This window comes from Silurus aristotelis, assembly GCF_946808225.1.
Source record: "Silurus aristotelis genome assembly, chromosome: 14".
NCBI classification, from domain to species: Eukaryota; Metazoa; Chordata; class Actinopteri; order Siluriformes; family Siluridae; genus Silurus; species Silurus aristotelis.
Window position 1 is genome coordinate 5,189,344 of NC_139587.1, and position 143,389 is coordinate 5,332,732.

At 37.3% G+C, this 143,389-nt stretch overlaps 10 protein-coding genes across 16 annotated transcripts in view; 6 read left to right on the forward strand and 4 right to left on the reverse strand.

The window, feature by feature from the left end:
• Positions 1-5,471, reverse strand: part of ctbp1 (C-terminal binding protein 1) — a 25,556-nt gene extending 20,085 nt beyond the window's left edge. Inside the window, exon 1 of the mRNA XM_083561506.1 lies at positions 5,348-5,471. Coding sequence (XP_083417632.1) covers positions 5,348-5,354 — 7 coding nt within the window. The 5' untranslated portion in view covers positions 5,355-5,471. The remainder of the gene's footprint in view (positions 1-5,347) is intronic.
• A 3,431-nt stretch (positions 5,472-8,902) lies between these two features.
• On the forward strand, positions 8,903-22,443 carry maea (macrophage erythroblast attacher, E3 ubiquitin ligase). Its single transcript, XM_083561507.1, has 10 exons — positions 8,903-9,038; positions 12,329-12,514; positions 12,991-13,194; positions 13,274-13,396; positions 13,497-13,573; positions 13,669-13,777; positions 14,506-14,639; positions 16,306-16,501; positions 18,535-22,208; positions 22,257-22,443. The coding sequence occupies exons 1-9, from the start codon at positions 8,904-8,906 to the stop codon at positions 18,628-18,630; spliced, it is 1,260 nt and encodes a 419-aa protein (XP_083417633.1). The 5' UTR covers position 8,903; the 3' UTR covers positions 18,631-22,208; positions 22,257-22,443.
• aldob (aldolase b, fructose-bisphosphate) lies at positions 21,189-26,100 on the reverse strand. The gene is made up of 9 exons (XM_083561508.1): positions 25,943-26,100; positions 24,751-24,863; positions 23,733-23,944; positions 22,811-22,865; positions 22,522-22,682; positions 22,341-22,424; positions 21,974-22,148; positions 21,684-21,883; positions 21,189-21,505 (listed from the first exon to the last, which is right to left on the reverse strand). The coding sequence occupies exons 2-9, from the start codon at positions 24,860-24,862 to the stop codon at positions 21,410-21,412; spliced, it is 1,095 nt and encodes a 364-aa protein (XP_083417634.1). The 5' UTR covers position 24,863; positions 25,943-26,100; the 3' UTR covers positions 21,189-21,409.
• Positions 26,101-29,517: 3,417 nt separating this feature from the next.
• Positions 29,518-42,216, forward strand: rnf20 (ring finger protein 20, E3 ubiquitin protein ligase). The gene is made up of 22 exons (XM_083561479.1): positions 29,518-29,666; positions 30,690-30,869; positions 32,387-32,455; positions 32,549-32,647; positions 33,005-33,152; positions 33,248-33,433; positions 33,552-33,667; positions 34,382-34,528; positions 34,611-34,685; positions 35,688-35,807; positions 36,061-36,240; positions 36,520-36,655; positions 36,753-36,874; positions 37,400-37,553; positions 37,766-38,039; positions 38,149-38,266; positions 38,361-38,510; positions 40,457-40,669; positions 40,745-40,870; positions 41,041-41,181; positions 41,328-41,432; positions 41,552-42,216. The coding sequence occupies exons 2-22, from the start codon at positions 30,711-30,713 to the stop codon at positions 41,726-41,728; spliced, it is 3,015 nt and encodes a 1,004-aa protein (XP_083417605.1). The 5' UTR covers positions 29,518-29,666; positions 30,690-30,710; the 3' UTR covers positions 41,729-42,216.
• Positions 42,217-43,428: 1,212 nt separating this feature from the next.
• LOC310737275 (uncharacterized protein) lies at positions 43,429-49,268 on the forward strand. Its single transcript, XM_083561525.1, has 3 exons — positions 43,429-44,104; positions 47,962-48,064; positions 48,769-49,268. Exons 1-3 carry the CDS (start codon positions 43,886-43,888, stop codon positions 49,131-49,133), a joined length of 687 nt encoding a protein of 228 aa, XP_083417651.1. The 5' UTR covers positions 43,429-43,885; the 3' UTR covers positions 49,134-49,268.
• A 904-nt stretch (positions 49,269-50,172) lies between these two features.
• On the reverse strand, positions 50,173-78,696 carry LOC310737202 (uncharacterized protein). 4 transcript variants are annotated; one of them, XM_083561408.1, is made up of 14 exons: positions 75,589-76,358; positions 75,172-75,306; positions 69,416-69,498; positions 65,210-65,387; positions 62,109-62,241; positions 60,894-61,049; positions 58,911-58,976; positions 54,943-55,098; positions 54,559-54,667; positions 54,040-54,413; positions 52,582-53,908; positions 52,358-52,473; positions 51,193-51,280; positions 50,173-50,881 (listed from the first exon to the last, which is right to left on the reverse strand). In XM_083561408.1, exons 3-14 carry the CDS (start codon positions 69,480-69,482, stop codon positions 50,718-50,720), a joined length of 2,934 nt encoding a protein of 977 aa, XP_083417534.1. In that variant the 5' UTR covers positions 69,483-69,498; positions 75,172-75,306; positions 75,589-76,358; the 3' UTR covers positions 50,173-50,717. The 4 variants fall into 4 exon arrangements, with proteins under 4 accessions (XP_083417534.1, XP_083417533.1, XP_083417532.1 ...); XM_083561407.1 differs by lacking the exons at positions 75,172-75,306; positions 75,589-76,358 and adding an exon at positions 78,572-78,696; XM_083561406.1 differs by lacking the exons at positions 75,172-75,306; positions 75,589-76,358 and adding an exon at positions 74,556-75,089.
• A 790-nt stretch (positions 78,697-79,486) lies between these two features.
• LOC310737240 (lysozyme g-like) lies at positions 79,487-87,512 on the reverse strand. Of its 2 annotated transcripts, none has more exons than XM_083561453.1 (6): positions 87,489-87,512; positions 81,979-82,001; positions 81,689-81,772; positions 81,400-81,596; positions 80,246-80,387; positions 79,487-79,910 (listed from the first exon to the last, which is right to left on the reverse strand). In XM_083561453.1, the coding sequence occupies exons 2-6, from the start codon at positions 81,980-81,982 to the stop codon at positions 79,777-79,779; spliced, it is 561 nt and encodes a 186-aa protein (XP_083417579.1). In that variant the 5' UTR covers positions 81,983-82,001; positions 87,489-87,512; the 3' UTR covers positions 79,487-79,776. The 2 variants fall into 2 exon arrangements, with proteins under 2 accessions (XP_083417579.1, XP_083417578.1); XM_083561452.1 differs by lacking the exon at positions 87,489-87,512 and adding an exon at positions 83,239-83,355.
• On the forward strand, positions 83,033-86,858 carry LOC310737239 (lysozyme g-like). Its single transcript, XM_083561451.1, has 5 exons — positions 83,033-83,182; positions 83,263-83,373; positions 83,446-83,642; positions 85,093-85,231; positions 85,717-86,858. Exons 1-5 carry the CDS (start codon positions 83,164-83,166, stop codon positions 85,848-85,850), a joined length of 600 nt encoding a protein of 199 aa, XP_083417577.1. The 5' UTR covers positions 83,033-83,163; the 3' UTR covers positions 85,851-86,858.
• A 247-nt stretch (positions 87,513-87,759) lies between the features above and the next one.
• Positions 87,760-91,281, forward strand: LOC310737241 (lysozyme g-like). Of its 3 annotated transcripts, XR_014536789.1 has the most exons (6): positions 88,058-88,350; positions 88,909-88,992; positions 89,075-89,280; positions 89,779-89,916; positions 90,775-91,122; positions 91,177-91,281. XR_014536789.1 is itself a non-coding variant. In XM_083561455.1 (5 exons), the coding sequence occupies exons 2-5, from the start codon at positions 88,929-88,931 to the stop codon at positions 90,835-90,837; spliced, it is 471 nt and encodes a 156-aa protein (XP_083417581.1). In that variant the 5' UTR covers positions 87,760-88,223; positions 88,909-88,928; the 3' UTR covers positions 90,838-91,281. The 3 variants fall into 3 exon arrangements, 2 of the variants coding, with proteins under 2 accessions (XP_083417581.1, XP_083417580.1); XM_083561455.1 differs by having other exon boundaries at positions 87,760-88,223; positions 90,775-91,281; XM_083561454.1 differs by having other exon boundaries at positions 90,775-91,281.
• A 2,592-nt stretch (positions 91,282-93,873) lies between these two features.
• ids (iduronate 2-sulfatase) lies at positions 93,874-103,907 on the forward strand. Its single transcript, XM_083561496.1, has 9 exons — positions 93,874-94,098; positions 94,298-94,434; positions 95,439-95,616; positions 95,772-95,860; positions 98,069-98,269; positions 98,344-98,514; positions 98,754-98,880; positions 99,270-99,443; positions 101,927-103,907. The coding sequence occupies exons 1-9, from the start codon at positions 94,026-94,028 to the stop codon at positions 102,454-102,456; spliced, it is 1,680 nt and encodes a 559-aa protein (XP_083417622.1). The 5' UTR covers positions 93,874-94,025; the 3' UTR covers positions 102,457-103,907.
• The last annotated feature ends 39,482 nt before the right edge of the window (positions 103,908-143,389 follow it).

Here is a 143,389-nt window from a genome sequence, read left to right on the forward strand (position 1 = left end):
TGAGAGGAAGTCATGATTGTAGCATTTTCATTTTTACCTGTTTTGTTTTGCTAGGAACATCTCAGACTTCTGGAGAATTTAATGCAAAGGTACTATTTAAACTATTAAAATTAGACACTTTGGAAACCTCATTTTGAACCACAGTGAACTTTGCTTCGAATTGATCATTTTCTTGAAGATTTCATTTACACAGTTTGAGTGTCATGGCACAATCACAGCTTCCACTTCTCCTGTCTGACTTTATTGTCAGACAGAAAAATGTACACAACATATAAATCAATGATTTGTGACATTGGTGGTTTAGAGCTCATAATATGGGCTGTTCACCAGCAGATCATTTGGTGGTTTGGTGACCAAAGACTAGTAATTCACCTAATGTATTACTGGCAATGTCAGATATTTCTCATCATCAATATATGATCACTGCTACAATCCTACTTATTTAGGAGGATGACATGACACACAACCCACATTACAGCTACAAATATGGTGACATGCGGTTATAGTGGAACCATTAGGAATTAAGCATTAAAACATGTTAACATGCAGAGGTAACCTTATCACTTTCTTATTATCTCAAGCTCACACTGAACAATGTTTCCGTTCACACGATCCTATCGAGTGGACACGCCCAGATCATAATGATTCATATTACTTTTTTGTCAACGATGATTCTGATAATTAATCTTGTAAAAATGAAACTGAAAGAAGGGGTCAAAAAAGGATCAATCAAATCTTATTTCCCTGATTGATTGTGGCCATTTACAAGCTACAGGAGGAGGCATTAAATAATTAAGAGATAAAACAGCAATATTTAAACTTTTTATGATTGAAAAATTAATATATCGTTGGTATCAGTTTTGGTAGTGTTTGCCAAAAAAAGGTTGTGTTCCAATACTTATTGTATTGTGCCCTTTATTTTTTTGGTCTGCTCACATTATAAAACGTGACTGTCATAATTTTCATTGTGACACTTAGAATTTTTTAAATACAATATATTTTCTTCTAATACACTTTGTTTATCTGGATGACTTCCTCTTTTTCTCACACTTATTTAGCAAGTCTCTAACTGTCAATGGTGTGATGAAGGGATGCTATATTTACCTCAGAAAGTGACTAGCTGCTAAGTTTCCTGGCTAACAAACCAATCTGGGCGTCTGAGCGAATGAGGCATATGCTGGTGTCCAGGAAGGTTTGTACTGAAGCAGAAGATCCCTTAATCATTTTTTTTTACTTTTCATTTGTGACTGGGACCCACCATGTCCACAGCCATAACGCCGTCTCAGTCTAACAAAACAAATGGCTGGTGTGTAAACCATGTTTTTGTCATGTATTGACTTGATAATGAGTATGCAGGTTTCCGAGGAATTTGTTCTTTGTCTTATTGAATAAAGCGAATCCATACATAGACAGAGCTGAGGAAGAAAATATGTCCATCCCAATGCCACATTTAAAACACATTCATTACATATTTATTATCTGTTATAAAATGTTATCAAATGATTCAATTGTTTCAAAATGGGCACAAATGTCCTTTTTAAGTCATAAATCTTAGACCTGTTTTGCATATAATTCGTTTTTGCGCACACAAAACAATCACCAATATGATATGCAAATAATCATAAACAATCCGTCTTGTGATGAACTAGCGTATAGGTTGTAACCATGACAACAAATGTATGGTTTTGCTTTAAAAAAAAAAAAACATGCTATTAAAACTTTGAAAATCTGTAAATAAATTGATTATTTTTAAAGTATAAAAAGATAATGAAAAATCACAATATGCTTAAGCATAGATTAATATTTTAATTGTAAAGAATAAAGGTTAGAGATGTTCAGGCTATTTATAGTTTTATTAAAGTTTTCACAAAAAGAAGCAGGAATTACGATGCAATATTTTGCCATGCCTCTTGTCAAACTGGAAAACTGCCAATGCAAGGTGTTTTTCACTACTATATATGTATAGAATACACCTTCCAAACCCATTCATCCCAGAGCAGTTCAATATTATTTAGATCTGGTGACTGGGCAGGCAATTCTATGATAGATAACACTTCAGCTCTTTAAATAACGCTTACAGAACATGGACTTATGCTTCATTGTCTTGTTGTATGGTGAAGTGTCAACAATTAACTTTAGTCCAAAGTAATGGTGTCATGTTGGTTCAGTATTTCTTTCAGCTGAAATAAGTCTCCAACGTTACCTGCTTCAATACAACTCCAAAACATTAAGCTTATATATATATATATATATATATATATATATATATATATATATATATATATATATATATATATATATATATATATATACTTTAAATAAGTGACCTATTTTATTTGTCTATTCTTACAACGATTTAAAATAAAAATGATAAAGACTTTACTAATTACTGATTTAATTAGTAATAACTAGACTAATTTACTCATTTAATTGACATATTATATAAATCCCCAATTGATTTACTAGCAAACCATTGAAACCGGCATTTCGTTACAAACCAAAGCATTAAGCAAATAAATCGCAGTCTGTTTCCACTGTGAAAATGGCAACGGAATAATGATTTGGTGACACTTTCCACCCACACTCCTCTGATCAATCCACTGATAGGAAGAAAGCAAGACAGTGGCGGAAGAGAGCTGTCTGCAGCTGGATGGCTTAAAGAAACAATATTCCATTGTGGAATGAAATGAGAGAAACGGCGGAGTGGGGAGAGAAGAAGCCCCTGTGAAAGAAAGATTAAACTGTCTGAGGCATGCACGGCTGCTGCCTCGCTGACATACACACACACACACACACACACACACACACACACACATCAGCGTGGAGAATTGTTAAACTCAACCCTCCCTCTTGTAATAAATTCTGTGTGACCACACGCCTCCTATTCAACTCAGCTTGTAACAAATACAGAGCCTGTGGTTATGAGGCAGTTGTGCTAAAAATGACGCTGTGGTCCACCATTACAGTAAAGCCTATTTTATTGAAACGATCCCCACCGCAGTAAACCTATCCCTACAGCCACGATTGCCATTTCCTGAAATGATCCTTCCCCTTAGTTTACAGACTAGCCTTGGATTTGAGGTACTGCAGTATCTTTTGACAAGACTCCAATTCAGCATGACCTTTAGAGAATGTTCCATAAGCTAAAGCTCTCACCCTTTTGTGACTAAATGTGAAACCAGAAAGAGACCATAGGTTCACAATAATTAAAAGGAATATTCACCCACGACTCTACGTCAATCGGGTCTGCTGTTTGTTTGGCCTGGTTTATGCTATATGCACCATGGCAATGTCCTACTTGAGATTGCTGTAGGCTCTCCATGAAATGTGGATACATTTCTGAACGAGGTGTGTCGCTCATTTGCATCATTAACATTGTCTACTTCATTGTAATTCATCCGAGAAAAAAAAAGAATGAGACACCATTTTTCCACTTTGATGTAACCATCTGCCGTTTTAGTGGAACAATAAGACGAATACTCCTCACACCAAAATCCTTTTTATTAATTTTGACAATAAGTACTTGTTAGCTACAATTACGATTTATTTATTTTATTTTTTTGCTGTTGAGAGACACAGACTCGGGTTGTGCTCTGTTTTCACAGCTGTACAAACTCCCACACTGTCTCTAACAGAATTTGAGCCGGTCCTGTTGTGTAGTTGTATACTCTGAGGATTTCTTGCTCTACACACACACACACAACAAAATGACTTCTGTAATGCTTGGGCAAATACTGTTCTAGAGCATTACTCAGTCGTCATTCCACACACTTTGTTGATTTACCCAGAATAGAATACCATGCAGGTTTAAGTTTACGCTTACATATTTGAGTTTGGAGATCTTGCCAAATATATTGTGACTAAATATAGCTTGACTTGATTGAAACAATCATGACAGCTATACAATGCTTGTTGCATTACAATAGACAATATTAAGTCAGGCATACAGTCCGTATTTACAACCCAGGAATAAGCAGTAATGGATATAAAATGTATGGTAGATGCATGCTGTAGATACTATATGCTATTAGATAACAAGCAGACGTTTTTGGGGGTGACTTCTATTGCATTTTAGCTTCAAATGCATCTATTTTGTTACATAGATTTGTTTACTAACTTGTTTGTTTTTACATTGGCTCTCTATTTTATATGTCTATGAACATTGCTTAAAAAATGGAGAGTGAGAAAATGGGCTTGTGTGGGCAGTTTTAAGGAGCTAATACCAAAATCTTCCCATTCCCTGACAGAGTCTGGGTTACTACCTTATTACTGGCCTCACAGCTCCGACAAGGAAAAACTTACCACCACAAACCTGTTGAAGCAGGTCCATTATGCTTGAATTAACATAGGAAGCTGCTTAGATTTTACATCCTTCGATTATATATGATTTTGTAAGCAACTTCCAAAATATCTAACTTAAGAGAGAGATCATTTACGCGATCATCAGGACAAAAACTTTAACATCAAAAGGACCTCTTTGTTAAAATCGCCATGAACTTCACAGCTGTATGCGGATGTATTTCTTTTCCAAAAAAAGAAGTCAGAGCAAAGACATGTTGACATACCTGACTAACTTACACCCCAGCCAATAACAACTGAAATAATACCACACACACCCCAGACTAAACACCACAAAAAAATTTCACAAGGGCCAGATTTCAACCATAAAAGATTTCTCATCGTGTCCTTCATTAACACAAGTCCACTTTAAAAAAAAAAAAAAAAAAAAAAAAAAAAAGGAATGACCCTATTCGAACCGGTCCAAGTGGCAGGACTTATACATCTTGGAAAGCATTTAATTGGACGAACACACGACTAGGACTGGATAAGTCATCGAAAACAAGTTTTCATTTTCCTAGGCTTGGCAGAATTTGTACTGAAATGTTTGCATTTCTAGATGTGTCAGTGTCATGGTGTAATACTAATGGATTGTTATAAAAGCCCTGAAGCACCCAGTTTAATATCAAGAGCATTTTAGAAACCCTGGGCTTAATATCAGGAGGTTAATTAAACATTTTTTGATTACACAATAACAACCCTGAAGATCTGTAATCATCTTATATTAGTCTGGTTTTGGTTACAATCAAGTCAATCTAATGTGAGTCTACACGTATAATAAATATGATTGACATTCTATGCAGCCAATCAAATGCTTGACATTTCTTTCTATCAAATACAATGTGTTTAGCTAAGAAAGCTGGCCGACACTAAAGCAGTCACTTCTCACTGCCTCTCCCTGCCTGTAGGGAAAACAAGAAAAGCCTGTGTCAATGCACATGATGAGCCAGCTGGCTAGAGCACACAGGAAGTAGGAGGGGGGAAATGGGGGGCAAAAACAATCACAAACCTTGCATATCGGCTGCTTTCGGAGCCGCAATCAGTCCCTCGGCGTGCCTGGGATTCGGGGATCCATTGCAGAAAAAAAACTGCCCAATTACAACAGAGGGAACGCAAACCAACCAATCAGACAAGGGCTTCCTTTGGGAACGCGCCAATCTTGGTAGGTGTTCCAAACGCCCCCTAGTCTTTCTACTAGGGTAGACTATGAGACAATACACTGCAATGAACGTTTAGTGCACTATGTAGTGAGAAAGGTGTTGTTTGGAATCGAGCCGTTCATGTCTACTGAGGGAGGGGTCAGTGTGACTTGCTCGGACAGGAAAACGAAATCTGAGGACATGGGTGGAGAAGGAGGGGGGAGAAGAGAGGGAAGGAGGTGGATGTGTGGGGGGATGGTTGTTTCACAAGGGATGAACAGGGAATGGCCAAGCTAACATTAGTTGTTTTTGCTGGCCAAGGATTAAAGTTTCAAATGAGTCTTGGTATAAGGCTGAGTCAGTGAAAAGCTTCTATATGAGCTCAGTGAAACAGTTGAGAAACATTTCCTATCACAGGTAGTTGGGGAAAACTTTCCCATTGCTTGCTTGTAAATGGCATTTGTGTTGTAGACTACACAAACTTCATATTGTACATGAGAAGTCCTTATCAACATGTTGACTGTGAAAAAGTCAAAAAGTTTTTCGACTTTCAGTTTTTTACGAATAACCTAGACGACATATACAACATGATAGATACTAACAGATAAACACCAGAACCAGCAGGTTCAGGGCCTGCTTTTTTCCATCTTACCATCACACTAGTGATCTCTAGGACTCTGATAGAGGTGGTGGATGGTAGCCCACGGGGACTTGGTAGCTTAATGGCTGAGGCATTGGATTTTGGATTTAATGGGTATTAGTTCTAATCCAAGTGACAACAAGATACCACTCCTATGCACCTGAGCAAGACTCTTAATCCCATATCTGCATAGATGTACAAGTAAGCTAAATGTAAGTCACTCTGGATAATGGTGTCTACCAAATGCTGTATATGTAAAGATTCGACTGCCAGTAATCATTATGCAGTTCTGCAGAACATCAGCTCCCTCACCAAGAAGGCTCAGCAGAGGATGTATTTCCTGGGCCAGCTGAAGAAGTTTCTGCGAAGATGTTGGTGAACTTCTACACTACCATTATCAATTCTATCCTCACATTCTTCATCACAGTATGCATTGCTTGTCCAGGGACAAGGCCAAGCTGCAGCGTGTCATCCACTCTGCTGAGAAGTTGATTGGCTGCAGTCTCATATCCCTCCAGGAGCTGTAGGCCTCTGGGACCTAGAGAGGTGCAGCCAAGATCGCAGCTGACCCCTCTCATGCTGAAAACAAACTCTTTCAGTCCAACCCCTCTGGCAAGAGGTTCCGGTCCATTAGGACCAGGACCTCACGCCACAAAAACAGTTTCTTCCCCACTGCAGTCAGCCTGCTGAACAGTGCCCCACTTACCCCGAGATGACCCCCCCCCCTCCAAAAACTTACAGACAGTCACTTTCACTTTCTATTATAAATTGCACTACTTTTCATGGAAAGCCACTTTCTGTATACAATATTTATTTAATTCTACATTGTGTACATATTTCATGTCTGTATATATGTTTGGACAGTCACTTTCACTTCTACATTCTAAATTGCACTACTTCTCCTGCAAAGCCACTTTATGTATACAGTATTTATTACATTTATTATAGTCAATTTAAAAATTGTGTACACATTTCGTATCTGTGTATATGTTTGCACCTGACACAAAGACAAAATCCTCTTTGCTGAACCCTTTGCTGTACCCGGCAATAAAACATTTTCTGATTCTGATCTCTGGATAATTATAACTGTATATAATTGTAAATTCATAAAATATCCTAGATTTTCTTCTACATATCATCTGTATATACACAGTCTATAACCTTTACAGTTAAATTAGCACTTTCCACATTTGCTTTGTAGAATTCAAGAGTTATATTTATATTAAGTTTTTAATCTTGCGTACCAGTGTAGATTTATTCATTGCTAGAGACTCAAAGCACTTTTGTACGTCGCTCTGGATAAGGGCATCTGCTAAATGCTTATATTGTACATTTATATATTCCATATTTCTAGCAAGTACACTAGTTCCTAGTGTACTTGCTCTACAGCTTCTGCACATTTTTACATAGGCCAGAGCCTTCATATTTATCTGTATTTATCTACCCTTGTCAGTTTGCACAATGCTACTATTTGCACTTCTGGTAGATTTTAAACTGCACTTCGTTGCTGTGCACCTATACTATGCATTGACAATAAAGTTGTATCTCTCTCTCTCTCTCTCTCTCTCTCTCTCTCTCTCTCGCCTCTCTCTCTCTCTCTCTCTCTCTCTCTCTCTCTCTCTTTCTCTCTATCTATCTATCTATCTATCTATCTATCTATCTATCTATCTATCTATCTATCTATCTATCTATTGAGCAAATATAAAGGTTTAAGCCATAGACTCGTGGGTATTGCGTGTCTGAGAAAACAAGTTTTTTTTCTGAAGTCTGGAATGCTTTATTGTCTGTGTGCACATTCATGTTCATGTCTGGTATTATCATCCACCTCAAATAATCAGATCAGCTAACACATAGTCGTTCACACCTGGTATCAAAGTACGGCTCCTATGGCCATCCATATATCGTTTTCAAAGAAGAACACACACATTTCTTATCTTCACTGAAATAAATATTTATTTATTTATTACATTTAATTTTTGTTGAAAAGGTTCCTTTAATAAAAAAAAAATGTTTTGACATGATTTCAAATGATATATTTTGTATAATCGATTTGTATAAAGTTAAGGGGCCATCACATCTACAGTATATATGATTTTTGAACATTACATTTCAAAACCATCGGTTTTGTCATAACAGTCCCTGTTCTTGTTTTGCCTTTCCGTTTGTTATGTCCGTGTCCATTCAACCATATGAGCATTATTGAAGTTGGGGACAAGCATTGGGCAAAAAGGCCTGGCAATCCAGTTGTGTTCAATAAAGTTGAAGCCAACTCTTTGTTCAGGCCACTGCAGTTCTTCCACTCCAATTTTGGCAAGCCATGTCCTTATGGCACTTACTTTATACATGGGGCATTGTCATGGAGAGGAGGTTTGGGGTAGTTTTTTTTTTTTTGTGCTAGTGAAGAACATTTGTAGATGTTTTGTTTGTAACTGTTTGAAAAGGATACACATATAGGTGTAATGGCAGGTATTTACAACATTTTGGCTATACAGGATATATTACAGTGGCATATATTATAGAAGTGCAAAAAAAAAAGCAAATCAGAAAACTAAATAGCAATTTAAAAAAAAAACAAAAAAAAAAACTAAGAAAATAAAATGTGAATAAAATCAGATAACTAAATTTAAAAAAAGAAAAAGAAAATAAATAAATAACCATATATAACTTTTCTACGGTTTGTGTAGACAAACATTTAGGACCAACATTTCAAAGCTGTAATACCTTATATCATCAGTGGGAGACAGTAGAGAACCCATTGACTGTGAAATCCACTGTATAGGCGACTAATGAACAAGCTGTCACTAGCGCCCCAATATGCTCTGCGCATGCGTAGCATTTTCTCCAAAACCAAGATGGCGGTACAAGAAACAGCTGCTCAACTCTCTATGGCTCTTAAGGTTCAAGAATATCCAACTTTGAAGGTTCGTAATTTCTTAATTTTTAATGGACAATCCCAGTAGGAAGGATCGGGTAATGATTAACTGATATAGGCTTGCCTTGTGGTAAATGTTGTTGTTTAAATCAGATGTTAAGAGATTTGAAATCAATGTAGAACTGTGCGGGTTTGTTCAGGAAGCTAAAGCTAAACAAGTTAGCAAAACAACTCAGCTGAGCGAGAGAGAGAGAGAGAGAGAGAGAGAGAGAGAGAGAGGCGCACCAGGGGGAGAACTGGCATTAGAGATTATATTGAGTTTTTAATTAGTAAAGTGGAACGACTGTCTAGTGTCTTCTGTAAATGCAACTCAGCTCCGTTAGCGTGCTTTGTTTAGTAAAATCAGATCGGAATCCTGGATGTCATAAGAAACGCTCTAATGCCCATCGGATCATGTTCTAGCCTCCCCTGCAGGCTGAAATAAATGGCGTTCTCCTGAAAGAAATAAACGGTGCATTGCTCCTAAAATGGCTCAGGCCACATTGCTCATATCTAACATGGCGCAAATGCAACCTGCCATTCTGCTGTTTTGCCCTTAGCTTGTGATCGAGACAAGGCAATGACATCTTGTACCTAGTGCACGTTATCTCTTATCTAATACCTGGTTAGGGTGACACTAATAATCTGCACTGGTTAGACATGCACGGGCTGTATTTATGCACGGTGATACATATCCGTGTAGCTGCCGATCAGGAATTCTGTGCATGCGATCATACGCACAGGGTCGTTCCGAGAGACGTTCAGGTGTCTTGGTTATAATCATGGCAAAAACACGTGATGGCTGCTTTGCCACCTTTGTTCTCTGCGCCACTGCTTCCCCTCCCCTCCTTCTCCCTCCTACAGCAAGCATCATGCATGCAGTAATGCTCGGGAAAGAGCTGCATGTTGAGATCAGACGCCTAATATCGGCTATTCATTGTGCATAAACGAGCTCTGTCTGACTTGCGTCTCATTTCCGTCTCCTGTGCACGCATGCAGAATTTCAATGCTTATTTGTGCTGCTGTTGCTGCAGCTTCTGCTTTCTGTTCGAGGCGCCCAGCACGTCATATCGTTGGATTTATTCTTTGTGCGTATAATGTAGCTTTGAATTAAGGACTTGCATTCATTTTTATTTTTATTTTTTGGGATGAACACGTGATCTGCACATTCACTCAAGTTAGTTTTTGTAATTGCAGTCTGTTTTGAGTTTTTCAGAAACTGAAAGGGGTCTGGGATTTTCTTGCTTGCTTGCTCTGCTCTATAGAGTTGTGCATCTGTGGGGGTTTGATGGAGGACAGCCAGTATGGTTTGAGCTGACAGGAAGGTTACAGTAACTCAAAACGAGCACTCTTTGAATCCATCGTGAGCAGAAAAGCATCTCGGAAAATACACAGCGTGCGGAACGTTTAGGATGGATGGGCTACACTAGCAATAGACAGCCGATTAGGGCAGCGGTTAAGGGTCTGGGTTACTGAACGCAAAGTCTAGGGTTTTAATTCCTAGTATCACTATAGCCTTGAGAAAGACCTTTAACCCTCTGTGCTCCAGGGGTGCTGTATCAATTTCTGACCCAGCACTCTGACCCCATCTTCCTAACGTTGCTGGAATATGCGGAAAAAATAATGTCCTGAAATGTACATGTGACAAAAAAAAAGTACCTTTCTGAAATACTCAGACAAGCCTTTCTGGCACCAACAAACATTTGACCTTCAAGTCACAAGTTATTGATCATATAGTGTTTGGCATTAATTAACTTATTATGCTGGCTAGATATTGCATGATTGAGCAGGTGTAGAGGTGTTCCTAATAAAGTGGTTGGTGTGGGTATCACCAGTACCTAGTTAGCACATACCTATTTCTACATTAAACTGTATTAATATGCTTTTTATTAGTATTGTGTAAGTATACAGAAATGCTGATCAGATGGTTGCGGGTTAAAGCCCCTATATAAACAAGCTGACACCCTTGTGGCCCCTGAGCAAGCCCCTCTCAGTGCTCCAAGGGCGCTGTATCATGGCTGACCCCAGGTCTGAACATCACTCGGATATGTAAAGAAAGACTTTCACTGTGCTGTAAAGTACATGTGACAAGTATAAAGCACTGTTCTTTCTTTCCTTTTTAAACCATATCTTCATGCATGCCAGAACAGCTTTGGGCCTCTAAGTTCGAGAGAAAGGAACATGTAATGCTACAGAATGCAAAAAAATAATTTGCAATTGTGTGCTTTCAAGTTGATGGCAAAAGATTGGAAAGAACCACATATGGTGTGATGGTCAGGTGTTTTATGGAATATAATATTGATTAAAAGGGAAAAGAACGTGAAATCGCGCTCTAGAAAATTGCCTGCCTTGAGATGCTTTGATAAAGCAATGAGTAATAATCAGGGGTGCAACAGGTTGCGGTTCATCGTCGATCAGTATGGATCACAACTCACCATACTCACGCACGTAACCCACGGATTAATTATATTTTGAAACTTGTGGTTTAATCGTAATAGTTTTTTCCTGCCGATATTGCCTTTTAAGTAATTTTGTAACTACGCAGAGCAGTCATGTGTTCACGTGAACAGGACAGTGACATAATCAGTCATTAACAATGGCTTGCAGTGGAGCAGAAGAACTTGAAGGGCATCCTGCATCATTTAAATCGCATGTATGGGGGCTTTTCCTTGCTATAATTTTCTTGTAATACATGGAAAGCAAATTATATTTGTCTCCTGGCCATTTTTTTGCTGATCTGAAAAATAATTCGATCTGTGACGCAAAAGCCGTTTTGTAATTTATTGTACCACTAGTCATACATTTAATAGACGAAAAATGTATAATATATATACAATTTTGGGTATTGAGTTTGTAAATTGTTTGAGAGGGAAAATGCTGATTATTTCAGTGATAACATTCAAACAAGGGACATTTATACGTTTTACATCAAGGCCTCTTATACTAGCGATCTGTTTAGTGCATAATGCTTTGTATATTGTCAATAATGAAGTTAAAGCAACATGTTAAATTGGGTATAAAACAAAAAGAGAATTCTGATAAATGGGGCATCCAACTAATAGTTTTTCCCCCCTTGTTCTCATCCTACTAACAGTGACAGACTATATAATTGACTATAAAACTCATCTGGAGTGACCTCTTGAATTGAACCATTTATTGTATTTTTGCTGTAGAAATCCGTGTGACCAAATGGAAAAATATTACACAAATTGCTCCACTAATTAATCTGTAATGGTTATTTTAAACCTTTTAACTGACACCGGTGATTTCCAACGCCTCAACGAGTTTTATCCCCTGCAGGTTCCTTATGAGACGTTAAACAAGCGATTCCGTGCCGCACAGAAGAACATAGACCGCGAGACAAGCCACGTGACCATGGTGGTAGCTGAACTGGAGAAAACCCTGAGCAGCTCCTTCCCTGTGGTGGACTCTGTGGTCTCTCTGCTGGATGGTGTGGTGGAGAAATTAAGTGCACTCAAACGGAAGGTATCATTAATCCTAAGCATTTAATAGCTTGACAATTACGCTTCACTTTTTTGTTTATATTAGCAGCGAAAGGAGTAGTGATATAACTCTGTTCATTTAACTTAGTTTGCAAGGTTTATTTAAATTCTAGTACAAAACATTGCTAGACTCGAATAATGTTCAGGAATGGTCAGGATCTTTACAATATCATTTTACAATGTTCCTTTTGACTTTGTGATTTAAATGATATTTGATGGTGCTTTTGAAAATGTTTAGCCAATTGAATGTAAATTCTAAATCATTATAAATAGAATTGTGGTGAATTTAATTAATTGATTATCAAAAATAATCATTAGTTTCAACTCTAGTACAGATGAGCAAAGGTATTATGTTTTACCTGGCATCAGCATCCCAATTCCTGGTTTTCTGGTTTCTGGTCATTGGACCTACCAACTATAACTCCAGACGTCTACCACTCATTGTAACATCTCTTGAAGGCGGCAGAATCAATCCAGGCTGAAGATGAGAGCGCTAAGCTCTGTAAACGGCGTATCGAGCACCTGAAGGAGCACAGCAGTGACCAGCCGTCTAACGTCAGTGTGTGGAAGAGGAAGCGCATGGACCGCATGATGGTGGAGCACCTGCTGCGCTGCGGCTACTACAACACCGCCGTCAAGCTCGCCAAACAAAGTGGGATCGAGGTGTGCCTCTGTCATCATCAAAATGTTCAAGTTTTTAACACTGATTGAATTGATCTCTACATATTTACATATTTGCCAGGATTTGGTCAACATTGAGATGTTCCTCACTGCAAAGGAAGTGGAGGAATCTCTTGAAAGGCAGGAGACAGCTACCTGCTTGGCCTGGTGCCATGACAACAAGTCTCGCCTGAGGAAAATGAAGGTAACGCGGTCTATTTAGCAGACCCGATTTTTTTTTTATTTTTTTTTATTTTTTTAAAGAAAGCTTTGGTTACTGAACATAATTTTTTGTTTCTCCTCAGAGCTGTCTGGAGTTCAGTTTAAGGATCCAAGAATTTATCGAGCTCATTCGACAGAACAAACGCATGGATGCAGTACGGTACGGTGACTACCTTCTGTAATCAAAAGCAATTACGTTCAAGTTAAACCTTTTGTGTAGATATTGTTTGTAAAATTGACCTGTGTGTGTTGTAGACATGCACGTAAACACTTTAGCCAAGCAGAAGGAGGGCAGCTGGATGAGGTTCGGCAGGTGATGGGCATGCTGGCATTTCCTTCTGACACTCACATTTCCCCATACAAGGTGAGCTTTCTGGACAGACCTTTTATTAGTATTTTTTTAATAAGCAATTAACCTAGGGTTTAGCCTGAGATAAAGCAGTGTAGAAGTGTTTTGTATGTTTTATACGCCAATGATTTAACGTGACTAGGGGCTCCCCTAAATAAATTATGATTTACATCTCATTTGCATTTAATTTATTATTAGACCTCGGTGTCATTCATAGAAATCTGAATTAGCTGTTACTATAAAAAGCGATTAAGCGCAACAACTTCATTTCAATTAAACAATTCAACCGTAATTCAGTATATTCTTTGAAAAGCGTAATGCTGGTTACTTAGGATGCACATTGTATTATATGCTCAAGTGACATCACACATACTCATGAATATTTAGATTCCTGTAATGTAGTCTATCGAATCCTTATAAATGAGCATCACAGCGAGATAGTAAATCTCTCTTACAAAGAAGACTTGGTCAAGATCTTGGAGCAAACATTTGTATGGGCTCAAATGATTATATTGGAAGGAAGGATGATGGTTAATGTTGGTGCCAGTTAATTTAGGTTAAACTGAACTGCAGTTTGAAACATTCACTGTACACTGAGAAATCCTTACAATTATAGATCGTAAAAGCCTAGTCAAGTTCGGAAAAGCCCAGGAAAACGATTTCCTAAAAAACCTATGAGCAGTGTCAGATGTTGGGGCTGGAAACCATGAAATGATTTACAGACAGCTTGTTGTCTCACACAGGACCTTCTGGATCCAGGCCGCTGGAAAATGCTGATCCAACAATTCAGATACGACAATTACAGATTACACCAGCTGGGGAACAACTCTGTGTTCACCATCACTCTGCAGGCAGGGCTGTCTGCCATCAAAACCCCGTATCCTCAACAGCTTCGAGCTTGATTACTTCCAACACACCACATTTTCCTAATAGCATTTGGAGTTACTGTTAACACATTCTTAGTATGAGGCAACTGTTTGCATGTCCTTGAATCAAATGCAATTTGTGGCAATGACTCATTTACAGTGTTAGGTTTTCGAAATAAGTCATTATTTGGTTTAATACCATTCAGTGGTATTTAAGGTATTAACTCTTTCTGCAAGAAATAGTCTGCAACACACTTGTATGTTTACGTTTACATTTGCGACATTTAGCAGACACCCTTGTAAAGTGCTTTGAGTCTATCAATAAATAAATCTACACTGGTACACTGAATTACAAATTCAAGATAAATCGTACTACAGCTCTGTCGAGGGTTTTTTATCTTATTTATTTTTTTTTATAAATTGATTTTTTTTTTAATAGAAAAAAAAAATTTGGAAAGTGTTAAAGTATGCATGTATATAGTATGTGTCAAGGACATACATATGTACAGTGGGAGAAATAATCATTTAATCCCCTGCTGATTTTGTATATTTACCCCCTTACAAAGAAATGAACTGTCTATATTTTTGTGGTAGGTTTATTTTTAACAGAGAGAGGCAGAATATAAAAAAAATAATCCATAAAAAAATTAAAGAAAGGTTATAAATGATTTTGTATTTGACGGAGTGAAATAAGTATTTGATCCCGAACCAAATTCTTACTCTCACAAACCCTAATTAATCCTGTTCCTTTCGGGTAAAAACTCCTGATTTCAACTCATTATGTGTATAAAAGACACCTGTTACAGAATCAACCTCTTCCATTCAGAGGTGTCAAAGGACGTCAGGCATCAGATTGTAGACCTGCACAAGGCTGGGATGTAATGGGTGACTTTTATACACATAATGAGTTGATATTAGGATTTCTTTCTTAAAGGGACAGGACTAATTTGGGTGTGTGGTGGTCAGAATTCCTGCTGGTTGGTAGGGGATCTAATACTTCTTTCACACTATCAAATACAAATTCATTTAATATTTTTTAAAAAAATATTTCTCTTTCTGTTAAATTAAACCTACCATAAAATTCTATACTGTTCAATTATATGTAATTATATTTTGTGGACACCTGACTATTAGATTGCTATATGTTTTTTTGAACATCGCATTCCACATTATAGTCCCAATTTGCTGTTGTAATAACCTTTACTCAATGGGAAGATGTTCCACAAGGTTTTATTGTATATTTGTGGAATTTGTGTTAATTCAGCCACAAGGGTGTTAGGAAGCTCAGCTACTCATGTAGGGTAAGGAGACCTTGGATGCAGTTGGATTGCAATTTATCCCAAAGGTGTTCAATAGGGTTTAGGTCAGCGCACTATAGCAGCCCACTCAAGACCTTCCACTCCAACCAATATAAAGCATATCATCTTGGAACTGGCATTGTGCTCAGGGGCACGGTAATGCTGGAATAGGTTTGGGTTTCCTAAATCAATTGAAGAGAATTGAATGCTACTGCAATCAAAGCCATCCTTTACAATCGTGTGCCTCCTCTCGGTTGACAGTTTGGGAAAGAACCTCATATGGCTGAGAAAGTCAGGTGTCTCAGTACTGTTCTTAACATATATGACACACTGGTAATCTGATGAATATAAGTTAATGCCCTTGACTCTTGGCTCACAGACAGTGTTACAAAGAGGATGGTACCTCTAAAAACCCAGACTGTCCTGTTTGCAGCAAGTCCCTAAACAAGCTGGCTCAGCCTCTCCCTATGGCCCACTGCGCAAACTCCCGTCTGGTGTGTAAAATCTCTGGAGAGGTCATGAACGAGAACAACCCACCCATGATGCTGCCTAATGGCTATGTTTATGGCTATAATGTAAGTATAGAAGTGTTATGTGACAGCCTTGTACAGCTTTCTATGTCGGTTGGGTTCTTTCTCTGTTTTGTCTGGTTTTATTTTTATGACATGGTTTGGGTCCACTTTCCCCCTGCTCTAAGAGGAAAACATTACCGAAATGTAATGCAAGATTTGATAGTCTGACTGATTATCATTATTCTCAGACACGAATAATAATCAGTCAGGCTATCAAATCTTGTATTACCACATATATTTATATCTGATTCTAGAATAGAGCAATTATATCCTTTAGAGTCTAAGGATATAATTGCTTCTTCTAGCATGCCCCCCATTTGCAGGGTTTACTGAATGTTTATTGCTCCAGTGCAGTTTCAGAGGCATATTGTAGCTGTTCCTGTGACTCGTAATGGCTTTTATATGTGTGTGTATATACAGGTGTGTCCATAAATCTTTGGACAGTTACACAATTGTATTTTATTTGTAATGGATTAGAAGCAGATTGAAATGTAGGCTTTTAGCTATAATATCCTGGTTATAACAAAAATATTGCTTTAATCGTTTAGGAAATGCATCTTAAACCTACAAATTACAATTACATATACCGTAATTTCCGGACTATAAAGCGAACCCAAATATAAGCCGCACCCACTAAATTTGACAAAGATTTAAATTTTGAACATAAATAAGCCGCACCTGTCTATAAGCCGCAGGTGTCTACACTGAAACTAATGAACTTTACACAGGCTTTAACGAAAGACAGTGTCTGTTACAGGACTTGTATCTAAACAGTAGCCTACCAAGAAAGTCATTGTTCACTGTCTTCCTCCTTCCTTTCACAACTATTTCTCTCGAGAGTTTTTCTTTTGGCATCGTTGTGCGTTTAAAAATCACCATCGGTGAAGCTTTTCTCCCGATGCCGTGCAGCTCAGAACACAGGTGAAGTGTGTTTTTTTGTTATTCCCGGTTGTTTTCAGTGTGACGAATGATTCGCATTTCCTGTAGACAGTCCGAGTGAGTGGCATGTCAAACCTCATCCATATTTATGATGTGGTTCGGCCCGATTCAGTGGGAGCGCATCTGATTTAATATATAGAATTTAATTGGTTCACCTGAACCCATTCGGCAATTTCATTGGTTTAATGTTATGGGGCTCAGTTTTTTGGCTTGAAGATTGTGAAACCGGGAAAAACCCAGGAAAAATCCATATATTAGTCGCTTCGTTGTTGGGAAAAAAGTATCGGCTTATAGTCCGGAAAATACGGTACATTATTTCCAATACAAATGCAATTTCTTACGTCTGGAAGACATAAATGGCAACCAAATGTTAAGTTTGACTTTATTGAAATGCTTTGCTCTATTGAATAGCTTTTACTGTAGCTGTTTTAAGTTGTTGCTTGTATGTGAGTCTTTTTGTCTGCAGTAAGTGAAAAGCAATCACAACATCAGTAAACACCGATGGCCAAGACCACTAATAGGCATTTATGCTACAACAATGCCATATTTGACAAAAGGGTGTTGCATTCTTGGGATCATGAGCCCTTCCTTTCCATCACCATACTATTCTTTTAATACCATGTTGCTACAATACAATTTTGGTTTTATCTTTCCAAAGAATGTAACATCATTGCTGGGCTATAACTCAGTTTGAATTTACATTCATGAGACTTTTGATTGCAGACCTTGTTGATGCACCCATTTCCTTCAGTGTGTTTTTAGTTGGCTGTTGGTTCTGAAGTGGTTTTTCCCTCACCAAGGAAAAAAATGGCTATAATTCCTAAATAGTTAATAAATATTTTTGTATTACCACTCGAATCAAAAGAGCATGTCTACATTGATTGTTTTAATTGATTGATTCATTTACCAATGAATTTGTAATGTGTAGAGGCAAAAATGTTTTTTTTTTTCAAGGATATACCTCAATATATAATATAATATATAATAATGAGAATCCGCTTTTATATCATCTCATAACTATATAAGTTTCAGTTTGCTTGATGTATAAAATGGTATGTATTTATATAGTATTTATTTATTTTTTATTCCCTCTACAGTCTCTTTTGTCTATTCGCCAAGACGACAAGGTGGTGTGCCCCAGAACCAAAGAAGTCTTCAGCTTCTCCCAGGCTGAGAAGGTTTACATCATGTGATGAGACCTCCAGAGCCTAGTTCAAGATTTTGAATTTTTTTTTTTTTTTGTAAAACCACCCTGGAGTCGATGAATCCCAAAACGACAAAACCTATAGTCTAAAGGCCTCTGTTCCTCAGCCCGTTCCATGAGACTGACTTCACTTGGCCTCTGCCAAACCTTTTCAGAGAAAGGTTTCTCATCTATTTGAGGTTTTTAACTATACAGCTAAATGGTGAAAACAGTGTAGAACAATACATCATTTCAAAAAAGGTTGATATTTTGCCATTTTCCTTCACTGGCTTTTTGAAAGTTGTGTGATGTCAAAAGGACATGGCTCCACATTATATGTCTGAGAGCTTCTGCCTTTTTAGTGTGCTTAAAATGACCGATTATTTTAATCAGTGGTGCCCTTTTTTTCCGACCGAAGTGTTTAAAGCATAACATGGTCCACTTTCTAATATCTTGCCTGAGCACCTGTAAGATCTTTTTTTGTTTTTTACCACATATGGTTGGTTAATACCAGCACATGTCTCTCTCTCTCTCTCTCTCTCTCTCTCTCTCTCTCTCTCTCTCTCTCTCTCTCTCTCTCTCTCTCTCTCTCTCTCTCTCTCTCTCTCTCTCTCTCTCTCTCTCTCTCAGACACACACACACACAGACACACACACACACACACTTGTACTTACTGCCGTTGCAGTTACCTTATAGAAAGTGTAGTAGCGTCAGTGGAAAAACTTCACACATAATTCTCAGTTGATGTAACTAGGTGTAGAAAGACATTGCAGTTCGTTGGTAGCTATTTGTGAAGGGTTGTTAGTAGACTAAACTTTACATCACATGCCGTGTTTTTTAAAGGTCCATCATTACAATACTACTTGTGTCCATGAGCAACAACTACAAGTGTAGCAGGATTTTAATGTGACTAAAGTCAGAGATTGTGAGGACATTCTGTGAGGAAATCTGATTTATCATACAAAATATCCATGATCTAATGTCAGAGTTAGTGGTGGTTTTCGATTAAAGAAGAATGAATTCATTCTGAGGTGTGCACAATTTTCTTTTTTCTATTTTTTAATGCCGCACTTTCCTGCTGTAGTAGGAAGATCAAGCCTGGTCAGTTCCGTAGTAGTGCCACGATGTATTCCGGTGAAGTGATTTGTATTTATTTACCCTCAAGAATTAAGTAATAAAACAGAAGGAACAAACGTCCAGTATAGTTAATGTGACATCTGTTTCCTCCCATGATCAACTTTTTTTTTTTTTTTTTTTTTTTTTTTTTTTGGGATACCCAAAGGAATCTCGTGGATTTCACACGGATCTCACATCGATCCCATTCTTGATGCGCACCTCTGCATTCATTCACCAAAACAGCCTGTAGTGTCTGAATCTCAGGTTAGATTGACATCGTACATGCTATACCATAAAGCCTGACTCACTGTGTCTCCATACCTCACAAGACCATCAATTGTTACTTCACATTTTTGAAAAATAGACTGTCTTCCTATTTTGTGTTAGGTCTTAATGGTAAGGGCTACATAGGTTCGGGATTGATAAGGTCTTAACCACTTTGTCATGTGATTTTCTTTCTCTTTTTTTTAAATATGCTTCAGATAATCATCGGGATTTTTTGTTTTTGTTTTTCAGACGAAGCACTAAATAGTTTTGTGTTGTTTTACAAGCACACATTTTCTATTTTAGAATCAACACCGTTCCAGTTTTCCCAGTCAGGTAGCAGTTAGGTCGTTTATGAGCACCTATTTTTTAAGCACACTGTCCTTTTTTCCTTTATATTTGGCAAGCTGCTTTCAAATGTGCTATTTTATTGTAAGTGTAGAAAGGCTACTTAGATACTGCTCTTGCATGTGTGTACTCATAGAGTAGTTGGGTTGTTCATGTTTAGTCAAATAAAAAATTATTTGAATAAATACTGTGACTGTCAATGACTGCATGAATATTAACCAAAAAACATCCTTTCAGAGTTCTTAGGCATTAAATATAATTCTATCGTTAATAATAATAAAAAATATGTATATTGTGCATATTATATATACATATTGTTCATTTGAATAGTATTTACTATAGTATAATAGGAATGAGAACACTTAGTTTTTATTATTTAATACCACAATTTTAACTTTGACTAAAGATTACATACAACTAAATTCTTTCAAGCATAAATTTCTCAACTCAGGTTTTGTTTTGTCTCAGGTACTATAAAGGTATACTTAGAATCGATGTGTTGAGTTTTTAAGGTGTTACTTTAAGGTGTATCTTCCTTCCACGCCAGGAATGGTGTTGCATCCACCCCCATGCTTCACTCTTTTTAGTGATTGTTTTTTAGAAAACGCCTCAAAATTGCTGGTGATCACCTGCAAAATTGGGCTTCTTATGGAATTGCATATGGCAAAGTTTTTATTGATCCTCATACATAGCTGCTCCACGTTTTCTTTATCTTACAGCAATTTCAGAAGCCCTACATATATTACATTGTATCAACAAGCACAGGAACTTATTATATAAAAACCATAAATGATGTCTCAGACTCAACACATACACAAAATAAGACTGAAAAACAAACCATCAGTGCATGTTCCTTTTTATTTATTTACTATAGAAAGATCTTTCAACTTTATAATCTATAAAAAACATTTGCTGATTTTGTCATGAGTTTGGAGATCAGTATTCCAGGCATGCAAAATATATATGGTTATAAATCAAGTTAACATGACAGTCTTTGGTCAATTTTGTATTCACAGTTTTGTGTGGTCAAGGAAAGATTGCTGTTTGGTAGCATGTTTGGTCTAGTAGACGTAGCTGGCAGTGTAGAGGGACTGCATGGCAGCTGTGTCAGCCTGGCCTGTTGGTTTGTACTCGCCTTTAGATGCCAGACCGTTAATCTGTGGGGGGTGAACAGGAGAACCATGATGTTCACTTGGCAGATCTACAGCTGCTGCTTTATAAATAATATTTCCACTGTATGTTTTAGATATGAATCAAATTCCTGCTTTATAAACAATACCAACTAAAACCAATTGGCTCCCCTCTTTAAAAAGAAAATTCTATTTCAGTGCCTACCTTAGCACGAGTAACGAAAGCCTCCTGTGCAGCCTTCTTGTTTGCTGTTTTACCCTTCCATGCTGCCAGCGCTGAGGCCTGGAGAGCACGTCCGTAGGAGAAAGTCAACTTCCAGGGCCTGTGCAGTGGAGTCTGGTTGATGGCATTGAGATTGAGTGAAGCTTCCTCCTCACTCTGACCTCCTGAAAGGAAGCAGATGCCTAGAAGAACAAAAGAAATCCCAGTAAATACAGGTTACAAGGAGAAAATCTTATTTCCTTATTAAGCCGTCCAAACGTGGTCCAAATCACCTGGAACAGCGGCGGGCACGGTGCGTCTGAGGGCACTCACGGTTGCCATGGCAACCTCTTGTGGGGTGTACTTCTTGGGGCAGGAGTGTCCTGCTGTGACCATGTTAGGTTTGAGCAGAGTACCCTCCAGATAAACATGGTGGTCAGACAGAGCTTTGTAGACAGCAGCGAGGACCTAATCCAAGAGACACGAATGAGTGTTAGTATGTGTGTTGGATTTGAGAGTTAGGCTAATGTTTATAGAAGTTGGATCAGATCCCACTCCCATCTGTTTCTGCAGCAGGGACTTAACATTGAAGCCAACACAAAAATTATGCTTTGATTTTTGATTATTTTTCAGTTCATTTTAATCTCTGAGGAACCTCACCTTCTCTGTGACATATTGGCATCGCTGGAGGTCGTGATCACCATCTGGGAGAATCTCAGGCTCAACAATAGGCACCAAGCCATTCTATAGAAAAAAAAGAAAACCACTTGCAATGCCTTAAGCCTCAAATTTATGCACAATGAACAAAGGCAGTTTGTGTAGAGGTGGGAGAACTGGGTACCTGTTGGCAGATACTGGCGTATCTGGCTAGTACATTGGCGTTTTCAGCAATAGCCAGAGCGGAAGGGCAGCCGTCTGAGATCTTCAGCACACAGCGCCACTTAGCAAAGTCACACCCATCCTTCTTGTACTGAGCACAGCGCTCCCCCAGGCCATCCAGCCCTAGAAGACACAGGGGTGAATGACTATTCAAGAGCTGACAAATGCTCAAAGACCTAAGTGACAGGATCAGATCATGAAGTGCTGAATGTTTCTCTAATAACAGTGAAGAACCATCATGCTAGACTTACCTTGTGTGGTTGTCTCGCCATCTGTTCCATTCAGCCCTGCTGTGCCTTTGTCAACCTAGCAACAAAAGATACACAATTAATACATGATGGTCTCATTTGTGGACACTGTTTATATGTGAAGATGATTTTCTACGTGATTGTGTATGTGTCTGTCTGGTGTGTAAAACTGGTCTAACTTGTGGTAAAGAGACCTTCGGTTACATTGTGCCTCGTGATGTCATTTACAAAGGTTACATCAGTTACATTTCCTGTTTCTAAAGGTCAGAATAAGCAACTAGCGTGAACGTTGTTGCTGTTCAGTTTCCTTTGAGCAGTTCACTTATGTTTAAAATCATTTACGCGCTTTACGTTTTCACTTTCGACACCACAGACTATGAACTGAGTGGAAGCAGAAATTACAGTATTACACTACTTCTTAACCTAGTCATAATTAGAAAACATTCTGTGTTTCAATTTAAAAAATAATAATAATTGCACTATAACAATTATTAGCACTAATCATATTAGCATGTCTATGAAAAAAATATTACAATAATTAAAAATTCTAATACATGCCGTGACAATAAGCAACACAGAATCTGCTAATGAAGCTGCAATTGTTCCTGTTTTCCTACAGTAATCAATTCTGATACAATGCTTCACAAGTGTTTCGTTTGATCAGCTGATAAACTTTGCCAGGTCTGCATCTGGATTGCAGTGTACTAGTTGACAGCATTGCTTTAGACCTTGGTCGTAAAAAGAGCTTGCCTGACATTTTACGCAATCCCTACATTTGATCGCCCTACGTGCACTTTATCTTTATGTCCAGGCAACAAGCTGAGTGAATGAATGACTTCAAAATAGTCTGACTTGAGAATTTAAACAGAATATATGCAAAGTGAAGAAAAGAATGTGTAATATAATGCCTATACAGCAATTTTACCTTAATGCCAACCACAATTCCCTTCTCCTTGATGACCTGTGGAAAAAGGACGCCCTTGTCTGATTTCTGATACAGTGTCTCATGGAAGAAAATGACTCCTCCGATGCTTTGCGAAATGGCAGGATCAACGGAGAACAGGAGGTCTCGGAAGAAGCGGCGGTTCTCCTCCGTGTTCTCCACGTTGATCTTTTGCAGACGCTTTGCCATGGTGCCTAAATCAGGAATGACAGACTTGTTGACATTTTTGTTCAATGTGTAATGATTAGACATATTCATGTCCTCATTCTAATACTTTATTGCTTCTGTAGTAAAAAGTCGTAAACATTATTTAAGGTGACATTTATTTTCGAAGGACTTTCCATTATCACTCGCAGTCTCAGGTAAAGCTGCGACAATTCTAACAGGCAAAAAGTAATTTCTCAGTAATGAATAAATTAAGAGGATTCTTCCCAGGTTTAAAAAATTAATAATAATGGCAGAAGCTGGAAAGTATACAACATTATACCAGTTACAATGCGAGTGATAGCGGGAACTAACTTTTTAAATAAAACTATGAATGGATACAAAATTATCAATTACGTGTCACTCTTTTGCAAATATACATTATTTGTGTTGACAAATTGAAGGAAAAAATAAAGAATGAAATGCTCCAGAAAGTGCTGTAATTGAAAAATTATTAACTTAATGGTGAAAATGACACACCATTGTGTGTTATTCCTGGCTTCCAATTCTACAATAAGACAATAATCGAGACGGTCTCATATTTAAATATATAAGAAATGTAATCAACTTTGCAGCAGTCTTGAAATATGTACAAGTATATCATGTGATACCTTTATCTCCAAATGTGTGCAATGCAAATGTAACAAAGTTTATTTCTGGCTAGTTTTCTCATATTCAGGCCTATTTTTTTTGCAAGCCCAGCAACTAGTGCTGTAGACATCGTTGCAACACCATGCAACAATGATTAGCTAAGAATGATTAGCTAATCATTAACTAAGATAACACATGAATTCACCTGTGGACTCATCTGCAGCCAGGATACCCTTTCCAGGAGCCACAATACGCTGGGCGATAGTCGCCAGCTCCTTCTTCTGGTCTGGTGAAAGGGATGGAAACTGGTGGGTCATCCTGAAAAAAAAAATAAAGAAAAGAAATAAAAAACTGATCAGAAGATGAAAATGGTTTACATATTAAGCAGTACATCTAATTGAGTGCAAATTTGTTTTCCTTGTGATTTGGAAACGCTGTGCCCTCTTGCACATTTAGTTAATATTTGTCCTGTCTGATCTCCAGTCCAGAGAGCTGATTGTATCTTTGAGTCAAACCATCCAAACTGATCTGTGGTCAGTTCGAGACAGGATTGCAAAACTGTGTGACTATGTGTACTCTGAGATTTGGTGATTTGTTCCAAGTCGAAGCAAACATTGAACTATGCAAGGCAGGAATTACTCCATCATTCCAGTTTTACCTTTTGGCAATGCTGAAAATCCTGCTTAGTTGAAACAACTTGTTTTGCCAGTTCATGCAGAGTTCAGAAAATCATTTTGGCTTATGGTTCTTACAATTCTTACACTGTACTTTTCAGAAATACTAATCAAGGTAACATTTGTCGCTTAATTTGTAGAACTTTGCATGAAGATTTTCCAGATTTTCTACAAAACTCAAACAATGCTCATTATAAATGTTTCAGTTCATTACAGTTCATGACTCAACGTGTTGCAGAATGTGTACGACATAACATGTTTACGACTTGTTAGTATTAACAAATGCATACAACTGTAACGCTGAAATCGAGTTTTCAATTTTCAGAAATATAATTTAACAAGACTGAGCAATATGTATCACTTTATTGCTTTACCTGGAGAATTTTTTTCTACAGTTGCACAACTCTTTGTACACATCCGCCTCCATTCAACGTTATTGAAATCTATAAGTCGTGCACCTTTCACCAAATGTTTTTTGTGGTATGGTATGGTATGTTATAGTATAAATAAACGCATACATTTTATTTTATTTTTTTTAATGAATTCCTGTTTCCAAAAATATAAATGAACAAAATAAGGAAGTTACTTTCTCACTCCAGTGCATTTGAGTTATTTTTTCTACATCAACAAAACTCCTAGCAACTATATATCCATACGCTTCCAAACTTTATAGTTAATTATCTTAAACGCAAAAGCACTGTAAAAGTAGAGAAACATACTTACTTGCTGGATTTCTTTGTACCGCCGGTGATGAGCGATGAAACAGACACTTGGTTTGTTGCTTGGGCTGTTTTGCAGTCTGCAAGGAGCAAATGAACGCAGCACTATTTATTTCGGTCTAAGATGGAGGTTGGTTCCTCTGGGTGGGAGTTTACTGTGTGCAGGGAAACTATTGGTTGAGGTTCATTAGCATGTCTACGTGTGCGTGTCCGTGTGCGTGTCCGTGTACGTGTAGCCCCCCATTGAATAACGCCAACAATGCGATTGCCTCATATTTACAACCTTTAAACCCTCAAGCAAATGCACATATTTCCCTTCTCACAACTTTTGGAAGAGTTTAAATTAACATGATATAGTCAAAGTGAACACAACTTAGTGATATATTTATGCTAATGAAATGAAATGAAACGCTCCAAAGCACGTAGGGGGCAAAAAGTTATAAGCAGCTTTGTCACAATAACTGTAGACAATGATAGACTTGCCATTCAGGTTTTCTAGGTTCCTGCATTTGCCTCGTGCAAGGTCAATAAATGGTTGTTTGTTTGTTTACCTTCCATGTCATGCACAGACATGATGGCATGTATTTGAGTTTGCTTTCACGTGGTTTGTAGGAGACCAAGGAAACATGCATGTTGAAGTAATATAAATGTGGAGTCAACAAGACAGGAAGTTTATGCTTATGCATGCTCAGGAGCTACTTTTTAGACGTTCAGCCTGTGTGAAATGTAGACTCGTGCATGTCCAAAGGTTTGCGTCACTATGGTTTCGAGGTGAAACATAAAATCAATGTATATTTATTAGAATAAAAAAATTTCGGAAACAATTCCAAATTAAATGTAGATGTTTCATGCAACGAAACAATAAAAACATTGACAGTAATCAGACCCAATTTGAGCATTTTTTATTTATGTCTTCAATTCATGTCTTTACTTGATAAAAGGACATAGACTGAGAGACTCCAACATGAATAAGGACCCAGACAGAGAGACTCAGACATAAATAAGGCCCAAAACAAAAAGAAAGGCGTTTTAACCCTCAGGCAAATGAACTGTGTCCCGTGTGTGTGTGGGTGTGGGTTTGTGCATTAAAGCAAACACAAGCTATACAATATATAAAGCAATTATAGTGTGCAAATTCTCTGGCTAATTTTCTTATATATATATATATATATATATATATATATATATATATATATATATATATATATATATATAATTATTTTAATATCTGAATTTTAGATTTAGTATGCTTTGTGTAAAAAAAAAAAAATAAAAATAAAAAAAAAAAGAAAGAAAGAAAACACCAGGATTATCTAAAGAGTAGACTACTAAAAAATAAGTCAGTTTGGGTGGAGGACAATTGCCTAATAGCTGATGTGATTATATCAGCAGACGAGAGTGGGTCAATGGAACTAATAAATGGTGCTCCATGTAAAAATAATTGCAAACTAAAAAACACTCAGCAATGATGTAAAAGAGGTGACTGCTGACGTGCATGCTATAAACTAAATAATAAAGAAAAGCCAAATTGTTTCACAATATGGACTCTGGATCATGGGTCAAAAGTCGATAATCACGCAGGAACACAGTTCATAAGCGTATTCTTCATGCCTAGCTCACAAACCTGGAATTGATCCAGTTTTTCCTATAAATCTACTAACATATACAATAGAGATAGCCTGCTTTTTTGGCATAAAACACACTCATTGCTCCACCTTCTGGACTTCTGGAAGATTTTAGCAAAGCTATGATGCGGATGGTACAGTACATGAATAGTAAATCAGAGATAGACTGAGTTTCCTATCAAAAGAAGTGGATCAGTTAATATATGTTTATTAATAAACGTTTTTGTGAGTCAACATTTCTCTATCCTGTAATATGCAATGTCCAGATGTTGAGTGTCTCTCCACACATCACCACCAACCCCTGGTTTTTAATGTCTTTATTCATTCAGCATGCTCATTAGAGAATCAATCCAGACTTCTCTAACCTCTAACAGACCTATGACTTGGGAATGTCCAGGGATCAAGAAATCCGTTGCTGGGGCAACGATTTATAGCTTGGCATCCTCCCCAAAAAGACCTAAATGTTTTCATTTATTTAATCATTTTCTATCCACTTCTTTTGGTGAGAAGGTGTTACAAATTTTTGTATCCTTTGTCCAAGTTTCAGAATGCATTCTATTTTACAGTTTGGGAGAAGCCGAAAGAAAAAGAAGAAAAAGAAGAAAAAGTAGAAGAAGATGGAAAACACATGAAAATAAAAAAGTCATAAGTCAAATATAGTTGTATAAGTCTGGCTACCTGAAGGATAACTATATGACTATAAAGTTATAAAATACTGTAAGAAATACCAGATAGACCAATGTCACTTTTTTAAAATCCCGTTTTAATAGTTTAGACCAAGGGTCCTCCACCACCTGGACATGGACCAGTAACAGTTCATGGATCATTTGGAACCGGGCACGCACAGAAAGAATAAAACCTTTACATTTGTATTTTATTTGCGTTTTTATTGACTTTTACCATCTGCAGGGTGTGTCTGTGTGTGTGTGTGTGTGTGTGTGTGTGTGTGTGTGTGTGTGTGTGTGTGTGTTTTGTAAAATGTCCACTCCACATCTGGCTATGCCAATATCCTGCACTTGTTTCAGTTGCTGTTTTTTTATGCACCGATAAATGAAGCTTGCACTGATTATGCATTATGATGAATTACATATTCCTTAAATATCAAAATCAGAATCAAAATAAGAAATAGATTAATTACCAAGTATATTTACACACACAAGGAATTTTATTTGGCGACAGGAGCTACCAGTGCAGGAGAAGTACAGACATAAGTACAGACCGTACATAGTACAGACCGTTGCACTGTTACTGCCTTTATATTTATTCACTTTACATATGTTTACATATTTATCACTTGCTGTAAATATGCCATATATTTATCTGCACTTTTGCACGACTGCTACATTTTGCACTTCTGGTAGATGTCAAACTGCATTTCGTTGCTGTGTATCTGTACTATGTAATGACAATAAAGTTCTATCTATCTATCTATCTATCTATCTATCTATCTATCTATCTATCTATCTATCTATCTATCTATCTATCTATCTATCTATCTATCTATCTATCTATCTATCTATCTATCTATCTATCTATCTTATAACAAAATATAAGTAAAACAGACAATTAAATAATGCACTATATACAGAAATAGAAATGTTGTTTAAGAAGGCAACAGTTTGAAGAGAGAGTGGGATGGGTGTGTGGGGTCCAATGTGATTTTCATAGCCCTTTTCCTCACTCTGGAGGTGTGAAGATCCAGATGTAATGTCTGATTTGGTAGCTGAACCAAATGTAGTAGGTATATATGTAATTAAGTTAATAATTAAATCATATAATATGTATAATAGCGTTATAATATGCACGTTATTGCGTCTGTGATGCAAAAAAAAAATAATGATTTGGACGCTTGGATTGTTTTTGGTATGAAGATAAAGTTCTCCCACCAGTAGATGGCGCTGCAATTTGGAGTAACTAAATATATTAGCGCACTCACTCAAAATACTATGGCACAGTGTATACTACTTAGCACTGCAGTATGCACTTACTGACTTAAACTCTATTTCCGTTTCCGGGAGCTTCCCCTCCTCCTCCTCCTTCTCCTCTCAAATGTTCCGCAACATCAATATTTCGAACCTGAGCAGTTAAACACAGTGAAGGGAGGTTTGTATGATCAGAATGCATTTTATAAACTATATTAATAAGCCGATTTAATTAGGACCGTTTAAACCGTTTCCGCATGGTGTGCGGCTTTAGGAAGATCATGTCTAATCAAAATTCCGGTTCCTCTTCACATTAGCCAACTGTAGCTCTGTGGGCAAATAGAAGGATTGTAGGTGAATTCGGAGAATAAATGAATTACAAAAATACATAATATAATTTTTTTTTTTTTTTTCGGTGAGATTAAAATACCTCGTTGGTGTTAAATAGTGAATTTGTCTTTTCAGTCTTTGAAAGCTAGCTTGAAGCTAATCACTGATTAGCTAACGTTAGCATATGTTGCAGCTATATTTTACAAAGAAAAGTAGCTGACAGGATTAGAATAATGGACATATGTCACAAATAAGGTCCGTTAATTATTTTATTGACAATTAAAGGGTCAATGTTTTCCCCCGGTTTAGTTTAAGAGTCTGACAGTATATCTGTCTGTCCATCTGTTTGTCTGTCTGTCTGTCTGTCTGTCTGTACGTATGTATTTGTGAATGTGTGTGTTTATAATACATATAACTCCTGTTATTTGTTTTTAGAACATTTATATTTACATTTGTTTTTGGTTTATAAAATGTTTGAATTTCAAAACCTATTAGTTTAAAATGTGTTTACTTTTTTAAAAGTTTACAAAAATATACGTTTTTTTTTATTCTTATTAAAAGAACATATCCATAACCCTTACATAAGGTAAATTTATAGCTATAGTAATAATAATTATTATATTTGTTAAACATCATATCACCAGTGAGTTCCCAGGACGTTTCAGAAATAGTGACTGTTATAAGAACATATCCAGAACGTTATGCAATGTTTCCTGAAAAATCAACCAGATAAGCAATAAATGTTAACATAAAGCGAATCCGAAATGCTCCATACATTTTCCAGACTGTAAGTTCACTTAACTAGGTTTAAAACAGTTCAAGGCTTTGCTTGTTCAATAGACTCTAACCAGTGATTTTGTCATTTGTGTTTCAGAGGGACAGCTGGCGACACAGGATGTCTGCTCAGAAGCGGCCGTGTGATCCCAGCAGCTCTGCTGGTGCTCCCCCTGAGAAAAGGAGAGACAGAGAGGGAGGAGACGGAGGCGAGGGTCTGAGCACAGGGGCAAGCAATGCCGTGGAGACCGTCATCAAACTGGGAGGCGTGTCCAACTCGGTAAGATGCATATCAGTGGTGTATATATGTGAGGTGTATTAAGATTTTAGAACCTTTAGGCAATGAGTGTCTAGTTTTAAGTGGTTGGAAGATAGTGAGGATGTTTCTCCATGAATAAATTCATATTTCCATCTTGTTAGCATGATATTGTGTAAGTGTGTTAGGGGAAAGAAAAGTTTTTTATGTATTTAAAAATAATAAATAACAATAAATAATTTGGTGAAAAGGCAATTGTACATGATTGTTAGACTTACTCTAAATGTAATCAGATATGCTAAGAATATTACATTTCTACTTCTATACTTTGTGCTACAGCAGTTTGTGTGTAAGTAAATGTTATTCGCTGATACATAATATTTAATAACTGAGTGCCATACTGAAAAATACGATTAATTCTGTGTAATAGTGGGTGGTATGAATTTTAATCTGCTAAACTCACTGTAAGGTATAAATGTTCATACCATTATACTTTTACATGAGAAAATAAAAGACAAATTCTTATTGTATGTGACTTCAACTCTTAATCACATATATAGCCTGGTGGGTTAAATCAGAGGTCATCTCTGCTCTGAACTATTCATGTGTCAGAATATACTGTAGTTGTTGTGATGGAAAAAGGGATATAGGATGAAAGCTATTTATTGGAGCTCTACAGTATGGTGTAGTTTCATTTGGTTTCAGTTTCAAATAAGTGTTCACTTGGTATTTTAATCAGTTTAAGTTTGTCTGTAGTTTTAAGGTCAATATAAAGGCACAAGACCATTTTCTGGTAGCAAACCCAGCATATATGTTGACAAGCCAAACCGTGTCATTGGAAAAAGTGTAGCAAAGCAGATAACAATAGGAAAAGCTGTCTGTGTTTAAGTCATGCTAGTTTTCTAAGCATGAAGCTTCTGCAGCAGATCCTCTGTTGTTGTTTATTCAGGCTTGAGCACTAGTGTGGATAATTAAACTGAAGGCAGCTCATTGGACCTAAGACAAAATTATACTCAGATTGTAATAACACTGAAAGCTATTTCTTTACATACCTCCCTATCTATATATTAAAAACTGAATGTTTAAAAACATCTTGCTGAAGAAGTGTGTTCGCTCTTTTGAAAAATATAAATTGATTACTTCAAACGAAGTGGTTAGATGTTGTATATCAAATAATTAATGATGTTTCAGAAGTTGAAATTGCCCAGAATCGCAGGATTGTCAGATAGAACCGTATAATTTACTATTTTGTCTCCATGTCAGTCAAAATCGATAGCCAAACATCAGTGTTCATGCATACTGGCAGTCTGCATAATGCTAATAAAGAACTAGATGCTTTGCACATATACACATGCGACAGTATTCCTATGTAAGTTTTCAACATTAGCCTTTTTCTATTGGTGTTTTTTCAATTACTTGTGCTTTTAATTTTTTTGCTTTTATTGTCAGTAATCATTTAACTATTGTGTGTGTGTGTGTGTGTGTGTGTGTGTGTGTGTGTGTGTGTGTGTGTGTGTGTGTGTGTGTGTGTGTGTTTATAGGAAGAACAGGATATTAAAGCACTGCAGGTAAAAAACAGGAAGTTGGGAGATGCTTTGGACCAAAGACAGGTAAATGTGTCTACACCTTACACACATATAATATGATGAATTTTATGTATGCGTTTCCAGATCAGTTTGTACATTATGTCTATTTGTTTAAAGGTTATTGAAGATGAATTGAGGGAACGAGTGGAACGGCTCGAGACGAGGCAGGCTACTGATGATGCTAGCCTACTCATCCTTAACAGATACTGGAACCAGGTAAGCAACCCCTGCAGATTGCAAAAATAATGCCTTATTAGCATTCATGATTCAGAGCATCCCATCGGAATTCCAAAGTCTTGTGTAAAAGATTGATAACCTGCTGGACCTTTTTGCTGTGAAGTTTTGTTTTCCAAGAAATTTAGTGAGATTTTGAAATGTATTGCTTTATTTATCTCGGACACATCTTGCATGCTGTGGACACTTGCTATAACTAAAAAAAAAAAAAAAAAAAAAAAAAAAACAACTTTGTTTTATTTTAGCTATTTTTTGCATTTGTTTTAGAAATTCACAACCCTTATTTTGGACCCTCATTCATCTTATTCATCTTATTCATCTTATTATTTCTCCTTGTAGTTTGACGATAATATGAGGTTGATTGCTCGTCGATATGACCAATCAGAAAGCCAACCAGTGGAGAGCCAGCCTATTGAGGGGCGGAGCCTAAAGCCAGACACACCAGAGCCGGATGGAGATTCCAATCAGGAGAGAGCAAAAGACAGAGGTAAATTGAGGCTAAGACAATGGCGCTTTAAAAAAATAAAATAAATAAATTACGCAGACCGTGTTGTAAATTGTGGTCTAACTTTTATCTTCCAGGTCAACAAGGAGAGGGGGCAAGCTCATTTCTTGCCATGTTGGCCAGTAGTAGCAGTGAGGAAATGGAGGCGGAGCTAAAAGAGAGGGTGGAGTCCAGTTGTAAACAGGCCAGTTGTGTGGTAGAGATTTGTGAGTGCTTGAAAACTACAGTAGATCAACTTAAAAAGGACCTGGATTCTAACTTAGGTGAGAGACACATTGTTAGAATGGCTTATACGTATACTGATTATAGTGTAATCTCTTACTATATGTTGATAATTCACAAAAACAAGAATAAAAGGCTGTGTTTTTTTGATAACTACAGATGGTAGACACTCTGAAATCGCTGCTCGCCTCAACACCTTACTGGCAAATGAAAATGAACGTCTTCGTCAGCTGACAGATGACCTCAAACAAAAACATAGTCACATGACCAGTGAGGTGAGAGTGATTTTGCGAGCGAAAAATGTATTTATTTTTCTAGGGTTTTTTCGCCGTTCTTTTTTAGTTGTTTCGCATTGCTTGATGTGTGTGTGTGTGTGTGTGTGTGTGTGTGTGTGTGTGTGTGTGTGTGTGTGTGTGTGTGTGTGTGTGTGTGTGTGTGTAGTTTTGATGACCACTGACAACATAACTAAGCTCATCAAACCTCGCAAGGAATTAACTGGCTATTTCATCAGTGTACTTACATTTCATCAGTGTACTAGCTCAGTCTTAAGTCAGATATTCTTGCTTTTTTTTTATTTGTATTTTTTATTAAAAAATTTATATATATATATATATATATATATATATGTTTCTAGTTTGACACTCACTTTGCTTGATCTTTCTTTTTTATTTACATTTATGCAGCAAAATTCTTTTGCCAAACCCCCATGTTATTTATTTATATTGGACACTTTGTAAAGAAGCTAAATTGGAGCGCTCTGTCAATTCAATTTATTGTGTTCAATTTAAACTCTGGCAAATTTGAACCAGTCCTACAAGAATAAACAAGATTCTCATGCTAGTAGTTTCCTGATTCAGAATAAAAAACATTATATTATATATCAGAGACTGCTTTAGCTTTGCAGGTTTAACGACAAAGAATTTGGTCACAATGTTTGGAACAGTGTTTGGAAAGATTGTAGCTTATTTGCATGTGTGGCTATGTTTCAGTCTCGTTCCCTGGCACGTGCTGCTAGTCGAGCTGATAACAGAATTAGTGAACTGCAGGTGTCAATAGAGGAGCTGCAGTGGGATACAGAGAAGATTCGGCGCAGGGAAAACCGCTTAAACACACATCTAGGGGAAGTGCTGGAGAGGGTGAGTGTGTGTCTCCAGCTAAGTTTCAGGTCTGCTGAATGTACTACTATGCTGACCTGGGTGTTTGATTCTCTTTGCACAGTTAAATAGTAAAGGGTATAAAGTATGTGGTGAGGCCAGCAGTGTGTGTGGGACCATTACGATCAACAAGAGAAAGGTAAGTGTTTTTCATTTTCTTTTTTATTGACCTTATGTATGGGCCTTTTAAATATTAGAGCTATGACTAATGATGATTTTGATAATTCTGATTAAAAAAATGTTGCTTATTATAACTATATAAGACCCTGATTCAGGGTATTTATGTATAAAATTGTACTTAAAAATGCAAAAGCCACATGTTGAGTTTAACTATCTTTAATTTTGACATTTTAAAGCTTATAGTGGTCACTTGTCGAGGAGTGCATGGGGGATTTCTCCTTTGTTTTGACAATTTTTGTTTGAAGAACGTTTTCATTCGTGAAGATATATTTGTCTAGAATGTCTAACTAATCTAATTTTGTATAATATTTTAATATATGAATGAATGAAATTTACAAACCTTCATAACAAGCATTTGAACGTAGTAAAAATGTAACCATATAGCACCGCTTTTATTTAATTCATCACTGTCATGAATCACGCCAGATCAGATCTAGTGCGACTGCCCCAAGTTAGCAAACAAACAGTTTCCACAATAGCACTTCAATCACATTTACATATAATGAGAATTATACAGTTTACGCGTACCGTGCTAATGTTTCGGCTTCATCCGTGACACCAGTGTGTTTTTCTTTTCATGTGTTTGGGCATCACTGTGGTTCTTTCATGTCACACAAGCTCATCTTTGCCCAACTTGCAAGTTCCTCGTTGCGTTCAATATAAAATGCTCCCATGCCTTGGGTGATGTGGGGGACACACTTTTTCCTGCTGACGGTTGACCTGTACTCTGCACCATTGCGCAATTGTCTGTTTTCTTGCCGTCACGCTAACTTGAGCAGCGCAACTAATCGTCGACAACGAATTTCATTATCGATTATTAGCAATTTTATTGAGTAGTTGTTGCAGCCCTGTTAAATATAATTTAATAATTTTTAGGATGCAAACGAGATAGTGGCAGTTATTATTGTCTTAATGTGGTTGTGCAGTGGTTGTGATTTAGCACTTTCTTTTTCTTTAAAAGTTTGAAGAGATGAACAGTGAGCTGGAGGAGAACAGGGAGCTAGCAGAGAACCGGTTTAGCGAGCTGCAGAAACTGCAGCAGGATCTGCAGACCGTTGTCCAGGAGAACAACAACATGAAGGTAGACATTCATACATGCATTTGGTCACACTAGCAAATACTTTTGTACTTTGTTCTTTCATAAATTGCATTTTTGCCAATGGAACCTATTTAGGACAGTTTTTAGGGTTTTTTTTCCACCAAAAGAATTCAATTTGTTACTGGGTAATAGTGAAATAACATGTCAAATTTTCCACTTGGCTTTTATTTATTTATTTTTTTAAGCCTATGAAAAGAAAAAAGCTTTGACGGTTGTCTGTGTGTATTTCTTCGAGATGGAGCTTATGTGCAGGGCTGAGGGGATGGTGAGAGACACGGCAGAGTATCGGTGCCTGCAATCCCAGTTCTCTGTGCTTTATAATGAATCTTTGGTACTAAAGGCCCAGCTGGATGAGACCAGAGCTCGCCTTAACACAACCAGGGCCGCCCGCCTTCGCCAGCTCGACCACATGGAGGTACTTGTGGTGTGTTTGTGGTCAGTGTTTGCTATATGTATCAAACAATCTGATTCACTGGTGGTGCATTAGGTTCAGTCCAGGCGTATTGTTAGCATTTTCGATTCCTGATATTATTACTTGCTTTATAATTAACATTTAAATTTTATTTGTCACATACACATTCATACATGTAGTGGATGTGGATGTGTCATTGTGCTGAGTCAGTATGGTTGTCATTTTGGGAGAGCTATAATGAAAAAGAAAGTGATATTTTGTGCATGTTTGTGCACCTGTCAGAATGACGAGGTGTCTCTGCAGCGTAAAGTTCGTACCGAAGTGATTCAGCTGGAGGACACACTGGCTCAGGTTCGCAAGGAGTACGAGATGCTGAGGATCGAGTTTGAGCAAACGCTCGCTGCCAACGAGCAAGCAGGTAACTTGGCATGCTGTCTTTCAGCACTTCATAAAAAACAGTGTTGTGTGTTTTTTTCTTTTTAAACCCTCTCCCCTAAATTTTCTCTCTCCATAAGGCCCAATAAATCGAGAGATGCGTCACCTTATCAGCACCCTGCAGATGCATAACCAGCAGCTGAAAGGAGAGGTGGTCAAATTCAAACTCAGACTCAGAGAGGCCCAGCAAGAGCTCAACCAGGTAAGAGACACTTGTGCAGTGTCTCCGAACATAAGGCATCATTTGGACGACTGTCAAAGTAGAGGTCGACCGATCATGGATTTTACTGACACCGATAGCTAGGTTGGATCGTACTTGCCGATATCCGGTTAAAAGAAAGAAAAAAACATGCTAAATGAAATAAATATGAATAAATTAATTATAATAATAAATATAATTATATAAATAATAATTAATCAATATAATAGTGTTCTCTGTGCATCATGCTTAGCTGTATAAATAATTTAAATAACTGTATAGGTAATTTAAATCGCTTTGGTCAAGAGCGTCTGCCAAATGCCATAAATGTAATTATTTAGGAATCAGGAAGTAACCTAATAATTATGTTAGGATTTATTTGGTGTGTGGTGTTTAAGTAGTGAAACAAAGAAAAGAAGACATTTGTTATTCATAATATCTTCTATAACAAGTGGGAAACACTGAACAACAATATACTTGTGTTATAAGTAAACAAACATGTCTTGTTTAATACTTTCTTTTTAATAGCTGCGTGCTACGAAGGGTAACCCCGCTGTCCAATCACAATCAAGCACAGAGATGGATATAAAAGAAGAACCTGCTTCTGTTTTAACATCTGCTACTTCCGATGTCACAGTAAAAACCGGGCAAGATAATGATTCAGCCATGCCCACTACCACCGGTGAAGACTTTTTCTTTTGTATTTAAAGTAGATTTGTTTAGAAAAAAATACTTTAGAATCTCCAGTCTGCGTTTTCATTGTAACTGCCTTTTGCAGTAAAAGAAACGATGTTATTAAAATGTATAATATACCAATGCTTGCATTTATTAATGGAGAGCAGAAGTGACGATGAATTTGTCATAATGGAGAGCGGTTTCTGTGTCTTGTTTCAGGTGTGTCTGTTAAGACTGAGCCTGGAACTGAACCTGAAGGCACTTTAAAAGAAGAAGAGAAGGAGAAGGACAAGGAAAAAGAGAAGGAGGAGAAGAAAGAAAAAGACCAGAAAGAGAGAGAGAGGGTATCTCGTGTGGCAGTGAAAGAGGAGAAAGAGAAACCAGGCACAAGCAGCAGTCAGTCAGATGACACACCATCTGAACGTGGCGCTGTGGTTGGAGGGCCAAAGAGGAAGGAAGTGGAGCAGCTGAAAATCGTCAGGGTGGAGCTTAAGTGAGTTATTATTATAAGTTGGTTAATAAAATGCGTTGATAAACATAATTAGTGTTCTTTGTTACGTAGTTTATGTAGTGTTATATAAGTTTTTATTTTTTTTTGGCAGGAAAGCACAAGAGTCGCAGAGAGAGATGAAGCTCCTGCTGGATATGTATCGCTCGGCCCCAAAAGAACAGAGGGACAAAGTGCAACTGATGGCTGCAGAGAAAAAGTCCAAAGCTGAGGTAAACTTAGAGTAAATCTCTCTCAGACACAAATCCCTATCAACTATCAGTAGACTGTCATTGGATATTACATACACACATGTCTGTGTGTCAGGCAGAGGACCTACGTCAACGCCTCCGGGATCTGGAAGAGAGGGAGAGGAGGGAAGGAAAGAAAATGGCTGATGAGGAAGCTCTGAGAAAGATCCGGATAGTGGAGGACCAGATTGACATCCTCAACAAGAAACTCTCCCTTGCAAAGCAGGTATGTGTGTAATAAGAATGTGTATGTGTGTGGTTAGTAATCTTTCAGTCTAGTTTCTATGTATGTGTGCTGAGGTAAATCTTTGTTGCTGATATAGATAGAAAGAGGTTTTTCTTTTTCTTTCTCTTATTATTCAGAGGTGCAAAACTTAAAGGCATTTTATAATTCGAGGTCGACTGTTACGGGTTTTTCTCTGGCCGATGCTGATATTAAGAAATCAGGGCTGCCGATATGTTTGCCCGATTTTCTTTGTCCCCCCCCCTCCATCTCATATAAACTAACAGTTAATGAATAAGAAGTGAAACAGGAAATTGCGAGAAATTAAGCATTTATTAAACAACACAAGCCTCCAATCAGTGCAGGTAGCAGGTTTTGGTACCCGATTCTATCTGTATCTTAAACTACAGCTGGTTGAAGGCTCGCTAGTAAAACATTTTCAAAAATGTATTTGCGTTCCAGAGTTCCCATGGGTCATGGAATTTCTAGAATACCAGGGAATTTTATATATTTGTCCAATCTTGGAATATCAGTGATTTCTTTTTTTTGTTTTGTTTTTTTTAGTTTTTTTTGTTGCCTTTAATTTTAGTTTCCATAAAATTTAATTCTTCGTTAGCGTATTTTTTTTTTTTTTTTAGCCGTTTTGCCTATTGTTATGGTTAGGCTAATTTTCATCGCCATTTTAATCCCTTCCCACTCGCCAACTGACAATTACTTAAGTCAAATGTAATTACCAGGCTGTACCTCTTAACTAAACCCAACATGCCAGGTAAATGTCAATTTCAAGAGCTTGGGTTACAAAATGACTACTTCAAAGGCAAGGTGTTAAAAACCAGATGTAGTGTGTAAAACAACTATCAAGCTATCGAATATGGGAGAAAGTGGTATGTTGCTGTAACTTTAGCTAGCTAGTTAGGCTACACTTTAAAAAATTATTTTTTAAATCTGTTAGGTAGCTTAAGTGTTAGTGTAGATAATTACTGTTAACTCTTGACAAATTTTTAGCCTCTGCAACCAGTATTTAGTCATATATTTAAACTCGTAGATTTGTGTAAATGAAGGTATTTAAAGTTTTAATCAATGTTGTATTAATGTTAAGGCTAATTGAAAAGATTGGCAAGGCCCTTAAAAATGGACAAATTTGAAATACTGTCTGTGGCTGGTTTTTGTCTGCTCAGTGCTCAGCACAACAGTGGCCCGTTTTTCCGTTCATATATTTAATGGAAATGCAGCTTTTTAGGTCAGCGAAGGTCAGGGAGAAGTCATGGAATTTGGAAATTGGCTTTGTGTAGGAACCCTGTTATTCTCGTTCCCTCTCCAAATGTTACTGTCATTATCTCCCAAAAAGTAGCATGATATTTAACCAATAAAATATATAAGGCTAGATTAAGAACAAAGGATAAGATCTTAAAGCCTTTGGTCAGCTGTCGGCTTGGGTGGTGTTTGAGCTTTAGTGTTCTCTGTGCAGCCTCTAGCCAAACGGCATCAGCCATTTTCATACAAGCAGATGCACGTCAGGTGGAGGTGGAGCTCTCCCTGTTTGGATGCCGAATACAGAGTACTGGAAAAGTAAACTTCTCTCATGCATGTGCAGAACGTAGACGCACGGTTTACGGCTGCCTAATAACCGGCTTAATTTGCAGCACAATAGGCCGATGCAGATTAATTTTAAAAAGGCCAAAAATTGGCCTGATCAGTCGACCTCTAGTTATGATCCACATTAAATAATCTAAAAAACTTTATATCTTGTAAAAAAAAAAATTGTGATTAAACGTGTAATTATTAAAAAGGCACAAAAAAGGGTGTTTGTTGGAATCTGAATTATACCAGCAAAACAATGCCCCTCCCCACAGTATAACAGTTTGATTGTTCCATTCAATTTGTGAATCATCTCTATAACTGACTACTAAGAGCATCAATAATAACTGGTGTAATGTGTTTTTTGTCAGGAGGAGGACGCCTTGCTGAGTGAGATGGACGTTACCGGGCAGGCTTTTGAGGACATGCAAGAGCAAAATATTCGCTTGATGCAGCAGCTCCGTGAGAAGGATGATGCCAACTTCAAGCTCATGAGTGAGCGCATCAAATCCAACCAGATCCACAAGCTCTTAAAAGAAGAAAAAGAAGAACTGGCTGACCAACTGCTCACACTGAAAACACAGGTATGCACAAGGACTGGGTTTCACTGCTGGTTAAATGATGCATGTTAGTAATGTTATTCTGTCTCCGTCTCTCAGGTGGATGCTCAGCTGCAGGTTGTGAGAAAGCTGGAGGAGAAAGAACGCCTCCTGCAGGGCACCATTAGTGCTGCAGAGAGAGATTTGGCTCTGCGCACACAAGCCCTGGACATGAACAAACGCAAGGTACACCGATCACAGCTATGCTCTGTGTGTGTTTCTGAAAACTTTGAACAAGTTGTCACATTAACCTAGTGTTCTTGCACAAGTCTGGATGTGATATAAAAATAAAAAAAAAATCCAAAATGAAATGAATTCCTGAAGATCTAATTTAGCACGTATGCTTGTGCACCCAGTCCCAAGAGTCTGCGTTACTGTCTGAGGAGTTACGATCTCAGCTAGAATCAGTGCAGCAGAGACTGAAAGAAGTTCGTGCAGAGGTGATCGAGAACAGCATTTCTAGAGAGAAAGAGTCCTTCAATGCCCGCCGTGCCCAGGTACACATTTATATACTATGATGCAATGCTCATTTTAAACTAGACAGTAAGTAATAATTATTCATCTCTGGAATGTACCGAAACCAATCGAAACAATTTTAATGGAAATGGATGATCGCGTTAACCTGGATCTTTCGCTTCATTAGGAGGACATCTCCAAACTGCGCAGGAAGATCGAGAAAGCCAAGAAACCCGCTGAGAGTATGCGCAATGGTGATGAGATACTTAATGAGGAAATAAACGATTACAAGGTAGGGAATACGTGTGGAAATATGTTTCATACACAAAATTTAAAATTGGAGTTGATTTTTAATTTTTATAATTTTTAGCAAGGTTACAGTTTAACAAAAAGAACACCTTGTATTTTCAGGCCCGTTTGACGTGTCCATGCTGCAACTCCCGTGTAAAGGATGCCGTGCTGACAAAGTGCTTCCACGTCTTCTGCTTCGAGTGTGTGAAGACACGTTACGATACCCGGCAGAGGAAATGCCCAAAGTGCAACGCCGCATTCGGGGCCAACGATTTCCATCGCATCTACATCGGATAGGCTGGTTACTGCTGAGTCCATTGCCTCAACATTTGCTCCAACTAAATGAGCTGTTCATTAGATGGATTTGCTGTGAAGAGTGATCTATTGTCCAGATTTTTCACTAATTCTAGCCACCATCAGCTGAAACTTCACAATGCACCACGTTTGCTTGGTTACCATCAAGGTGTAAAGGATTGTGACCTATCATGTCTGATCAGCTCTGTGTTTTGCTGCTGCTTGTATTTTGAAATGTTTCATCTGGTGGCTCTTTTACAGCAGAACGACTCACACTTGCTCTCCATTCCACCTCGACAGGTTTTGTTGAAATTAGTGATAAGCTAAAGACTTCCTGTGAGACAGAACTGCCTGAGAGGCTTCTAGTTGTTTATCTGCAGTCGTATTGACTGAACTGTGTTGTTTTTTTGTATTTTTTTTTTTATTTTGAAAAAACGGCTCAGTTATGTTGGTTGATCTTTCGCAATTCATTAAATTGCTGTCCAACTGTGCATATGATTCAATGAGTTATTTCTCCTTTTAATGTGGACCTTTTGCTTTCATGCTTTATCATTTGCAGGGTCTAATCTGTGTTTCTTGAGACTTGAGGAAACCAGAGAACCCTGAAGTACAGACATATAGACACAGGAATTTTTTACACTTCTCTCAGACAATAAGCCATGTGCATTTCCTCCGACTTCTCCACATTCTTCCTTAGCCACCCATGTCTCGGTTAAACTTCTCGGTCCGAGGTGGTATAAAATTTTTCAATACTAGCTTTACACATTATCACCTCTAAAATAGTGTTCTCACACAGCAATGCAGTGTGTATCAGGCACCTTCTGCGATTGTGTCAAAATGAGACGTTTGAGTTGGATCTCAAGAAGGCGGAGTCCGCTAGAGCCAAATCTGACTAATAGGGCGGGCGCAGAAGTGAGATCACGTCGATTGTTCTCCGATGATCATCATGCATAAGTTGCCTGAAGGTTGCGACTAATATTTTCAGGGGTTAAGCTCGTTAAAGATCTTCCTGATCTCTCGTCGTCTCCCAGTGACGTTCTTCCGCTCTTGAAGCGCACATGCCACTCAAAACCCCTGGAACGGCTCATTGCAGCATCTCTGTGTCAAACGTCATGTGAAACGTGTTTCTGGTGGATTTGCCCAGTTTCATGCAGAATTATACATTTGCTCTTTGTTCTAACTTGGTGTTCATGAGGAAATTGCGGATGTGGTAATGCACATGGTCAGAATTATGTAGGGATTTTCTTCCAAAGGAAAGAAATCACCAAAATGTATCACCAAAGGAAATAGTATTCGCATGAAGGAGTCTATATATCTAGTGAATAGTGTCACTGTGGAAAACAGGCATTATGTCCCATTTCTTCCTACAATGATCCAGCCATGAAAATAGCCCCGGATGCAAGCATGGCATCTAATTGGTGTTTATTTGAGAGTTGTATTTTTTTGGGGATTGTGCTATACAATGCTCTACTGTTTTAGGGACTTTGTGGGTGTGTGTAAATGAGTATATCGAGATTATAAATTGTCTATCTGAGACAGGGCGATGTGTATTATTGTCACAACACAACAGAATTTAAGAACGTCACAGTGAAAATTAGTTTTTCTTCCTGCCCTTTTTTCTTCCACTCTCCCTCCCACTAGTAGATAAACGGGTTTCACTTGCATTACATGTACACTTGCCATAATCCAAGTGCAGCCAGGAACCATTTACAAAGTTTTTTGTTTTGGAAGTATATAACAACTTTTGTGATTTATTGCCTTTTCATTTGCTGTGATTTTTTTTAAAAGTTCAAATTAAAACAACACATTTTTTTCAGTAGTTAATATTGCTATTTGTCACAGCCAAACACTTTTGGCCAATAAAAAAAGTATTAGTTGCAATGCCAACTGGCCTCCACGGATGCACTGGACTATGATAAAATTTCTTGTTGGGATGTTTTCCCCCAGTGAAACCTGAACGTGCTGTGACATGAAATCTGTAGCACTGAAATAGCCCGTCACACTTCATCTGGATTTATTTTGGAAGTGCTGATTTATGACTCATGAAGCTCTGACAGTCGAGTTTGTGCTCCGATGAAGTTGCCTGGGCTTGATATTCCGAAAGTCAAGTTTTAGTTCCTTTTATTGCTTGCTTGTATTCTCACATAACTCTGTTTAAAGATGATTTTGTGTGGCAGTCACAGTGAGAGTGTTGTCTGGAGGAAGTGGCTCGGTGTGGGGCTGCTCGTGCTCTCAGCACTTACAGTGAAGTGTGAAGGGGAAAAGATGCCATTCGAGGACATATTCAGACATGACTATAGACCAACGGTTGTGGCAGAGAGTCTGCGTATCCATGTGGACTCGGTTTTTGGAACCCACACAACCCAGCAGTGTTTGACAGTAAGCAAGTAAACCTTGTTATGTTTAATTAAACAAGTATGATTTTTAAAAGCACATTTTGACTGTAAGAGGACACCAATTTGTAAAAATGTTTTTACTTATGATTTCATGCACACAATCTTTTTTTTTGTTGTTTTGTTGTTTTTTTGTTGTATCCCCCCAGTTTGTTGTCTTCAAAATTCCCAATCCCTAACTCTGTCCTATCACAACATATGGAGAGGTTGCTGCATTTGACTAAACAGTGTATCCCATGCACAAATTAGGGAAAAAAATGCTCCTTTAATTCAGACTATCTATTCAACATAACAGATTGCGTCCCCCTCCTCCCAGCCAACTGACCTCAAATTAACATGGCTGCTCACTGCATGAACAGTTAAAAATACACCTCATATCTTCTTGTACTGTAATACTTGATTTTGGCTCATTCGATATATTAATGTCGTTTCAAAAATGTCAATGAATAGCAAGATTTTTCATTCTTAGTTTATTACTTAAGTATATGTTAACCAAAATCATTTACATACAAAATTTCTTACAATTGCTTTCGATAATATTGTTACGCTACATAATATCAGTCACTTATTCATTCGTTCATTTATTCACTTATTCATCTTCAAAAAGAGCTTTATTCAAGTTTTGATCTGGAGCCGATCACAGGAACACAAGAGGATTATTAGATTATGAGACATCCATTCAAACCCACATTGTGCACATTCACTCTTCGAGGCAATTAAAAAAAAAGTGTTATACTGCAATACAATTTAAATGTGTAAGTAATAAAGAAAAAAAAAATCTCTATGCATAGAACATGTCCATGCAGAGCAACGTTTTTCATGCTAGTTTTTTTTTCTATAGAAAATCAAGTTAGATTTAGTTATAAAAAAATAAAAAATAAATGTTATAAAAAAAATGTTATAAAAAAAAATTATTATTATTATTTACCCTATGCAAAAAGACTTTTGAGACACGTAGACATATGTGCTGACTTATATCTTGTTATATATATATAGGGGCCCGTTCTCATCTGGCATTAACACGCATCCTGTAAGATCTCATCATCAGGAGTTCTTAGACTACCTTGTTTGTTTGGGATGCATATGCCTACTGTAGGAAGTGTGACTGGACATCATGCATGACTAGACATTGTGCTGAACAGTACAGTCTTTCACAATTAATAGACAAAGGCAATGCTGTAACAGCAACATCTGATCATCTGTTTCTATGAGCAGCCTGTACAGATACATTAAAAAAAACATAAAATGTATATGAAAAGTGTATGGCTTTCTACCTACAGAGAAAAGTGGTAGCTAGAGACTCATTCTAAAAGACCAGTGTAATCGGCTACATGTTTCGGCTGCTTGCTTGTGATCAGATCAATGAAAAAGATGTTAATTCAAGGTGTGAACATGGCCTTACAAAGTCTTTACAGTTCAGTGACTTTGAGGAGGGAAATATACTTCAGTCATCAGTTAGCTGGCTAGCTTGTTGCTAGCAAAAGGCATACATGGAGAATGAAACAAATGCATTCCTAAAACTCTCCATGACACTATTTGTTGGTTTATTTTTGCTACAGTGAATTGTTTGGGGAAAACCTATGAAAATGGGAAATTCTCTTTAATGAAAAAAAAAAAGTGGAAGCATGATAATGAGGAAAAATAGTAGATGTAAAACTGCATGGATTCACAACATGCATAGGTTCACAACATTTTTCAACTTCTCATCAACTATATTGAAGCAAATCATTGAATTGGACTTGTTCTCAAAAGATGTTCCCAAGTTTACCCACAAGAAAATCACTATTCCATAATAATTTACGCGATCTGTTTGTTTCATTCTTGGTTTCATTTCCTACATTTACATTTATGATATTTAGTAAACACCCTTATCCAGAGCGACATACAAAAGTAGTTTGAGTCTCTATCAATGAATAAATCAACACTGGTTTGATTGATTACAAACTAAAAGATACCATCAACCAAAATTCTGTTTAGGGGAATTATAACACGCTTTAAATAATAGCACAAAGACCAAACAAATAGGGGGGAAAGTGCTATTTTAAGTGCTTCAGGAAGAGATAGATCTTCATCCCATCATTTGAACATAGCCAGTGACTTAGCTAGTTTAGACATCTAGGAGAAGTTCATTCCTTTGTGCAGGAACAGAAAAGAGCTTTAATGTCCTGCCCAATTATTTGTGGTTGACAATTCAAAACCACATTTTTCTTTTTACCAATTTTTTGCTCAGAAGTGTAATACTGGTTCTAAATGTATTGTACATTGTTTTGGAGAGATTAAGATCTCCAGTCCTGTTGCACCACACTCGCTGTCCTTCACACAGGTTTAAATGCAAAAAGGTAACTCTTCAGGAAAACTACACACGAGTGAAAAATATTTATAATTTTATTATTTTTAAATGTATACTCAAACACAGCATTCAATCTTCTTGTGTAATTTTGGGCTGTGCCTGCAAGCTTTTAACGTTGTTGAAGCTGTTTAGTATGCAAGCAGCTGACCTTGTAGCAGGAACAGTAGTATATTTGTGAGTGTGTGTGTGTAGTGTCAAGTGCATGCTTGTGGTTAAATTGTGTGCAGCCATCACTGTACGCAAGTATCTTCTTCAGGCAGCTCATTGTACTGACTCTAACCTTAATCGAATGCTAGAGCAAGTGTGTAAGTGTAGTAAGTATAAGTGTGTGTTGCCAGTTCATCAGGTGTACCTACATTGTCTGTTCTGGTACAGCAGCATCGGTGAAATTTTTTACCACCGTGTATTGACACTTGTTTTTTGTAGGTGTTTAGTCACAGTCACTATTTGCTGTTGATTGAATACTGCAGTAAGAATGAGGTGTGTGTACCACTCATATGTTCATAGATTCATACAAGCACTACACACGCCATAAAATATATCACCGTCAGTGCTGTGATTAATAAATAAGGTAAAGGGATGTTTTCAGAGCATCAGAAGGATTATGGTGTAGGTGGAAAAAATGGCAAAGAAATATATATTTAGATTTCTTTAATTAGACTTTTTCTGGAGCTGTGAGGCCAGTTTAACTAACATGTAGAAGAAGTAACCAAAATCTGGGGTCAGCCATGATACAGTGCCCTGTGAGCATTGAGGGTTAAAAGCCTTTCTCAGGGGTTGCAATATTTCATCAATTCTTTTGTGTGAAAGTAAAAAAATTTATAAGAAAATAAAAATTCCAAGTCCATGTACAGATAGTATTTCTTTTAGACTGGATTAAATGAAGCAAACTGGACCTTTTGCTTTCTGTAAATGTTTATGTACAAGACACACAACTGTAAAGGTAATACAAAAATAGAACAACACTGCATAAAACATTACATGGATAAGATAAATAAATACAAAGATGTCTTTTTCGCATAGACAATTACTTTAAGATCAAGTGAGCAAAATGGCTGCTTGGAAGTACCTGGGCTTGAACTAACTCAGAGCTTCAACCACTGAGCTACTGCCTCCAAAATGACTGCTTTTAGTGATATTGTTACACTACATAATCTCATTTGCTCATTCATTTATTCACGATACTATACATCACTCAGGTAACAGTGTCTTCTATTAGTTATTAGCTTCATTAGCTTTATAGTTTCAATCCAAACCTGACGAATCGAAGATGTCCTGATAAATCAATATTTTTGTGTTAGTTCTTGATATTTGACACAACACATTCCAACCCTAAAGCTTTGATCACGAATTCTTATTATGTGGAAATCGGCGTCTGGTTAATGATCGCTGACGCGCTCCAGCTCTGATTCTGTTTATCTGTTATCTGTGTGTGGATAAAGACCATCTCATTCAACTCTCACACGCACACTATTACTCTTTCTTCCTGGTAGTTTTTGGACATGGCGTTGCAGTTTGTAGCAGAAGGAGCAGCCGGGGGCCTCAACGTCATTGCTGTGTACGTGGCTGAGGTCCTGCGTGCCACTGGAGTAGGCGGTGAGTGAGTTTGCTTGGTAAAGATATAAATATAGGGTTAAAGATAAGGACAAAGATGTGTTGTGTAGAAAGAAGCAGTTTAGAATTATGTACAGTATAATACAGCTAAATGGCAAGAGTTTTCTTGTTTCCCAAATAAATGTGTATAGTCTTAGTATACACACCCAGTAAGGTTCAAAGTTCATGCTTGTGTGAAAGTATGTTTGACAAAAGAAACTATGGACCTGTGTGTGTGTGTGTGTGTGTATTTGATTGTCAGGAATTCTGGCTAAGTGCAACTAATCCATAAGACATTTTGAACATTTCTGTTTATCATTTGCTATTGACAATTGTACACACTCAGGAACATAAGTAGGATTATTAAGTAGGAGAAAACTGAATTTATTGCATAAACACTAATAGAAAACATTTAACTAATAATTTAATTTATTCTAAATCCAGTTTGAGGCCTAGTGTAAGCCAAGTCAAGTCAAGACTTGCATTCAAGACAAGCATTCATACACTTAAATTAAAGTCAAACCAGCCAATGCTAAAGAATCCACACATCTGTAATCTGAAGATGGGCCTGAGATGAGCACATTAGATGAGGCTTAAATTCTAACATTGTGGATCCTTCAAACTTTTGTATAATTAAAATTCTTAGAATTTTATAATGTATATGTACTCATGCATTCCGTTCATTTTTAAATTTTTTCATTTACCAGATGCTGTATCCATCCCTCACTTCACCCCTGAGGGCATGGCCTTTGCAGCGAAGTGGATGTTACTGGCATTGATTAGTTACTGGCTGCTGTGCGCCGTGTTGAGATTATCGGTAGTGTTGTTACGGCGTGGATTCTGGATGCTGAAGTTCTTTGTGGTTGTGTGGATCTTTAGTCGGATCATCAGTGATCCCAAAGCCTCTGCTGATGCCACGATTACACGCTTGTTCCTGCTGGTACTGCTCGCTGCTGTGTGGAGCGTAGCCACTGGGAGAAACAGTGGGACAGATCTGACCAGTTTGGATGTTCGACTGAAAAGTCTGGAGGGCAGAGTAGCCATAATGGAGAAAAACGGTCAAACAAAATGATGAGAGACTAAATGGATGTGATTAGAGACAATGCAGAGAGATGGAAGAAAGCAGGAGGAAAAGGATGATAAAAAAACAATAGGCCTTAAAGATTACATACTACAATAAATAGCTGTCTGGGGTTACTTACTAAAATATAGTTAATTAACATATACTTTTTTTTTTTCTTCCAACTGACAAGTCATTTAAATACTCTACAGACACAAAAATCATTCAGGTTTGCATAAACAAGTGGCTTAAATGGACTCTATCCACAGGAAGTGGTGTAGTAAACACAAACTGTGACACTGTAAAATACACTGTGATTATAAAGGCATGGAGGAACCATAATAAATCATTTCACTACATGCTGGTAATCGAAAATAATCATTAGCAGCCTGGTGTTTATTGGAGTTGAAGCCAGTTCTATGAGAAACACCCTGAAAACGGGTTCATTCTTAATTATTACTCTTCTTAAGACTGGTTTTCTCTCACTTGGTATTAATAGTACAAGAATGTAACTTGTTACTAAGAATCCTATAAAACTGCCCCAAAGACTTTCCTGTGTCCAAAAAAATAAAAATAGAAATAAAGAAGATTTATCCCTGACTGTTACAGTGATGGAGCTGGAGACTCTTTCCAAAAGAAACTTCTCCTGTGATCCTGTGAAAATTCCTGTGTAGGTTCTTGCTATCAAAATTATTATCTTAAGTGGATTAATAGAAACCTGAGCTTGTCTTGCACTCAAAATACTGGCCAACGTTAAATTATTGCCTTTTGATTATAATATATATATATATATATATATATATATATATATATATATTTCAAAAATATGATCGATCATTTATTTTAATAAACAAAATTGAATTTATATCACTCAGAGCTGAAGAACTCTGGACATGTAATCATATATCAATATCTATACAGTTTTAAGGGGTTGCAATATTTCATCAATTCTTTTGGGTGAAAGTAAAAAAATTTATAAGAAAATAAAAATTCCAAGTCCATGTACAGATAGTATTTCTTTTAGACTGGATTAAATGAAGCAAACTGGACCTTTTGCTTTCTGTAAATGTTTATGTACAAGACACACAACTGTAAAGGTAATACAAAAATAGAACAACACTGCATAAAACATTACATGGATAAGATAAATAAATACAAAGATGTCTTTTTCGAATAGACAATTACTTTAAGATCAAGTGAGCAAAAGTAAAGATATTTATACATGGTGTATTATTGATTAAAAACTTTCAAAATGCAGATGAAACTCGAGAAGAATGTTTAATTTAAGACCACTTTATACGTTTTAACAATTAAAACTGTTGTTTATTTTTTGCTGTTAGGGCATATGAATGTTAAAATGTGAAAAATTCTGATGATATAGCTTATATTAATGTGTAGATCTGTGTTTTTGTGTGCAAAAAAAAAAAACAACAACAAAAAAAAAACATTTGAAAGATGGAGACATCTCATGTACTGGAAGGAAACTCTGTGTGTGTGTGTGTGTGTGTGTGTGTGTGTGTGTGTGTGTGTGTGTGTGTGTGTGTGTGTGTGTGTGTGTGTGTGTGCGCAAAATGTCCTCTGATGTTTTTTCGGTCTTTACTGCACAATCTGTGGCATTTCACTCCAGGCTTTAGCTTTTTTCTTGGCCAAAGCCAGCCATGGAGGCTCGTCCTGGGTTAGAGGGGCTGGAACTGGGTGGCTGATGGTCCTCTTTTCCTTTTCCAGTAGTGCTGGCTTAGATATCTCCAAAGAACATGACACTATTTACAAAAATACATAAATAAATAATAATAATTTAAAAAATGATTTATAATATACACAATACTGCAAGTTGGGTTGTAAAGATTGTATTGTGGATATTTGTCCACTAGAGGTCAGTAAATGAATAATGTCACTGTAGTTACACAGTTCATCCTCCAGGTTGTCTTCAAAGCAGTCCCTAAACTAAATCAAAGGTTTCTGCATCTGTCGCTTTTGTGGCGCACTTTTAGGTCCGAATTGAATAAGCGTGAATTCCTGCAAGCATTTGCGTATAAGGTTTAAACAACATTCCGAACAACAATATTATTACCTTTAACTGGTGAAGCAACAGGTTTTAGCTGATCCTTAGTAACCGGAACTGACAGATCCTCCAATGAACCATTCTTATTAAATTCCTCCTAGAAAAATAAAACAAACCTTGAACAAAACGCACGAGACATGTTGACATAAAGGATGTTTCCTAGACAGAAAACAATGTGGGTAAACAATTTTATCAGACATACACACAAAATAACCAAACCTAATAATGTCATCTGTCTTTTTTTTATATGAAAAGATCTAAGTGCACTGCAAAGTTCTCTGCTTACAACATGGAAAAAATGACTCCCTCGGATTGGGATTGCTGTCTTAAGGAAAGTTAGAAACAAAAAAAAATTTATTCGGTCAAACAGCCTGGTTTCATTGAAGAAAGCATGTTATTATCTTATTTATATAAATGAGCAGTTGAGAGTTAAGGCCTTGCTCAAGGCTCCAGCTCATGATCAGAAGTCCAATGTCTTAACCTTGGGTTAAGTTATAAGTTATATGTCAGAGGTATGAACAGTAATTTTTATATTTTTTACAGAATTCATAAAGACTGCTCCACTGCATGCAATAAATCAGTGACAGAGAAAAAACATTATTGTTAGTTGCAAGGCCAGGCAGGGTTATACTTCATGCAAGTGATGCTGTCCTGCACACTTTTTTTTTTACATCTGGAGAATTTAACTCTCCCATTTTAGGGGGCAGGTCTGATGCAAACATACATCATCATAATGATCACCATCACCAAAGTACAATTTATTTTAGAGCCCTGCGCAGGACTGTTTTCTCAATCCCACCAGCTCTCGCTGAATTTCTGACCATTACCGCCTGATCCCTCAAAGGGTTGCGATTTTTGTGTCCACTCCCGCAAACTTTCTCTCCCATCTTATAAAGATTGTGTGAAAAAATTTACACAAATGTTAGGGCAACTATTAGCTTACAGAATAATAACAGACACAAACCATTAAACTGATAATAAAGCAATGATAAAGTAAAGCGAATACATAAACACATTAGGATTTTTTTTTTTTCTTATACTTGTCAACAACCTTCAAACTAAACATTACAACTCGTGGGATTTGCGTGATGGTGGGTCAAGATAATGTTCATCTTGAACAAGGAAACTTGCAATCCTAGTTTTGGCAAAGCTAATGATTACGGATCAAGCTCACCTTGCTGTCAGGTGATTCATCCAGAGAGTTTTCTTTGAAGACTTTTTGCTTCTGCTTGGCCAACGAGATCCAGCTTGGAGGCTCTGAGCTTTCAACTGACGCTTTACCAGGCAGATCTGTAAATATCACAGCACGACCCTGATAAATGCTTTGTGATTACAAAGCCAGCACAATCAATCTTAATAAAACATTTCGGATATTCATTCTTGATAGCTAGGTGGTACCTGAGGTTCTTTTGGGCTTTACAACTCCTTCAGTCACCTGATCAGGCTTCTTGGGGTAAGCAGGCTTCCTTGAAAGCTGATCCAGGAATGGTGACTTCGGTGTGTCCATTGGTTCTGTGCTAGGAGTTTGACTTTCTCCCTCGGAAGCGTAGCGGTGCAGAACTGGTGTCTTTCTCAGCCGTACTCCAAAGGGGTTCTCTGGGGTTGTGTCCTCATCAGCTGTGCATATCTCTTTCTGGAGCATGGATGATGACAGACTCTGAGTCTCCTCTTGGTTGGCAGATGGCTCAGCTCTTATGGAATCAGAAGATTGATCCCTGCTTGGCCACTTGTTAAATACAGGTTCATCAGAGTCATCTGTTACAGAGAGTGTGACCTCTTGAACAAACTCTTTGGCAGCCTCGCTTTCAGCCTCGCTTGACTGGTGACTCACAGAGAGCACCTCCTCTTGATGGACCTCCTCTGAATGTTTATCTTCAATCTGCAGACTTTCTGTGTGCTGATCTTCACATTCTTCCATAACATCATGAGGCTCCCTGGCGTCCTCCTGTAGTATTTCAGGAACATCCTGGTTTGAGGTTTTCTTGGGAACACTGAGCTCAAGACAGGTCATCACCACAAAGGAAGGTTGCTCAGTAAATTCCTGCACTAAAAGATCTTCAGGTTGATTCACAACCTCTGTTGGCACAAGCGAACTGCCTGTGACTGACTGGTCGGTCTCATGGGAACGTTCAATTTTTATGCTTGTGTCCAACTTAATCTCCGGTTCCATATCTTCTATGGGACATGTCTGATCTATGATCTGACACTCCTTTTCGTTTTCTTCTTCTTCATGCAGTTCATCACCATCTTCGAACTCTTTGTTGTCTTCAACCAGCATCTCATTCTCTTGATTAGCATCCTTTTCTGCTTCCTCCTCACTCTCTTGCATCTCTTCCTCATCCATATTTTCCTCCAGTTTCATGTTCTCATCTTCTTGTTCCATGACTACTTGCTCCCAAGCAAAGTCAATTTTCTCACTGTGTTCAGGTACTTTCTCCTTTATGACATCCTGGTTTTCATCACTCTCATACTTCTCAATACTGCCCTCATGAACTTGCAGATCTTCTTTAAATCTGACTTCCTCTGAAGTTTCTTGTCCTTTTGGCAATTTTTCTTCCTTTAAAATACTCTCTACTTCCTGTAGAAGTGTGACTGATTCAGAAAGAGTGTTTTCAACAGGTAATTGGGCGTCTAGGACTGAGGAGAGATCTGTGAAGTAAGGCTGTTCTGTTGCACTGGGTACATCCGGTTCATCCGGCTCATCTTCCCCAGCTATGTCTTCAACCTGAGATAGAACGTGACAATTTAAACATTGTTATCTTAAGAGTACACAGTCTGATATTTTGCTTAGGGATTACCAAGACCTATTTTTAAACTACACAAAGAGGTTATTGCCCTCAAATATTAAATTCCAACCTCCATCTGTTCAACGGTAGCTTCAGAATCCAGCACCAAGCCTGACACAAGGGGGCCCTTTAGAGAACTCAGCACTTCCTCCAGCAGAGAACCCTGGTTCTCAGAGACAACCTCACAGCCTTCTTCCAGCAGGAAGTCATCAGTCTGGAGCTCCAGTGTTATTGGGTTTTCCCAGGGGCATTCTAGGATCCCAGAGATGGCGACGTGATCTTTGTCAGGAACACATTCGTCATCCTCCGACGCCTCGGAAGAAACGGACATTGTTGAAGATGATCTTTGACTTTGGGAAGATGCTGGCAGCTCCTCCTCATTCTGTGGCCATCCTGATGAGCTCATTAGAGAGTCCTCCTGGTCTTCATTAAGCACCTCTTCATCTTTTAAACAATTTTTTATTAAAGATATATGGTGTATTGTTAGTTTAGTTCCTCAAGTGTGTAGTAATATTTAAAAATATATTTATTAAAATATACATTCATATCCTGTTTTCAATGTTTAAGCACAGAAATGGATGTAGAGTACCTTTATTTTCCTCCTCCACTATGCCTGTTCCTGCAGCTCTCCGGTTGTCCTCGGTATCTCTAAGTAGTACTTTTTCTCTCAGGTCCCTTCTTTTGGCTTGTAATATCTCCTTTTAAATACAATCAAAGTGGTTGCTTATTTAAAATATCCCAGTGAAGGCTGTCACATGATGTTTAAAATATCTACTTCTGTACACCTAAATCATCATCATCCAAACGACTTGGCTCAAATTTGTAAATACAAATCTCTGTGGTGGGTTTGGACACCATCCACAAATATTTTCCAGAAACTCTACAAACTGAGGTGGGTGGAAAACCATATAAACCAGCCCTCTGTGTGACTTTTAGCTCCCAGAAAAGTGAGTAAGTGTTAGGGATTTCTCACGCTGGCAGGTTTCCTTTTAGCACAGGCCCTGGATTTGACAGCAATGCGATGGTGGGCAGCAGAACTGTCCAGGCAGGAAAGGGAGCTGGCTGGCTCACTGAAGTCCACAGGAATGGATGTCTGTGGGGTACTTGGTCTCGATGAAGCTCCAGACATCTACATATAAAGACAACAAAAAGGAACAATCTGGATCCAGGTTCTTTACTTAACATTGTTGTTCATTAATTAGCTTGTTCCCAGAAACATGAAAGTTGAAGTAGTTGAAGTATTGGCCATTCACTTGCCCTGCTGTTAAGAAAACATTCATGAATTTCCTTTCTGCATAAACCACCAAAAAGGGTAGCAAAATGTTTCAAGTCCTTTATTGTTTGAATAATCTAAATGTACTAAATAGTCTGTAACCCCAGCTGTAACTTGTCTTTTTCCTTTTAGCTTAGTCAACTCTGACTGGTGTCTTAAGGTATTTCCTTTATTGAAAACAAAAGAAAAAAAAAAACAGTCTTTTCAATTGAATCAACAGTGGGGACCAGGGTGAAGGGCAGCATTTTTATCCTCTGACATCACCAATGACTAGAAACCTGATAAGGTGTTGGTTTTTTTACCCCATTAAAAACTTTTTAATACATTACTAGTGCGGTGGTGGTATGAGACCACATCCAGCAAGCATTTTTACACAACTAAACACATAGATAGTGTTTTACTAGAGGCATGCGACTGTTCTCATATTTTTGCAGGTAAAATATCCTAAAAATGGGTAATGTATTCCATACAGGTCACAATAACATTTATTTAAAAAATGTTTTAAACATGATTGGCACTCAATGGTCAGTTTACCAGAAACACAAGACAAATAGCTACACACTCATAGTCTCTGTGGTTTCATCTCTGCCATCTCCAGTCTACAGTACTCGAGTAATAAGGTGGGCTATAAAAAACTTTTATAAGAAGGACAAGAGAAACATGAAGTGGGTGGTACTCTATCTCTGTGAGGATGGTGAGTATAGTATGACACCAAACCTGTACGATACAATGACCATAGTCTCAAAGTCTTCATCTCTGAATGACTAAATTAACTCACTTGGACATTCCTCCTTTACAAAGATGCAATTGCAGTTAAAAAACTTAAAGCCACAGACATGACAATGCTTCTGGTAGTCCTACACGGGTCTCTTTCCACTGAAGGACAGGGCAGGACTGCGCATAGCAATTGTGCAATATAAAGTATGCACACAAATGACAGGCATGCATGATAAAATGTGACTGAGGATCCGTTAATGCATTAATAAAAGCCAAGATCACTGTGAAGTTCATGGCTTAGTAGTTAGAGCTCTGGATTACTCTTTTGGAAGTTTGTGAGTACAGCTAAACTTCCACTGTTGGGTCACCGAGCAAGGACCTGAACCCTAATCTAAACAGCTAGATAAAGGAATCTAGTAAACAGATGTGTTAAACATTGTGCCCCTTCTATATCATGAATTATATTCAAATTTACAACAAAACTGAAAAATAAATAACCATAAAACATTAAACCATCCCATCCTTCTTTTCATTTCCAAACAAACCCTTACTATAAAAATCGACCGTAAAAAATTCCACAAAGTGGTTCAACAAAGGTCAAAAGACTGTGCAGACCTTAAAAGGTGTTAACATTCATTGTTAGAAGCAAGGAAATCCTACGGGAAAGCAAAAATAAAAGAAATCAGCATTATTCCTTGTGTGTACAGAGATCACGAGTGCCATGCGGCTGCAGGCTAGAAGAGAAATGTATGTTTGTGCTGTGCCTGGGTTCTGCCTGGCAGCCTTGGGATACTATAATAACCCATTTCTATCAGACAGAAAGACTGCAAGCCGAGCCACCGGAATGCGAGTTCAGACCGCACTGCAACTTTGATGAGAACCTCTGGAGTGAAGCAACAGATGATGAATACTACAGAATGACCCGAGGCACAGAATGGCCCATCATTACAGTCAGATCAAAAATTACAGTTAGATCATAGCCTGGTTAACGGTGGCAGTGGACACTGAAGACACACCAGGTCACTAAAATAGATGAAATGAATGAAAGTATGAGGCAATTTTCTTACAGAGTCAGATATAGCTGTGGTTTGGCTTTATGCCTTTATACAATAAGCTGAAAGTGTGTTTTAACACAGAAAATGATTATTTCATTACAACAGTAAGTCAGTAAGTAAGTTTTTATTGCTTTTATGCCACAGCAATTTTACCAACAATTAAAGTTTCTAATTATAATCCATGACGTCATGCTTTTTAAACCTTTAATGTGGTGTTATCAATTTTCTTTTCAAATGTTGTAGCTATCTTTCTCTCACCATCTTCTCCATTTTTCTCTCTTAAAGTTTGCAGCCTGTCAATATTGACAGACCTCTCAACCGAAGATCACACATCTAATAAAACAACGACCTTGACTGGTACCACAAATATAAAATAACATTTAAAGTGATTCCAATATCAATGGAAGCTAAGCCAAACACAGAACCCATATACATAAACCATCTGCAGCTGCTTTAAACCGCTCCTCTTTATCTGATCCATTTATAATGCTTGACTTTCCCCTCCTGTACATCACCACATTTTACTGCCTTGTGATTTCCTACATTGAGCTACAGCCATTAACCACAAAACAACAAGCTTTAGACTGTTGGATTCTACTTCGCAGTCAGTTACTGTGTCTCTGAGCATGCTTTGTGTACACAAGGCAGCCACACTGACTAAATAGAGTGTAGCTGGCTGATTGACAGTACGAGGACGTTCCTGTACTCTGTCGCAGCAGGGTTTTCACAGGTTTCACGAAATCCAATTTAAGTCTTTCTAAGATCTTTTAAAGACTATTAATCATGACATCAAAAACACACACACAAATACATTGTTAGCAACTGGCCTTAGCCAAGCCCTACATTCATTTTTTAAGTCAAGTTTTGCTAAATGTGCACTTTCCCATAGCTGAAAAATAAAATCTGTTTCATGTTGTGGTACAATCCAAAAGCAATTTGCTCCAATAACAGAAAGCTGATTGGCTCCTTCATTTTGGTCTCCTTTGTAGTCGTAGTAATACAGCGAATTATATTTGGACTAGCAAAGGAAAGAACTAGAACACCACGGAAACTAACAAACAAAAACATTCTAAAGTGCTGCAATTCAATGAGCATTAGAGGTAGCATTACATGGACATTAGACTGTTAAGACCATTCAACAGTGAATTTAACACTTTGTTTTTTTCTTTTACTTTTTTTAGACCCCACAGAAACCCTGTAGAATGTGTTTATGTTTTAGTGCATTACTTTCCCCATCTGGCTTTATATAAATGCCCTGAAAATGTAATAATAATAAAAAACACTAGTGTTGGACCAAAATAAAAAATTCCTAACCTCCCCTCAAATTCACACTATACACAAGCATAGTGTACAGTATACATGAAAAGTGGCATTGTTAGTAGACATGGTGCAGTGGAATGAGGCTTAATATCTATTAATATGTGAAATCCATGAATCTTATTTCTCCAAATGATACTTCACCCTATGATACCATCATTTGTGAATATGTTTTTGGCTTCCACACAGCTGCCTGTTGTATATCCACTTTGGGAGTGGTAGCTCAGTGGTTGAGGTGCTGGGTTACTGATCGGAAGGTTGGGGGTTTAAGCCCCGGTACCGCCAAATCTGCCACTCTTAGGCCCTTGAGCTAGGCCCTTAACACTCTGTGCTCCAGGGGCACCATATCAAGGCCAGCCCTGCGCTCTGACCCCAGCTTCCGGGCAAACTGGGATATGCGAAGAACAATTTCACTGTGCTGTAATGTATATGTGACAAATAAAGGCTATTCTATTCTATTCACTCAAGATGTTATAGCACACAGAATGAATCATCTTTTACATCTTCAATAACAAACCAGGTTTTCATAGTCATAATACATTTATTTTGTCATTACAGTGAACATGTGGAGATAGTTACCTCCTCATCATCGCTGTCTGATCCCTCCAGGCTAAGGGAGCCACTCATCTGGACCACACCTGATGACTGAAAATATGATAACTATTAATATAGCCAGTATTAATTCCGTTTAGTAGTTTTTAGACTAAATACAGACTGATCAAATGTTTCTTTTTGGAAGATATTTTTTTTAATCCTTCAGCCAGATAATTTTTTTCAGAGCTGGCTGGTTTTCAGTTGTCCTGAATATGATTTTCTCAGCAGTATTTGTGTCATTGTTAAGAACTGCCGTACATTTTCTAGTGAAAAAATTGGATATTTGGATTAGATTGTGGCTTGTGGCTACACTGCAAATGCCAAACATAACGATCAGAAAACGACAATGATTTATACCAGTGTGCTGATAAATTTTTCAGTTTGATCGGTCAGACGGTGTTGGTTTATTTTCTATTGCAGCGCATTCACATAAATCATATAAAGAAAAGTAATGTTGTCTGTAAGATGTTTATTAGCAGGGATAAAGAAATCTGCAGCATCGGCGTTAAAGCTGTTAATTCCAACACAGGAAAGATTTCAGGAGGGAAGGTTTTACGATTTCTCTGTACTGTAAACTGGGTTTTTGTCTTATCAATTGAAGGAACAGAAAGAGAGAATCTGTTCAGTGTTTATAGCTACTATTGGGCAAATAAAATTACATAGGTTTTAATGAATTTAATTAAATCTTAATCGTATAGAAAATGTCATATTGACATATGAGTGGATTATAACACTTAAGAATTTGCTGTGGTAGAAATATAACCAAATATGGCCTGTAACGGTTCACTTCGTTTCAAGTTGGGCCACATTACGCCACCCAGTTGCTGATTATTTTTCTATAACAGCACGCCCACAAGCAAAGTATGCAAAAATACAGACAAATTTTTAAATAATTTTATCAGTGTTTACCTGCACTGTATAACAGCGTCTCAACAAATACTCATGGTAGTAGTTCTCACATGATTAACTCACATTGTTCTGAGTGGCTTTAAAAAATACCACACATTTCTCTCTTTTTCTTTTTTTCTATTTTCAAATTATATATTTAGTTAATCGTTTTCTATATTTCTCGATTCGAAATTAAAGAAAAGTTACTGGTCCTAACGAGTCTATTCTCAGAGTAAAAATTATCTATTTTGGAGTTTTTATGCACACTATGCTGTTCATCTTGCCATCAAGCTGTTTCTCTGTGGAAGATGCACAGGAGAAAAAGCAGAAATTCTCTGCAGTGGGAGGAGGAAGTAACCTTGACTCTAAAAGGAAGCTTGTTCGCATATAGGTGACTCGAAAAAAAAAAGAAAAAAGAAAAAGTACAATAGCACTGATTGTGTTAAAAATAGACAGGTTTAAGCCTAATATACATGCAGCAGTAGTGCTGTGCCACTCTAGACTAATACAGAGTTCTCTCCCGTTTTGTGTTTTTGTAAAGGATGAAGACAAAGCGTCCTGTGCAGAGAGGCAAAAAATGGAGAGACAAGACAAGTACAGAACGCATTAATTAAATCTGACTGAGGAAAAACAGCAGGATTAATCCATTTAGACAACTCAGCAGGAAGCGTCGAGTCTCCACAGTCGTGCCCTGTAATGTCTGATCCTATCGTGCTAACTGGCTAACTGACTCAGGGTTGCTCACTGATGTCTGATTAAGAGGGCTGCTTAGTAGTACAAATCCTACTAATAGCATCAAATTAATCTTGCACATCACATAATGTTGTAAAATATTGCAAAAAAACACTCCAAATAATTATATTTATTATCATGATATCTTCTATTGATGATTAAGCCTCTGTATCCAATTTTTGTAGATTTTGCTCAACACATTCCCAATATTTACAGTTTTTTCGGACCCCCCTGTATATATCTTTTTTTTAAATCCCATGTCTACTAAATTGTTTCCAGCACTTGCTGAAAATTCCAGAATTTCAGAGGTCAAACAAGAAACAGGAAGCAGGAAGAAGTGAGTCATACCCTCTGAGAGGAAGTGAGCACGGTGTGGATTATGGAGTTCTCGGGTGGACTGCATGGCAACCCGTCGTCCTCTGAAACGGTCCCTCCGTCTTCAGGTTTCTTCATAGAGATCACAGCTGGAGGAGAGCCAAGTCGGATTGCCTGCTTTAGCTGCATCTGCACGGCAAACGTTAGCATAAAAACGTGGAAAATGTTATGAGAATTGTGTGTAGCATATCTAATAACATACAGTATTCTGAAATATTTGACCTGATCATTGATCATTTTATCTTTCCTCATATTAAACCTATTTATAATAAAGATATCATATTCTTAGATGTGAGGTTTATTTGGCATTTCCAGCCTCAAGACAATGTCACCCATAAGCTTTTGCATCTCATGACTTTATGTGCAACTAAATCATGTTTACATATAATGAGCATAGTTTGTCATGTTCTTGTATTCCTGCATTTACCTGCTAGCCATAGTACATAGGCTTTATAGATAATAAACTCAAGCAGGCTGCACATGTAATGAATAAATATTTTTAGCTGAACATCATAACCACTCTTAACATTTATATTTATTATGGCTCAATGATAATAGTGTGTCACTATGGCATAAATTTCAAATCGAACCCAACCACAGTAAGAATAGTACAGTTTATTACAGTGTCAGCAGACATTGTGGAGACTGAACCATTAGTTTACACATGAAGGAAATGATTGGTTCAAAATAACAAAACACTACTGATACAAGTAAAGTGTGCATGTGGTGCATGTGGCGAATGCAATTTTCTACTGTTTGGAAAAACAATGACAAAACTGAAACCGGTACAATTAGAGGTAATAAAAAATAAAGTTTAAGGGCATTTTGGCAACTTGGAATTTGTACAAAATGTAATGATTAGAATTCTGTTCATAGCTTTCTAACTGCACCAAATGTCACATTTACATTTACAGTGCCTTTAAAAAGCACTTTGAAGGAAAGAAAGATGTCAAAACTGAACACCTCCTGTGGCTAGGGGTTTAGGTTCAGTTGTGCTAAATTTATACCAAAACCCTGTGAGGTGTCATCTTAATTAAAATGAACAAGACGACAAAAGACATACACAGCTGAGCCCTCTTTTTCTTCTATACTCTATACATTTTCAAATAGAATTATCGAATGACTCTAATAAACACCAACATAAAATACAAATTGCCTAAAACATTACATATACGGTTCCTATAATACCTGTAGGGATTTCACTTTGCCATGAAGGCTGTCGTTTGAGGATTGAAGAGCTTCTGTTGTCTCCGGAGAGGGTGGATCAGATGTGAAGACACTGTCCTGGGACAAAGCCTTGCTTTCCACGTTGATATTATAACTAGGGGTGGAAGACATACGGAGGTTATGCTGAGAAAAATGTGGCTGCTTTATTATAATCTCTTTTTCAACACCTACCTTTTAAATAAGTTTAATGCAGTACATTGCAGGTTATTTTCCACCTACATAAATTATATCCATGTCTCCTGTCACACAGAATTTATTATGCTGCTATTCGATGTAATTGAAGTTCATCCTTCTTCCCAACACAAAAAACTAAACCAACATATTATTCCCCAAAGCCTAATTTATATAGTTTGTAAGCCTAACCTACAAATACCGTTTAAATGAAGGATTCACAGAAGTGCTCTGCGAAACAAAATGTAGTTAAAGCCTTTATTGCAAAATATTTAAAACACATTGGACGTGCTGTTTAAGGCAAGGTGCCAACTGGCATTACTGTTATCACCCAGAAGGTGATTATTTCACAATAACAACATATCCTAAATACTTTTTTTCATTGTATACCACAATAACTTGGCAATGAAAAATTGTTTATGCATTATTGATTGGCATTCTGCTTAACACTGAGGAGTCCTATTTAAAGACTACTTACAAAAAATGTTACATAAATAAACCTCCTTTTCACCTATGCCCAATTATATTTTTCATATTAACTGTAGGGTTTTATATAGATTTCTAGGCTTTAGATATTATTAGATCTTTTTTATACTTTATTATTAGCTTCAGCCATTCAAATTCCTGTGAAAGAATGTAATAATATATTAACATTAATAAATCCTTCAAATGATCATTTCTACACAATCACAACTGGATAGAAAATTGAGAAACAGCTCAACAACTGCTTATAGTCTTTAGTAATGGAATTTCCAGCAAACTGGTTTATGTTCATTTGTTACTGCATAGAAGTGTTGAATTTTTTTGTCCTGTAGTAATCACAAATGCTACATTCGACATTGTGTATAAAAAATAACCTTGGTTGCAGTATGCATAAGTTAGCAGTTGCTGTACTATACATATCTGAGATGATTATAGGTTTATGTACTTTAGTAAGCATGGTTTATTTTGTGTTTATAATGTGTCTGATGTGTTTCTCCACAGTGCCTCTGTTGGATTCTTCCTATTTCAAAATCGTCTACTTTGCCTCTCACAAGCAGAAAAACAGTGTGTTTATTATAGAGCTGATCATGCCAGGGGACATCTTGGTGAATTTCCTGCAACAAGTTTGAACTTGGTACAGAAATGAAACTGGGGCGTCTTGACAAAAGCAGCTCAGCTGATTACAATTCCAGTGAGGAGTGAAAATATGAAGCTCTGAGCCAATCTCTGCTCTGATATCTAATCAATATGTAATTGCTGTTTTGGTATGTGCAGCCGATTAATTGGTTTTAAAGAATTTTCTGGTGTTGCTGAAAGAGGCAATATCTTCGGAGAGCGAGAGCAAAGTCAACACCACATTACTTATGCAAGATATGAAGATAACACAATACAGGAGGTTTTAGCTTCAGCTGTGATAATCCAAATGTGAAAACTGAATCACCACATGCTACATTGTGTGCTAAAGCTCTGCTAAATATAGCAATTTTTATTTTGTGGTTTTAATAATGCTAATCAGTTTATAACCGGACGAAAATGAATTGCCACCTTCTTATTTTTTAAAGATTCAACTAAGCTACAATGCTAAATAATCAAAGAATGCTGTCAGTTAGGTCATTCGCTACATAGCTAATAGTACCTCACCACCTGTAGCTATTTTACTGAATAATATACAGCAGTTTGCTAACAAACTAGTTAATGTAGTGCATGTATAAGATAAAGAAATTTAAACCAATTTATAAGATGTGAGCTAAACCACAGAGTGTATAATGCAGCCCAGGCCACATTCAAGCTAGCTCACATTAGGCTAGCTTTTAAGAGATAAAATAATAGCAAAAAAGCCATTGACAAGCAAACATTAAAACTATTTTATGATTACTGTGAAAATAAGCTCATATTAGTGGATATCAATTATTAATAAATTTCGTTGGGTTTGCTAGAGCATATTGGAAAACATTAAATATTTAAACCAGTTGCCTTCGTTATAAACAAGGTTAGGTTAGGCTAGTATATTGTGTGAGTCATTAGTAGAAATTCTAACAGCTACAATTTATGTCAGTAGCATATTGCTACAAGGTGGGAATAGACTCTGTGCACAAATACAGCTTATGCATTTCTGGTAGAATCTCAGACAGCGACTTTATTTTCCGGAGAGCATCTTCTTATAGCAGTGTGTACTAGCGACAAAACACTTTCAAACCATCTATTTACAGCGATTCAGTATTTAAGTATTATATAGTACTTATTTAAACAGTATATAGTTTGTAATATGTATATGTATATACACACATACATACATACAGTTAAACTTTTTGATCTTCCGATGATGATAGCGATATTTTACATTACACGCGGGAGACAAATGTAGCAGCGTATGCTCCGCCTCCATGCACGTACCATCGCTTGTCCATGGGCCTGCACAGACATTCGACAACGTGCCCGCTGCCACATACCTATATACTGTATAGATTAAACAGTACAATACTGTAAATTGCTGTTTTAATAAATTATGCACTGTAACTTTTTAAATTATTAACAAATTACAGTATGCCATGCCATACTGATCACCATTCTGACTACCAGTATTTATACTCTCAAAGATATAAATGTAACTTTAAATCTATGGATTTCTTTGGATTTCTATGAAATCTATGGACTTTTGGATTTGACACCAGACTGCCTCATGATACAATGTAATTTACTGTAAAAGGAAAATAGCTTCCGCCACTGCACCGGATGTAACTAAAGCTGGCTGAAATAAAACGTAATAACGATTGCGCATAGTTTATTAGGAATAATTATATTTGGGGCAGACTATATTCCTTTCTATTGTCACCAACATACAGAAAATTACAGTTTTTATTAACTCATTTATATGAAATACTTTTTCCTTTCTTTAATCCTGCTCCTACCTGGAGTTGCTTTCTTTGTCCGTGTGGATGGAACCCAGCTCAGGAGTGTTGACATCTTCAACAGACTGACCGGACTTTAAATGGACTTCGCACTCTGCCACAGGTCCAGCAGCCTCCTTCCTCTTCTTCTTTGCGAAAAGGTTTTTGAATGTCTGGAACCTGGATTTCTTTTTTCCTGCTGTGATAAATTGTATTTTATTAAAAAAAATTATTTAGACAATACCCTTGTAGGAATGCACATTCCACTTGAGTTGGCATGTTTTAGAAATGCTGAAATGTGCACATTCTTGATTGAGAAAGCAAAAGTTTTTCAAACATTTAATGTCAATAATGTAAAATTCTATTGGAATCCATTTGTAGTCTGAGAGCACATAGAGAAAGTCAAATCAAGGCTGTTTTTGCACACATGCTACTTTAAAAAAATTGGTTCTGCATAGCTATAAAACAAAAGTATATGCTTTTTGTAAATACTGCATACAATATTGTGCACTGTATTTGGATTTTAGCGCTAATTATATTATTATTAATAAACTTATTTATTATTATTTATTAACTTTGGGATCCCTGGTGGTCTAGTGGTTAGGATGCGGCGCTCTCACCGCTGCGGCCCCGTGTTCGATCCCCGGTCAGGAAACCAACCCCAGCTACTCTTAGTGCCGGTCCCAAGCCCGGATAATTGGGGAAGGTTGTGTTAGGAAGGGCATCCAGCGTAAAAACATGTGCCAAATCAAACATGCGGATGATCTGCTGTGGCGACCCCTAATTGGAGAAGCCGAAAGAAAGTTTAGTTTTATTATTATTTATTACATTAGATTTATTCTCTCTAGGCTGCCTACAAAGCTAATCTACTTTTTTTTGCCAGTAATGTAGAGGTTAAAGTATTTGTCTAAGCATTTGTCAAAAATTATTTGGCTAATATTTGCACAAAGAGTGCTCATGTTAGTGCTAATATTAGTGGATTGGCTGACCTCAGATAAAAATCTCATGGTTGTACAACCTTGTTTTTTCTTTTTACCTGGTAATAAAATCCCAGGGGATGTTTTCATAACTGATGGTGCATTTCTCATGATAAAAATGGACTGCTTTGCCCACTGTAGTTAGATAATTCTTTTAAACAATCATGATGTAACTGGTGGTAATTCCTTTGTATCTGTAATACACATATCATGGCACTGGAGTTTAATGCTGAAAAACTCTTAAATGCTGAAGGATCTACAATGTATTACTTAATCTGAATAAATGTGAACTAATGGCTTGTCTTAAGCATTGTTTCTTATACCATCTCAGGTCTGACGTAATCGAGTGATGTTATTTTTACCCTTAAACTAAAACAATGTGTTATTCATAACAGGTTGTGGTTCGGAAGCCCTTGAATGTCAAAAGCTTCTTAAATCTTTGGTCTCCTTCATAGAAAACAGTCGTTAAGTACAATGTAAACAATCATAGAACACATTGGGGACCTTTACTAGTGGGCAGGTCTGTCCTGTACCTGATACATACTGTATATACATTGTGGGGAAACACCCAGATCTTGGTGTCAGAAACCATAATTAAATTCTAGATATTGAAAGACTCTAATCATCAACTAACATTTAATTATACACTCAGCCCTGGTTTCTAAACCACAACTAAACCTTTGTCTGTCACCTGAGCAAACCTTGCAAACCAGTTGGCATAACTCATCTACAAATCTAAGGATTTTAAGCTACTTAATCTTACAAGAATTTTATTAGTATTCCTCTGCCACCTATGCACATGATTTTCACCTAATAACATGAAACAGCAGCAAGTGATCATGATTCTATTATAAAGCATTAGGTTGAGATTTAATAATGAAACAATTGTCAGACTTGATTTCTGCATATATGACTGTATTAATATGTATGCTGGCATGGTGGTTGTTATTATTTGGTTTTGCAACAGCTCCACACTTCTCACTGATGTGGATTTCCTCCAAGTTATTCGGTTTCTGCCCAACTCTTGAGAACATGCTGGTAGTTCAACTGGTTATGTTAAATTGCCCCTAGGTGTGAATGAGTGTGACTCTGTGTGCGAATATTTTTGCGGAGCCATTTAATAGACTGACTTCCCACTCAAGGTGTATTCTCTCCCTACACCCAATGTTCCCTGGATAGATGTTTCTCCGGATCCACAGCAGCCTCAACTAGTATAAACTGTTTACTAAGGATGAATGAAATGTCAAGACTTTCCCATATTCCCATTTCTGTGAGATAAACTGACTTCACTAATCTCATAGGAATGCTTCAGTGGTTACACAATAACTTTGGCAAATGTGCAAATAATACAAACAATCAGTCTGATACATTTCCCTTGTATAAAAGATCATCAGACAACCTCTTCGCCACTACCAGTGAAGTCTTTAGTTTCTTAGAGTAACAGTAACTAGATTAAAAACACAAAATTATACATAATTTTCTTGCTTCAAAAACAAGACTTGTTTCATTAAACGACAAAGCATGCAAATTTTGAAAGGTAATTTACAAACATATTTAACTGAAAAATTAGAATAGAATTGTGTGTTTTGCATAAACTGTAAAACTCCCCTCAGGTGTCCATTACAACAACAAAAAACATGTTTTTCTGATCTTTTTTTTAAATCCTAAGAAAAGTTTTAAAATTAATGTCTGTGATAATTACACATACCAAATAGTTACTCAAGGAATATGGAGTAAATAAGAGTTAAAAGGCTAAAAACACTGGAGTGTTCCATTGACTGTATTTCAGAATATTTGACTGTTAAATCTGCATTTTCACAATAAAGTTCTCAGTAGAATCAATAGAGTTAATTATGACTCTGTCTTTCTCAGTCTCCCTCTCTCTCAGACACAAGCGTGCACACACACACACACACACACACACACACACACACACACACACACACACACACACACACACACACACATCACATGCTGCAGTCATGTTGGCAGACTCTGCAGCATCCAGCTGTGGCCTGTCTAACAGCAGTAAACAACAGAGAAAGAATGAGCGCTCTATCTATCCTTCTCCCTCCCTCAATGATCAATCATTTACTTTTTCTACAATAAACACTATATATTGCCTTATAAGGACAGAATTTGTGAAGATAGACTCCTAGTCTAAGTTGGATGATGAGTTGTAAATGTGTGCATGCACCAACAATAACATTATTATTATTATTGTTATTATTAACATTAATATTCTTTATTTTACAGAAGGCCTGTTAGACATTAATACATTATATTATGTTTAACTGTTATGAGTATGCTTTTGAATTTAATAAAGTTCTTAATTAAAATTTTTGCAGACAATTTTTCCAATTTGGTCACCTGCCAAATCCCACTCATAGGCCAAGTTCCCTTAATGATGATACACCCTGGGGAAGGTGAAGCCATTGTTTCACTTTGCCATTCATGCTGTATCACACTTGAATTAACATTCTTTTTGCCTTTTTCTGTATCCATGATCTTCCAGACACTGGTGATTAACTAATGTCATTATGACTTACACTGGAGAGGCCCTTTCTCTCTAATTGTACTCACTTGGCTTTCTGGGGGTTTTAACTTTATCTCCAGACAATATGCTAAACACTTTTCATTACTGGTAGGAAAATAAGAAGTAGGAGTAAGAAAGTCTTTTAGGTCGCTTATACCAAACTAGAGCTTCACAGTAAGTGAAGTGATCTGTTTCATATTAAGGTTCCATATGAACCACTCCTTTAAGGCTTCTGGGGGGCCCTGATAAATGATTTGTCAACTTGAAACTATTCTGCAACATGCACAGTCAATTACTTGCCTGGCCTGCCATCAAACGACCCAGACACTGACTCTTAATCTGGACGTCACTTTTATTCCACTGCTTTAGACTTGTGATTATTTGCCTCTTCACAGTTGCCCAGTCTATTAGAAAATGCCTAACCCATGCTTGCACACACAATCCCTTGGATCTGACGCTAGTAGCGTGCGACTTCCGTCTTCCCACACTACCCTAGAGGGAAGGGTCAAGTGTGGAGCAGCAGAAAGCTTATTCTTGTGGGAGAGGAAAAAAAAACAAAAAACTCTGCCTTTGTCTCTGAACAACTTGACTTCCTGTCTGTGAGAGCAAGTAACTTGTATGTATTCTTAAATGGCAACTTAAGGTAATCCTCCATTTATCAATCTTAAAATTTTTTGATCAAGGTATGATTTAAAACACATCGAAGGAAATTACCTGTGCACTCCTCTGTTGCATCTGATGACTCGGGGACTGCGGCGGCATCTGCAGATCCTGAAGCCATAATGTCGCAATCATTGCTGAAAATCAAAGAAAAATAAGCCATTATTTTTTGGGACTTTCTGTTTACTTGCTGATGATAAAACATGTGGGTTGAGATCAAACAGGAAAAAAGAAAGTGCTTTGTATCTGTTTTCTTTATTACCTCAGTGGAATTACATAGATACTTTAATGGCAAATGCAATACTGACAATCTTTCCAGTTAAATAGCACAACAAAAGAAAATAGTCCTTTTCAAAAACACAGACACTTTAGGCCTGTTCTGACTGCGTATTACAACAGTTTGACTAAACTAATGGCCAAGGCCTAACATCACCCAGACCTTGGCACAACACATGGCCCTGATAAGCAGATGCTGCCTCTTACAGATTACAGACTGTGAAACCAAGCCTCACCAAACAATGACATGTTCAGCAGCCCAGAGTTGCCTATTCCTGATCAGCTGAGCCAATCCTGTATATCCTGAACTTAATGAGGAAGACTGAGGGGGAGGTTCAGGGGCTGATCCTAATAAAGCTCACAGTGGAGATCCTACAGTTTTCCACAAGGAAGCTGACAGCAGACCCTGTTACAGGAAAAGCTAAACAGGACTGTGAAGAACAGGATGTGGGGACAATTTGCAGAACTGACATGTCTACACATGGTCCATAGCGTCTTACAGCAGGGGTGCATCCATAAAAGATGATTTCCTGACAAAGGCATTCAGAATGGGAGAAGTGGCAACACTTAAATTCAATCCGTCGAACAATATTGAGTCCTCTTTTAATTCTGGATTGATCTCTTTATTTTATTGGTTTTCTTCCAATTCCCCAAGGCTGTATCTGTGTGTAAAAGATTCTGCATGCCATGTCATGTCACGATTTTTCATAATATCCATCATCGGTTATTAAAATTACCTCAGCAAGTATCACCTTCACTCCTCCCTAATCCTTCTCAATCATCTATTAACAGCAAATCCAATAGTTGCTTCAATATACCCACATCCTGCACAGGATGACATGCTATCGTACTAACACAATAGTCATTTTTTTAGGTAATATTTGCTGTATTTCTATTACACTGCCTATTTACAACACTTGTTAGGTTCTGAACTGTGGTTCAGAGTCTGCCATCGCAATCATCAATTCCTATTTTCTATTTTGCTGTAATACCAATATTAGGTCCTTGAATGTCGACTCATACCAGATAGTAATCTGATATGGTTGCACAAAAAAGCCTAGTGGTGCATGCATTACTTCAATTTATCAGTTTCGTTCAGACGGTTTAGACAAAGAATTAGCGCCAATATTGATACTCAGTATTAGATCTGAGTATTGCTAGACAGAGATGGAGACAGAATCATTTATAGGCAAGAATGGAAAACAAAAGTCGTGGCTTTAAACCAACAAAACCATGCCTGCAGGCTTGCGATAGCTCTGCTTTAAAGCTGGCACATCTCAAGTGTTTATCTAGTAAATATACCAGGCTGAGTCAGCAACAGCAGCAAGTTTCACCCTTTAAGCAAACACTATTATCAGATCTGACATGTTTAGGACCAGGGAAGGCTAAATTGTACAAATTTTGTGAAAATATTTAAAGGTTGACCATTACGGTCATTCGGTTAACTTTGAGGTTAATTGAAGTGTATTCTAAAGTTAAAGACAACTTTTAGCTTAGAAGATATACATTAAGTTTCAGACATAACCTACTGATTTGCCTGCCAAATACATCAAGCAATTTTTGCTTAATTATCCTGTAAAGGCAAAATAATAAGAGTGATTTGTACACAGAGTATAATTACAGGTTGTACCATTTTAAGTGAGTGGGAAAAGTCCACTCTGGCCACTCTGAACCCTATCTTGCCATTTGGACGCTAACCAGAACGTTTTCGCTGGGTTCTCTGGTTTTGCATTATATATTTAAAAGTTATGAATAAACAAAATTTAATTCAAAACAAAAAAAGCACAATCTACTCCTAGACATCAGATGGTATCCATTCATATTTCTTTGCCAATCCCAAAGGAAATATATAGAGTCTGCATCACAGATGGGCTTGTGTTTGGGGACAAGTACTGTGTCCTTCATTTCACATCTGTTCATGGTCAAAATAAGAAAATGACTGAATATAAATCTGCCCCAATCTTATTTATTTTTTTTAAAGCGGCAAAATCAAACAAGCTGTATACCAGATCCCATTATTAATCTTGTGAACATTGTAGACAGTTTTAAGGATTATAACAAGTTTTTCTATGAAGAAGTCAATAGATCAAAAATATGAAAACCTTAAATGGTTTGCATTAAATCAAACATGTGCAATCAGGAATATATAGATTGGAAGACTTGTGACTAAACCAAGCTAGTTTTCATTTGTTTCGTTTAACTGAATGACTATACATGAGAACCCTTTGTAGCTCAAAACTTAACCAGAACTAGCAGATGCTCCCCTATCACTAATATTATTGCTTTATAAGCTTTTTTTTTTTTTTTTTTGCTTTAGACACAGTGTGTGCATTCCCATGACTGAATGAATGATGCTGTCCCTTAGAATCGCGTTACAGATTGTTTCTTTGCAGCAGCTAGCACACTGACCTTGGAAAGCCTCCAGTGCTAGAGCTGGGTGATGACGTCCGCCGTTTCATCTCTTATCTCATGGAATCAGAGGAATAAGGAGAGGAGAGAAGGGAAAAAAGAAGGAAAGAAAGAAAGACAAAAAAACAGAAAATGGGAAAGAATATTGAGAAAGGAAAAGGAGATCATACAGGTGTTAATTGTGTTAGTTAACAGGAAGATTGTAGTAATTTGTTAAAAGGAGAAACAGTGAAAACTGACTTTGATAATTTTTTATTTATCTTCATCCAAATCTATAATTATTGTTATCAGAGGTTATCAGATAATTACTGTTATCGGAGGTGACCAAATGACTACCCTACAAACCCAGGACTACACAATTATATGTCAACTACTCATTTGTGTCAATATTAACACACTTCACTAACTAGCTAACTAAATAAATGATCCATAATATTAATTATTACACATTGTACCATCACTGGGTTGAATTCTGTCCATATTAATTTCTAATGGTTCGGATAAACACAGAAACAGAGTCAGCTCTGTCATATACCTTTGCACATTAGATTACAGCTTTTCCATAAAGACAGAGCTGCACAACGTCATTCCGATTCAAATGCACAAGTTCTGCTTAATAAACTACACAATCTCGTTATCTAAATTTGCTGCCTTTCCCATCACATGGCTCAATCACCGAGTCAAGAATGCTGGGACTCAAAGACAAAAATATCTATCTAACAGTATCTAACAATGGCCTTCTTTAAATCTAATTGTATTTTTCTGTGAAAGATCTCTCATTTAACATAAACTACTCAACCCTTACATGGTTGCATATTGCATGCTAGGCTTCATACTCGCTTTGCTGACAAATTAGAAAAGCAAGCTAATCGTGTGCTAGCTATATACACACACCAACACAACAGGGCACCAAAGTTCTCTGCTGCTTTCTTCCCAGTTTTATTCATCTAGTCATGGTCAAAGGGGTACTCACTGCAGGTAAGAACTAAAATTATGACTGAGAAACGTAATGTTGGACCCCACACGCAGCATACCACATGCATGTCCTAGCTATTTTACATACAATTAAAGCTTCAATTGGAATGTCACTTTGTCACTGTTGCTTTGTTGTTGTCATTTCTGAAAGTCATTCTACAGGACAGTTATGACCTATCTAGGGTCCATGTTACAGTTTACTGCGTTAGCTTTTCTGCTCAGTTAAATGAAACTTGGGTGACCTTTCGGATATCTAAGCCTAACCGTGTCATTTTTGCTCACGAGCCACCTTCAGGCCCGACGTTACTGCTGTTAGTCTATAATTTAGTAGGCTTTACGCACTGTTTTGCCATTTCAAATTGCATATCTCGCATCACATGCAAGGCATGAATCACGTACGACAAAATCAGATGGTGTTATTGACCGGTCGAGTCAGGATTGCTTGTCTGCACAGAAACACGCAACGCAGTGAATTGTGGGCCAATAATGCTGGATTTAGAAAAAAAATACAACTTCAACTGAGGTACCACATCAAGAGAGTAGAGTTTTTTCTTTCTTTCTTTTTTGAATCTTGTGGGATGAACAGCTTAGCCAGGGCACAAGTTGGCTTTTAAAATTTAAGTCTATAATTTATGCCAAGTGTTACCATGTTGGACCAGCCATTTGACCACAGGAAAAAAGGTTGTGTGTGTGACCGCAATAAACAATATTCGGGTTCTCTTGACTTTGCCTCTTAAAAAAACAAAAAACAAACGTGTTTTAAAAGGTTGCACTTGCTCGTTAGAAACACCAGATCCATTGCCCCCAAGTTCACACCCCTGATGAAAAACATCAACAAACTCAGCCCTGACACAGTCCAGAAGATGTTTTCTACACCTCTGTGCCAAACTGGGCATTGTCTAGAACAGGCAAAGTGAAAACATTTTGGAAGGACCATAAAAGGCAGGAGCAAGGTAGAGGGTGTGAAGAAGAGAGCCATTTCACACCTTGGTCAAGAAACACTCAAAGGAATTAGGAACAGAAGGTCAAACGTTTCATCGCCTGTTCTTTTAGGCACTGCGACAAAAACAACTGATCTGATGAAACAAATGATAAGCATTGACATGCTTTTGGTGTGATAAACAAGACTTTCTCTCAGGCCGGTTTGGCTACTGAGCATGACCGAAGAACAGTGTTGTTTTTGTTTGTCGCACCACAAGACCATGAGATAAAGACTGAAAGAGTCCCTTATTGAACTAATTAATCCACAGCTCTGTTACAGCACACAGCCATGCTCTCTTCATACACAATATATGTTGGTTTGTTCATCTTCAAACAGGGCACTTTATTCTTCCTGCCGAAAGAATCATTAATCAGTGTCACTTGTAAATAATTAAATACATGAAAAAAGAAAAACTGAATATTCATATACAGCTTATTTTAAAATCAGATACGAGCTTGTTCAATGATCTAAACTTCCTGCATAGGCACTAAACCAGGCAGACATTCAAAAGAAATCCCACTTTGCTTAGTCCCTTTAATTTGAGCAACTTACTTCTTTCGTCGCAGGCAGCTGTAGAATGTAGCCATAGTGTCGATGTATGCCAAACCACAAGACACAGGAGTTATCCTTATTGCATCCTTTTTAAAAAAGAAATTCTTCAGGATATCGGAATAAATTGACACTCAATCCTTAAATATGCCTTCCCGGATTATTAATCCCATTTACACGCATAATCTAGGGAAACAGGGATGAGAGACCACTTTGTGAGGAATCTCCCTTCACAAAGAATGCAATATCCTTGTAGGGCAAGGTAGAAATGTGCTCCAGTATGCTGCCTCCCAGACAGTGAGCATGCTCGCGCTCTCTCGCTCTCTCGTTCTCTCTTCCTCTTTCTCTCCACCCCCTAGCGCTGTCACCTAATCCCCACAGCCTGCTATTGTTTTAACTGAGCAGTTTAAAGGCGAGTGGCAAAGCAGCTTTGTGGTAATTAGGTGGGGGAGAGACACCAGGCTATAAAATCATTCAGTCCTGCCAAAACCGTGAGAACACAGCCGGCGCACGTGTCCCCAATGCATCACGTTATTCATTTCAGTTCTCATGGGTAAAAATCTTTGTCATCAAAGACTTCCTTCTAAAAACCAGGTTCCTTCAGAGGATCTGGGCATACCTGACAAGGCGGGCTTTACATCTCTGCCCCTGTTTAAAAGTCTCGCGCTGTTTCCCTGCCTGAGAAGGATCTCTGGCACCAACTGGGACTAAAGTGACCAAATCTTCTAGGCAGTTGTCCAACTGTCCTTGTTTACTGGGAAAAAGAATAAATATGTAGGGCACAAAACCACAAATATACAAGTTTTTACAAACAACAGTGTAGATCTTTTTTTCCGGCCTCCTCCGGCAACTTTTTATGACTCGAATTCTCCTTGTATAATCATTACTCTTAGCAATTACAGTAACAGAGAGTGTTTAACAGAAAAAAAAAAGATCCAGGATGGCTGACACTTCTCCTCTTTCTTGCTTTAAGACATCTGGCCAACATGTATTAGCACCTACATTTCAACGTATCTTAAGTATATATATATCCTACAATCATTTTTTTCAGATTGGTGGAATGTCGGTCAGCTCTGCCTTTGAAAAAAAAAAGGTTGGTATTTCCTGGAAGGTTTCCCCCACCTCCAAAAAAAAAAAAAAAAATCCATATGTGCTTTTATTCAGACATGCATCTCTCCGGGAGTGTGTCCAAGAAACGCAATAAACTACGAACACCCAAACAGACTTGATTGTTTTATCGTTCTTTCCAAAATTTTAAGGAAACCGAACATCATACCCAAGAACATAATAAATAGTTTGTGTATCTGAAGAAAATGTTCACTTTTTCAGATTAAATTCTATAGCAACACTATTTTACTTTTTTACTATTCTGCATAAAGTTCTATACAAACAGCACACTCCATCTGAAATCTTGGGGGTGATGGTGTCCCACAGGACTCAGCGTGAGGCCCCTCTCCATTTAGTTCTGTCAAATCCCCCCTATCCTTTCGACAGTTTTTACTGACTCGAGTTTCCCCAGTCCACCCCTGCCGAGTGCTGTTTCTTTTTCTTCGCAAACCTCTCGGCATTCCAGCTCACATCTGGAAAACATCTTCGAAGGCCGTGCTCGAAAGTCTGCGCTTTAATTAAGGCCGTGCACGTTCAACTGTAAATAACTGAAAGGGAAAAAAAGAGCACAGGAAAGACGAAGAATAGTGCACACGCATCCACCAAGTTGAGTAATCGAGTCATTATGTTCCACAAATCATGAAGTGAGAGTTAAACCATCATGTTCGGTGTCTTTTCTCATAAGGCTGAGAACAGGCCAAATGCAGTGTGTGTATCTGGGTTAAGTCCTTCTTCTGCATAAAAAAAAGGGACCATGCTGGGTTTGCACAGCTTGATCAATCATCCCAGCCCCCTTTCACTCGGCGTGTGAGCATTTAACTTTACCTCCCCCTATTCAGCAGACACTTTAACACTCTGTGTGTGGCACCTTCCAAAAGGACTCACCCCAACTTTAACAGGACGACAATGCTACGATAATTGTGCCCTTGGTTTTACAATGCGGCGCTCTCCTTTTGCAAGGGTTATTAAAGACAAGTGGTCAAATAAAGTTAGTTTACGCAACAACAGGATTTCTGGACTAAACACAACTTATGCGTATTTAATAAGCTTTAAACTAGTGGACTGCTATAAACTTGTGGCAGGTATATTGTTGTGGAACCAAACATACCTGAGTAACTGTAGCTTGCAAACTTCCTATTGACTAAATTTCACACTATATGACTAACATGTTAATGCTTTCCAATTCAAAGGTGCTCTATCCAGTATGACAATATATTTGTATCAAATAACAAAAAAATATTACTAAATTATTACAAAAAATCTTGTTTTTAAAAAAATAAAATACACAATTAATAATAATTAATTCTTAACAAAAAATACAATATTCTTTTCCCATAATTCACAACAGTGGTGGAGATCAAGATCAACTAGTCAGAACAAGTAGCTTATTATTATGATTATTTATCCCTACTAACAAATTGTATTTTTTTTTAACAATTCTTATAATTTTAATAACATAACATAATTTTTAAGAAATACAATATTAAAAAAACAAATATATATTGGTTTTAATGGTTGTAATGAGAATTGTATTAGGTGTAATGGAACGCTTAATGGTCCCTTTGTGACCCTAGTTGTGATTTGTTTCTTTCTATTGTGGTGGAAAACTACCTCTTGATGTAGTATAACCAATAGAATGCAACTTGTAGACCTAAAATCTACCGGACATCAGTAAGATCTATTAGAACATCATTGAGCATCCAGATTCTGGTGGGTTTCTACAATTGTTTGATGATAATGATTTATTGATGTACACAAATACACAACGTATTAGAAAACAGAAACCTTTTGCTAAACACCAGATAGTTTGTAATGGCATTTGTAGTTAAAACCTATTCAAATGTCTCTGATGTTTTCTATTGTGTTTTTTAATGACGCTAAAGTCACTAAATAGCTGAATTAGGCATTGAACTTTGTTGTACAATAAATTTAATTGTTTCTCATTGTACTATAAGTTTCACTGAACTAGAACTTTGAAAATAAAACTGCATTTGTTAAGCAGATTACAGAGTCGTGTGTTCGATTTAAGTATTGAATGATAAATGAGATTAACCATAGCAGCTTTTTTATATAAAGTTTGCTATAATGCAATATTTATTCTCAGCCCACAAGAGCACTAGAATAGCAGCTATTTTACCCTTTACACCGGGTCACCACCTACTCATGTCTCTTTTACTGAATCTTAGAATGCCTCAAAGATCTGGAACAACCAGGAACCCCCTATTTATTACCTTATATAGAAAAAGTTTGGGCAAAATGTTTGCAAACCACTGTATTAAATACAAGGCAGTTCTTCGCTCATTTTCAGCTTGTGTACTCGATTAGTCGATTAATCGGTTTGGATGATGGACCTGATACGCCTGTCTTTTTTTTCTTTTCTCCAGAAGACCTTAAAACCTTAAAACAATATATTTTTTTAAAGACACCATACACCTTAAAACAATATTTGTTGGTCCTTCCAGGGATTTATTTAGCTGAAAATAAATAAACAAACACAAAGAGCAAAAGAAAATCTGCAAACATATTTCCAGATGTTTGATTACATTCAGACTGAAAGTCCAACATACTCAAAAACTGTTTCACTTTTACTTAAAGATGTAGTGTTTCTAATACATTATACACTCCTACATATGCAGTAACCCACTCTGTGTTTGCTGAAGCTGTGTTTACACTAAACCATTCAGTAAAAAATGTCTTATTTACCAATTTGGCCGTTTTAAAACCGGTTCTATACGCAATCAAGTGGACCAGACTTCAGACTTCTGGCTTGCAGTGGAAACGCAGAGAAGCTTACAAACATGTCCCAACCCTCCCATCTGTTTCCTCCTGGCAGTGTTAAGACTTGTACAAAGTATTCATGAGAAACAAAAACTTAATAGGGGTCAAATTTATATAAAAAAAACGTTACTTACAGCGTCAACAAAGTTGCAGAGTCGAGCTGTTATCCATCATAAGCCTGAAACACGACTGATTTAATTAGACATTCACAGCTCTGACTCAGTTAACTAAGAATAGAGCAATGACATTTAGGACTTTTAGCGCCATCTGGTGGCAAAGAGCATTCTAACAATGTTTTACATTGATAAATTATTAAGGAAGATGCCATACGCATCTCGATGAATAGCCAACGATACGATACATTAACGATACATATGAAGCAGTTACCGATGCGATGCACCATTATTACGATGCAGTTTTTGATTTGATTCAACACAATGAGATTCAATGCAATACGATGCAATAGAAAAAATATATGATGCAATCCGATTCAATATAGTAGAGATAGTTCACATTTATTTCTTTGGTTCAGACTGAGAAATTTTTTTAATAAATAAACAAATAAAACTAGACTTTCTTTTTGTGTTCTGTCTCCAGGAAGATGCAGCTCTACCTCTGCCATATTAATCTATATCGATGTGATTCTCTGTATTGTTGTGATGCGTCATATTAATATATATCACAGTGTTGCTGGGAGAACGTGCTGGAGAAACAGTTTAGCCAAGTGGAATCAATCTATGTATAAAATATCAGTAGCAAATTATTGGTCACGTAGTGAGTCTGTAAAAGGGTTTTTACTGAATGTATTTATGTTCATTAAACAAATACTCTACCCTCCCAAAAACATTCCAGAAGGTATAAAGAGAATTGTCTCTATGTGTGTGTGTGTGTGTGTGTGTGTGTGTGTGTGTGTGTGTGTGTGGGGATAATGCCCTAATAAACTGGTGTAGTATTTAGAGTGCGTTTGGATGTTTAATATATCTTAAATATATAAATATATAAAAAGTACAGGTTTTTTTTTTTATCACAAAATGACTCCAAGCATAACCTATTATTCATTGCTTTAATGAAAACTCTCTTCTAATTTTCTGCAGAAATCATCTCACACAGATACATATAATTAAAAAAAAAAAAAAAAAGCAATCCCAATGGCAATTGTTGCCAAGTGCAAATCAAAAGTTCACATAAGTGCTTAAGACAAGAAAAAGACACAAGTTGGTAAAAAATCCCAGTTATTTTAAAGATTAAGCTTCTAGTTAAAAAGAAATACAGCATATATCGTTATGTAGCCACAGAAAATTGCCAGCTATGCAGCACTCGAAGAGAACATAAATACTGCTTAGTAGCCATTGCGTTTAAACCATTGAGCCCGAGCCACCACATCATTGGCATAATCATCTCCTGTGGTGCCTTTGTCCATATTGTCATATGTGCGGACATTTCCTGTACCGGCATTGTAGGCTGCGATTCCTCCTGAACCAGGAAACAGAGGACATTGACATAAAATCACTTTGAGGAAACTCATTATAATAATAATACTGAAGACTTTTTGAACAGAATTCCTTTATTTTGTCACTAGTGTGTATTTTGTCACTAGTGTGTATGTGTAAAAGACATAAAACAGCATTTAGTTATTTGGCAGAGACAAGATTATTTGAATATTTGAAAAAAATCTCAATATATATTTGCTGGCAAGTGATATAAGGATAAATCGAGGGTCATATGCTTCTTTGAAGTCTTCTGATTATATATACAACCTGCGTTTAGACATTCAAAGCAACACAAAACACACATGTGTACATTTGTACCTTTAAATTGTTGCTCCTTGGTCCAGCTGGGAAATTTCTTTTGAATATCTTTAATGAATTGTATTAAAATTTCAGTGCCTTGGATGAGATGCTCCTCGCTGTTCCAGGCTCCCTTTAGGTCTTTGTGGTGCCGCTTGTCAACCTAAAAACATTCCGACATTCTATCTAAATATTTAATTTAGATCATTTTTACATGGAGATGTTCATTCACAAATATAAAAATTCATAGTTTCTGAATAAGCTAATCAGAAGGCTGACACAGGAAAACTGGATGCCCTTGAATTAGGGTTAGAAAATAGAGGGGATCATGGACAATAACAAACATCTGCTTCATGCCATAATGGCTAAACAGGAGAGCGATAAACTACTATAGTAACAATAAGTCAGAAATTAGTAGTCCAATCCGAATGCAAAATGCTCCATATAAACACCTCAATCAGAATAAAAATGCCCAAACTGAATGAAATTGTAATCAGTTTGAAAGGGGTGGGATAAACCTTTTTATAAACCAAACTATTCTGCCATCTAAACGCAGTAACATCTGTCTAGCAGTCCACTCAAACGTGTGAATAATGATGGGTGACTCATGCAAAAATTTAGTTTCCATCCCAGGTCACTAAATTCCAGCAATACAACCCGCTTCCACCAGTCCTTACTACAGACCTTCATCCACATGCTTCTGCTTTTAGGAGGAGGGAGGGGTGGGATTGAGATGCTCTTTAGAGATGCACAGCAACCAGCAAATTCAGAAAATTCCTCATACCTGCCAGCAGAAGTATGCCCACAAATTCACATTGTTGCCTAATTAAGAGCAAAAGAAATGTGCACATAACAAATAATGTAACTCCACAGAGTCAAGTTATTCCGACTGAAAACACCGGCACATGTAAACACCATAATCGGATTAGATAACGTCTCATGTAAACAGTCCACCGAATCTTTCACAATGATTTCAATCGGAATGACAAAAAAGTGTACGTGTATTCGTGGCTAATGTTATTGAACTTTTAGTGTGTCTTTACCTCTTTCATATGCCACACGGTTGATTATATTTCTAACATGAAGTAACCCATTGCCACACCTTCCCCAAACTGTAACTTCCACTGTTTCCTCACATCTCAACCACATTAGCAAGGCTTTTAATCTAACCCCACCTGCATGAGTCCAAAGCCGTTGCCGTGATCTCCCCAGCCATTAACGAGAACTGCTCCAGCTCTGGACTCTCTGGAAATGATGCCGGCGATCACAGCCGGGTCCATCTGCTTAGCTCTGCCAACTCTGATGATGATGTTCTTGTACTGCTCCATCCTCTTCAGGTCATTCCCAGCCAACTTATATGAAGCATCCACCCCTACGCAAGGGATCAATCATCATTAATCTCTACGGCAAGCTCGTTTTTTCGAAAGAAAATCATGCAAGATTGTGCAGATTATGGTTTTATACCTTTTACAGAGAGTTTGTCCTGCTTAGCTGTTGTTTCTGATGCTCCAGTTGTGTCGATCTTTGTGACGTCTCCAAAAGTGCTGGCTAGGAAAGACAAAATAAACTGAGATACCAGAGGACCAACCAGCTTTGCATTTTATAATTTTAAAATGGTTCTAGATGATTAGCATTTCTATAATGGATTTAGGAATAAAAACTAAACTGATAGATGATCAGGCACTATTACTATGGTACTTGTACATGAATACACCTGATGGTAAATCTTATTATGAATCAGAAAATATACTCACCCATGGTGGTCCTTGTTATTTCCCTGCACAGACAAACAAGCAGGAAGTGAGGAAGGTTTTAACTGCTATAAATCCCTAAATACTTCCTCTATATCAAAGAGGAAGAGACTTATTTCAATGCCCCAAGCACTGATTCACCAATCAGAGTTACCCCTAGCATATGCGTGTGCTTTTAATGAAACATTGTCTATTTTTGTGTCTAAGGAGAACTTATAACTTATGTGCTAATTACAGTTTCACACTTTTAGGCACACTTTCATTTCACAAAACATAATTCATTCTAATATGCTTTGGGTACCACTATTACCAAACATATCAAAATAGCTGGGGTGGAATAATTATCATTTTGTTACTGTACTTAGGTATTATTTTGGGATATTTAGTTCAGTTTATTGTTTATTATCATATGCACAGTAAAGACCCCCCCCCACCCCTGTACAATGAGCTTCTTCCTTTGCTGTCCATTGTGTATGCCACAAAAAATAATATACTGTTTAACAATAAAATCAATAAATAATATATAACAATTTGAACATACTTTCATTATTGAAAATACTGTTCCTAACACAATAAATGAATTGGCTATGCTTAGCATGTAATAATTTCAGTAATTATTCTTGCGAAAATCACAGAAATGGCTATGAATTTTTGTTCCAATAATTTTGCTCACCAAAAATTGCAAAATCGGCCACTAGAGGTGCCACATTCTAAATGTTTAGATGTTGAGAGAGCTGAAATTCTCACGATTGTCTCATATTCATCCTTTGATCTCATACCCAAATGCCTACGGTGTATAGCAATTAAAAAAACCTGTTGTTTCCTTTCTGTGTCAAGACTCTCAGAGGTTTTATATATCCTTAAGAATTTGTTTGGATTCCAAGAAAAGGAAAAAAGAATAAAAGACCATGGATATAAGTTTGGGAAAGAATAATACCCATTGTTCTATGCTCATATTTCTTCTATGTAGCGTAACATCAAGATATAAATGCAAGAAAATATAAACCCATTTCCTTCTGGGCAGCGCCTATTGAAGGTGGAGTTTTGTGCTCCAGGCAAAGGGGACTTTCAGAGGTAATAACAGTCCTTACTTCTGCCTTTATATAAAGGAAGTGTCTACTGGTGAAACCCACTTCGCTTTGCCTTCTGAAGGGACCTGCACAAAAACCTCTTTATCGCTAAAGCAAGATGAAACTATTTATCATAGGTGAGTTACTCATTTGGAGAAAAAGGCATTGAAAGATTTTTTTGAGTTCATCTTAAACAAACATGCTTCTGCCTCTGTAGCAGCGCTGATGGTCTCCTACGTGTCTGCAAGCATTTATGGAGATGTCACAAAGATCGACACGACTGGAGCGTCCGAACAAACAGCTCGCCAAGATAAACTCACTGTGAAGGGTATGTCTGGTTAAATCTACTATCACTTGTGGTTGTGTCTAGAATCCTGAATTCAGTATTTGTTTGCTACAGGGGTGGCTGCATCAAATAAACTGGCTGAAAATGATCTGAAGAGGATGGGCCAGTACAAGAACATCATCATTAAAGTTGGCAGAGCTAAGCAGATGGACCCAGCTGTGATCGCAGCTATCATATCCAGGGAGTCGAGAGCTGGAGCAGCACTTGTTGATGGCTGGGGAGATCACGGCAATGGCTTTGGACTCATGCAGGTTGGTTTAAAGCACTGATTTAAACTAAGCGTGATCCTGAATAGTCAAAGATTTGATGCTTCGATAGGAGGAGCTTGATTCGATTACCAATCTCACTGTCATATCTTCGCAGAGGTGAAATGAGGATCATGCTTTTTTGGTTATATGGGGGTTCTTAATGACTGATTAAGTTAATATACAGCCCATTATGATAATGCTGTAAATATAAATGTGAAAAGAAAGAAGCTTTTAATAAATATTTTTAATGTGCATGAAGAAAGAAGTGCAGGCAGGGTAGAGTGGGTGGAGAAAAGTGATAGCAGGAGTGATTTGTGATAGAAGAGTATCTGCAAACATGAAAGGGAAAGTTTATAGGACTGTGGTGAGACCTGCGATGTTGTATGGTTTAGAGACAGTGGCACTGAGTAAAAGACAGGAGGTGGAGCTGAAGGTAGCAGAGCTAAAGATGTTCAGGTCTTTGTTGGGAGTAAAGATGATGGACAGGATTAGAAACGAGTTTATTAGAGGGACAGTGCATGTAGGACGTTTTGGAGACAAGGAGATGGAGGCGCGATTGAGATGGTTTGGACATGTGGGTATATCGGTAAGAGAATGCTGAGGATGAAGCCACCAGGAAGGAGGAAAAGAGGAAGGCAAAGGAGGACGTTTATGGATGTGGTGAGGGAAGACATGCAGGTAGTTGGTTCCCAGGACAGGGGGGTATAGAGACGGATGATTCGCTGTGGTGACCCCTAAGAAAAAAAGCCGAAAGAAGAAGAAGAAAAATGTGCATGAATAAATCCAACCCCCCCCCCGTGACGGATATAGGTTTCACTTTCCATGGTCAACACAGGAGCATCTTGGAGGCAGGGACTTTAAGATTTAACAATATCTTGGAGATTCTGTAAAGGTATATTCTGTTCTAATTTAATTCTGTAAATTAATTTTTTTATTGTTTTTCCGTGCATCAATGCTGCACTTTACTTAGAGCTCGCAATTTAGTTTAAAATTTAATTTAATTTGCCGACATGTGAAATGCAAATACTGTCTGCAGTGTGGCCTTTCTGCAGTTGTTTATTTGCCTTTTTTTTTAGGTTTATTGGTGCAAATTTTATTTTATTATTTTATACATTTCTTCTATATCTTTGTGTGATGTTCTGTACATTGTGGCTTCAAAATGTTAATAGTTTTAACACTTTACTTCACTTTAGATAGAATCACTTTAGATAGAATAAATAGATAACCAGTTAGTAAGATAGAAAGGCATTGTGAGTTTCGTCTATCACTTGACAGGCAGTTTTGGTTGCTTTAATTAGAAAGTTGTTTCTGTGTGCTGTGTGTAAGAAAATAAAATTAGTTTTACCCACTTGTTGACACACTTGTGTTGCGTCCCCCTCCACTTTGTAAATTCTTAGTCAGTAACACCCCAATTGAATGCAGTGATCTATTTGATGCCTAATTTACTCTACAGGTTGACAAACGTTATCATAAACTGAGGGGAGCCTGGAACAGTAAGGAGCATGTCACACAAGGAACTGAGATCCTGATTGATTCTATAAAAGCGATACAGAAAAAATTCCCAACATGGCCCAAGGAGCACCAGTTTAAAGGTATGCATTATGCCTACTAAAGCCCTTCCTCTCTCTCTCTCTCTCTCTCTCTCTCTCTCTCTCTCTCTCTCTCTCTCTCTCTCTCTCTCTCTCTCTCTCTCTCTCTCTCTCTCTCTCTCTCTCTCTCTCTCTCTCTCTCTCTCTCTCTCACAGAAAGTTAAAATCAAACAAATTAATGAGTAAAGGTTGATTATTTTGGACTTTTATAGAAGTAAGCAAACAATAGCTTAATGAATAATCATAAAAACAATACAAATAATAGTATGTCAAGTACTTACATACTTTATTTCTAAACCTATACAGTAGATCTACACAGCTTATTGCTAGTGCTTGTGTTTTCAATACATAACACCTGCTTTAAATCTTTTCATTAATCTATTTTCAAGAACATTAATGAAATCCCATGTCTCAAAGGTGGGCTGAATTCCTGCCTCAATTTGTTCAAACTATGACTGTTTTCATGTTCATTCTGTTCACTGTTTCAGGGGGAATCTCAGCCTACAATGCTGGAACAGGAAACGTTCGCACATATGAGGGCATGGACATTGGGACCACAGGAAATGATTATTCCAACGATGTTGTGGCCAGAGCTCAGTGGTTCAAACGCAATGGCTACTGAGCAACATTCACTTTTTTTTTCTCTGTGTAACAAACTTGTGCAACTCTGAGTATGTCCTAATTTCACACTGATTATGGGTTGTGTTGTTATGTGTTTGTTTTAAGACTCTGTAATTGTTCCAAATCATCAATCACAGTGCTGATTACAGAAATTAAAAGCATTAGTGTATGTACAGTGTGAATGAGTGTGTGGATGTGAAGAATAATTTTCAGCAATTAATACAGTATATGGAAAGAATGATAGTATTTTAAATGAAATGAAATGTATTGAAACTTATATGTATGACATGCTTTTGTTACATTTTAACGTTAATAAATAAATTACCTGTACAACATATCGTAAATTCTAATATAATTCTAGTAATAGAGGGAAAATGGCATCTTACTTTACAACTCTAGATCTACTTTTCTGTTTCTCCTGCAGTAAACTCCAGGCAGATGTCTCCTTGATATTTCACTACCTTTCAAACAGAAACCAGAGAAATAAATAAAGCTAAATAGTTCATTCAGTTAACAGCAGTTAAAAAAATAAAAAAATAAACAAATTAAGAAAATCATACATAGTAATTGAAAAATAATGAGATCATTGGTCTTAATGGACATCACTAGTGCAAAACACTGGTTTCCACCCTCTCACCACAATGCTTCACCACAACACCATACAAATCATTTGGACCCTTCAATAAAAAAGGTTATATGCATATAACAATCCAAATTTCCTGAATTCTAGTATGTAAACATATGCTGTATATTAAACTCGAGCAAAAAAAAAGTAAATAGTTTAAATGAGTGAGGCAGGTGGCAGCGGCGGGTAGAAACAGTGCTGTTTAAGCAGTTTTCCTGAGTTCCTGAAAAGATCTTGACTTTTCCTTCTGTATTTCTAAACTGATTTTGCTATGCCTTTTCTAGGATTTGTTTGGTACCTATTTTTTTTTTTTTTTTATTATATATTTTTTGAGTTTTCTGTTTGTTTCTTTTTGGACGTATAAAATAAAAACTATGGATTTTCCACTGTTTCTGAGTCTAGCTAGAGCCCCTGTCAGTCATGTAGTTGATACTGGTTTGAACCCTGACAAATTAAACAGTGTTTTACATTAAGTAGTGGGAAAATGATGCAGAAGTGTAAAAGCAACTCAAAAGCTTGCTTTTTATATTACTTAAGACAAAATTGATGACTGCAAGACCCACAAACAAGTAACAATGGGTCACATCTGCAGTAAAGACCTGGTTTAGCATTTCAAGAGAGGAAACTCATCATTTAGTGATGACAATCATTGACTACTAGGATTTTCATTCAAGTATTAAAAACTATATAATTATAATTGTTACTTTGTTCAATTACTTTTAAGCCTGCAATGACAGAAAAATGGTTGTAGTTTCTAAATGGTTAATGCAATATTTTTTTATTGAACCCCCATTAATTAAAGATAAAAGTCCACACTTTCGATTGCTTCATTGCATATATACATTAAAAATAAAAAAGTTTGGAAATAATTAAAAGTTTAGGTTTTAGAATGGAATGTTTTGGCTGTGATCAAAATCAACACTCATTCACACTAAAGAGTCCAAATGAAGGAAAAACCAAGATATTGCAAAATGACACTCGCAAAACATGGCAAAGAATGGTTTAAATACTCACTATGTTCTCTGTCTTTAGTTTGGAGCTTTAGTGGTCATTAGAAAGGTGTGTCTGTTGGATAGATGTGACTGAAGACTTTAAGCCAGTCAGACAGGATTTAGTGAGAGGTAATTTCCAGAATAAATCCTGTTGTATTAGTTACTGTTTTATCACCTGATCCAAACCCTGACACACTGTTACACCACTCAAACACACTTCTCTTACTAATGCATTTATTTTTATGAAACATTTTCTTCATGTCAGATCTTGTTCTCCCTCAATGCAACCAACAACTCTCTCTCTCTCTCTCTCTCTCTCTCTCTCTCTCTCTCTCTCTCGCTCTCTCTCACACACACACACACACACACACACACACACACACACACACACACACATACACACACACACACACACACACACACACACACTTTATTTCTCTCTCTCTCTCTCTCTCTCTCTCTCTCTCTCTCTCTCTCTCTCTCTCTCTCTCACTCACACACACACACACACACACACACACTCTCTCTCTCTCTCTCTCTCTCTCTCTCTCTCTCACACACACACACTCACTCTCTCTCTCTCTCTCTCTCTCTCTCTCTCTCTCTCTCTCTCTCACACACACACACACACACACACACACTATGTCTCTGTCTCTGTCTCTCAGTCTCTCTCTTTCCTTCCTGAGAGAAAGTGAAAGTATTCCTACCCTGTCCTTCAACGCTATTTGCTGCGTTTGGGGTTCATAAAAACTGCATGGTGAATCTTTATCTTAATCTCTTAGCATTTATAATATTTATTTCAATTCTTTAATTCAATATAACAGTTTTATATAAGTGCCAACCGTTTCCGCCGAAACTTATGGAAAACTGGGGAGAAACCGCCAGTGAGAAACTTATGTCCGAAGAATTGTATTATTTTTAACACTGTTTCAGTTTTATTTTATTCTATCATTATGCAAAGTATCAGAATTTATTTATTTTGTGTGTTGACGTATGAGCAAAGAATATTTAGTTATTCTAATATATTTGGTTATGTGACATTTTTTGCAAACCTTATTTGTATTGTGTGCTACAATATATTTATAGATAATAAAGACGAAAGAGCACGCATGCGCATTACAGACCGGAACAGTGCAAATTTCGACGCAGACTGCACTGCGCATGCGCCAAGGTCCCAGTCGTATAAAATGACAGCTTTTTTAAGATTATGTTTATTATGGCAAGAGGCTAGCATTTCATATTGTTTCAAAAGTCTCCATAAATATAGGAGATACTTATTTTTTTTCCCCAAAATGTCCTCCAAAATTGTTTATTAAGTGCAGAAAATACAGACATAACACTATACATTTAGCTTAGACTATACAGACAATACGAGACAATACAGATAATACAGTCACAAGCATGCGGTGAATATTTCAATTCTTAAATATTATTTCTTTTAGATTGCATTTTTGGAGATCTCATGAAGATCACCACGATTGGAGCATCTCCACAAACAGCTTCTCAGGACAACCACACAATAAGCGGTATGTCGCTTAACTTTCACTGCACCTGCTTCATGTTATGTCCAGAATATTAAACCTGACTTTTATCATATTGCTGCTAAAGGTGTGCCAGCCTCACATAAACTGGCTGAAGTTGATCTGGAGAGAATGAACCAGTACAAGACCATCATCAAGAAAGTTGGCGGAGCTAAAAAAATTGACCCAGCTGTGATCGCAGGCATCATATCGAGAGAAACGAGGGCTGGATCGAGTGGATCAGGGCTTGTTAATGGTTGGGGAGACCACGGCAATGCCTTTGGTCTTATGCAGGTTTGTTGAATGAACACATTGTAATTGAGTTAAAGGTGTTTTAAGTGACACATCAATATTGAAAAACAAGCTAAACATCGTTGTTCTGTCTGTAACTGTATAATTCTGCCAGTCCAGATGTTATTGTGCTGCAACAAACATTGCCCCTGTAACACCGTCAATTATTAAATGTTGTTCTAACACTAAAGTCACTGACACATAGTCTTTGATTGCTTTTGAGAAAACATGCATGTTCCTTTTTTTATATTAAACAATCTAGGTCATTTTTAATCCAGGGCAGATCAATCCTGCCGGCTGTTTACTCTCTAAATAATGCTTACAGAGTTTGGACGTATGCTTCGGGTCATTGTCTTTTTAGAGCCAAAAATGTCAATTTGGCTAATTAGAATTTTATATAATTTGCAGCATAAAACAATAGCCTTAAAAACAATAAGAGATGAGGTGTTTCCAAACTTTCGATTACCTATGAAAGATTATTTGTAATGCCATTTGTTTTAGGTTGACCGACGTTACCATAGTCCAGTGGGGGCCTGGAACGGTGAAGATCATATCATCCAAGCTACTGATATTTTGATTACTTTCATTAAAAACATTCAACAAAAATCCCAAATTGGTCCAAGGAGAATCAGTTCAAAGGTATAAAATGTCACATTTGTGTCATGTCTGTTGCTGTTTCTTATTTTTGAAGAATCTATGAATGTTACAACTTTAGCTTATGTATACTACAACAATTGTTTTGGTGACAAGGTGAGGGAGGCGAGATTGAGATGGTTTGGACATGTGCAGAGGAGGGACATGAATTATATTGGTAGAAGAATGCTGAGGATGGAGCCACCAGGTAGGAGGAAAAGAGGAAGGCCAAGGAGGAGGTTTATGGATGTGGTGAGGGAAGACATGCAGGTAGTTGGTGTGAAAGAGGCAGATGTAGAGGACAGGGGGGTATGGAGACAAATGATCCGCTGTGGCTACACCTAATGGGAGAAGCCGAAAGAAGAAGAAGAAGAAGAAGATACTACAACAATTAAATTGACATCTTGATCGTTTATTCCAAATATGGCACTATTTCTATACTAACAATTTGCAAATGGACTTTCATTGAACTGCACATAAATGTACTAAATTAGTGAAATGTTTTGTAAAGATATTATTTAGCATTTATGGAAACTCTAACTGTAACGCAATTGTTCCTGTGTATTTTTGTATGATTATAAAGGGAGAAAACATTATTGTTAACTAAAAGGAACTACCTTTTGCACAAATGCCACAATAATCTGCATGTGTACCTATAATTGGATACAAATTGTGAGTCATTATTACAATTATTTAATGAAATCATCGAAGAAATGTCTATAATTGGAAACTTATGTACCGCACAGGTACATCATTGATTATATTCCTATACATCCGGCTTCATTATGTCTTGTTTTTTACTCACTTTAAAAAAGATTGTTGTATATTTTAAGATGTTACATTTTATGGTTTGTCCTGTTTCAGGAGGAATCGCAGCCTACAATGCTGGCCCAGGAAACATTGACTCTTATGAGAACATGGACATAAAGACCACAGGGAGGGACTATGCGAATGATGTAGTGGCTAGGGCCCAGTGGTTCAAACGCGATGGATTCTGAGCAATATATCTTGTGATGCACTGCATAGATTATACACTATTTGTTGAATAATCTTTATATTGCATGGTTTGATCATGTGTATCTTGTGACTATGCATTAATAATACGAATAACAGTGTTAGGCTTATAAAATATATTTGACAGTAAAATATCTAATATATTTTACACACGTATTAATTAACAGTCAATATAAAACTGAATGTGTTTTCTTGAAGGTATATTGTGTCTTGATGAACTAGTAGCTTTGCTGTCACAGTATTTTCTTGAAGGTATATTGTGTATTAATGAATTAGTAGCTTTGCTGTCACAGTTTGCAACTATTTATTTTTTTTGCTAAATAAATGCAACAAAGTATTAGCGCAAATAGGACATAAGGGCCATTGAATATTTCAATGAATATGAAAATGATATACAGTAATCCCCGGTTCATTGCGGTGGTTACGTTTTAAAACCGCCCGTGATAATCGAAAAACGCGATAAACGAACGTCACCCCAAAAATGCTATTTTATGTACTCTATTAACACTTTACTTCATTTTATAATTAATAATTATATTTTTATTAATAAATGTCATTATTTCAACATAAAACTCCATAAATACTATTCCCTATAATTTTATTGGTCTATCGTGCTATGAGCGATAGACCGGGAAAATCAGCCAATGTGGCAAATGCAATTCTGCGATAAACCGAGGGCACGAGATTCGAGCCGCGGTAAAGTGGGGGATTTCTGTACTTTAATCATTCATAATCCAATTGAACATTTGGTAGTCGAGACTCGATTTGGGCAAGTTCAATCTGTTCAGGCTGCTCCCTTGTATTTTAATGTCTTAATAAACAAAATGTTATATATTAACTGCAGAATAATGATCATTTATTCATTCACCCTTAGTACCTGCCTGGACAGGGGTGTAGAGGTTTAAATAAAGTCATTTAGAGATTTAGATGTATTTTGTGGAATATAATTAAATCATTTAGAAAATATATTACGTAAATGTGTGCAAGTGTAAAACAAATCAAACTAACCAATTAAACAAAGAATCAGGCAAAACACTGACAGCCCTGCTTTCTAATTTAGATCAAATAACAGATTTTGGACATTAAACAACTACTCTCAATTATATTTGTATATTAAATGTAGGCTCAAAGATGCACTAACCCTCAACCAAGAGAAATGTTGTCCAAAAACATTTTATTTGTGAGGTTTTATTTCCTAAAATACAAATCAATTTGTACACCTCAACACTGCATTAACCATGAACAACAGCCTCTTCCACATGCCAAAGAAAGACAAAGTAGTAAAATTGTAAAGCAAAAAGGTATCTTTAATCAACAAATAAAATTACGTTATCATATCACAAAGAATGCTTTGAGAATGTTGATGGAGAAGTATAGAGAAGGTCAGAAGGAGTTGCATTGTGTGTTTGTGGATTTAGAGAAAGCGTATGACAAGGTGCCGAGAGAGGAGTTGTGGTATTGTATGAGGAAGTCAGGTGTGTCAGAGAAGTATGTGAGGGTGGTGCAGGACATGTATGAGCTGTGTGACAGCAATGAAGTGTGCAGTAGGAACGACTGGTTCAAGGTGGAGGTTGGACTGAATCAAGGATGGGCTTGATGGACGAGGTCAGACAGGAGTCTCAGTGGACTATGATGTTTGCGGATGATATTGTGATTTGTGTTGAGAGCAGGGAAGGTGAGAAGAGCCTGGAGAGGTGGAGGTACGTGCTGGAGAGAAGGGGAATAAAAGTCAGTAAGAGTGAGACAGAGTACATGTGTGTGAATGAGAGGGAGGGCAGTGGAGTGGTGCGGTTGCAGGGAGAAGAGGTGGAGAAGGTGAAGGAGTTCAGGTACCTGAGGTCAACAGTGCAAAGTAATGGAGAGAGTGTTAGAGAAGTGAAGAAAAGAGTGCAGGCAGGGTGGAGTTGGTGGAGAAGCGTGATAGCAGGAGTGATTTGTGATAGAAGGGTATCTGTGAGAGTGAAAGGCTAAGTTTATAAGACTGGTGAGACCTGAGATGTTGTATGGTTTAGAGACAGTGGTATTGAGTAAAAGACAGGAGGTGGAGCTGGAGGTAGCAGAACTGAAGATGTTGAGGTTTTTGTTGGGAGTGATGACGATGGACAGGATTAGAAATGAGTTTATTAGAGGGACAGTGCATGTAGGACGTTTTGGAGACAGTGTGAGGGAGGTGTGATTGAGATGGATTGGACATGTGCAGAGGGGGGACATGGGGTATATCGGTAGAAGAATGCTGAGGATGGAGCCACCAGGAAGCAGGAAAAGAGGAAGGTTAAGGAGGGGGTTTATGGATGTGGTGAGGGAAGACATGCAGGTAGTGGATTTGAAAAAGGAAGATGTATAGAGGACTGGGGGGTATGGAGACGAATGAGCCACTGTGGCGACCAATAATGAGAGAAGCCGAAAGAAGGAGAAGGAAAGATTATATCACAAAGACCCATTAGTATTCACTGGACAAATAAAATTTAAGTAAATAATTTAAGATTAGGTAAAACCAAATACTCAGAGATGACTTTGATTCGATGCGCCTCTCAGTTTAAGAAATGGGGAATAATTTTATATAAAACTTTAACAAAAGTCAAAGTTGTTGGATTTATTTATTCAAATAACTTTGACTTAAAATGTTGCCAGCATGATTAAAAATTCGCTCACAGGCAGCAGGTCACAGGGGGGTTTGAGCATTAATGACTCTTCAACAGAGGTGCAAAATATAATTGGTGACGTTCATTGTAAAATATAGTGGACTAAACAGTACATACATTAAATCATAAATGTGGTGGAGTAGACAGTAAAAGTTGCTTTGATATCTTTGATACTCAGTAAAACTTAATAGTAGCCAGCAAATTCTAAAATACAGTAACAAAGTACATTTACCCAAATACTTCACAAAGAGAAAGAGTTAGAGGATTGTATATTGCAGATTGACAGCTCATTTGGCCAATAGGAGGGGTTCCCTGAGGGGGCGGGACATCAAAGGCGGTGCTTCAGGAACCAAACAGGAAGCGCGCACAGCGAGGAGAAGTTTAATATCTGTGCTTTAAGATGCAAATCTTTCGGGAGTTTTTATGTGATGTCACTTCGACTTGTTAACAAGGTTAAAGATGTTTTCTCGGGCTCACATATGGCTGCTTTTATTCCTGGTTTACCTTCTGGTCCTGTGTGTATTTGCAAAAGGTAGTCTGCTTGCTAACATCTTATTAGACTAATTACTGTATTTATTCTGATTCCCATGTCACTAAATCATAAATCAACTAATTATAAAGGTATTATATTTGGGATTACTGAATTAATGATTATCATTTAGCCCATGATTATTATATTACGAGTCATTTTACATGATCACTGTATGATTGTATTTATTTTGCCTCTGTAGGGAAATTAAATGTGCTGTTCTTGATAGCTGATGATTTGAGACCCACTCTGGGTTGCTACTCAGATCCAGTGGTGAAATCACCCAATATTGATCGACTTGCATCCAAAAGCACCATATTCTACAACGCTTTTGCTCAGGTAACTTGAGTTTGCACACAGATCTAATCAGCAATCTCTCTGTTAATACTCATGGTCCCAGCCCTGGTCCTGACCAGCTCCATGGTCCAGCTCCATGGTCCAGCTCCATGGTCCATGGTCCAGCTCCATGGTCCAGCTCCATGGTCCAGCTCCCTCTGCTGTACATTGTACTGGTTTTCCTTTCTAACACACCAGAATCAACAAATTGGCTAAATAACAGTTTACTGTGTGTGTGTGTGTGTGTGTGTGTGTGTGTGTGTGTGTGTGTGTGTGTGTGTGTGTGTGTGTTAGATCTGTGGCAGCTATTTCGACAAAAAGGGATGTATGTTGAGATATTTTCAAAGGACAGTAAATCTGAACTGCTATACAAGCTGCACATTGACTCCTCTAAATTATATCTAAGTTTCATTTCTATAGTAATGTCCCTTGAGAAGATTCACCAAAATTGTTGCTGAAATGTGAGGGGTGTACTCACTTTTGTGAGATATGTGTGTGTAAATATTAGGGGTGTCAATCAATTAAAATATTGAATCGAGTTAATTAATGGTCATTAATCGCAGCTTAATCACACATTTTTATCTCTTCTTAATTTACCATAAATTGAGTTTTTAATACTCTTATCAACATGGGCATAAACAAATATTGATGCTTAATGCAAATGTATGTTTATTATTAGTGAAACCAGACTCAACATGGAGCATGAAGACACATGTAAATACTTGAAAGTAATTATGGTGTTTTAAATGACATAAATCATCAGGGCACCAAACAGATGTTTTGCTATGTTTCCACACGGACGGTTTTAATTGCCGGACGTGTGCATGATAGTGGATTTTTGTGCTTGATTTAAGACTTTTTTAAATTCCTTTTTTATTTTTTGGAGTTTTGAAAAACATGCATATTCCATTCAGATAAGTCTTAAATATTTGACTTCAACTACACATGAATAATTACTAATGTGCCTAAAGTAGCTACATTTTGTTGGGTGTTTCCTTTCCCCTAAGCAAGCAGTATGTGGCCCAAGCAGGACGTCTTTTCTTACAAGTCGAAGGCCAGACACCACCCGGCTCTACGACTTCAACTCCTACTGGAGAGTCAGCGCAGGCAACTATACCACGCTTCCGCAGTATTTAAAATCCAATGGCTACACCACCCTGTCTGTGGGGAAGGTCTTCCATCCAGGTGCGTCTTATAATTTTGTGCTCTGTACTCAAGCGTCCCTTCATTCCCTTTCTAACTTTTTTTTTGTAAATAACCATTCCCTACACCCGTAACGTATATAACTATGTTGTCTGTATTTGCACTAATAATGTTGCTGTCTTGTGTCTGACATAAAGGCATCGCCTCCAATCACACGGATGATTACCCATACAGCTGGTCTGTACCACCGTATCATCCACCCTCTTTCAGCTATGAAAAGAGGAAGGTTAGTGTGTTGGTGTGTGAGAGTGTGCATACATGCGTTCATGTCAAATATATATACAGTTTATGGGCAATTAGGCCTCTAGATGAATTAATTAAAAGTGTCTTGTGGACTGCAAGAGGGCCACAATTGTTTATTTCATTAGGAAGCAAATTAGAGCAATATTCACCTCTATTACATTTTATATAAGTAGAAAAGTTGGATAACCGTTTTTTTTTTTTTTGCACTTAATTTTGCATATGTGTTCATTTAGAGTTGTGTGTAGTTCTGTGTTCCTTGTGTTTATTTGTGTCCTTTTGTTCATTTTGGTTGTTTGATGTAGCACCTTGGTCCTGGGGAAACGTTGTACACTGTATAGGGTTGAAATGACCCTAAATAAAACCTACTTGACATGAATTTAGGATATACACACTTCCATCACAACGATATGACCCCCAGCATGACAATACTGTACTCCTTTTGTGTTAATGTTTGTACAGAACAGTGGTTCTCAAAGTGTGGCGCGTGCCCTCTAGTGGGTAATAAAGACATGGCAGGTGGGCCGCAGTGAACGGCAGGATTTTATATAATTTTTTGTGTTCTTCATTAATGATTTTCTTTATTAAATAAAAATAGAATTGATCCTCTCAAAGCAACACTACCCTCAAAAACAATATTTAACACAACTACACTTTAATTTTCTCTGTATTTAAATTTGATGCTATTTGATGTTATTGATTTAAGACTTGATATTTCAAAATGTAGACGTTTTATTACCATTACATATTTCATTACTATTTTTTTGTGGTGATGGAGGACAGTTGGGGCTTGAAAATTCAACCCCTCTAAAGTGGAGAATGGCAGAAAAAGTTTGAGAACCATTGGTATAGAAGAACTCAAGTGTTCTTCACAGAACCCTGGGGTTGAACTGGAACACACTGACTGGAACTCCAGGCCTCCTCACCCAACATTTGAGCGAGCTCTACAAAATCTAGTGCAAAGCCTTGCCAGAAGAGTGGAGTCAAGTTTAATTCAATTTATTTAAATTTGTATGCATTTACATTTAAGGCATTTGGCAGACACCATTATCCAGAGTGACTTACAACTGAGCAGGGGAGGTTTAAAAAGTGGCAGCTTGGTGGTGCTGGGTTTTGAGCTTGTGATCTTCCGATCCAAAATTCAGTATAGTTTAGCGCTTTTAACAATGAACATTGTCTCAAAGCAGCTTTACACAGATAAAGTGGAGATAAAGAATGAATAAGAATGTCCTTTATAACTGTGGCATGGAAAAACTCCTCGAGATGGCATAAGGAAGAAACCCAACCCAAGTCAAGTCACAGTTGGTACAGTACAGTGTTTAACAAAAAATGTTTTGTCGGGTCACAGCCAAAATATTATCTTAAGACTTTCTTGTCTCGTCCTGAATTTAGAAACATGATCATCACCAGAGACATTATCAGGTTTAAAGCATTTTTAACCCTTTCAGCGCAGGCTGTAGATCGTCCACCTCTGCTTTAGGCTGCGTTAGAGCCTTTATACTTTAATTTATACTCTGTGTAAGCCGTTCCATGCCACTGAATCAGAGAGAACTTGTTTTTATTTTCAATGACTTTTGGAATATGTGCACACTAGAATTGCTTTAGTGTCCTTCCAAGGGATTTAATGCAAAACAAGGAACAGGAATTAATGATAGTATTTAACGATGTTGCATTTATTTTTCTGTTACAGTTTCAGGAATTGTTTAGCTGTTGATGCATGAATTGTTCATTTTTATTTATATATATATATATAAATGCAATTATGTCATAAACTAAACCATTTTTATTGCTCAGATTATTGTTTTAGGTAACAAATTCTATAAACATCATTTCATAACGGGTTTAAGCCTTAGCTCCACCCACCTGCTGTTGTGGGGCCCTTAAGCAAGGCCCTTAACTCAGTATCTGCCCTAAGGCCGCTATATCAAGGTTCACCCTGTGCTCTGACTCCAGCAACAGCCTGGAAAATTCGATGAATGAACTTTTGCTGTAATGTATATGTGACGATCAAAAAACCCATTTTTTTTTGTTTTGTTTTGTCTAATTCCCATTTAATTGGCACAAACATTTATCAGATGCACTCCGCAGTATCTTAGATGTTCCATAAAAAAAAAATCATGAGCTCCAGGAAAATTTGTAGCAGGCATGTTCCAGTTCTCCCTCTCGCAACTTCACAGCTCCTTTCTGCCTTTAGGTTTGCAAGAGCAAAGATGGCACGCTTCACAGTAACCTGCTGTGCGCTGTGAACGTTTCCGAGATGCCTTTGAGAACTCTGCCTGACCTGGAGAATGCAGCCGAGGCTGTAAGACTGCTCAAAACTATGAAAGATGCAGAAACTCCTTTCTTCCTAGCAGTGGGCTTCTACAAACCTCACATTCCTTTCAGGATCCCGGTGGTATGTAAAATAGAACATAAAAAATAATCCTTGAAATGAGGTTGAAATAAAAACAGTGTGATGCTGTGTCACAGGAATACCTAAAGCTGTATCCTATAGAGAACATGACACTGGCTTCAGACCCCGACGTTCCTAAAAAGCTTCCAAAAGTGGCCTACAACCCCTGGATGGACATCCGAAAGAGAGAGGACGTGAAGGCTTTGAATGTCAGCTTCCCATATGGACCGATTCCTAAAGACTTTCAGGTAGTAAGGAATATGTACTTAATCCGTAAATGTAAAATAAATGGTCCCTAACCGTCTTTATTATAGTCTTAGATTATTATTATCAGTCCTGTCACATGATTGGCCGATTGGATAATTGCATTAATGAGCAGGTTGCTATGTGGCTGTGTTTAGCGAGTGTATAGTGCTTAGTGAGTGTATCTGTGGAGCCAAAATCCTGCAATGAACATCTGTTTTTTTTCTATCTGACTGATTTCTAGCTGCGTATTCGGCAACACTATTATGCAGCCGTATCGTATATAGACGCCCAGGTCGGAAAGATCCTGCAGGTTCTTGATGATCTGGACCTGACCAAGGAAACCATTGTAGTGTTCACCTCAGACCATGGTTTGTGAATTTTTTTTAATTTCCCCCATTTATATCTATAGGCAATAGAGATATAGAGTGTTTTGCACAGTGTTAATTTATATTGCTAGTCTCCACCACTAGATGGCAGTGTTGAAACACCAGCACAAACCCTGACGATCTTTTTTAGATGCCCAAGTGAACTGTCTTTGAAAATTCATCACCGTCATTGATCTCAGCATGCAGATGTCTAACCTCCAGCACTGGAATGTTTAGCGTACATGCTGACTCACGGAATGAGATAAAAAGTGCTGTTTCATTTCATTTCATCATGCTAATGGGACAGCCAATTCTTAATCATAGACACCTGGCTCCTTTAATGAAGCAGGCAGCAAAATAAGAGCATATATGAGATTCTCATTGTGTTCCAGGCTGGTCCCTTGGTGAGCACGGTGAATGGGCCAAATACAGCAACTTTGATGTCGCCACCCGTGTGCCATTGATCGTGTACGCTCCAGGTGTGACCTCACCTCTTCCTTGGCCCGGGGGAAAGATGTTCTCATATGTAAATGTGTTTGGAAAAGCACGGGAGCGTTTTGACGAAGGTAAACACACTTGAGGCATCAGTTGTTAGATGAAGCCTAGTCTTCCGTATCTGATTTCAATTTGCAGGGAACATTTCCTGCCTTTTGCTTTTCAGTCAAGCAAAAAAAAGGATTCCTGTGTGTACATTAAAATATGAAATAAAATTGTTTAACCCTTTTTTTTCCCCAGTTAGCTATCTTGTGCTACACTGTTGATATCCAGTGGATTGTTTGTTACACATTTTAAACGACTTCTGCGTGATTTAGATGCTAAAATTGAATGTAGAGATGTCGTATTGTGCATTTTTCCTATTTCAACAACTTGCTGGAACCGTTTTAAATTCTTCAGCCGTGCTCTCGAATTTCATGCAAGATGTCTGGACCACTTTCCTAAGGGAACACTGCCTAAATCCAGTGTACGGATTTGTCTAGCTCAGTGTTGCCTACAGCAGAGATTTGTGTAAAGATTTGTATAACAATTTTTTTGTTTTGCCTAAAGTGAAGAAATGCACTATGTAGTGTCTGGAGGTTTGGAGTGCTGTGCCAATGTAATGATCATTTTCTCATCGGGAACGTGTGCTGCTCTTAGAACAAATGCTAATCTTATTCTCTTTCATTATTTGCAGCTGTAATTTTTGATTTCCAATGCAGACAAGGACTGAGGTAGATGAAACTAGATTTTCTGAAGAAATCATAAGTGGTTCTTGGCTGTGCAAAATAGGACAAATTTGCACGTGTATGCATTTGAGCCGCTTTCAAATATCTTATTTATAGAAATGTGCAGTTTGGGGTTAAGGGCCTTCTTCCAGGGCTCAGTAGCTGATTTGGGCCGTGTCCACACTCGCACCTTTTGCGCTTTGGAAAACGATAATGCGTTTTCAGTCAGGTGACGGTGCCTTTCCTCGACAATTGACGCTGCGTTTCAAAGAGCCGGAAAGAAAACAATCGGCAGACGTAAATGACGCAGGTCAAACAGTCTACTCATTCGCAGAACAAAGACATGAACGTTTTCAGACGTTTTGGTGTGGATGAGCAACCTTTGGGAAACGACTAAAAACGATAGTTTGGACACGGGGCGTTCTTGATCTGGATTAGAGTAGATATAGCCTTGATCTCTTAACCTTCACCAGAACTTCCGAATCCAAAATTCAGAACTTCAGAATTCAGAACTTCAGAATTCAAAACAGAATTATGGAGCCACTTCTAATAACACTTGTTGCTGTAGTGTACTCTGTTTAATAAGTTGGTTGATTTGAGTTATTGTTTATGTCTGTAGTCAGCAGTAATAGTAATAATAATAATAAGTATGTGATCTAACAATATCAATGCTTTGCTATGCCAACACCGTTAACTAGAAAACACAACTATAAAAGTTTTTTTTTTATTTTATTTTACGTAAAAGACGAAGCCAAAAACCTGTTTCCATATCATTACTAAAAAATCTTTTGTTTAAAGTAAAATTTTTTGTTTTGTTTAACACAGTTCTTCAATCTGATTGGTCAGAAGTTATCCGAGTGATCCGTTCGCTATAATTTTAATTACAGTTTTATTATAATGTAATCATTTTGGTTTCTACAGTAATTGTTCAAACATTGGGACGTGTAATACAGACCCTGTACATAAACCTGTTCAAATAAGAAGAATAATGATAGTGTTGTGCGACAAAGAACAATGTATAGTAAGTTAAATGATGAATCATTTATACTGAATTATATACTGATTTGTAGTTATGAGGGTCCATGTTTTGTGATGGTCAGTTTTCCTCTGTAGGAGAGTCTTCAGGTGAGTTTTCGCTTTCTGGTTTCTTGGTAACGTGAGGAGCTGCATATTTTTGTCATATTTCCTAGACGGCATAATAAATGATATAATGTATGTATCTAGAAGGAATTTATCTCGTGAACAGTCAGGAACATTGAACATAACGGAGTGGCTAATCAATAAAAAATGTTTAAGATCGATGTGGGACAGGATTTCCGACATTCTGCTCGTGAAATGTAATCGAACTCGAGCGGGAACAATAATTCCAAATCGTGTCAGGTCACGTCACATTACCTAGTCTTTGGTTATTTTCAACCCTGTCAAGTTTTATTCCTTACTTACCTACGAGCATCTGCTTTCACAGTGAAGCTTGTTTTTTTGTCAGGCCTTTTTTCAGGACTGGAAGGTGGCCAAGATGGTGTCTGTCTTCCATTTGTCTCCTTTTTGGAGGCCCTGTAGAAAATGTGTTTCTTTGGAACCAAATGCAATTGTTGGACGCTAAAGGACCTGCACAATAGTCCAAAAAATACACTGAAGCAACTGTTTTTTTTAGGTCACTTCATTTTTTTGGGATTATAATGAGAAATTCAACCAAACGGATTTACTGGAATTGCAACACAGAGTCAGACGGCGTATGAAATAAGTGGTTGCTGATTGTTTTATTGCTCGCTAATGTCAGCATGTTGTAACCTTGATCCTGGCTTTGTCTCATTCTATTATCTCCTTACGCTCTGATTTCCCCTCAGGTTATCTGGTGCGCAGCGTGGTGGAGTTAGTTGACGTCTTCCCCACTGTGGCGTCTCTGGCAGGCTTGGTCTCCGTTCACCATTGCCCAGTCCCTTCCTTTAAAACTGTCCTGTGCACTGAGGGTTCGAACCTTGTACATCTCCTTGGGCGTCATGAACGCAACCCCAACCACCAATCATACGCTTTCAGCCAGTACCCACGCCCCGGCGACACCATCCGAGACGACTCGGACCTACCTTCCCTCGCAAACATCACTGTAATGGGCTACTCTGTGCGTTGCACCGACTTTCACTTCACACTGTGGGTGGGTTTCGACTCGTCTTGCTTCTACGCCAATTTGAGCGACGTGCACGCCGGTGAGCTTTACATCCTTTCCGAGGACCCAAACGAGGACAACAACATCTACAACGAACAAGTACATGCAGACGTAGCGATGCTGAAGCTCGGCTCGCGGTACCCGTGGATGGAAAGTCTCAAAGAGCATATGATCTTTCTTGGGAAGTCTTTGAAAGGAAACTGGAACCAATGAGCACTTTTTTAATAATTCACAATTGACAATTTCTGTAGTTGCTGCTCTGATAAAGGGAGGAAAGAAAATACCTTAAAATCTCACAAAACATTTTTCCTTGTTCTAATTTCCACGGGAATATCAACACCTGGCCAGTTATGCACTGTTTATTAAATAAAATGGTGTCGAACAGAGTTGAAGTCTAACACACACAAAAAAAAGGGAGGAACACATTTTATTTTAACCGACGCCGATAAAGCACGTAACGAGGTCACATTTAAGCAGTGTCACAAAACACTGATGGAAACACAAATCTTGAATTTCCTGTCGCACTCTCCTGCGGCACGGAAATCCCACCCTGAGGTTTAAATGTGAAAAACGTACAAATGATATTACACAGGTGCACCTTGGAGAACGGTTTAACGATGATGAATGCTTTGTGTAAAATCAAGATAAGGGAAAAAGATTGTGTCTTTCAGTTCAACTTGCACTCTTTACTGCTTCTCATGCCTTTACCTAGTCCACAAGGATTTTAAAGACCACCTTAATCCCCCCCAACTCAATTTTTGTTTGCCTTCTTGCTCTGATGATGTTGAAACGCCGTTTTTCTCCCACAATGCATAAATTACTTTGAAAGACGAAAATCAAATATTCATGTGGAAGCCAATAAATGTCTATATTTCGACCTAAAACAGCCGCCACAAAAGCAAGTGTCTGTCTCTGTCCCTTTTTCCCCCTCAAATGCCTTTTTTTTTTTTTTTTTATAAACGTGCAGCAGGAGTGTGCGGCGAAGGGTAATCCTCGGGGAGTGTCGACGCATTCGGGAGCCAGCGAACAGGCTTCGTTGCCAGCTGATTTCATTTTCACAGCTTTTGTCTAAAAGCAAGGTTCACGCAGTCGGCTACGGATCCACATGCCGATATATAAAACGCACACACCGAATTAGCGTTGTGTCAAATAAATGCTAGCAATCCAGGGCTTTCATTTAGGCCTCTTAAACAAGAAATATAGGTTTAATTTTGTATTGTGTTTTTTTTCAGCAATAATTATGCGTTACATATTATATTTTAAATTGCCGCGTTATTGGAAATGATTACAAAAAGTGTTTTGGTGTAATTTTTTTTTATTATTTATAGGCACCGCTATTATCCACTTGTCACATTCTCCATGTAAATGGGATTATGCTGAAGAAGACAAACACTCCGAGAGGAGCGGAGAATTTGACTTAGTGATGATAAACGATTTGTATTAACCACATTAGTTTCAGTGCAATTCCTAACAGGGAATCAATGCAGACACGGTTAGGGATCACTGCTCCGAATAATAAACATTGATTTCCATAACCACGGCTGCTTTACACGTGGCTCTAACTAATGACGTGCTGGAGACTTCCAGAGTGGAGAATTGGTTGCAAATGCATCTCGGAAAAATTTATATTTTGGGTTTAAGCCAAAAATAAATGTAGCAGTTAACATATTTGTGTGCTGTTTTCTTCTTCTAGCAAAACAATATAACTGCAACCTTACTACAAACATAATCCAGATATATACTATATAAACATATACAATATATTAGGTTTTTATTGGCGCCCATGTTCTTTTGATTCTGGAAATTTCCACCAGCAGAGCACAACAGGTCCAAGACATTAACTGTAGGCAAATAAACTATATGGACATACGTTTGTGGACCATTTGACCATAATAGTTGTAGGTGCTTTTCGAACATTCCATTCAACATTTAGTATCTTTTTGCTGTTAGGATAACGTCCACTCTTCTGGAAGATGTAGAGCTCCGAGCTCTTTTGCAGGCCACTCAGGATCTTCCACTCTGATCTATGTAAACCATATCTTTATAGAGCTAGCTTTGTGCACCAGGGCATCGTCATGCTGGAACAGGTCTGGGTCTCCTAGTTCGAGTTGAAAAGAAAATCTAACGCTACTGCATCTAAAGATATCCTATACACGTGTGTGCCTGTACCTTGTCAGGTGGTTATTTGTTGGAAATAAGATGTTAGAAGCTAGAGTGGGTTCACTTGGAGTCTGGCAACCCTGCCATTAACTGTTCTGTCCCCTACAGTAACCCTGTCTAAGTGACTCCTTTAATGAAAATGTTTAGTTGAGCAGTGTGATTCCTGTCCCAATGGATCTCTATTGGTGCGTGTTGCAGTTCCCAATTTGACCACTAGAAACAATAATTCTGAACGACTGTGGTGATTTGACAAAATATATAAAATAACCTATGGCTCTTTGGCTATGTGTCAAGGAGACCAGTTTAAAAGCTACTGTTTTAGGGTTATTTCTTTATTTTATTTACTTAATACCTATCTTAATGCTGGTTTTGTGCCTTTAAGCAGTATTTTTATTTGATATTTATTCAATTTTGCCTCAGAATTTACAACCATTTATATACTATAAGAAAGAAAAACTGGTTTTATTATGTTGAGGCTTTCCATTGTAATGTCTGCCAAGCTGCAATATATTTGAACAGCAATGAAACCCAACTCAATCCCCCAAACTAGAATGCAGCAGGTCTATGTTTATTCTAGCTGTAATGTGGGTCCTATAAAAGACAGCTGGCCTGTATTATGAAATAGTCTGTGACCTATTACTTTGAAATCAAAGTTGTTTTGATCACAAGGGCTTTCATGATTAAGTCAGAGGGTTTTTTTTTCTTCAGAGTAGAGAGTCCAGACACAGCTCACATACATCCAGCGAAACAAACTCCGTTCCTGGCAGCCAGAAAACAGGAATTTGCTTCTTAGGATCAAAGGGCGACTAAAGTCACAGGATGGGTCTCATCAATTTACTGTAAAAAGGCAATCATGGAACAGTTGGAACCTAACTTTGTCACTCAGAAAATAGTGAAGAAAAGGGCACTATGTACAGTATAGGTTATTATAACAATCTATAATAAAAAAACAATCTATGTCAAACTTCATATTCATATCTTTGCATTGGGACACATATGTGTTATGGCCAGATAATCACATACTCTAAGTTTGGCTGTATTAAGTGGAAATATATCATCTTTGGGATAGAAGTGGCACTGCAATACCCACACATAAGAGATTAATGCTGCTAACTGGTGCTATTCTGACCATGTGCTTTACCACATCTGCTATTTCATCATAGACAGCAAGTTATAACAAAGAGCAAATGTGAAATTCTGCATGAATCTGCCACATAGACGTTTGACATGACATACGTTTGACATACGACGACGCTGCAACCAGTTGTTCGAGGTGTTCGAGGTGGCCCGTGCGCTTCGGAGAACAACCCCCACCCACCTTACTCGCCAGATTTGGCTCTTGTCAAGTTTATTTTATTTTTGGTCATCTTGTGGACTTAGCCCTCTTCCTGAAGATGAAGTTCAAGCTTAAATGTCGCCTTTTGGCACGATTGCAAAGATCCGACACGAATCGCAGGAGGTGCTTGACATGATTGGAAAAAAAGACTTCTAGGACACATTCCAGAAGTGGCAGGAACATTGGGAGCGCTGTATTGCTTAGCAAGGGGACTATTTTGAAGGTGATAGTGTGTAAATGTTGATAAATATAGTACTGTCCTGTAAACAGAGCTCGTCTTTTTGATACCACCTCGTATAGTACATTACGTTAACTGGAATCAGAGAAACAAGATGACATGCCCCTAGTGACAAAAAAGGATTACAAGGATGTAGCGCTCTTTGTTTACAGTGAGACAGTCGTGCCCCTGGGCTAACATCATGCTAAATCTGTACGCAATTCGTCTGCTTTCCTCACGAAGACCCTCTCTCTCCCCATCTTGTATATTATTCCAGATTGTCCTGTTAGGGTTACCCAGAGCTCCTGTGACTCAGATGGGATCTGTAGATACCAGCAAAATTCGAGCCAGGTTTTATGGGCCACAGAGTTGAGGCATGTCAGCGGGGATGTCGTCCCTCACTGACTTCCCTCCGCAGGGCTCATTTCCTGCTGCACCCTGCGTTATGCTCAGCCACAGTCAGATCCCACGCAACTTTAAACAGATGTGAGAGTTCATGCAAAGCTACAGGATCACAGAACTCCAACCTTTCAGTGGCAGCGCTTCCTCAGGACATAGCTGTAAGTGAGGGGGCTCCTACAGTTGTTCATGGCACGCCATACACACACCAAACAGCAAGGGTTTTGTCAGTTTTACACATGTAATGCAAACAATAGTTTGGAACAGGTTTGCAAAAATTACTACATATTTTACTACACATAATTTTCTGGTTTACTGTATATCAAATTAATAAATGATTAACAAAAATCCATTAACAGAAGGATTTTTTAATAAAGGAAATACAAAAAAACCTTACATAAATCATTCTAGCTTCCAGAGTAAAAAAAGATCTAATGTAATTTTGTTATAAATAATATATTAATACTAGAACAATACATTCGGATGAATTCTGAAAGGTTCGAGTGACTGTTGTTGTAGCAGAGGTCCCTGATGAAAGCCTGTCACATGACATTACATTTCTGCACATTTATTGTCACCTCATTTTACATAGTGAAATAGTGTAAATGTGCAAATTTGTATAAAATTTTTCACTAAAGTCTAAAGAATAAATTTTTCTACCAATGTTACCACACAAACAACAGTGTGTCAGGAAAGCACTGAGGTAACACATTCCTAGAAATACACATGCACTGCGAACAAAACATTGATTAATGTAAATGAAAGTTTACAGGGCCTGCTGGTATAAATGTGCTCCCACAATTTCAGGGATAAAGAAATACATAATTTAGGTTATGCTAAGGTTTTTTCCTCCCAATTTTGTCTCATTTGCTGCTAACTAGTGGCGTAAAGCAGAACATTTTCGACTGAACCAAGAACATCAGAACCAAAACTATCTGCTATGAAAGAATTAGACTGATGTTCTCTACCCCACATCTACATTCACAAAATGACTTCAAATGGCAAAGGGAAGAATTCCCCAATCAAAACATTGTATAAGAAAAGCAAGATATACACAGTGCTTGCTGTGCTTGCTGAGATGCCATGATTCTCACAAAAAAGTGTGCTTGTGGCAAAAAAAAAAAGGTTGTACAATGAAATTTAATAAAATGTTGGAAACATTACAAATGTAAACGAGTGAATTGGAAATTTTTTTGGATTTTGTTCTCGCATTAAAGTAACTTTAGTATAGGAAACAGCAACTGAAGATAATCAGTCCTTGAACAGATATGGTTGGCTGTGAATCTGAATTTAGAAATTTACTCAAATACAACTAAAAACCAGCAGAAATTAGATTGGATTTACTGCCAGGAATATAAGACAAATATTTAAGGCATTGAACCAATACAAAAAAGAGTGCACAGATGGTCCAATGTAAGATTTTTCCCAGACAACTTTAAATATGTACAGTATAATATACACTGTGTAAGTGTACATTTTATTTTTAAAGTTGATGTGTTAGAAGCAGGACAAATGGGCAAGCGTAAGGATTTGAGCGAGGTCGACAAATTGTGATGGCTAGACGACTGGGTCAGAGCATCTCCAAAAATGCAGCTCTTGTGGGCTGTTCCTGGTCTGCAGTGGTCAGTATCTATCAAAAGATCCATCAGATGAGCTCCTGTAGCTCAAACTGCTAAAGAAGATAATACTGTTAATACTCAATGGGTCAGAACTGTTTAGGCAGCAAAAGGGGGACCAACACAATATTAGGCGAATGGTCTTAATGTTATGCCTGATCGGTGTATATGTGCACTGTTGGTTTCTTCTTTTTGTTCTTGTTATTCTTCTTTTTTATCAGATGTCAATTTTTTTGTTACAAATTTCTTCTTGAGCAAGAGGGAACAAAGCCTCATTATATATATACATAGTGTAACAACATACCATCATCATATACCAACTTAAAACCCAACATAATAAACTTCCCACTATCCTTAAATCTGGATTTCTCTCATTTTTCTCTAGGTCCTTTAAAAGCGACTGCCTCAATGCACTCGATGTCTTTTGGCAGTGAAGTGCCTGCTAATGACCACACTGGCCCAGCAGTGAGCAAGCAGATGAGCAAGAGAGACAAGAGGAATGAGAAAAGGATGAGAAAGGCCCACTGTGGCTCACATAATAGCTCAGGTTCTTGTGCCTTCCATCTGGTGCAGCGAGGGAGCAGCTCCCACAGCAGGCCCCGTTCCCGACCCGTGGGCACGGCCACTCCATCATTATTGCAGCACGCTTCTCCCTTTGCACCGACATGGCATTTAGTAATGTCACTCCACCAGCCGTGGTACCCGAGCTTGGCAAACCCATCGGGAGCAGTCAGCTTGGCCTGTACAAAGGGATGCAGGGGGAGAAAGATGTTCAATATTACCATTTGTCTTGCTGCAATGTGAATAGAACAGTGGGACAACCATGCTGGAATAATTATTCCCGACTGCCACCATGGACTGTTTCGGTATGCTAATCGTATCTATTTGTAAGATTGATATTTTACTCTAACACACTCCTTTACAAATAATCTTCACATCATCACTACATGATTCTAATCACACAGCTTTCTGTATATTCTTTTGAAATTAGTGTGTACCGTTTTTTTCCCCCTTCTGTCTCTGTCACTCCCCGCTCATGTCGGACTAATGAGAACTAACTTCAAAGATGCATATTTATCCATTTTGACCTCCTTTTCAACTGACAGCTGGCATATGCCGCGTTTCTGTTGCAATGGTTTCCACGGAGGCACATGAAAGGCAAATGAAGTAGACGCTCGGCCGCCTTGCTCGAACGTTCGCTTGTGAATAAATCAACGTTCTACGCAAATTCGTCCGGAAACAGAATACCGACATCATCTCACAATCGTCATTTAAAACACAAAAAGATTCTCAGGATCAGCGTGTAAAACACAACAAGCTTGTCACATGCAAGCATGATGAATCTAGGCAAATGAAGAGTAATGCTTTTTTTCAAATTTTAAACGAGCTTAAAACAAGTGATAATTGGCTCCGAGCCGTGTGCTTCGTAAACAACTCGCACAACTCAGAAAATGATTTGTGCGTCCCCGGTGACGTTTGACGCACTTAACGACAAGCTGTCTTTATACAGCATTATTGCAGGATGGTGGCAGAAATCCCTGAAACATATGAACATGTTACCAGAAAGCATCTGTAACGTGCACATTGATGACTGACGCCTTCTGGTTATTGCTTTAAAAACTGTGTCGATGCAGTATTGGGATATATAATGATTGGAATCAAATGTGCAATAATTGAGCCGATTTCTTAATGATCTAGTTTTTATTCACTATGGAAGTGATCTAAAAAAAAAGTGAAGAAAAAATAACGAGAGAAAAATTTTTTAAATTTATTTTATTGAATGTTAATTCTAAAATCAAATAAAAAAAACTACTATTGTTCGAATAAATAAATAAATAAATAAATAAATAAATAAATAAATAAATAAATAAATGTATATACTTTTGTAATGTAAACATCTCCAAGAAAATGGAAATTTATTCTTCTGCTATCTGTTTTTTTTTAAATGCGAAGAACACTTTTTCTTCACTCGTCTACCAATATTTTCACCTCAACCTTCCTGCAGTGATTTAATTAGAGATTCACTATACCTAATCACAATCCTGTCTTCATCTGTCCCTCTCTTCGAAGAGCTGTCGTGGGGTTGGTGCCCTTTAGGTGGCCATCTGCTCTGACGCACTGTCATCTCAGATACTGCACCACCATCTGTTTGGTCTCAACCGAGGCAAGCCACATCATTGGGTGATAGAGAGATGGTAAAACAGGGATGATAATGACCGCTGGGAGCTGGGGTTCACCACAAGGACCACTCACTCGCTATCTTCTAACATTTATTGGAAAAAAAAAGCAGGAGTGTGAAGAGAGAATGTGGCAGCGTTGGTGATAACAATCATAATAAAGAGCCTGTGGAATTAGAAAGAGTTTTTCCCTGGAGGGCTGTTAGATTCATCAGAGCACTCAAGCGTGTTAACTGGGATAAAACAGTGGTGTGTCACGTCATAGGTCACTGACCGAGCTGACTGAACTTGTCTAAATGAAGAGTGTGGAATTTGTTACACAGATGTTGTAGCCATGCATGACAACATTTTTTAGAAATGCTTCATTTGTGGTATGGGATAAATATCATAGGTACTGGTGTGAAAAAAGCATTATAATGCTATTCAAGCATTAAAACCCATCCAGGATAAACATGACAAATGCTTTTTAGGTCCCTTTATAAGAGCTAGAGAGATTTACACTATATTAACAAAAGTATTGGGACCTTTCCAGCTATATGTGGGATTCTTCTATAAAAAATGCACACTTTAGGCATGACTTTACTTTTCCTTTACTTGAACTAAGAGACTCAAACACGTTCCAGCATGACAATGCCCCTGTGCACAAAGCCAGCTCCATGAAGATATGCATTCCATTGGTTGGAATAGATGATCTTGAGTGGCCTGCTACAGAGCTCTCAACTCAAGCATATTGAACACCTTTAAGATAATTTGATACGCTGACTGGACCCCAGGCCTCCACACCTCACCTACATCAGTACCTGACTGTACTTAACCCTTTTTTTTTTGGATGAATGAGCACAAATCTTAACAAGCGCACTCCAAAAATCTAGAGAAACATCTTCCCAGAAGAGTGAAGGTTATTATAACAGCAAATAAGGACTAAATGTGGAATGTGATAAACAGAATTATGTGCATGTGAACTTTTTATTCTTCATGAGATGTCAGTTGTCCGATGCAGATCATTTTTGTGTTTATTATTTCACCTGTTTAACAGAAGCGGTCGGAAGAATGAAGACGGAGACACGAGGTGACAAGGTCTCATTAAAAAAACTAAATATTTAAGGGTCTTTAATTGTGGGTTATTAGCTTGTCCTCTCTGTGGGTGTTTGAGCCGCAATGATTTTGTTGGCACTGGGAATTGCTGCTGCAGAGATAGGACTGTACCGCTTCTCACATGCGTTAGGGTTTTTTCCCTCAAATAGATAATATCTGGCTCAGGCTTGTTGAGTGACCACCTTGACCTGAAATTACCTGCATATTTGTTTGGGCTTTCTGTCACATCAATTTTGCACAATTTACTTTATTTCTTCGGATTGGCATCTCAGATTGCGGTTGATTAGGAGCAAATATGACTCCTAGCTTCATAAGGGTCATTTACTGCAGGAGTAAATGTATTGTGAGCCAAAACTGTGCAACCGAACGATGAGCCTACAGTAGCTTACATTCAACTTGGACTGTCACTTTGAGCACCATTAAATCCATTGAAAAAATTGTGAAAGAATATGGCAAAACAGTGACTTTGCCCCGAATGAGGTTGTCCCAAATCTGCAATATTCATAGAAGTAACCAATAGGACAAGGGCAACTGTAAACACCATCACCATGCTTCATCATGTCTAATGTATTCTTAGAGTTCTGATAAGGGTTGCAGTGATTCGTTTCAAGCCCCAAAAATCTCACAGATTTTTTTTATCTGGGTTCTTTAGTTGTTCCAGCACCTCAAACCACCATGTTTGTTTTGCACACAAGTTTCATGTTCATTGATAATCATTAGATTCATTGTTAGAAACCTAAAGCACTTTTGTACGATGCTCTGGTTAAAGGGTGTCTGTTAAATGCTGCAAATGTAAAAGTTAACATGACAAATTGTGGAAAAAGATGGTGAAGCCATTGTACATATAAGTTTTGTCCTCTTTGCCCTGTATTTTGTAATCTGGCTTCAATTTAGCCAACCATATTTAATACTTGTGCTTTTCAGTTTTGGGTTGAATGTTCTGATTCATGTCAAGCCTGAGATTCTGCCTCATCAAGGTTGAGTTGTGGTCGTGTTCAGGCAGCCAGATTCAAATGATTTAATCGCTGTTGTTCCACAGCAGTTTGTGGACCAGATGAAATCAGTACGGTTGGGTGAGCGTCAGGCCATCACCAATTTGCTAAAGAAGACTTGTTCCTGGCTCAGTGATCGTAGCGCCTGTCAAATAAATAGGACATCCCACGTTTAAATATTGTTGGTGTATTTCCTTTATAGGCAGATGATAGCTTAGTGGTAAAGTGACTTTACCAGAGACACACTTTTCCCTTTAATGCTTTCATTGTTTGCTCTGGATAAAGGCAATTGCCAAATGATCAGATATAAATGTTTCTTTAACTGGTGTTTTTTAATGAATACTGATAATGTTTTCACTGTTTCTCACAGTGTTGCTAACTGACAAAGCAGTGCAGCTGGGATAAACAATGGTGATGATTAAGTGGTTGGAAGGAAACAGTGAAGATGGAAATTATGGCTTTTATTACATATATATATATATATATATATATATATATATATATATATATATATATATATATATATATATATATATATATATATATATATATATATATATATATAAAGTGTTTTAAACAAAGAACAATGAGTCTGCAGATGGGACAAACCATGTTGATTATTGGTCATTGGAAGCAATACTGGTTAGTAACTGGTTGTTGGGAACAATGGTGTTTAGTGATTAACCATTGGGAACAGTGTTATTCAGTGGTTGGTTGTTAGGAACAATGGTAATTAGTGATTAACCATTGGGAACAGTGTTGATCAGTGGTTGGTTGTTGGGAACACTGGTGATTAGTGATTAGTAATTAGTCATTGGTGACAGTGGTGATTATTGAATAGTTTTTTTTTTAATAGTGGGGATTAGTTGCTCTTAATAATTTACACTTATTGTTCATTAATAAAATAAAGTCATAAGAATGCTAATCACTATACTTAAACAGCCCTCTTCCAAAATAAAGAAAAAGTAATGCAAAAAAAGAAAAAAAGAAATCTAATTACCACTACATTGGAAACATGGATTATGCATTATATTATACTTTATTATATTTTTCTGTGCATTTGCCAAACTTTTATATTAATCACTGTAAGATTGAACACCCATATTGAATGTGCTGTTTCATATTTCTTAATAAAACAATCTGTGTGAGCATTAAGAAGGTTAAGCTAGTTCACTCAAATAGATTTGCTGAAATTACTAGAGCAAAGACTCCTAACTGTAGATTACATTTCATTATTTTCTGCACTCTCTGTCTCCACACTTTCGCTTCTCCTTAGCCGAGCGATCCTGATTTAAAGGCTATGAAAATAACCCAAGTAATAGCATTGCTATCCTGTCCCTTCAAAGTTAATATTAAAATTTCATTTCACCCCGTAGTCTGTTTCTGATCTTTTCAAGTGTAATGATGACCTGGCATTGCTAGTGAAACTGAATGCCATGTTTTTAGAATTGTTTTTTTTATTTTTATTTAATATATATATATAAGTGAATATGAATATGTCATGCAGTTTGACATTTTATGTTTGACCTTCTCAGGCACATCAAAAGAAGTCTGTGTAATTATAAGCTTGATTCATGCTGGAGGATTTGGAGCAGGGGTTGCCATTAGGCGAAATATTATCCTGAACTATTCGCTTTTGGATGCATCTTCAGTGGCTGAGCAGGTCTCAGCTGAGGTTCAGAGCATGAGAAAGTAGAAAATTGGAAGTGGAAATAGGATATATTGAATAAGTAAAAAAGAACATTGTGTGGATATTTGTGGTAATCCATTACAGTGATATATAGGCTAACCTTGATGCAACCCTTTTAATTTCCATATGATTATAAAGCAGTAATTGCTCTGACGTTTTGAGGTTGTGGGTGACCAGAAGTTTGGCCCAAACTTTACCTTCTCTGTACTGGAATTGTTTTGTGATTGCTGGACAGCTTTACTGGAAAATTCTGTTTCCTCAAATGATCAAACTGGATCCTTGTGGTTTAAAGGGGAAGAAATTTGCTAGTGTGAACCTTAGCTAGTACAAACACTAAAGCCTTTGTTGATCTATGCACAATCCTTGCAATTTAATACTATTCTGAATAAGCCTTCTGTGTAAAGAACGTGTCAATTAAATATCCTTTTGGTCCATGATGGCCTTCATAACTTTGATCATCAGCCAGCAAGTCAGCGAAAACCATCTTTGATGTAAAGCAAAGTGCAATCGCATTACGACTTCAAGTCTAAGTCTCCTGCCACGATTTCATCTGTTGTGAAAGAATAATAAAAATGACATTTTTCTTTAATAATATCTATGGAAAATAACCCTTGGATTCTGCTGTTGATGATTTTTTTTAAAAGAAAGATAAATAGTGCTTTGAGCAATTCTTTAACAGAGGGTTTCTGCGTCAAGATAAATATATAAAATATACAGTATTTTACCACACGTACTTGGAAATGGTTTCATTTAGGCCAATTTCCCAGCTTGCCTTGGCTATCTGCCTGCAAAGACCATGTTTAACACACACAGAGGTGAAAGCAGTCTGAAGATAACTAAAATTCGTGTTAGCTCAAGTTTGTGTTTATCATTCTTTGAATCTCACAGTTTAAATAAGCTGTTCCACAGCTACATGACATAGAGACATACGATATTTGGACAAAAGTATTGGGACACCTGACATTTTAAGCCGTATGTGGTTTTTCCCTGAACTGTTACCACAAAATTGAATGAATACAGCTTTGGATGTCTTTGGATGTGCTGCTATGAAATTTTCCCTTCACCTGAAATAGGAAAGTGCTTTGTTTTAAAATGTGAAAGTGGAGAAGACAAACTAAGAAGGTGGTAGCTCAGTGGTTAAGGCTCTGGGTTACTGTTTGGAAGCCTCTTGAGGCCCTTGAGCAAGTCCCTTAACCCTCTGTGCTCTAGGGGTGCTGTATCATGGCTGACCCCAGCTTTCTAACATTGCTGGGATGTGCGAAGAGAGGATTTCTCTGTGCTGTAAAGTACACGTGACAAGCATAAAGCGCCTTTCTTTCTTAATATAGCAATTTTAAAAGAATTCATTTAAAAAAAACAACAAAAAAACCCCAAAAAATTAGTAGTAGGTGGTAGTATAAAAGTGGTGGAAAAAGAAATACAGAAATACTTTGGAGCACAAATATTACAATTAAATAATGTATCATTAAATATTAACATTTTATTAAATAAAACTTTTATTAGTAAGATTCTTACAGATGTTTGTACTCTACTGTTTTATATGAATAGAGTTCATAGCAAAATCAGACTCTAATTTGATGTCTAACTATCAAACCCACTGCTAGTTAGTGTATTTTCCCATACTAACATCTTAATACCATTCAGCTGAGAAGATACTTAGGAGTTAATTACGGAGTAAAAAAAGAGCAAGACATCAGCTGGGATTCATTTTCTCACACGTCCACAAATTTCCCTTAAGAGTAAAAAAAGAGACATTTACAATTTCTCTGGCTTCTCAGCTTTCGTGATATATTATTTATTTTTTCAAATGGCTTAATGGAATAATACCTGTGTGTATGTCATGGCTTCGTAAACCCATTTCATAGTCTTCATGCAATGCTTATCTCAGCAATCCCAAATCGCATTTGCACTACATGCCTCTTTGTCTCCTCATTGACATAATGAAATTCAGCTTGAACTCATTTTTACCCCTTTTCTTTTTTTTTTTTGCTTATATGTTTATACTGAATGCTACATTTTCCCCTACAATATGTCACATCTTATTAAACCTTAAATTAAAACACATTTTACTAGAGGCCAATGCATGTTAAAATCATTTATGCATGTTAAATCAACCATCATCATAAATGTTGTTAATGAAGAACAGGTTCCATTAAGTCTGTGCCAATTTTACAAAAGAAGAAGAAGAAGAAAAAAAAATCAGCTTCTCCAGTGTGCAGCATTTCTCTTGGTAGTTAAAATGCTGAAACTTTTCATAACATATCAATTGCACTCTGTCTGACACACACACACACACACACACACACACACACACACACACACACACACACACACACACACACACACACACACACACACACACACACATACTTGCTGGAGTTACATCTTGTTCTTGGTAAGGGAAGCGGAAATGAATGTTCTAATGACAGGCCCTGGGGTCTGGCTGCCCGGGGGTCTAATCAGTCAGTGGTCCTGAGCACTGCATCTCTTCCTCCATCCTCCATAGGTAATTAAAATCCAGTCAGAGCTGTATCTGATCTTCCCTCCTCTAATGAGACACTGATGCAGCCAGACTGCACATTAAACATTTAGCGTGCACAGAGAACAACTTTTGGCTCGCTCTCCAAAGAGCAGGAGGCATAAAATAAAAGACGGGAACGAGGTAGGGATGATGGAGGGAAGTGAGAAAGGCAGGACATTGTCCAGGCAGAGAGGTTGGTTTGAATGTTAGGCTCACACAAAGCTGTTGCATTATTACAAATGCTACGACCTTTGGTTATGTGATATGGTTTTCCACAGAATGGAAGGAAAGCATGAGGGAATGAGCACTAGGACACAGAAAATTTGTAAAAAGCCATAATCCCAGTTTTTTATGCAAAAGCAAATGTCATTTGGCTTTATTTTTGAATGCTGAAAATGAATTATTAGCAAAGAAACCAAGAATTGACATTAGGGAACAGAAAGATCTGGCTAAAAATGTTTGTTAGCATTTACTTTAATGGCATTTGGCAGACAGCCTTATCCAGAGTGAAAAACAAGTTGGCGTCCAACTGTTTTGAGACTAGCCCTGTTAACCAGAAAGTACTTTATTTATCTATGTTCACACACTATCCCCTTCAAAATAGCCCCCCTGCACATCAATACAGCGCTCCTCACGTTTCTTCCACTTCTGGAATGTGTCCTGGAAGTTTTAATTTCAAAGCGTGTCAAGCACCTTCTCTGATTCACGCTGGATCTCCACAATGGCGACCTTTGAGCTGGATCTTCATCTTTGGGAAGTGGGTGAAGTCTTTGGCAGGATCCAAATCTGGATATGAGATCATGTTGTTTCTGGCAAGAAACTCATGTGTGAGATGACAGGGTTTCTTAACTTGCTGCCAATGATAAAATTGCAGATGTGGTAACGCACGTTTTCAGAATATCTCCAGTTGCACAGCTCCCGATACATTTTTTGTTTTAAATGGCAGTAAAAGGCTGCACGCACAGTCACATGGGAGCACCGGCCATTTGTTGGCGTTTTACAAATTTTGTTTCAAAACAAATAAACATTTATTAAACATTTAAACATTCATACAACTAAGCAGCTATGGGAGTAAGGGCCTTGCTCAGGGGCCCAGAAGTCGCAGCTTGGTATGGCCGGGACTTGGTAAGGCTGGGAACACTACTTTCGAATCCAAAGTCCAATGCCTTAAACACTAGGCTAAAGGCTTCCACCTCTTTCATCAAACCAAAACTAATTAATTGAATAAAATAATATGTGTATAGCACTTTTAACTGTAATTTGTCACAGAAATGTATATGTTCAGGACAAAATTTAAATTTGAAAAAAGCATTAAAGAGGCAACTAAGGAAACCTTGAGAGGAAGAACCTTTGGCAGGAATCAGGACAAGGATCCCATCCTCACCTGACACTGGATAGTGCAATTTATAGATAATCTCCTTTATAACCATGTACTATATGGTAAACAAAGCCATACTGTAACAAAGAGATTCATTGCAGTTTTTAACTGAAGTCAAGTTTTTAATAAGATGGAGGTGATGTGGTCATATCTTCTGAATCAATGAAAGACTTTCACTGATGGATCAACTGAAGCTCCCAGACAGTAAGGCGATTTTCACTGTTAGATCAACTGAAGCTTCCAGACAATAAGGCATTACAATAATCCAAGAAAAAGAAGACTTTTTTTTATTATCTTAGAATTATTAGCTTTAAATGAAAGACCAAAGTCAATAATCACACCAAAGTGTTACATATACTGTTACATATAATGATACATAAAGGCCATCCAGACCTACTATGTATTCCGAAAGCTTATTTTTAGCTCCATGTGGTTCTGTACATGTTTTACGATCATTGGAAACCAACAAATTTGAATGTGGAGTTGTTGCTTGAAAACCTATAACGTATTATAGTAAGTGTATTAATAAAAAAACCTACACTACACTACACTACACTACCCTACACTACACTACACTATCAGAACTACATATCATCAATTTACTTAAGTTCCTTCTGATTTCTAACGCAAGGCTCTTTCACAAACAGACCTTTGTAGTGCAAAAAAAAAAAAAGAAAAGAAAAAGAAAAATTATTAAATAAAACCAGACATTTTTTTCCCTGTTCTGTCTTCAGGAAGATGCAGCTCTACCTCTGCCATGGTAATCTATATTCTATGTGACTCTCAGTAGTGTTGTGATACGTCATATTCATGTAGCAGCAGTAGTGCTGAGAGCACGGGCTTGCGAAACAGTTCAGCGAGGAGAAATCAATCTGCATATAAAATATTGGCCACAAATTAATAGTCACTTTTTAAATAATAAAAGTATTGCGAGTCTACTAATAATTATATATGAATAAATATTTTTTTTTTTACCAATGCAAATATGTTTAAAAATGATGCATTGCGATACAAATGCCAACTTGTATCCGATGCACAAATGCACACAAGTTTATGGATCACATCATTAACATTTTGCCAATGCGCTGATGCGGATCTATGAATCTTACCATTTCTAATGTATATATGAGAGGAGAGACAGAGATTGTGAGATAGCGGACCTAGTTTATTTCCTCCAAGACTTTTATCATCTACCTTAGTTTGTCTCTCACTAACCAGAGATAACCTTATGATGACACAACAGAAGCTTTGCTGACTCTCCTCACCAGAGCAATTTAAGCATCTCTACGCTTTACATTGTTTATGGTCATATGAACCTCATACTAATAGACACAAGGATCAGATTGATTTTGGCAACAACGCTGTTGTCCTAATGAACCTTTATCTTGAGTTGTTTTCATTTCTATCATTCGCTTTTTTCATTTTACTATAAGTTTAAAACATTCAAATGAATACTATTTTTGTTTAGCAAATACGTCAGAAACAATTGTTATCAAAACTATCTTTTTTTTTTTTTAAATAGTTTAGTTGATTGATTTTAATTTATTTCTTTAAATATTTCAATCCATTTATCTATTAATAAAACCCTACAGCTGTAGAAGAGCCAGTAATATTCATGGTCAGTGAGTAAGCTTTGACTTTGGTCTATTTCAAGAACAAAAAAAAAAAAAAAAGCAAAACATTTGGCATCCATGTTGAATTATTTGTGAAACGCTAATCTGGGCAGGAATTGGCAAAGCTGAATGTCTTCAACACGGCTCAAACACAGTGTAAAAAGACGAGCTATTCAGAGAATTAACACACAACGAACACAATAGGGTAGAAAATCAATGCCAGCACATAGGCTGAGATAATAGATTAATGAAAGAGACAAAGTGATTATGAATGATGTGTTTAACAAATGTTAATATTCCTATGTTTATATGTAATTGGTTTATATCTATAATAAGATAAGTTACTAATAGTTTCACATTGCTAACAGTGAATTACTTTTACAAAAATCAAACAAAGGCATCCGCAGAGCAATTCATATTTAATTAAAGTAGTTGATCTGAATGTACTTCAAAAATCAGTTCATTTAGAAATAACAATGAATAATAATGTAGTGCAGAAATAGAGTGAAAGAAAGAAGCGGGGGTCCACAGGATGTCCTATGTTGTCAGCACTGTTTGCATGCAGCTAATCAAGAGTGGCAGGGCAATTTTGTCACCAGCCGAATTGGCACTGATGATGCCTGCAGCTTGCCCAAGATTGATTAGACACATCAAGGGAACCGGTGTTCCAAAGGGAGCCGGGCAGAGCAAAATATGGATTTGCCGACGTCCTCGTAGGCCTTCATTTGTTTCCATTATGCCAACTCATCATCAAAACTCCCCAAACAACAGTGGCCAGATGTCGTCTCTCTGGGGAAGAAACCTGGCCAGACTATGCCAATTAATCCTCCTTTTTTTTTTTATTTTAATCAAATGAAATATTTGAGAAATATGCAAAAATGAGTTGAGAGTGTATTATCATGCTCATAGCAGTGCATATAGACAGAAGAAAAATAAACAGTATTGATCTTCAATCAGTACTCATTTTGCTACCTGCAATGTAAGTGCTATAAAAGTGTGTTGTACAGCAACCGTGATATTAAATTGTTCACAGCGGATGCAGAAGCCTACAGTAATTTCCTGCACTTGCAAAATTATATATATAAAACCTAACGCTTGCCCATTTTTCCTGCTTTTAACACATCAACTTTGAGGACAAAATGTTCACTTGCTGACTAATATATCAAACTCACTAACAGGTGCTATGATAATCAGTGTTATTCACTTTATGGCTCATACTGTTATAATGTCAATGTTATAATGATTAGGATATATAGTAATAGATGTGAGTAATAATGCGTAATAAAAGTGAGTAAAGGATACTTTACAGAAGGGTTTCAAATGTATTTCAAAGCCTGGATGAGGCCTGTAGAGATGTAGAGCATGGATGGTGAAGTATGCATTTACCAATTCCCACAATGCATCCCATGCAAAATTCCTCCTAGCAAGCATTTACTCTTATAGCATTTGGCAGATGCCCATATTCAGAGTGATTACAAGTGACTCATTTATACATCTGAGCAGTTGAGGGTTAAGAGCCTGGCTCAAGGGCTTCTTAGTGGTTTTGAGATATGAACTCATGACCTTATGAGTCCAGCATCTAATGCACTGAGCTGCCACTTTTCCAATGTAGATGATCTATCGATCTATTGATTTATCGCTCCATCTATCCACTGTTCCATCCATCCATCCATCCATCCATCCATCCATCCATCCATCCATCCATCCATCCATCCATCCATCCATCCATCCATCCATCCATCCATCCATCCATCCATTTGTCCATCCATCCATTCGTCCATCCATCCAATAAAGTCAAAATACAGAAGAGATACGGTAGCTGTCTACTTAATTGGAAATGATTTTCAAAACTTATTTTTAAACATTGTTACTTGCTCACCAATTTTGCAAATAGGCCAGAAAATATCATACTTTTATAAGCAAATATCCATGCAGGAGTCACTCAGAGAAGAATTAACGGCAATCTCTGCCCTAGAACACTCATAATAACAATGATGAAGGGCTCTTGTTCCACAGTCACATCCAACCACTTTATTATGCATTTAAAAGCTAGGTGCCCTTGATTAAGTCATAATCTGCTCTGAAATATCTAGTGCAATAACAATAAAAAGCTGTGGCTCAATTCGAGGGTGAAGAATCAAGCCGTTGGTGGAATTCGTTAATAGGATTTTCCATTAACAGCGGAAAAGCCAAACCCTCGCTGCTTTGGGCTCAGAGAGCTGAGCATTATAGGGTCTACAACAGTGCTAAGGAACTGTTAGCAAAACACACAGGTCTAACATGAGTCTGTTGACAAAAAATTGATTTTTTACCTCAAACTACACCCAAACCATACGGTCCTTTGAACAAAAAGAAGGACAGATGCCATTCTTTTTGAACAATCAAACAGCAGAGTATCCACAGCACCATGTGGAATTGCTCTCGATTTGAAAGTGTATTGAAACATCCTATTAGACTGTCGTGTTTTATGACACACATGTAGGTCGGCGATGAATTAATCATAACTCTTGGGCGTACTCATTGCCAACTACCTGACGATTTTGTCTGTGCCAGTCTCGGTGGGAGCTGAAGGGCTTGTAATTCCGTCAGTCTCGCTTTCATGTGTCTCCATAAGGGACTGGCTGAGTGACAGCTTAATACTCCCAACAATGCTGTTGTCATTGCAAGAGCGTTTGGAGTGGAGACACGCGCCGGTCGAGGCGGGATGCAGTTATTCACGGTGGGACGCTTACTGACAAATCAGGTCCCCACCAAGACGTTTATCGCCCGCTGACAAACGCTGACGCTGATTTACTGCTGTCGGTCCAATCGATGTAGTTCAGTTTGCAAACTTCTAAAGAGGAGCGTACAAAAGACTTCTGGCAGTGCCTCAAGAGTCTGCATTCAGCATTATTAAGCATCAGCTTGTTTCGATTTGTAATAGTTTAAAAAAACCTTCCCATCACATTTACCAAAACTGTGCTTTTCCACAAATATTTTACTAATAAAATATATATTGTTGCCACGGTTCTCAGTATCAGGTGTAGCAACAAAACACTCTATATAAACATGCATTTGTTACATTTACAAACATATGAATTAAAAGTCCTATTGGCATGCAGTAATAGAAATAGGATTTTTTTAATGTATTATAGAACAGCATACTTTTTAAATTATTTGGATACATTTTGTTCATTGTGTCACAGGAGTCATGTAGTTTTCGAGGTGTGAATGCAAGCAATGCAGGCAACATTGGTCTGCAAGCATAGAACACTATAAACAAAACTCAAAATAACTAGAAACACACAAATAACAAAAAAAAAAACCAAACAAAAAAAACCCCCAGAACACATACAAACCCAGCAAGAAGCATAGAAAGACCAATATGAGACAGTGCTGTGAAATATGAGACTTATATACAAGTGCTAATTACAGACAATGTCAAGTCAAGTAGCTTTTATTGTTATTTAAACCATATATAGCTGACGCAGTACATACAGTAGTATACAGTACAATATGCAAAAAAACACTATAAACAAGAGTGTACTTAACCTAAACACAATGTTGTGCAAAAACAGCAAAAGCATCAATTAAGATGTGTGCGTGCAAAAATAGTATGTTAACAGTTATAGTATAATTGGAATATAAAATAAGTGGTGCTGAACACATGGATGTGTATGAATTGAAATAAGTGTTGAGTGTGTGTTTGAGTTGTAACAGTTAAGAAACACACAATTGAGTGTGAGTGTGTGTGTGTAGTGAGTTCAGTTCTGTGTGTTGAGAAGCCTGATGGCTTGAGGGAAGAAACTGTTACAGAGGCTGAATGTGAGACCCAAATACTTCGGTACCTCTTTATTGATAAAAGAAGGGTAAAGAGTGTGTGTGAGGGGTGCGTGGGGACGTCCACAATGTTGTTGGCTTTGTGGATGCAGCGTGTGATGTAAATGTTTGTGATAGAGGGGAGAGAGTCTCCAGTGATCTTCTCGGCTGTCCTCACTATCCTCTGTAGGGTCTTGCGATCCGAGACAGTGTGGTTCCCAAACCAGGCTGTGATGCAGCTGCTTAGGATGCTCTCAATGGTCCCTCTGTAGAGGCTTTCTTTCTGATGGAGCTAATGTTGAGTGACCAGGTGAAGTTCTCTGCCAGATTAACCACCAAAAATTTGGTGCTCTTGACAATCTAAACTATGGATCCATGTTCCTATTATCATTGTTGTCACAACTCAGTTTATGTGAAAAGACTCTAATGCTAATCTTTGGACAACAATCTATTAACAAAACATTGTGCAAATTAGACCACGGGTGTTGTGGCAAGTTAGAGTCAGGCGTTTCTTCCATCATTTATTCCTCTCACAATGTTCTGCTTGCTGTTGAACTGTACTGTATGATTGTGCTGATTAGATAATGCCAAGCAGCAATCAAAACAAGCTCAAAACAGAGTACGTGCTCTTCCCTGATTGGTGGCTTTCTGTGTGTTTGACCAGATAAGCTTTTATCCACTCATAAATAAAAAGGACTTCAATTAAATTTTTATTTGTATAGTGTCTTTAGCAATAGACATTGTCTCAAAGCAGCTTTACACAGATTTTTACTAAATAGAGTTGAGTAAAAAGTGAGATATTTGACTTTGAAATGTAGTGAAGTTAAAGTATCCCAAAATGGAAATACTTCAGTAAAGTAGAAAAAAAGCTACTTAAGTACAGTAATGAACAAAATGTTTCTAATGGCATTGAAACACCTTTTCAGCCATATGTGGTTTTAAAGTAAGAAAAGGAAAATATAGTTTCATAGTTACAAGTTTATACTTATTTTCACAATTCTTTTTCACAAGTCTGTTCTCAGTTTTCTGATTATAAATGTTAGGGCAAAGAAAGTTTTAATGAGGTAAGGGTTTACACTGGTACTTCATACAATTATAAATTATGTGGCAAAAGCACAGTACATAAAATCAGACAGATACAGGTCAGGAGCTAGTGTCAGACTTATTTTCTTAGCTGACAAAATTTGCACTTGAGGTTACAACTTTGCTGTTGTAACTAATATGATACTAGGTTCAGTATAATGCGTATGAGATGCTTTTCTGCTCATTATGAATCTAGAGTGCTAGTATTTGAGTCACTGTAGTCTTCTTGATTGTATAGTTGGCTATTCTCCTCTGACCTTTCTCATTAACTTGCAAAGATGCAAAACTGCAATATTGCCATCCACTTGAAATTTTTTTTGCACAATTATATGTACCATCTTTGTACCAGTGACTATTGGATGTGAACATCCAGTGCCAAGAATACAATAATCACATTTGTCCCCATTCTGATGTTGATTGGCTGATTGGATTTTAGTTTCATATAGTTTCAGTATATGAATCCAAGATGGCGGCACGGCAGTAGCTCGTAGTGGCCTTTCCGGAACCAAAAATGGTGCTGTTACCATATTTAGCCCGACTTTTCACAATACATGGACATCAGAGACAGCTGTTTTCATGTGTACGACCACCAGACGCTGTTACGGTACAGGAATCATGTAACCACTAATCTGCATGATGAAGTACCTATACTCTTGGTTATAGTCTTTATAGTCCTCTTTGCACAGTTCTGTATATTCAGAGTATACAGTAGGTTTACTGGCAATATCTTGTGTTACGTGTATTGTCCCACACTGTCTTGTGTGCACTCGATGCATGTAGCTTTTTGTTGTGTTGTAGATCTATGTTGTTTAGTGTAGCACCAGGGTTCTGGAGGAACGTTGTCTTGTTTTTATTGTGTACTGTGTACCACTGTGTATAGTAGAAATGACAATAAAAGCCTCTTGACTTTAAATAATTATGATAGAATTCCCACTTTTATATTCCTTTATAATGTCATGCATTAAGGTGTATACATTTTCAATAAACATTACTCATTATACTGTATACATCTAATTTGATCTCATTTCAGGTTTTCTTTGAACTATTTTCCTGATTGTACGGAAAAAAAAAACCTACTCATTGAAGTGTTTACTGGTAAATATTAATGTCAGTATGAACATTGGTTGGTTAAATCTAGCTTGGACTGCATTCATGTGAAAGAATCTTCCCACATCTGAGAATCCACCTCTGCGTTTAGATGTAGCTGTTCCTCGTCCTCTGTTGTCTCTGGCTGCTGTGCCTGTTGATCTCCAGCGAAACACCTCTTCATCCAAGAAAAGCAAAAGTTCATCTATGGAAAGCCTTTAGGGTGGGTGGGGTTGCAGGGGGGTGTTCAGCATTTGTGTTGGCACATCTTTTGATGTGAGAAAGTTCTGAGCCTCCTGTGGCTGTAAACTTGGCAGGTAACAACTAAGGCGTGAGTGTTAGTAATTGATTTAGGTTGTAAAACCGCAGGACTCTGGGGGGGTGGGGGCGGGTAATACCTCATTCCAAATTCATGAATTGGCTTCATGAATATAAAGAAATGAAGAAATAAAGCAAGAAATAAGTATATGAAGCAAAGACACAGCTTTTTACTTTGAACGAGTTCTCCAGTCAGCAACCTCCAATTTGTATTTTCTCCCTGGCAAAAAAAACAAGACCCTGAGCTCTGGGCTTGTTCAGAAAATTAAGAGAAAATTGTTCTTTTCTTTTGATGAAAGCTTCAGCTACTCCAGGGTTTCATTTGATCTTGGCCTTTCAAAAACTAAAACAAAAGGACCCCCACACAGTTTGTCGACAAGTGCTATGGCTACCTTATTTGTGTTTTCATTGTGCAACTCGACTTGCAGGCGTGTTAGAACCTCCATCCATCCATCCATCTTCTCCCGCTTATCCGATGCCGGGTCGCGGGGGCAGCAGTCTAAGCAAAGATGCCCAGACTTCCCTCTCCCTAGACACTTCTTCCAGCTCTTCCGGGGGGACACCAAGGCGTTCCCAGGCCAGCCGGGAGACATAGTCTCTCCAGCGTGTCCTAGGTCTTCCCCGGGGTCTCCTCCCAGTGGGACGCGCCCGGAACACCTTCCCAGGAAGGCGTCCAGGAGGCATCCGGAACAGATGCCCGAGCCACCTCAGCTGACCCCTCTCGATGTGGAGGAGCAGCGGATCTACTCCGAGCTCCTCCCGAGTGACTAAGCTTCTCACCCTATCTCTAAGGGATCGCCCAGCCACCCTGCGGAGGAAGCACATTTCGGCCGCCTGTATCCGGGATCTTGTCCTTTCGGTCATGACCCAGAGCTCATGACCATAGGTGAGAGTAGGAACGTAGATTGACCGGTAAATCGAAAGTTTCGCCTTGCGGCTCAGCTCCTTCTTCACCACGACAGACCGGTACATCGACCGCATTACTGCAGAAGCTGCACCGATCCGTCTGTCAATCTCCCGTTCCACCCTTCCCTCACTCGTGAACAAAACCCCAAGATACTTAAACTCCTCCACTTGCGGCAGGAACTCCCCACCAACCTGAAGTGGGCAAGCCACCCTTTTCCGACTGAGGACCATGGCCTCGGATTTGGAGGTGCTGATTCTCATCCCAGCCGCTTCACACTCGGCTGCAAACCGTCCCAGTGCATGCTGAAGGTCCTGGTCTGATGAAGCCAACACGACAACATCATCTGCAAAGAGCAAAGACGAAATCGTGTCGTCACCAAACCGGACACCCTCCGACCCCTTAGAACCTGTTCATGTATATCTTTTATGCCCTGCAGAGATCGCAGCAAAACGGCAAAGATCCTTAAAGCTATATTTTTGGATAGAAATATACTTAGTAATACTGGTCAGCAGGAATTGCGTTAATATTTTTATAGCCTATCTAAAAGTCCACAGTGATTAAATTGTGAGAGGCCACAGTAATTTAGTAATTTAGTCTGGAAATGGCATTGCTATCCAAATAGCCCCTATTACCCTAAAAACTGTGGTATACCAATAAGTGAAAAATTTCCTGAAAAATGACCTCACTGTATATTTTATTCTCCACGCTGGAAAACATTTTTAATGCATCTACAATCTAAGACTCACACAGAGTGTGTGAGTCGACCCCCAATCACATTTTATAAATAAACCTCAATCTTTAATTTTCTTGAATTTATTTTTTATTCATATTTACATCAAATGAGAACTAAATATATATATATATGTATATATATTTATGTTAGCATGTTAACATGTTAATGCAAAATAATTTTAAGGGCACTCATTTTATTAACGCACGATTAATGCAGCGCACATTTCTATTTGAGCATTTTTATTAAATATATTAATAAATAAATCTAAAAGGGGCTAAATTAAAATCTTCATGCAACACATTTATTGACAACATCCTTTCTTTACTCAGATATATATATAAAAAAAACTTCTTCGAAAAAAAAAATTTTTAATCACTAAACTCTAAGCATAACAGAGCAATAAAAAGTATTGTATTAAAAAAAAAAAGTAGTAATTCTGCATAAAGACGCTGTTCACGCCTTTAAAAACAGGACAGTAGTTGTAAATAACATAATAATAAATACCAAAAATATTTTGTCTTCATGCTCTATGTTGAGTTTGGTTTCACTTATAATAAACGTACATTTGCATAAAGCATCCATATTTGTCCATGTCCATGTTGATTAGAGTATTAAACACTTGAAAAGTATTAATTCAAGGTACATTTAGATACAGATGTGCAGTTAAGTTAACTCATGACAATCATACGATTAAACACGATTAAATATTTTAATTTATTGACAAATCTCAAAAATCCATATTCTATTCAAAATAACACAAACAAACAAAAAACATAAACATGTGTAAAGGGAGAATATATAAAGTTTTACTGAAACAATGTCATTTTGAATTTGATGGCTGAGCAGGTCTCAAAGAAGTTGGCACAGGGATATATTTACCACGGTGTACATCTGTAAACATAATTTCGTTCAACTTCACTCTTAAATTATGTAAAGCTGCTTTGAGACAATGTACGTTGTAAAAAGTGCTATAGAAATAAACTTGACTTGACTTCTGGGAACTGAGGAGATCAGTTGCTGAAATTTTGGGAGATGAATGTTGTGTCTGATACAGGATTCTAGCTGCTCAACAGTTTTGGGTGTTCTTTGTTGTATTTTTCGTTTTATGATGCGCCGCATATTTTCAAATGGTGAATGGTCTAAACTGCAGGCAGGCCAGTTTAGAACCCTATTTCAGATAAATAGATAAAATTGTAATAGATGCAGTATGCAGTTAACATTGTCTATATAAAATATGGGACATCTGACTTTTCCAGCCGTATGTTGTTCTTTTCCAAATTGTTGCAGGAATTACATTTATTTATAATTCATTACATTTTCGATTCACTTGAACCGGGAGACACAAACCTGTTCCAGCCTGACAATGCCCTTGTGGACAAAGTCAGCTCAGTCAGTCAGAAGATATACTTTACATGGTTTGTGTGAAAGATCTTGAGTGGCCTACAATAGAGCTCTGACCTCAACCCTGTTAAAGACTTTTGTGATGAATTGAACCCCAAGCCTCCTCACCTCACCTACATCAGTGCCTGACTTTACTACATTTCTTGTAGCTGAATGAACACAAATCTACAAGCACACTCCAAAATCTAGTGGAGCATCTTCCTAAAAGAGTGGAGCAAACTGGGAGTAAATGTGGAATGGGATGTTCAAAAAACATTCTTATGGTGAGGTGTCACAAATGTTTGTCTAATAATTGTATGAACAAATATAATTTTTTAGTTTTCATAAATAGATCAGTAAAATGTATCATATATATAATATTTTTTTAGCGCTTTTGACACAACCATTAGACAACCTTAACCAACTATTCCATTTCTGGGTTGGCAATTAGATAATAGGATTAAAAAGTATTACTATTTATTCAAATACTAAGTATGTTGAGAGGATTTTCAGTATAAGCATATTGTAATCCTCTTATGTTCCTGCGTTCTTACAAATGTATGCACAGTGCATTTCTTTTTTTGGTAACTAATCAGACAACAGAATGTTTTTAAAAATATGAATCACAATCCAATGTACACATTTTTGCCTCATGCCAGTCATTACTCCTGAACAAGTAATTAGAAAAAAACACTTTGTCACAAACACCGTGCAGTGAAATAATAGCCTGAAGTTGGCGACTGAAAATATAAACATCTCTGATGGGTCTGATTTTATACCAAGTTCCTGTTTCTTATTTACAAATTACAATGAAGCATAGTATAGCAAATCTTTCACAGGGTGAGGAATTACTTTGGCCTGAATAAATTTACTTTGATTATCAGTGTATATTCTTTGTTGCGAAAACATCAAACTTTTAGTGAAATGTTAAGATAGGAGATAGAAACAGGTCAATTCTGTGTAAATAGTCTTCCTGTATATGCAAAAATTGAATCATAATAATATTTAAACCATTTATAGTTTTTTCCAACTAACCATCAGTTGTTTGAATCTCCTCAACATTGAATAGAGCAACACTGTCTCTTCTGTCTGTAAAAAGCTGTGCACAGATGTCAGGGTTGAGGACTGGGACTATGTACCACAAGCACCATCACATTCATGTCACATGACGTTCTGCACCTGATTCTTTATCCCAATGATTTCCACTTGTGTTTGAACTCACTCTTCACTAAACCCCTTGTCTCTAGATCATCTTTCTATATTGTCTGTGTTGTGTTTGTATTTTTTGTATTATGTGATTATAGTATACGTGCACAATTGATAAAATATCTGCTGTTGCATCTGTTGCATCTGCAGCATGAACAGGAAACAGTATACCCTTCTTACTTACTTTAACTACACTATATTGGCAAATGTTTGTGGACACCTGGTCATAGTATGGTATGTGCTTTTTTGAGCATTGCATTCCACATTTAGTACCATTTTTCCCATATACTGTAATTCTCTCCACTCTTATGGGAAGATGTTCCACTAGATTTTGGGGTGTGCTTGTGGTCATTTGTGTTCATCAGCCAATTTTCAGGTTATATTAAACCCTCAGAGGTCCACAAAATATGTTTCCTTGTATTTTCCCATCGCTGATGACGTTCCTAGGCTGTTTCAGTCTCAAATTATCGGCCATGTTGTATATTATTGCCTAGTGTGTTCTTGCTACTTGGCGGTTTAGCATTAGCGTTAGCGATGCACTCCAGATGCACACAAATCAACTCTTGACCTTTCATTAGCTCTCTAAAGCTGGAACTAATCATTTAATGGCACTACAGCCAAGAAACAACTAACAGTTATTTACACTCAGTTAAAATAGTATGACTTTGTGTACAAGGGCAGATGGCATTCTGCTGGATTACAGAGCCGAAGCAGCAATTTCACTGAACCGCTGAGTTTCTAAGTGACAGACAATTGAGCCCACACACTAAGCTCTCTGGTGTGTGTCTTCTTCTTCTTTTTTTATTTTTTTTTTACTATCCTCTATCATGTGCTTCGCAGATAGCAGGTGACACTGTTTTGCCCCAGGAGATGTGCAAGACTACAAAAAGACCAGATGGGGGCAGTGGCACAACTCAACTTCACTGATCATTTACCCAAAACCTTTCAAAGGCTCCAGGACAGCACACACTTCCCTTTTGCTTTCAATATGTTATTTTCTTCCCCTTTTAAACAATGTACCGCATCACTTGCTTCTGTCTTACATCAAAAATGTATTTAAGCTCACACCTTTACAGTGATATACTGAGTGAGTGTGTATAGTGAGCATATTGTGAGTATATACAAACAAAACTAACAACTGAATGAACAAAATAAATAAATAAATAAACATTTTGAGTTAACTCAAATGATGAAGCTGAGGCCGAGGACCTGTCAGAATTTAGAGAGAATGCTGAGGATAGAAAGATAGCACAACCAAACAATCAAAAGACCCTTTACAGCTTAGACCAAGCCAACTTTGTTTTAAAATATGAATACAGAAACAGACATGAATAACTGGATCTCTGATTAGATACAGAAAGTAGCACTTGGGTTACATTTATATACGTAAAATATCATATCTTTTTGGAACTGGCTTTGTGCACTAGGGGCATTGTCATGCTGCACCATCATTGGGTCTCCTAGCTCAAGTAAAAGAAACATTTGTACTACCACATCCAGAGACACCATATACAATCTTGTGCCTTTAACATTGCGGTAACAGTTTGGTGAAGAACAACATAAGGCTAAAAATGTCAAGTGTCCCAGTACTTTTGCCCATATAGTGTAGATCAAATTAAACAAAATTATTATTATTATTATTACTTTTCATTTATATATATATAAAAAAATGAAATGTGGCCTCGAGAAACCTTGGAAGTAAAATCACAGTAAGAACCTCCAACAGTGTCTGTCATTGTCTGTGAATTCTGCCTTTGAGAATTTCCCAAATCCTACATGACTTGATTTTCGAACTAGACAGCATGATCAGTGCTGTTATTATTTTTGCTTTTACCAATTTGCAATATTTTCTCGCAAATGTATTTGCTTTTGTTTCCCAAATGATAAAGAAAACTCTGGTTCTCTGATCAGACAATTACTAAGAATGAAGGAATCAACAGTGCATGTTAATGATATTTCTTCATTCTGTTTGCTCGTGTTTGGAATGATTGCACTTTTAATTCATTTACTTTGTTCTGTTAAATTAAATTTGAACATAAACGTAAAGATATGTGTTTACTATTATGTAACATACTATTTAGTGTTGTTTTTTTTGCTGATTAACACCAGACAATAGTCCCGTCAATACAAGTTGGTTGCGATGCTTACTACTGATTTGCACAAAAGAGGACATGATTTAGAATTTTTTTTTATCTATTTTATAGTTCACATACGAAAACCATTAAATTTTGATTGCAAAGTTTGCTTTTCGCTTTCACCGAACATGTTCTTTAATCTGAAAATACCACATGGTTGTAGAGCATTATGTTTTGCTGGGCTGGTCCAAGTTGTAGACAATATGCATGGGACCAATTTTTCAGTGGACAACCTGTTCTAGTCTGCAAGAAACTTGTGTATTTCATCTTCCAAAAGACTGGAAACCTAAACATATGGCTAAAGCTAAATGGAGTGATTCATACCCCATGAACTTAAGTGTGAAAGTGGCTCAGGTCAATCCTGTTAAGAATCGATGCCCTAACATAAGCTTCTCCAACCAATTTTGAGATTTTACCTGAAAAACATTTTGCATATGCTCAGTATTCCATGCCAATGAGTGCACATTATGTCTCTGATCCTCAGCATTACTTCATGTTCCTTACATTGCTCCATCAGCATAAACGCTGTCACTGGAGACTGCATTAGAGGACCCTAATGTGCTGTTGTAGTAGAAGGAAGTAGCAAAAAGATGATTATACACTTTCCTAATGCTAAAGATGTTGAGCTTTATTCTAAGACCTACACCCCTAAGCGCACTCTCAGATCTTCCTCATCTGTTTCCCTCACTGTTCCTTCTGTCTGTTTACTCACTATGGGGTTTAAGGCAAGTAGCTGGGCTACTTCTCATCTCTGGAATTCTCTTCCACAATTAACACAAGAGAGTGACCGTCTGACCACTTTTAAATAATTTGTTTAAAAGCTAATCTGTTCAGATTAATTTTAACAGTTAAATAGCTGTTTGTTGTTGTTTGATTTTCTGAATTCACTCTACTGTACGGTGTCCTTGAGCATTGTGAAAGGCACCTTTAAATAAAATGTATGATTATTATTATTAATATTATGAAGACAAAATCTAAGAAGAAACACTCCAGTAACTTCTCCATACACTGCATTTAATAACCATGTACACAATTTCCATGTACTGGAAAAACAAAGAAAGTGGTTTTATTAAATAATAAAGCAAGCCTAGGGGAATTTGTTAGAGCAATAAATAATAAACGCTTGTAAAAAATTTATTATGCAATGCAAATTTAAATCTAAATCCATTACAATTTAATAGTAAAGTGTAAGTGAGAGGTTTATAACTAAATTGCTCTCATTGGCATGAAAACCTCTGATGTAACTACAGATTAAGGACCAACACGAACCTTTTTCTTTTTTACTTCAAGTAAGGAGCAGGATTTATTCCAGCAGTTCTGATGGAAAATACACAAACACTCAGCATTATGTTGTTAATTAATTCTAAGAATTATACAATTGAATTCTCACAACTTCAATTGTATAATTCCTTAATAAAAAAGACACCATTTAAACTCCTATAAACAACACCTTAACTTTGCTAATGCAAAAATGTCAATTTTTTTATACATTTATATGGGACCCATGATTTGAACCATGATGTTTTCCAATCATATACACCGTATTGCCAATAGTCTGTGGACACCTGGTCCATCCCATCCCACATTTAGTCCCAATTTGCACTTATAATTGCCTTGACATTTCTGGGAAGATGGTCCACTAGATTTTGTTGTGTGCTTGTGGACATGAAGTCACAAGGGGGTTAGTAAAGTCAGGTAGTGATGTTGGGTGAGGAGGCCTGCTGTACAGGCGTTCCAATTTATCCCAAAGGTGTTCAGTAGAGTTGAGATTAGCGCTCGATATCAGGCCCCTCAAGATCCTCCACTCCAAACCATGTAAACATGAATGCACTGCTCTTCAAAAATTTAACATGTTTGTAAAAGCATTTTGTTTTGCTGGTCTGGTCCATGTACACAAGATGAACTGGATCAATTATATTATAAATAATACATATTATATATTTAAATTTGTAGTATTTTATATATTTAGACTTCCCGTGGGCTCACCACCTGCAGGAGGGACCGTAAGGGACAGTGCTGTGAGGATTGGGCAGCAGTCGAAGGCGGGGGCCTGCTTAGACTGCTGCCCCCGTGACCCGAATTACGGATAAGCGGGAGAAAATGAATGAATGAATGAATTATATATTTAGACATTTAATTTATGTGATTTTACAGCACATATTAAACATATACATAAAAAATTTCACTTTTCCCATATTATTAATGACAAAAACTGCCATAAGTGGTGGATGTGGTAGAATCAGTGCAAGCTGGTGAAATTAGTTGTGGTGGTTTAGTGGTGAAGGTTTAAAGTTACACATGGTCATATGTTCAAGCTGCCATGGTTGTGTTCTTAAGCAAAAACCAAAAATGTCTGCTTAGTTTTCTCCTATTTCATTTGTAAAACACTATTTTAGGCTATGTACAGTAAATTTAAGATACCTAAAGATACCTTACTGACAAGAACTTCAAGGCTGGAAAACAGTTTTCACCCGCAAGCAAGTTTGTGAACGACACCTATCCACTGACTCTCCCCCAACACCGCAGAAATACATTATCCTGATTACTTAGATCCTGTGAACCTCCCAATCCATCCTGGGGGCACACACACAACGCAAATAACATCACAGACGCTGCAAGACTTCGCACATGCATGTCTTCTTCCATGTTAGATTTCACACTGTACACTTTATACATGCACACACATTTGCATTTTGTACAGTTGCAATTAATTTCTTGTGTCTTTTTTTTTGTCATTTTTAATTTATGTTACAGACTGGTGGTAAGATACCCAGAGTAAGAATTGTATTGCATAGTGTAACAGGCTGTTTCCTTTACATTCCTGAATAAACCCTTGAATCATGAACTCTGCTGACATTAAGTGATCGTAAACAGTGAATGTTTCAAGTTACATTGAGCTTTGCTGATGAAAACATACTCAGTTTATCCTTTAAACTATTTAGAAAAAGGAGTTTGACAGATAACTCATATGGAACCTATATTGTTTTGCTTGGAATCGCAAATAAATTATTATTACTATCTAAAATTTTTAAAAATCATGACAGTCTTAATGTATTTGCATTATATTATTGGATCAATAAATTTATAACAATAGTGTCACATAAGATGTCGGAACCTGGGAGTACAATGAGGTGAAGTTAATTGATCTTGAACTGTGCAAACACAAGAGAACCAGAACTGAGAGTGCTGGAAATAATGAACTTAGTTGTAGAAAGCTTCTCGAGAAGAGTAACGAGGAACACGGGAGACAGTGGAGAACGCGGGCTCTGTAGGAAGTCCAAGTGATCTAATGTATGTATACTGTAGATCAGATGGTGAGTGAAAGGGGAGAGGGATCTTTTAACGGTGCTAATTAAGGGGAAACAGGTGCAGGTGATGAATAGGAGGAAGAGGCTGAGCGGGAGTGTTGAGCGTTAGAGAGGGGCATGGCTGGTGGTTTTCTGACAAATAGTAACAATAAGAAAGTAGAATCTAGAAGATATTTTAAAGATAAGTAGAAGATATTTTTTCATGTAAGAGATGGCAAATTATACTCTAACCTATAATTTTTATAAGCCACCTGTATGTTTCAAGAATGTTCATAACCATTATTATTATTGCTATTGTTGTTTACTTGTTTCTATTATTTATTTTTTTGTTTATTTCTAGGTTTTTTGTTCAGAATGCTGAAGCTATATTGTAAATTGTAGCTCATTTATTTCAATTTATTTTTTATTTACATTTTTTGACACCCTTTTTGTGGTATCCATGCATGATCATAGATCAATACATTCTTATTCTCCATCTTGTGTTTCATTATTGTTTTGTAGATTGTAATTCTTCCTTTTGAGAGCTTTCTTGAAGCTTAATTAATGTGTTTGAAGTATTATTGAATGCATACTAAAAAGACCATATAAACACAATACATAATGATTTTAACAGCAATTCATTACAGCAATTCATTAATTGTCAAAGGGTTTCAATTACTAATGAGTGAAAACAGGTTTTCTTTTCTGTTGCTTGTGCAGGGAAACATTTAACACTTTTTAGGTGTAGTAGATGTAGTAAAAAGACTGGTTAAAAAATGAAGTATTCCTTTAAAGAAGAAAAAAAACGTAAGAATGTTGAATATTACCTTGTGAATGACTTTGCATATTTATAAAATATGTATTTGTGTTTGTGTGTGTGTGTGTGTGTGTGTGTGTGTGTGTGTGTGTGTGTGTGTGTGTGTGTGTGTCCTCTTGTGCAACTAGCTCTGTAGCCAAAACCACTATTTCCCTGAGGTCAAAAACCAGATATGCTTATCTTCGCTTGGCTTTGCTGTCCAGCCAGGTCAGGGAGAAAGCGGTCTGTGTGTGTGTGAGTGTGTGTGTGTGTGTATACACATGCATGTCTGTGCCTGAGTATATTCCCACTTCGCCCTGGTCAGGGTCACAGCACAAGCTGGTCACAAGGTTTGATTTGTCAGGAGATAAATGATGGCTCCACATCTGGAAGAGTTTGGCAAATAAATAACATTTGATGGCTCATACATCATTTGCTTCCTTTAGTCTGCCAGCTGAGCAGGAGTGAAAATAAATTCTTATTCTAACCTTGAGGAAGCACAACACAGGTTGCGGAGTGAGAAGGCACTGGTTTCTGACAGAGAAAGCTGCTCTTTGTCATATGCAGGAGTATACTAAATGACATATAAGCTTTAAAATGTAATCAAGGTTATATTTGTGTAGGTAAAATTTCATAAGCTGTGGCAAATACAGGCAAACAAATACAAATCATGATTCAAGAAAAAGTCAAGAATCAGGAAAAGGTCTGGTGATTAACAAACAGGCTAAACTTAGCTTTGTTTTAGACAACGCTGAGAAATAAATTAGGTCAAGATCAAAAGGCAGGAACAGGAGCATCAGGCTTGGAAACTAAAAAACTGAGCATACACTTCACAAAGAAGAAACTAGAAGTTTGAATAGTTAAGAAGAAACCATAGTTTGAATTTGTAATCAATACCTTGGCCAGATTTGAATACTGCTATTTTTGTGACCTGACAATATTTAAGGTACTAACTTGTTAGAAAACTAGTAATTTTAATAACACACACACACACACACACACACACACACACACACACACACACACACACACACACACACACACACACACACACACACACACATATATATAGAATTATAAGAATTATATATATAATATATATATATAATAATTATATAATAAATATATAAGAATTGCCCATAAATTAGCAGTATGCCATTTATATTAATTGATTTGACCACATTGTTAATACCACACACTAGAAGTGGATGTGCTTTGCAAAAAGATAAGGGATCACTTTTTAATCTGCAAACCAATGTAATTTATTTAAGGTATTGATTATTGTGTATGTAATGTATTTACTCAGCATACTTTTTGAAAAAATGCATATTTTACATAGATTGGAGTGGAAGAACTTGAGTGGAAGTTAATCTTGGAGTTGTATACAGATATACAGTTCTACAATAGTCTAATTTGTTCAGTAGGGTACTGAAGAATTTTGGAATCAAGTGGAACTTTTTCTGCACCTCAGGCCTCCTCAGGCTACATCAGTTTCTGTCTTTACTAATGGTCTTGTAGTGGAACATCTTCCTAGAAGAGTGAAGGTTATTGGAACAGCAAATGAATACTAAGTGTGGAATGGGATATTAAAAAAATTATTCTTAGTGTATATACTTTATATATTTTTACATCTATAAATATATATATATAAAAAAATGTAACCTAACTTTGGGTTTAAAATTCCATTAAATTTGTTACATGTAGTTAAATTGGAAGTTACTATATGAATTTAAATAACAACTGAATAACTTGAAATAACTAAATAACTGTGATTAATTATCTTTGTAACTCAATACTGAATGACTCAAAGATGCAATAAATCTAAAATACAGTCAACTGAGATTTCAATCTATCATTTGTGATGACATTTCTTCCATTTACTTTCCATGTGTCATCCCCAAGCAATGTAATTCAGACTGAAAAGTGTGACAGCATGTCCCATTCTCCCTGTCTTAATTAGTAACTACTATTATCATTGTGCCATTCAGACCATAAATATCACTAACTACATATAGGAGTTAATTTGAATAGAAATAGGATTGTATAATAAAACATAATTTGTACATCATAATTGAAAAATAAAATCTTTAATTTCTTGTCTTTGTCATTAGAAGAATGTAATGAGGCAATACAAACAGGTACATTTGCTGAAAACTCTTTTGTAATGCAGTTTAAATGGTTTGTAAAATAAAATCTCATTAGAACATAGTAATTAAACAAGAGTGGTTTGAAAGACTTGTCTTTTTTTTTTTTTTTTGCGGGGGGGGGGTTGTTGTTGTAATTAATGTGTTACGGCAGAAAGTACTGTTATAATATTATAGCTAATTTTTGAATGCATCATTATGTACTTGACACAGAAGTCTACATGAGAAGCAGTGTCGAATCAACACCAATACATTCCAGTAGAAAAAACAGAAGAAAATAATTAAATAATAAAGCAAATTAATAAATGCAATAAAGGCTAAAGTGTGTCTAAACAGAACACTATTTTGTAATTTTTGAACATCCCATTCCCTGTTCCTCCCTCTTTGCTGTTATAATAAGCTCCACTCTTCTGAGAAGGCTGTTCACTAGATTTTTGAAGCAGGAATTTTGATCATTCGGTCGTAAAAATGTTGCACGGATGTTGATTAATGAGCAGTGGTGGACGGTAACAATGTAAATGTAATTCCTATTTTCACGTATTTGTACTTTACTGAAGTATTTCCATTTTGGGAGACTTTTACATTAAGTTCACTACATTTCAAAATCAAATATGGTATTTTTTAATCAAATTCATTTTGCAAAATCAAAATCGCTCCTTTTTATTTATTTGTGGATAAAAACTGGTCAAGCATGCAGCAATTCACCAATCAGGGTCGAGCACCTGCTCTGTTCTGGACTTGTTTTGATTGCTGCTTGGTGGTATCTATTTACCATGAACATTCGGTTCAGTGTCGTTTCAACAGCAAGCAGAACATTTTCCAGAAATGATTGCATGAATTTGCATGTTTTTTTGAAGTAGTTAAAAAGTAGGTTTTGGGTTTATAATAATTTTCATAGATATTAATCAGTATTTAACTCATCAATGAAGTTCTATTAATAAACTGATGTGCTGAGTGTAACATTAGTTACATTAAGTTAATTAAGCAAAGTCTTGTGATAAAAATGATAATAGGAACATTACATTACATAAATCATAGTACTTTGGGTACTTAAGAAAATTTGAAGGCAAATACTTTTGTACTTTTACTGAAGTTAAAGTTTAAATGGAGCACTTTTACTTTTACTGGAGTCATATTTTACCTCTCTACTTTTACTCAACTACATGGTTTGTGTACTTCGTCCACCACTTGTGAGGAGGTCTGGGGTTCAGTTGGCGTTTCAGTTCATCTCATGGTTGTTTGGGTTTGCGGTCAAAACTCTATGCAGGACACTTAAGTTGTTGGCAATCTGTATCCTAATGAAGCTGGAGTTGTGTACAGGAGCATTGCTATACTGTACATTGTAAAGCTGCGACCTTATATTGTTGTACGGCAACAGTCTGGGGAACAATGGATGGTCAGGTGACTGGGTTTAGCGATGTAGTGTATCATCATGTTTACTGGACAGCATTCTGTATGTTAGTGTGTTTATGTCCCGGCTAGCTTTTCTGTGTGCTGATTGTGAGACCTCAGGATGAGATCTCTGCTAGACAGTCATTATATCATAGACATCAACTGAGTAGCCTGGTCCATACCGGTTCTACACAACCTGCACACAGGGTGATATTAAGTTTGTAGTTTTTTTCATTAAATTATTTCGTCTTGTTTCAATGTGGCATTGACAAAAACACAGAAAGCGGAGCTGGATGTGGCAGAGTTTAAGATTTAACTGCAATTTTTATTGAGAGTGACAAGGATTAGAAATGAGTTCATTAGGGACCCCGCAGGTGGGACATTTTGAAAACGAGGTGAGAGAGGCGCAATTGAGACGGTTCGGTAATGTGCAGAGGACATGGGGTATAACAGAAGAAGAATGCTGAGAATGGAGCCACCAGGCAGATGGAAAAGAGGAAGGCCATGGAGAAGGTTTATGGTGAGCTCAGACATGCAGGTGGTTGGTTTAAAGAGACAGATGTGGAGAACAGAGTGGTATGAAGACAGATGATCTGCTGTGGGGACCCCTAATGGGTGCAGCTGAAAAAAGAAGTAGTAGTAGTAGAAGACGAAGAAGAAGAAGAAGTTCTTGTCTTACTGTGATAATTTGTTGATAAATCTACTTACCATACTTATATATTACATAATAGATACCCTATTTTTTTTTACACATACGTATTAGTACTTATTATTACTAACTATTTAGATGTACATACCTACTAGTCACTGGAAAAATAAAGCACTAACAAATATTAAACTGTTTTGTAATTTATGGAATATTTTGTTAATGACTCCACAAAATAAACATCTGTATTCTGGAGGTTATTTGGATCTCCTGAGTCATTACTCACTGGGAAAATAGTGGATCAGTGGATTTTCCCAAAGCCAAAGCAGTGATTAAAGAGGATGTTTAATTATAATTACAGCTTATCAGAGTGCACCTTCTAAACACCGCCAATTTATCATTAAAGTGTATCTGCTGCTGTGTTCGCTGTTCTGACCTTGACCAGCACTCGTACCAGCACAGTCATGTTTACTGTGGTATATAATGTGATACAGCCATGAACTGTACTGCTGGAGATATGTGAAGAGTGATTCTAATGAAATGCCCTTATTTTGTTCTTTTGTTCTTTTGTTCTTCTGTTATTTTTTTCTTTTGTTCTTTTTGTTCTTTTCTTTTCTTTTCTTTTCTTTTCTTTTCTTTTCTTTTCTTTTCTTTTCTTTTCTTTTCTTTTCTTTTCTTTTCTTTTCTTTTCTTTTCTTTTCTTCTTTGTTATGCTTTGGTTTTCCTTTCCTTTCCAATTTTCTTTTCCTTTCTTTTCTTTTTTCTTTTCCTTTCCTTTCTTTTCTTTTCCTTTCCTTTCCTTTTTTCTTTTCATTTCTTTTCCTTTCCCTTTCTTTCCTTTCCTTTCCTTTCCTTTCCTTTCCTTTCCTTTCCTTTCCTTTCCTTTCCTTTCCTTTCCTTTCCTTTCCTTTCCTTTCCCTTTCTTTCCTTTTTTCTTTTGCTTTCTTTTCCTTTTTTTTCTTTCCTTTCCTTTCCTTTCCCTTTCTTTCCTTTTTGCTTTTCCTTTCCTTTCCTTTCCTTTCCTTTCCTTTCCTTTCCTTTCCTTTCCTTTCCTTTCCTTTCCTTTCCTTTCCTTTCTTTTTTCTTTTCCTTTCCTTTCCTTTCCTTTCCTTTCCTTTCCTTTCCTTTCCTTTCCTTTCCTTTCCTTTCCTTTCCTTCCCTTCCCTTTCTTTTTTTCTTTTCCTTTCTATTCCTTTTTCCTTTTTCCTTTTCCTTTTCCTTTTCCTTTCCTTTCCTTTCCTTTCCTTTCCTTTCCTTTCCTTTCCTTTCCTTTCCTTTCCTTTCCTTTCCTTTCCTTTCCTTTCCCTTTCTTTCCTTTTTGCTTTTCCTTTCCTTTCCTTTCCTTTCCTTTTCTTTTCTTTTCTTTTCTTTTTTTTCTTTTCTTTTCTTTTCTTTTCTTTGTTTTGTTTTTTCATTACCTCACTGTGTTAGGTTGTCAGGATAATGGAGTCACTACATTTTCCATTAGCACCTCACTGAATCATGTCATGTGATTATTTGTGAACTTTCACACATAAGTCTTTTACAGCACTCACTGTGTCACGCTTGTCTTTCCTGGTTGCTGTTACTATTTACGGTCTTTACATTATTGGTGTATATACTTAGTTACTTGTGGTTTATTTCTCTGCTGCACGTTTGCACCTTATAAAAATTTGGGACAATGTCTGTTGCTAAAAGCATTATACAAATAAAATTGTATGCACTTTCATTTACTTTCCTTCATATTACACTGTGGGTCAGGTCTATACATTTGTTTTTCATTGTTTATTTTATTTTTATTTTTACAAATGCTAAATTTCTATGTGTATTTTGTCTGATTTGGACGCCATAAACTTACCCACAGTAGCAGCCGACTGATCCACACTAGGCAGGACTTTAAACAGGCGGCTTAATTGCTTGAGAAGAAATGTGTGTGAAACGAAAATCTAATAAATTGTGCTTTCTGCACATTACAGTCAGAGGAAATCTAACAAGGAGTCAATTATGAAGCGGTGAAATGTGATGTGCACTTTCTCACCAGGCCCTGGCTTTAATCAAGAGTCATTTAATTAAGTGCTTAACACAGTGAAGTCAGTGCTGCTGCGTCTGCACGGCCGACTCAAAGACTCAATCCAGAGCTCCTCGCTTGTTTTTCCAGTAGATGGGCTAAAAGATGTCATTTACAGTATCTCAGCTGTTTCTAGTCTAATGTGTATAATGCTTATTAAACTATAGAAATACAGACATCAGAGAAGTGGTTAAGGTCAAAACCCAGCACTGAGTCGAAGTTAAAGCCCTGAACACAACTTTACACCCTCATCTGATCTGCTTAGCTTAGTGGCTTTACTTTAGGTTGCTGCCTAATAAAGAAATGTTAATTGACTCCAATCTCTGATTAAATGTAAAGTTGTTGTTTTTTTTACAGACTTTTTCATTGTAGTCATAACCAGATGAGACGATGGATTGGATGTTGGATTGATGGGTTGGATGTAGTCATGATTATGCTGATTTAGTGTTTCTTATTAAGAATTTTTTTTACCCACAGACAACCAGTCTTGTGAGAACAGATACACTTAACCCAGACTTTTCTCCTCCACACCAGCAGAGGGCATCTTTCATTATATTTCAACTCACTTCTTTGCTTCTCTTTCTTTTTAACTGCCTTCAATTGCACACAACCTTCACCTTTTTTCTGTGATAGTTTGCAGGTCACTCTTGTTATTTTAAAAGCCATGTTTTTATGTATGTATGTATTATTTGACTGCCCTTGTCTTGGCCCTTTGCCTCGACCCTTCTTTCATGATGCTGTTCTGATATATGAGGGTTTTGACCCTGTCTGCTTTAATGACTTAGATTCTTGAATTTGTTCTGTATTTGTTTTATACATATCAAAAATGGTTTTGCCTGGTAGAATTTTTTATTTTCTTTCCTGTTGTCTATAGAAACTTCATGCACATGGATGCTTTCTTTATGTCTCTTAGTCCAGTGCAAGAAGAACGCTTTGATTCTTATGGTATTTGCTCTTGATTTGAACCAATGTAGCAAAATAACTGCTGCAAACA

Excerpts from the sequence above, each read along its gene's own strand:
- aldob (XM_083561508.1), bottom strand. The coding sequence starts at position 24,862 with ATGACCCACCAGTTTCCATCCCTTTCACCAGACCAGAAGAAGGAGCTG. Across the intron at positions 22,866-23,732 it reads GAATTGTGGTTGGCATTAAG|GTTGACAAAGGCACAGCAGG; the intron begins GTAAAATTGCTG and ends TTTTGTTGCTAG. Across the intron at positions 22,683-22,810 it reads TGGCGAGACAACCACACAAG|GGCTGGATGGCCTGGGGGAG; the intron begins GTAAGTCTAGCA and ends TGTGTCTTCTAG.
- ids (XM_083561496.1), top strand. The coding sequence starts at position 94,026 with ATGTTTTCTCGGGCTCACATATGGCTGCTTTTATTCCTGGTTTACCTT. Across the intron at positions 94,099-94,297 it reads CCTGTGTGTATTTGCAAAAG|GGAAATTAAATGTGCTGTTC; the intron begins GTAGTCTGCTTG and ends TTGCCTCTGTAG. Across the intron at positions 98,881-99,269 it reads AGTGTTCACCTCAGACCATG|GCTGGTCCCTTGGTGAGCAC; the intron begins GTTTGTGAATTT and ends ATTGTGTTCCAG.
- rnf20 (XM_083561479.1), top strand. The coding sequence starts at position 30,711 with ATGTCTGCTCAGAAGCGGCCGTGTGATCCCAGCAGCTCTGCTGGTGCT. Across the intron at positions 32,456-32,548 it reads ATGCTTTGGACCAAAGACAG|GTTATTGAAGATGAATTGAG; the intron begins GTAAATGTGTCT and ends ATTTGTTTAAAG. Across the intron at positions 38,511-40,456 it reads AACTCTCCCTTGCAAAGCAG|GAGGAGGACGCCTTGCTGAG; the intron begins GTATGTGTGTAA and ends GTTTTTTGTCAG.
- LOC310737241 (XM_083561454.1), top strand. The coding sequence starts at position 88,326 with ATGGAAAACTGGGGAGAAACCGCCA. Across the intron at positions 88,993-89,074 it reads GGACAACCACACAATAAGCG|GTGTGCCAGCCTCACATAAA; the intron begins GTATGTCGCTTA and ends TTGCTGCTAAAG. Across the intron at positions 89,917-90,774 it reads CAAGGAGAATCAGTTCAAAG|GAGGAATCGCAGCCTACAAT; the intron begins GTATAAAATGTC and ends GTCCTGTTTCAG.
- LOC310737240 (XM_083561452.1), bottom strand. Across the intron at positions 81,773-81,978 it reads AATAACAAGGACCACCATGG|CCAGCACTTTTGGAGACGTC; the intron begins GTGAGTATATTT and ends TGTCTTTCCTAG. Across the intron at positions 79,911-80,245 it reads CAAGGAGCAACAATTTAAAG|GAGGAATCGCAGCCTACAAT; the intron begins GTACAAATGTAC and ends TTCCTGGTTCAG.
- LOC310737239 (XM_083561451.1), top strand. Across the intron at positions 83,374-83,445 it reads AGATAAACTCACTGTGAAGG|GGGTGGCTGCATCAAATAAA; the intron begins GTATGTCTGGTT and ends TGTTTGCTACAG. Across the intron at positions 85,232-85,716 it reads CAAGGAGCACCAGTTTAAAG|GGGGAATCTCAGCCTACAAT; the intron begins GTATGCATTATG and ends TCACTGTTTCAG.
- LOC310737275 (XM_083561525.1), top strand. The coding sequence starts at position 43,886 with ATGATTTTGTGTGGCAGTCACAGTGAGAGTGTTGTCTGGAGGAAGTGG. Across the intron at positions 44,105-47,961 it reads CAACCCAGCAGTGTTTGACA|TTTTTGGACATGGCGTTGCA; the intron begins GTAAGCAAGTAA and ends TCTTCCTGGTAG. Across the intron at positions 48,065-48,768 it reads GCGTGCCACTGGAGTAGGCG|ATGCTGTATCCATCCCTCAC; the intron begins GTGAGTGAGTTT and ends TTCATTTACCAG.
- LOC310737202 (XM_083561405.1), bottom strand. The coding sequence starts at position 72,096 with ATGAAACGGCGGACGTCATCACCCAGCTCTAGCACTGGAGGCTTTCCA. Across the intron at positions 55,099-58,910 it reads CAGACAGCGATGATGAGGAG|ATGTCTGGAGCTTCATCGAG; the intron begins GTAACTATCTCC and ends CTTTATATGTAG. Across the intron at positions 54,414-54,558 it reads AGTGGAGGAGGAAAATAAAG|ATGAAGAGGTGCTTAATGAA; the intron begins GTACTCTACATC and ends ATTGTTTAAAAG.
- maea (XM_083561507.1), top strand. The coding sequence starts at position 8,904 with ATGAACAAGCTGTCACTAGCGCCCCAATATGCTCTGCGCATGCGTAGC. Across the intron at positions 12,515-12,990 it reads TAAGTGCACTCAAACGGAAG|GCGGCAGAATCAATCCAGGC; the intron begins GTATCATTAATC and ends CATCTCTTGAAG. Across the intron at positions 16,502-18,534 it reads GCTATGTTTATGGCTATAAT|TCTCTTTTGTCTATTCGCCA; the intron begins GTAAGTATAGAA and ends TTCCCTCTACAG.